General features: G+C 44.1%; 1 long non-coding RNA gene across 2 annotated transcripts; it reads right to left on the bottom strand.

The window, feature by feature from the left end:
- Positions 1-2,763: 2,763 nt before the first annotated feature.
- On the bottom strand, positions 2,764-104,919 carry LOC130361636 (uncharacterized). Of its 2 annotated transcripts, XR_008891090.1 has the most exons (4): positions 104,767-104,919; positions 58,421-58,468; positions 3,199-3,470; positions 2,764-2,951 (listed from the first exon to the last, which is right to left on the bottom strand). It is a non-coding gene; the product is annotated as an uncharacterized LOC130361636 (long non-coding RNA). The 2 variants fall into 2 exon arrangements; XR_008891089.1 differs by lacking the exons at positions 2,764-2,951; positions 3,199-3,470 and adding an exon at positions 56,266-56,418.
- Between the last annotated feature and the right edge of the window lie 39,260 nt (positions 104,920-144,179).

A 144,179-nucleotide genomic window follows, 5' to 3' on the forward strand; every position in this document is an offset into this window, starting at 1 on the left:
AAATTCCCCCCTACTTATGCCTGTGAGCCAATGAGAGTTCTGCAAGCACAGTTGTCAGAGCTTAGCAACATCCCTAGCAACCAATAGAAACTTGCTGGCATGACCAGTATATAACATATAACATCACTCCCCACCAGCATTCCTTTGCAGATTCACATGGTGGTTTAGAGAGTAGAGTGTTTCTGTCCTTTTGCTTGTATCCTTTGTGCCTTGTATCCTGTGACAACCAATTGCTTTTTTAAAAGCAGAAGAGAACCCAATTGTTTTTTTTTTTAAACAGAAGAAGCACAACTGCTTTTTTAAAAGCAAATTCCTGTTTCTCTTTTGTATAGTGTAGTTTAGTGTAGTTTATGTGTAATTATATAGGTTATTTTGTAAGGTAGGTAGTTTTAGTCTTATTTTAGTTTGTGTAAGTAGTCTTTATTTTTAGTTTATATTAGTTTTATATTAGCTGTGTAGTAGTTTAGTACTTGTTGTCAGTGTCAGTGTCTGTGTGTTAGTGTAAAAAAAAATATTTAGCTTTAGTAGTTTAGGTGTAGTTAAGTTAGTTTAGTTAAGTAGTTTCAGTGTCCTTGTCTACGTCTGTGTCTTTGTGAAAAAAACCAAAAAAAAAAGTCAGTCAGTTTCCGAGGCATTTGAATGCACCACTCCCTTCCCCCCTGGAGACCGACGTGTGCGTTCCCTCAATGGGCTCCTGGCAAGGGTTATCACCCAACATCTGCTGCCCTTCAACATCGTGGACAGCAACCCCTTCAGGCAGATGTTGGAGCAGGCCCAACCCAGATGGTGTGTCCCCAGCCGCCAGTTTTTTTGCCAGGACTGGTGTCCCTGCCCTACACCAGCACATTGTGCACAATGTATCCCTGTCGCTGGATCACGCTGTCAGCGACAGGGTGCATCTCGCAATGGATGGCTGGACCAGCAGGCATGGGCAGGGGCGATACATCAGCTTCACGGCCCATTGGGTTTCCCTCCGAGGCGCTGGGGAGGGATCGGCGACATCAGATTTTGTGGTGCCGCCCCGGGGTGTCCAGGGGAGAACTGCTGGTCTCCCTCAAGTCCCTGTCTCCACAGCTGCTGATGGCACCTCTTGCCAGAGTGATTTGCTACTATTACTATCACTACTGCTGCTGCTTATGATGGCACCTCTTGCCCGAGTGATTTACCATTTTTTTTATTACTATTACCACTGCTGCTGATGGCACCTCTTGCCAGATTGATTTGTCACTATATGCTACTATTACCAATACTGCTGCTGCTGGCACCTCTTTGCCACTATATACTGCTATTACCACTACTGCTGCTGTCACCTCTTGCCCAAGTGTTTTGATGCTATCTAGTACTATTACTACTACTGCTTGTAACTCTTGCCTGAGTGATAATGACATTATATTTTACTACTACTGCTGCTGCCATCAGGCTGAGTAATTCTGCCACTATATTGTCTGATTATGCTGCTGTCACGTAAAACTTGAGTCATTCTGCAAGTATAATGCCTGATTACGCTGCTGTCACATAAAACCGTCGTCATTCTGCCACGATATAGTCTACTCATGCTACTGTCACATAAAACCTGAGTCATTCTGCCACTGTATGTTATACTCATGCTACTGTCAAGTCAAACCTGAGTCATTTGGCCACCACTATATTGTCTAGTCATGCCGCATTATAGATGTGGAATTCCGCATGAGCTGATGAGGTTAATTTGCATCAATTACGCACCAAATACTTAACAATTCTGCATGTTGTTTGTGTTAAGTTTTAGTTGTGTGAAGTATCCCCTGGATTGATGTATTTTGAACATGTGAACAAACAGAGACTGTTTTGTTGACAAGTGTAACGCCGAGCGCTCCGGTCCCCGCTCCTGAACCGGAGAGCTTAGGGCGTGTGTCCCCAGGCAGCTCTCCAGCGTCTCAGCGTGTGCGCCCCCGATCTCTTGGGCGCGCGTGCACCGGGACTCTTAGATCTAAAGGGCCAGTGCACCGGTGATTGGTGCCTGGTCCAAAGTGGTTAATTAAGGGTTAAGGTTTGTGAGAGGCAGTGCTGTTTGGACTTAATTAGTCCTCACCTGTGCAGTGCCTATAAGTACCGTCTCCTCCCACAGCCTCCTGCCGGATCTTTGTTGCCTTGTGCCACAGAGAAAGCGTTCCTTGTTCCTGTGTTACCCTGCCTGTTGCCGAACTTGTTGCTGCTGACTACTGCCTGTGAACCGTTGCTGCCTGCCCTGACCATTTGCTACGTCTGACTACGCCTTTGCCTGATCCTCTTGTACCTTGCCTTATCTCAGCAGCCAAAGAGGTTGAGTCGCTACTGGGTGGAACGACCTGGGAGTTACCTGGCGCAGCAAGTCCATCCCGCTTTGCGGCGTGCTCTGGTGAAAACCAGTGACTCCTTAGACTCCGTTCCGCTGGTACAGCCCGCGCCATCACCTCTCTGGCACTGAACTTTAAGTTAAACCCTGGTTTGCGGCATTTATACGGAAACCATTAGCCTGTCTGCAATAGCAAATCATATCTCTCTCTCTCTATATATATATATCTATATATACATATATATCGTAGCTATAGTTTTAGTAGTTTTTTAACTATTTAGTTTGTGTTAGTAGTGTCTGTGTCCGTGTATTTTAGTTTGTCTTAGGTTAGTGTTAAATAAAATAATAGTATAAAATCTTTTTGGTTAGTATGTAGTTCTATATGTTGATGGAAAACCTAACAATCTGAATAAGAAAGGACATAATTTAACAGAATAAATGTTTTTATAACAGGAAAAAATTAATTAAAAATATTTTTGCATGAGTTTGTGGAGCTCAGCCATCTCCTCCAAATTCCTCCTCTGCTGTTGCTCCAGCTGTTGTGTTTGGCGGTCTAATATGCGCATTTTCCTGCGCATGGACAGGATTTTGTCATTGGTCCTCTGGATGACCCTCTGTTTTTCTTCCATCTTTTTGAAAACTGTTAGGATATATGAAAAATAAATTAGGATTTCAAAGACCGTTAGCCAAAAAATATATATATATATATGTTGCTCATGAAATAATCCTGATCATGTCTATATAATTGTTATGTGTCTAGCACATATACTTCTATCATAAATACCATATTATTGTTGTGGGATCTGACAGGTGTGCTTTAAATGTTGCCCATTTTTATATGTACATCTTATGGATGAAATGTTATAATTCATTGTGCACATATTTACCCTCCTGCCTGGGGGTCACAGGAACTGTCTCATCCTCCTGCTCCTCTTCTCCATCACAAGGAGTTGGGGGGGGGGGGGGGTTGCAGCTCCTCCTTTTCCTCCTCAACAGGAGCTGGGGGGTGGTAAAGACTGGGAGGGCCCTGGCTGCTCCTCATCCCTCTCCTCCTGTGCATCCTCCTCCTGCTCCTCCTCCTCGATCATCTCCTCCTCTTCCTCCTCCTCCTCGGCCTGTCACCTTGTGCGCTTGGGGCGCACAGATGGTAGAGTAGCTCCTATAATAACACAATGTTCATAAAGTAAAAAATTATTTCTTATAACGTATGCAAATTCTGTGTACTCTGCTGTATTGTATATGGATACAAATTTATTTATATAGACAGTTAACCAATGGGATGATATATTAAAGGGCCTGGCTGGCACTACGGGGGACTGAGTGTGAGCTGGGCTGCCACCATGGTAGAATGAGCTGTGTGTGTTTCCTTTTGTATGATTCTGACGCTCACAGTTGAAAAAAGGGCCTTGTGGAGTACACGGGATTACTAAGCCTAGCACAGGAATTCAGTGGTCATTGAGTTATAAAATACCACACCTTCCCCTTTAACCCACCACACCACCACTTAAATTCCCTGGTTTAACTTGATGGACTTATGCCTTTTTTCAATAATACTATGAATACCTTGGTTGGTGATATATGTTACCACAATCTGGGGTCAGACTCACAAACAAAAAGGGTTAACAACATCTGCCCTAAGGTTAATTACATCTGACCTTACATAACTGTCACCAATACCTTACCTGGATGAAATTCATCTCGGATCTGTCTGACCGGGGCCATGTGGTGCCTATTTAGGTCAGATCACTTTTTTAGGATGGCCATGTGGTCATGTGTGCGGCCATGAAGTGTCCGTAACTCCCGCATGAGTGAGCGGACTATTTTTTTTTTGTCCTGCTGGCTCCGCGTGCTGCCATACCCCTGTTGCAGGAACCTCTGCGAGATGAAGATCAATGTATATTATAACCATAGGCGTGCGCACGGGGTGTGCCGGGTGTGCCCAGGCACACCCTAATCCAGTGGCGTTGCGACCGGGTGACACCAAGACGCTCCACAGCACCCCCCATCTGTGCAGACCGTCCTTCACCAGCCCAGACCCCCGCTCCCCCGCTGTGCGGTGCGCCTGTCCGTCAGGCGCACCGCACATCGCTGCCTCCTACTCCTGTTTGTGCCCCGCTCCGCTCTGGCTCACCTTCAGTTGGTCCGGTCATGTGACGGCGCGTTACTGCCGTCACATGACCATCAGGACGTCACGCTGTATTCAAGGACGCCGGCCCCAGAGCGTGACGTGACGGTACGAGGTTCGCAGGATTACCGCGCTGAGTGAGTGAATGTTATTTCAAAATGCCTACTGGGTCTTTGCGGAAGGGGGTTAATCTGGGGGGTACTGCATTCCTACAGGGGGGGAGAGGGGGTTAAACTGGGGGGTACTACCATCCTACTGGGGGGGGGGAGGGGGTCATCAGGGGGGTACTACCTTCTAACAGGGTGGGGGATAGGGTTAATCTGGGGGGTACTGCATTCCTTCAGGGGGGGAGAGGGGGTTAAACTGGGGGGTACTACCATCCTACTGGGGGGAGGGGGTCATCAGGGGGTACTACCTTCTAACAGGGTGGGGGGATAGGGTTAATCTGGGGGGTACTGCGTTCCTACAGGGGGGGAGAGGGGGTTAAACTGGGGGGTACTACCATCCTACTGGGGGGGGGGAGGGGGTCATCAGGGGGGTACTACCTTCTAACAGGGGGGTACTGCATTCCTACAGGGGGGAGAGGAGGTTAAACTGGGGGGTACTACCATCCTACTGGGGGGGGGAGGGGGTCATCAGGGGGGCACTACCTTCTAACAGGGTGGGGGGATAGGGTTAATCTGGGGGGTACTGCATTCCTACAGGGGGGAGGGGGTTAATCTGGGGCCCCGAGTAGGCAGGTAGTACCACCAGATTAACCCCTCCCCCCCAGTAGGATGGTAGTACCCCCAGATTAACCCCCCCCCCAGTAAGAAGGTAGTACCCTCAAATTAACCCCCTCTTCCTGCCAGTAGGAAGGTAGCACCCCCAGATGCTGGTGGCCTCCATGTCTATTTTGCTTTTGTAGGGAACTGTACTGCACCTAATGTGGCGAATTATACCGCACCTAATGTGGGGGAACATACTGCACCTAATGTGGGAACTATACTGCACCTAATGTGGGGAACTATACTGCCAACCTAATGTGGGGGAACTATACTGCACCTAATGTGGGGAACTATACTGCACCTAATGTGGGGAACTATACTGCACCTAATGTGGGGGAACTATACTGCACCTAATGTGGGGGACTATACTGCACCTAATGTGGGGAACTATACTGCACCTAATGTGGGGGAACTATACTGCACCTAATGTGGGGGAACTATACTGCACCTAATGTGGGGGAACTATACTGCACCTAATGTGGGGAACTATACTGCACCTAATGTGGGGGAACTATACTGCACCTAATGTGGGGGAACTATACTGCCAGCCTAATGTGGGGAACTGTACTGCACCTAATGTGGGGGAACTATACTGCACCTAATGTGGGGAACTATACTGCACCTAATGTGGGGGAACTATACTGCACCTAATGTGGGGGAACTATACTGCCAGCCTAATGTGGGGGAACTGTACTGCACCTAATGTGGGGGAGCTGTACTGCACCTAATGTGGGGGAACTGTACTGCACCTAATGTGGGGGAACTGTACTGCACCTAATGTGGGGGAACTGTACTGCACCTAATGTGAGGGAACTGTACTGCACCTAATGTGGGGGGAACTATACTGCACCTAATGTGGGGAACTATACTGCCAACCTAATGTGGGGAAACTGTACTGCCAACCTAATGTGGGGAAACTGTACTGCACCTAATGTGGGAGAACTGTACTGCCAACCTAATGTGCGGGGACTTATACTGCACCTAAAGTGGGGGAACTATACTGCACCTAATGTGGGGAACTATACTGCCAACCTAATGTGGGGAACTATACTGCCAACCTAATGTGGGGGAACTATACTGCACCTAATGTGGGGGAACTATACTGCACCTAATGTGGGGAACTATACTCCACCTAATGTGGGGAACTATATTGCACCTAATGTGGGGGAACTATACTGCACCTAATGTGGGGAACTATACTGCACCTAATGTAGGGGAACTGTTCTGCACATAATGTAGGGGAACTGTACTGCACGTAATGTGGGGGAACTGTACTGCACTTAATGTAGGGGAACTGTACTGGTGCAGTACAGTTCCCCCACATTAGGTGCAGTACAGTTCCCCCACATTAGGTGCAGTACAGTTCCCCCTCATTAGATGCAGTACAGTTCCCCCTCATTAGGTGCAGTACAGTTCCCCCACATTAGGTGCAGTACAGTTCCCCCACATTAGGTGGCACCTAATGTGGGGGAACTGAACTGCACCTAATGTGGGGGAACTGTACTGCCAACCTAATGTGGGGGAACTGTATTGCAAACCTAATGTGGGGGAACTGTACTGCCAGCCTAATGTGCTGGGACTTATACTGCCAACCTAATGTGGTGGGACTTATACTGCACCTAATGTGCGGGAACTGTACTGCACCTAATGTGGGGGGACTGTACTGCACCTAATGTGGGGGAACTATACTGCACCTAATGTGGGGGAACTATACTAACTGTGTGCGTATATATATATATATATATATATACATATATATATATATATATATATATATATATGCACGCGCGCAGCGTGAGTTTGTGCTTTAGGGTGCACACCCTAATGCAATAGGCTGCGCACGCCTATGATTATAACACTTTTGTTTAACCCCTTATGGATATATGACGTAAATGTCTGGTCTAAAATCTGTCATGTTACCCCTGTCAGGGATTAAAGGAGTACTCCGGCGCGCACTTTTTTTTCCTTTTATTCCGTCCGGGCTGCAAAATAAAAGAAAACACACTTTCTCTTACCTGCCAACGAGCCCCCGGAGCTCCGGTACACTCCGGTACAGGTGTTCGGTCCCCGGGCTGTATTCTTCTTACTTCCTGTTAGCCCGACACGTCACACGGAGCTTCAGCCTATCACCGGCCGCAGCGATGTCCCGCCTCGGCCGGTGATAGGCTTAATTTTGCAGCCCGGATGGGATAAAAGGAAAAAAGTGCGCACCGGAGTACTCCTTTAACAATGCGAAAATGCTTCCAATTGTTGAAAATCTTGCCATTATGGTCACCACCTTTTTTGCCTAAAGATACCAGCCATGATCATTAGCATAATTATTTATATATGTGTTACATCACAGGATACACGTATAGGGGAGAAATTATGTGCTATTCTGACCCCAATAATTTTTTTTTCCCCCTTATACTGGGCCTGTACAATAGATTATTTTTTTGCATCCCGATCTTTATTTATGAAAAATAATATGTTTGTTTAATTTGACTTTTTGATGGATTGTTTTTTATTGACTAAGGGAGTTGATGTTATTTAAAAACTATAACTACCAGCATGCTCTGATACACCATGTAGCTCACCAGCTGTTCCACACTTATATTTCAACTCCCAGCATGCTGGACTATATAATAGTATATATTATATAGGTAAGTTTTTGCACACCACAGTGCCTCCAGCTGTTGCAAAACTACAACTACCAGCATGCTGGACAACACGGTAGTATAAGTCAGTGTTTCCAAACCACAGTGCCTCCAGCTGTTGCAAAACTACTATAATATATGTCAGTGTTTGATCACAGTGATAACTCTCTGAGTACAGATAATGTAGTTGGTGTGACCTGCAGTCCTATGTAACACCACAGATAACACAATACTTTGGAGAGAAAATTTTGCTTGGAGGGGCATATCGCATTTATTACCCCCCTATGGTGCCCGGAGAGCAAAAAAAAATAAAAACCCACATGGCATACCATTTTGGAAACTAGACCCCTTGAGAAATGTAGAAAGGGGTACAGTGAGCATTTACCCCCCACTGGTGTCTGACAGATCTTTGGAACAGTGGGCTGTGCAAAAAAATTTTTTAATTTTTCATTTTCACAGATCACTTTTACAAAGATCTGTCAGACACCTGTGGGGTGTAAATGCTCACTGCACCCTCATTACATTCCGTGAGGGGTGTAGCTTCCAAAATGGGGTCACATGTGGGTGTTTTTTTTTGCATTTGTCAGAACCGCTGTAACAATCAGCCACCCCGTGCAAATCGCCTCAAATGTACATGGCGCACTCTCCCTTCTGAGCCTTGTTGTGCGCCCGCAGAGCACTTTGCGTCCACATATGGGGTATCTCCGTACTCAGGAGAAATTGTGTTACAAATTTTGGGGGTCATTTCTCCCTTTTACCGCTTGTGAAAATGAAAAGTATAGTGCAACACCAGCATGTTAGTGGAAAAATTTTATTTTTTTACACTAACATGCTGGTGTAGACCCCAACTTCACCTTTTCATAAGGGGTTAAAGGAGAGAAAGACCCCAAAATTTGTTAGGCAAATTTTCCTGAGTACAGCGATACCCCATATGTGACCCTAAACTGTTGCCTTGAAATACTACAGGGCTCCAAAGTGACAGCCATGTATTTGATGCCTAGATTAGGGAATTGCATAGGGGTGGACATAGGGGTGTTCTACGCCAGTGATTCCCAAAAAGGGTGCCTCCAGCTGTTGCAAAACCCACAGCATGCCAGGACAGTCAATGGCTGTCCGGCAATACTGGGGAGTTGTTATGCAACAGCTGGATGCTCCGTTTAGGAAACAGTGCCGTACCAGACGTTTTTCATTTTTATTGGGGAGGGGAGGGGGGCTGTGTAGGGGTATGTGTATATGTAGTGTTTTTTACTTTTTATTTTGTGTGGTGTAGTGTTTTTAGGGTACAGTCACACGGGCGGGGGTTCACAGTAGTTTCCTGCTGAGAGTTTGAGGTGCAGCGCAAAATTTGCTGTACATTCCCATTGGGGGAGAGGGGGGGGGGATGCAGTGAGTTGCATGCATGGAGTTGTAGTTTTGCAACAGCTGGAGGCACAATGGTTGCGAAACACTGAGAGTTTGTTACCTAACTCAGTATTTCACAACCAGTGCACCTCCAGCTGTTGCAAAACTACAACTCCCAGCAGGCATGGTCTGTCAGTGCATGCTGAGAATTGTAGTTTTGCAGCATCTGGAGGGCCAAAGTTTAGACACCCCTGTATAGTGGTCTGAAAACTGTGGCCCTGCAGATGTTGCAAAACTACAAGTTCATGCATGGCCAGGCATGCTGGAAGTTGTAGTTCTGCAACATATAGAGGGCCAGATGTATGCGAACGTCCTTGGCCCTTAAGGACCCTGAAGTCAGGTCGTTCGCATACGTCCTATGTCCCCAACATGTTAATTATGCTAAATAGCATGGAAAGTGCCTAAACACACGTTTACCAACCAGGGTGCCTCCAGCTGTCCAGGCATGCTGGGAGTTGTAGTTTTGGAACAGCTGGAGACACACTGTTTGGGAAAGACTGCTATCTGATCTTATATCATAACTTTTAAACTAGTCTAAAATGCAGTTGAATATAATGAAATTACAGTGGTGAAATTACTTACACAAATTAGCAGTTTTTCCTCACTTGTTGAAAAGTTACTCCCCACCATCTTTGCAGGGCAGCAGAAAATCGCGATGCGAAAAGCAACTGGCAAAGATCCAGGAAATGATCTCCGTTCTCGCATGATGTCATAACGCGCATGCGCAGATTATTTTCACAATGACGAAATTTCACAATTATTTTCACGATGGTGAAATTTCACAATAAAAAAAAAATCACGAATACTACGCGAATATTCGAATTTCATGAATATGGGACGAATATTCGTCCTCATATTCGCCAAATATCGCGAATTCGAATATGGCATATGCCTCTCATCACTAGTAAGGAGGCGCTTCAGGGCCCGGAAAGCTATTTCTTGATCTTCATCCCACTGTATCGGGAGTCTTCCATTGTAGTTTTCCTTGGCAACTCCCCGCAACAGAGCAGTCAGAGGCCGTTCTGCGGAGGAAACCACTGGAGCACCACCATCTTGCTGAATAGGGGGTGCAGGTGCTGCAGGTGCTGGAACAGGCATTTGAGCAGGTTCTGGAGGTGAAGCAGGTCCTGGAAGCGGTATTGGTGCTGCCGGATACGACATTTTGATAAACGGAGCTGGCCCTTTAAATGAAGCTCGGGAATGTCGGTCCCTTTAAGAGACGCAGCTGTTCTTTAATCTGGAACTTGAGTGCGTAGATCTCGAACTTGAGAGCGCTGATCTGTAAAGCTTTCAGTCCTGTGCAACACTCTGCGTTTCTTTAATTTTCTGACTGTGCTTTTCTGTAGGTCTTCCATTTGAGGCTCTGCAAACATGGCCTCCGCGGCTCAGGAGACCTCGGTGGGCGGAGTTTCCGGATCGCGCATGGTTACTAAATGTGTCTGATTAACCCTTTCTATTTGTGACGCCAGGGTGAGGGCTCCTCTGTAATGCTTGTCCTACCACCACCCTTCCCAAGAGCGATAGGGAGGTATAGAATAATGGAATGTCCACAACCGGAGAGTTTGCTGAAAACAGTTGGAACTTTTACTGAAGATTTTATGCAAGCTTCATAACAGGAACAGTCTCTATACATGCAAAGTATCTCGGAGATTGACAGTGTTTGGGACCTTAAGCGTTTTAGACTCCTTAGACTGATATGCGCTGTTCCACTGGATATAGGGGATATGGTTGTGGTCCAGTAGTCACACTAGCTTTAGTGGGGATTAGTTTAGAACTCACGGTTTAGTTTTGTGCTGAGGCCAGCAGGTTTTCTGGCCTAGCGTGTCTTTGAAAGTTGCGCAGATCCGTCCTGCTAGTCCGGCATTCATGAGAGCAGCAACCCAAGAGAGCGATAATTGGCTACAGCTCCCTTATATGGGCAGAGGCTGGACTAGAGCTAATTGGTCCAATACTTCTGTCAATCACCTTCACATAGAATTATGGGTAAACATGTGACCCAGGGACCTCCAAAGGTCCTCCAACATACCATAGAGGAATTAACATGGTCACATGACCGAAGGTCCTGCGACACCAACAAGGTAAGCATACTATACAGTATATAAAATATACACATTATTATTAAATATGTACATCACAGAATTAGAATAGAGGAAAGGCGACTAGGGGCAGTCCCACCTGGGGGACCCTGCCTGAACGTAGTTACTCTGACTTTGGGGACCACCATATAAGGTACGGTATGCAGTACGGTACCGGGACACCACATGATGCTACTTCAAGCCAGGGAACACAAGTGCCAATGAGGAGCATTATAGCCATAGCACGGATGTATTAGGTGAGGCCACTCTACATTCTAAGCTGAGGTGCGGCATAGGTGACAGCAGCAGCAGGGGATGTACATTTTTAACAAGTTCCCTACTTGGCGTTACGGACCCTCATGGTGTAGAGGGTTGCTGAAAATTATTTCAACTATAATAATCAAAAATACCAATTACCAAGTAAGGAGAAAAGCGCTAAAGATGTTTTAACCATATGAAACTACAACTCCCAGTATGATATAAGCAGTGGTGAGGACATGCTGGGAGTAGTTGTTTCACCAAACATAAGTGCAGAATGTACATGACTTTAGCACTGATGGGACACCATCAAGCAGAAAACAGCATGAAATTATAGACTCACATTGGCGTCTTCTCTGAGTCAATCACAGGTGGCGTCTTCTCTGAGTCAATCACAGGTGGTGTATTCTTCATTTTCTTCTCTATCCAGCCAAGACCATCATAATGACTTCTCCTGACCATGACTCGTCTTCACAGAACCTTCCAGACAAACAATTTAGGCTTCTTTCTCCAGCACAATCCTCACATCTATACGAACCCCCCATTTGTATTTCCCCACAGTAACAGTTCCCACATATATATAGTTGTAGGCCACTCTGTGCTCCCATATATAGCTGTCGGCCCCTGGGATAACTAATGTAATATATGTACACAGGACCCCACCAGCAGAATAGTGCATACAACTCTGGAGTTCTGACCAATTAGTGGTGGGTGAGGTCGTGCTTCAGCTGTGCTGTGTGTCTGCTGTGCCTCCTGAGCTCCAGGGATTTCCATCTGTTCCACATGGAGCCTGCTTCCTCCTCCCCAGGGAGGGAGTGGATTTCCAGGGATGAATGAGGGAGGCGAAGCCCAGGGTTCTGCTCCATGGAATAGGCTGCAAGGGAGCAGGAGAGGCCAGCAAGCGGCCTGTACATCGGAGGATGTGGGGGTGAGGCGTTCTACCATGAGTTGCAGCAATGAGGCTCCAACTCCCCCCACAGATGCAAGAAGCCGAAAGGTTTAGGGAAATGAGGATCCCCACTCAGGAAAGCTGGGTGTTGCTAGCAGAAATCCAAGTTCATCTGGAGGAAGGCAGAGTACTCATGGAGGTAAAGCCGACCTCAGCGAGCAAGGCTGGGGAGTGCGGAGGACTCGGGAGTCTATTTCCACCTATGGCACCCAGGTAATAAGTCACCTCCATGAGTATGAAGCAAAGCTGCCAGAAGGCTTCAGAAGGAACTAAGGTGTGCCCATGCCAGGGCTAATGTTACTCCAAAGAAAAGGAAGCCAGAAATTCAGGCACAAATAAAAAGACTTATGACTGAAATCAATGCCTTGGAGGAGAGAAAAGCAGAGTTAAGGGAGATGAGTGGACCATTTAAAGAGAAAATAGAAAATGAAGACCGCTTCAGGGAATGGCTGACAACAAAGACAAGGTTGATGGGGCTGCAACTTGAGAGCCAGGTGGATGATGAGGAGGAGATGGATGGAGACCAACAGACAGATCCACCTGGTAGCCTGTAGCAAGACCAACAGGCCCTGTACAGTGGGCCCCCTGCACAGCAGCCAGCAGTGTCAGCTACCGACTCAGGGGAGGACAGTGACAGCAGCGGCCAGGGAGGGGCGCTGATGGCCCAGATCAGAATGCTGGAATCACCAGTGTGTCCTCAGAACCTGGTATTTGGAGATTCTTGATGGGGCACCTGGGGGTAAGAAGAAGAAAAAAGAAGACCAAGCCAAAGCAGCAAGAAGTGGCGAGTTACATCTACACCCCCCTCCCTGTAAACCCTGAGTCGGCCGCAGGGTCAGCTCATTGTGCGAGCCCCGTTACCCAGCTCAGCCCATGTTCTGTGGTGGACTCGGTGCAAAGGTGCGGGGAGAGTACAGGTACTAAAAGGGCGCAGAGCTCCATACCTGTTTGCAGTAGCAGGGATGGAGCAGAGAAGGCATTGGCGAACGGCTGGACAGTGAGGGAAAAATTTTGATTTGTATTGGCGCCGCTGATCCCATTGATCAGCGGCGCCCTGATAGGACTGGAGAAATTGCTAATGCGGCGGAGGGCACTAAGAAGAACAGAGCTGGGTCCTCCTCTAGACTGGGTAAGCATGTTGCCCGGTCCCTTAAAGGGCCAGCGGAGGTTGTCCTAGCCCTAGTGTCCTGTGATGCCGAGGCAAAACGGACTGAAAATCATCTGCTGCTGCCGGTTCATCTGTTTCTGGTCCAGCCAGTGTGAATGAGAAGGTAAATGGGGGTTCGGGGTGTATGACTGTGGAGAGGATGGAAGTTGATGTTACCAGGGAAGGTGTTTTTGGGGGAGGTGCTGGTGTTGCTCTTTTGGGGGTGGTGGTGATGGGGCTAGAAAAAATGTTGTTGGGGACCATGTTATTGGGGTTGGTGCTGATGTTGTTGTTGGGGGTGGTGATATGCTTAGAGATAATGTTATTGGGGGCGGTGGTAATGTGACTGGGTACGAGGGTATTGTTAAAAATAGTGGTGTGGGGTCTGGTCCGTTTGCCCCACCAGTGGTGACAGACCCTAGGAGTTATGAAAATGTCACTGCTGGGGGAAGTAGGATGCTTTCCTCATCTCCTGACACTAGGGACGGTGTATTGCACCGACATCTCCTGGAAACTCTGAAAAAGGGTGAAAAGATTGATCAATGTAGAGCAGTTGATCTGTCATTCTGGATAGAGAGGCACGGTCTCTCTGCCTTCCGAGAGAAAAGAGGGGGGATACTACGTGATCCCTCCCAACAGCCGGGCCAGGTAGTAACCATAGGAATGTGGTTCGTCTTTGGTGACAGGGCAAAGATATGTATCCATCAAGGACCAAAGTGGTTGAGCTCTTGCTAAAGATGGGCTTCAAGGCAGTTCATATCTACGACTTGATACATCCCTAAGGTTCTCGGCCGGAGGGGCTTGAGCTTTTCTGGTCGAACTATGAATTGGTAAAGAATGAGCCCGGCTGGCGAGACTTTGCTGTGCAGGCATTGTCTCATCAAAACGAAATCAAGAGAGTGACCGTTTTGACCCGTAACAAATCACTCTCTAGTGTAGACACCATCACCTGGTTAGGACAGTATGGCAAGATCATGGGAGTTCCCCAGAAGAACAGGGACGAGTTTGGCATCTGGTCAGGAGCCTGGACGTTTTTGGTAAAACTTAAGCGTTCAGGAAATACAGTTACCCATATTCTATCCTCTGCCTTTCTCGGTAGGGATCGTATCCAGATTTTCTACCGGGGTCAGCCGAAGCTCTGTCACAGGTGTGGTGACCCCACACACTTCAGTGCAAACTGTACGGTACAGAAATGTGCATTGTGTGGGGGTGTAGGCCATCTTGCCACATCTTGTGCAGAGATTATGTGTCCCCTGTGTGGGGACTTAGGTCAACCATTCAGTCGTTGTCCTCGTTCTTTCGCTAATGTGGTACAGTTAATGTAATCAAATTATTTTGTTGGTTACCTTCATGGTTATATATATCCTTATCAGCCCTGGTCCACCTTGCCACCTACCTGCTAAGCGTGATGAGGCATTGAGTTGTACTGTTACAGAAAGGTTATTTAGCATTTATACCTGGGGAATATTAGTCAAATAGAGGTTTACATCTAATAACAATAAGTTGAGTATAATAGTTAATGAGGAGTTAACATCACTTACCTGTCTTGTGTCTATATACTGTTTTATGTATCTAAAATGTGGCACTGTTTTGCACTACGTGGGTTATAGCGCCGGGATATATCTAGTCCCGGACTGCCACCCACGTGTTGATTGTTTATATCAGGTGACCTATGATAGGTTATCTCGGGACATCGCTTCTGTGATGGTAATAAGCATCACTAAAGCCGCGACATGATCACGTGGCTCTGTTTACATCACGTGGCTTTGTTTACATCAGGTGACCTGTTATAGGTCACTCAGAATACTCCTATGACGGAGGCATCATATGTCACGTGGGTATAACGCAACCACACGGGGCGTCCCTCAGGTGTGTAATTGCCGTTTTTGTATATCACATAATGGCAGAGGGAATGCCATATGATAATACTTAGGACTACAGCGGGTTTCTTGTGAAAATATATCTAAAACGCTGATATTGGTGTGTGCGGCGAATCGGAAGTGCTCTTTGTAATTCCGGAAGTGCTTAGGAGCGTCTGCCGCGAGGTATAAAAACAGGCCCGCGGCCATATCCAGACTGCGGGCGTGTGGATGAATATACCTACCGGGGCACACGCCTGACGTATCATTGATGCATGAGAAGACAAGGTATTTGATTATTGCCCCCTTTCTCTTTCAGGAATCTATTGTTTTTTCATTGACAATATATCCCCAGGATACAGATTGAGTATCCTTCTGTTGTTTTTCTGTGCAGGCTTATTGGAGTTATCTATACTCAGGCCTCTTCTTGTGACATCAGTCCGTATCAATAGGACTTAACCCTAAAGTTCCTTGAGAAACTCCGACAATGGGGGGAAACGCGTCGGAACGGGAAAAAATTGTAATGTCCTTTTTAATTCATTCACTTAATATTGCACAATAGGTGGTATGGTTTAAGGTATACACCTGAATATCTTTGATGGTGAGTCTAGCTATCCTTTATCCACATTGTTAGGTCTGGAGAGCTGGATTAATTTCTGTAGCTACAATAGATAGCCTGAACCCTATTATGGGAGATAAAAAACCTTTTTTGTATGTCTGCCTGTTGATCCTGGGGGACTGACATACGGTTACCTTTGGACTCACCATTTATAGTGATAATTCAGTAGTCAGGATTGACTCTGGATCAACACAGTGGTTTCAGGTGTTATGATAATTTTTTTGTCACATTTTGTCACAACATAGTGGTCACGATTTTCTCTAGAATATAAATCCTTTTAATGTATATCAATAAAATGAATAAGTTTTAGATTCATCTGTTTCTAGGGTCCTGAAGGGGCTGTGATATTGTTATTTGACTGACCCTAAGAGTCATTCTGTAAGGTTTGCTGTTTTGAGGACAGGTGTGGTGACCCCACACACTTCAGTGCATACTGTACGGTACAGAAATGTGCATTGTGTGGGGGTGTAGGCCATCTTGCCACATCTTGTGCAGAGATTAGGTGTCCCCTGTGTGGGGACTTAGGTCACCCATTCAGTCGTTGTCCTCGTTCTTTCGCTAATGTGGTCTTGGCCCCAGCGCATGAAAATCACAAACCGGAATCTGTTGGGGAGGGGGCTAGCAGAGGTGAGGGAACTGAGGGGTCAGTGAGGAAAAGCAAGAAAAAGACACCAGCCCAACTAAGATGTCTTGATAAACGCCAAAGGGATAGGGTGATGGGGAAAGCCCGGGTTACCGGGACGACCTCTAATCCTGTCCCAGAGGCTAACCTTGCTGCTGAGACCCTGAGGAATGACGAGCTGGATAAGGAGGTCAGGAGGATCTAGAATGAGGAAGGTTACCTCTCCTCAGATAGCGTGGAGGAGGATGATGAGGGATGGCAGAAGGAGACACGAAAGCGGGGTACAAGTAGAAAAAGGGGAGATTTAAGATCTCCAAAGGAAGGCAAAACTGACTCCCCTCTGATTGGCCTTTCCAATCGATTCTGACCCCTCAAGGACATCACTTCCTCTGCTTCGGAATGGGAGGCTGAGGGTGAGGTTCTGAAGGTGACGGTTGGGCTTCCGGGGGGTGCAAAGTCTTCTTCTTCTGAGGAGGTTATGTCCTCAGGGGAAGGGACTGACCTCGAGTTCGGAGACGAGGAAAGCAAAAATGTGTTATGGTGTGATGGATACTTCAGTATCTCTTAAGAGGGCGAAGAGTTCTTCTGATGTGGAGGGTGAGAAGGGAAGTGGAAAAAAGAAAGCTGTCTAACTTTATCACCCTCGATGGCGGCATCCTCTCCGTTGACACTGGCGTCCATTAATGTCGCCAGCATTAAGTTAGATACGGCTAGATTTTCGGCCTTTGTTTTTTTTTTTTGCCGTATGAATGCCGACATTTTATTTTTGCAGGAGACCAGATTAACAGATATGTCATCTATATTTAAAGGCAGAAGTGAGAGGCATGGGCCCTCCTACTAGTCTCTTGCGGCAGAGCAGTATAGCAGAGTGGCGGTCCTTTTTACCGCAGCTGTAGAATGCCGAGGGGTTATCGAGTTAGAAATGGGGAGGTGCCTGATTTTAGATGTCCTCATGAAGGGACAAGAACTTTGCCTTATTAACATCTACAGCCCACGGTCTAAGTGGGACCGGAAGTGTCTCTTTATGAGGATCAAGCCCTATCTTTTTACAAGTTGGCAGGTGGTCTTTGGAGGGGATATTAATGCTGTCACGAGGCCCCAAGACAGGGGAGGTTCCAGAGACAAGCTGACTTATGATAGCATCGCCCTTAATAGCATAGCGAGTGAGGCTCGCCTGGTGGATGTCCACATCCGGCACACCCCAGGTCATGCAGGATTCCCCTATCATAGGGGTAGTTGTAGGTCCATAATAGACAGGTTTTCATTAAAGGAGGAAGACGTCTCTTCAGCAGTGTCTTTTGTTGATGTGGAGTTCTCCAACCCCTGTTTAACCCCTTAAGGACCAAGCGTTTTTCAGTTTTTGCACTTTCATTTTTTCCTCCTTACCTTTTAAAAATCATAACCTTTTCAATTTTGCACCTAAAAATCCATATGAGGACTTATCTTTTGTTCCACCAATTCTACTTTGTAATGACATCAGTCATTTTACCCAAAAATCTACAGAAAAATGGAAAAAAGAATCATTGTGCAGAAAAATTGAAGAAAACCCACCATTTTGTCAATGTTGGGGGCTTCAGTTTCTACGCCGTACATTTTTTCAGTAAAAATGACACTATCTTTATTTTGTAGGTCCATATGATTAAAATGATACCCTACTTATATAGGTTTAATTTTGTCGTACTTTTGGAAAAAATCATAACTACATGCACGAAAATTATTAAATTATTAAAATTGTCTTCTCTTCTGACCCCTATAACTTTTTTATTTTTCTGTTTACAGGGTGGTATGAGGGCTATTTTTTTGCGCCGTGATCTAAAGTTTTAATCAGTACCATTTTTGTTTTGATTGGACTTTTTGATCGCTTTTTATTCCTCTTTTTATGGTATGAAAAGTGACAAAAAATACGCTATTTTGTACTTTGGAACTTTTTTTGCACGTACACCATTGACTGTGCTTTTAATTTACAATATATTTTTATAGTTTGGACATTTATGCACGTGTCGATACCATATATGTTTATTTTTATTATGGATATATTTTTTTTAATGTAATTTGGGAAAAGGGGGGTGATTTAAACTTTTAATAAGGAAGGGGTTAATGTGTGTGTTTTAAAACTTTTTTTTAAACTTCTTTTTCTTACACTTTTAGTCCCTTTAGGGGACTTTTAGGTGGAATCATTTGATTCCTCATACAGATCAATGGGATTACATACAATCTCATTGATCTGTGTGCTCTGCGCTTGATTGATAAATCCTTGCCCTGCCAGGCTTTATCATTATGAGCTCCGGAGCCGCTGCAGTAGTGGATTGCACCCCCCCCCCCCCCCCCCCCCCGCGCGCGCTATCACACTGCTGTGCTCAGTGTCCGAGAGGCTGTGGAGCAGGGTTGGACTGGCCACTGGAAGGGTTACTTGCTGTCCTTGGATCAGGCAAAAGCATTTGATAGGGTTAACCATGAGTACCTCTGGTCTGTTCTTCTGAGATATGGCCTGTCGGGGGAGTTTGTTGATTGGCTTAAGACCTTGTATGTTGGGGCAGAGAGTTTCCCACTTGTGAATGGTTGGATTGGCAGCTCTTTTGAGGTTGGTTCTGGTGTCTGTCAGGGTTGTCCTTTGAGCCCGTTGCGGTACGTGTTTGCATTTGATCCTTTCCTTAGGAGGATTGATTGTGGACCGTTGGCGGGGGTGAGAATGGACCTGGCGGTGCCGGACTCGGCTCTGAGGGCGGTAGCATATGCTGATGATGTCGCCGTGTTTGTCTCCTCACAAGAGGAGGGCCGATGGGTGATTTCAGATGTCGGAGGCATCCGGGTCCAAGATCAATCAGGATAAGTGTAAGAGTCTCTGGCTGGGAGGGGGAGATCCTGGTTTTGATCTCCCGGATGCCCTCCCAGAGGTCCAGGAATCTGCAAAAGTCCTCAGCATCGATTTTGCCCAAGTGGATTACCCTAAACAAAACTGGGACAGCAGACTTAAGATTGCTACTCAGAGGGTGGATCAGTGGAAGGGTTGGTCTTTGACCCTCAGGGAAAAGGTTAATTTCTGCTCCCTTTGCTGATATATCTGGGCAGTGTATGCAGGGTTGTGTATGCTCAACCCTGTGGTATTCTTAGTGAATACCTTTCTTAAGACCAATATTGCAAACCTCTGGAAAGAGAGGGCTCCTCTATGGGTATCCTCCTGCACACTACACGGGCATCTCCTGGCTTATGCTACCCCGGTTCTGAAGGTTATTCGTCGGAGGGGTCTGGGGATGTGGGAGATTAGGACTCTGTTAAGGAAATTCCTTGACAATAGGGTCCTGTCTTCTCATTTGCAGAGGAAATTGGCGCTCAAGGATTGCCCAAGTCGAGATGTGGAGGATGGTTTAGTGCTTTTGAATACCATCGGGATCCCCTTGAAGTTTTGGGACTTGACTTGATGCTGCTTCCATTAGAAACCGTGTGAGGGACAATCTGAAGTGCAGGAGCTCTGAGGACGGGGGATGTCCCCACGAGGAGTGTGGAGGTATGCTGGAAAGCATGGAGCATTTTCTGCTTCATTGTCCCTTTAACAGAGGTTTACAACAGGGTGGGCACTTCCATTGGAATGGGCCTATGGTGCATTCAGACATCTTGGAGGCTGGGACCGGAGCACTTTATTCCTAGCCAGCTCAGTGGTCAGGTACTACACATGGAATGCACTGTGTTTAGTATCGACGCAGCATAAAATCCTCCGTGTGGGTGAGGTGGTTAGGAACATACTGGGTGACCTTGTGAAGATGCAATCTCTGGAGTACGAGAGGCTGGGTGCTGGCCAGGCTTCTAGTCTGTGGAGGGGCTCTGCCTTTAAAGTGCCTTAGCCTGTTGTCTCCTTCCCTGGTGGTGGGCTGATGCTGACACATTTGTCTTTTTGTTTGTGCTGTAGGTATACTGTAATATAGGGTGTGCAGCCACTGAACTTGGGCTTTGTGTGACTGGAAAGCTTCATTGTTGCTTGTTGTTCGGTTTGTATAGTTTGTACTATTTTTGTATATATTTCATCACATTGTGTTGGGGTTTAGTTTAGGTTGGGTGGTGGGAAAAAGGGGGGGAGTTTTTTTTTTTTTTTTATGGGACTCTATATATATATACAAAAAATCCTGGACTGATTCATGGACGTCTGTTATCATGTACTGGGGGTATGGGATGCGGGACCAGCTCAGAACGAAAAAAATAAATAAATTGTATTTTCCGTTTGTGGTGTTTTGGTGGTTTGTGACACAAATTAATTATTTATTATTTATTTATTAGGGTGAGAAAAATGCAACCGGGCTAGGGGTTTTTAGTTTCATTATTAGTATTAAGGTTATAATTATTATGATTATTATTTGTTGTTGTTATTATTATTATTAAGTAGTGTTTAGTAGTTTACATTTGTGGCGTTGTTATTATAGTGGTGTGTTTGGTGAGAATGTGGCTGGACCAGGAAATACTTTGATGGACATTTAAGGACTTATATGGACTCATAATTATATATATAAATATTGTATGTTGTTTGTATTATTGTTATGGTGTCGTTTATAATTATTGCAATGTTTTCTATTTTTAAATTAAAGATCTACAGGATATAACTCGGGATCAGTACAGGATAAGTAATGTAATGTATGTACATAGTGACCTCACCAGCAGAATAATGAGTACAGCTCTAGAGTATGCCAAATGTTACTCCTGATCTTGAGTTAGATCCTATAATTAACATAGTAACATCAGGTATACTTCAGCATTCTTGCTGATCCCTTTGTCCTCCTTGGCCTACACACAGATTGTCGGTTGTCACAGTGAGTTTCAGTATCCTCCACTACCACAGTGTTGTGACATATTGCCAGCCATGGTTTCCACAAGCCCTTCATAAGGCACTACCAGCTGCAGCTCATATCTCAACCCCCTATCTCGTCCTCATATCCCGCCCTCCTATCCCATCCTCCTATCCCGTCCTCCTATCTCAACCTCCTATCCCAACCTCCTATCCTGTCCTCCTTTCCTGTCCTCATATCTCGACCTCCTATCTCGACCTCCTATCCCAACCTCCTATCCCGTCCTCCTGTCCCGACCTCCTATCCCGTCCTCCTATCCCGTCCTCCTATGCCGTCCTCCTATCCCGTCCTCATATTTTGACCTCATATCTCAACCTCCTATCCAGATCTCCTATCCAGACCTCCTATTCCGACCTCATATACTGTCCTCATATATTGACCTCATATCCCGTCCTCATATCCCGACCTCATATCTCGATATATTGATCTCATATCCCAACCTCCTATCCTGTCCTCCTATCCCTTCCTCTTTTCCCGTCCTCCTATCCCGTCCTCATATTCCGTCCTCATATCTCAACCTCATATCCCGTCCTTATATTTTGACCTCCTATCCCGTCCTCCTATCTCGACCTCATATCCAGTCCTCATATCCTGTCCTCATATCCTGACCTCATATCCTGTCCTCATATCCAGACCTCATATCCCATCCTCATATCTCGACCTCATATCCCGACCTCCTCTCTTTGTGAGAGGGGGTGTGGCTTGCAAGCTGGATTGACACATTCACCAGGAGATGCAGAGCGGAGCTTGTGGAGTAAGGTACTGGAAGTCCCATATACTCGCATGGGACTTGAAACAAAAACCCATCTTTTAAGTAAGGGTGTAGGCAAGTGTTTATTTAACTATCATAACTTTTTATTTGACATATAAGTAATATGTTTATCAGGTATTATTGGTATTATCTCCAGCCGTACAGAAGTTTTGTGGGAACATACATTTCCCATTGATTTACAAGGGACTTTAAACAAAAACCCGATCCTCACAAATGGGGGTAGTTAAGAGTTAAATTAACTATCCTATATTTTAAGTGGACATATAAGTAACATGTGACCAAGTATTATCGAAATATCTCTAGCCGCTTGGAAGTTATGCAGTAACATATATTTCCCATAGACTTGTATGGGACTTTAAACAAAAACCCAGACCTTGGCAAATGGGGGTGAGTAAAGGTTAAATCACCTATCCTATGTTTGTTGTTGACATATAAGTAACATGTGTGCCAAGTTTCATGTTAATATCTTTAGCCGTTTGGACGTGATGCTGGAACATACACACATTCGCACATTTGGGGAGATTTATCATTATTTGTCTACTAGCTGAGTACCCGGCGTTGCCCCGTTTTTCCTTCCTCATCCTTGTTGGGGAGGAAAATCAACAGAGGAGGAAGCTTTTGACTACATATCCCAACCCCATATCCCGTCCTCATACCCCGACCTCCTATCCCGACCTCTTATCCCGACCTCCTATCCAGTCCTACTATCCTGTCCTCCTATCCCCTCCTCCTGTTCCGACCTCCTATCCCGTCCTCCTATCCCGTTTTCATATCCTGACCTCCTATCCCGTCCTCCTATCTCCACCTCCTATCCTGTCCTCCTATCCCATCCTCATATCCTGACCTCCTAACTCGACCTAGTATCCCGTCCTCCAATCTCGAGATGATATCTCAAGCTCCTATTTCGACCTCCTATCCCGACCTCCTTTCCCGTCCTCATATCTTGACCTCCTATCTCGACCTCCTATCTCGACCTCCTTTCCGTCCTCCTTTCCCATCCTCCTATCCCAACCTCCTATCCCGTCCTTTCCTATCCTCCTTTTCCGTCCTCCTATCCCGACCTCCTACCCGTCCTCCTATTCCGACTTCCTACCTGTTCTTATATCCCGTCCTCCTATCCCGACCTCCAACCCCGTCCTCATATCCTGACCCGTAATATGTGTACCAGGTATTGAAATATCTCCAGCCGTAAGTTTTTTGGGAACATACATTTCCCATTGATTTGCATGGGACTCACAAACCCTGACCCTCACAAATGTGGGCAGTTAAGGGTTAAATTAACTATCCTATATTTTAAGTGGACATATAAGTAACATGTGACCAAGTATTATCGAAATATCTCCAGCCGTTTGGAAGTTATGCAGTAACATATATTTCCCATTGACTTGTATGGGACTTTAAACATAAACCCTGCCCCTGGCAAATGGGGGTGAGTAAGGGTTAAATCACCTATCCTATGTTTGCTGTTGACATATAAGTAACATGTGTGCCAAGTTTCATGTTAATATCTTTAGCTGTTTGGATGTTTTTGTGGAACATACATACATACATACACACATACGTTGAGTTTTATATATATATATATATATATATATATATATATATATATATATATATATATATATATAGACTAGCTGAGTGCTCGGCGTTGTCCGGTTTTTCCGTCCTAATCCTTTTTGGGGAGGAAAATAAACAAAGGAGGAAGCTTATGACTTCATATGCAGTCCTCATATATTGTTGTCATATCCCGACCTCCTATATAGACCTCCTGTCCCGTCCTCCTATCCCGTCCTCCTATCCCATCCTCCTATTCCGTCCTGCAATCCCATCCTTGACCTCCTATCCTGACCTCCTATCTCGACCTCCTATCCCGACCTCCTATCCCGACCTCCTATCCCGTCCTCCTATCCCGTCCTCCTATCTCGACCTCCTATCTCAACCTCCTATCCCGTCCTCCTATCCTGACCTCCTATCCCGACCTACTTTCCCGTCCTCATATCTCGACCTCCTCTCTTGACCTCCTATCCCATCCTCCTATCTCGACCTCCTATCCCAACCTCCTATCCAGACCTCCTATCCCATCCTCATATCCCGTCCTCCTATCTTGTCCTCCTATCCCGACCTCCTATCCTGACATCCTATCCCGACTTCCTACCCAACCTCCTATCCCGACCTCCCATCATGTCCTCATATCCTGTGTGTACCAGGTAATGAAATAGCTCCAGCCTAATGGAAATTAGATGGGAACATACATTTCCCATTGATTTGCATGGGACTTTAAAAAAAAAAACCTGACGCTCACAAGTGGGGGTAGTTAAGGGTTAAATTAACTATCCTATATTTTAAGTGGACATATAAGTAACATGTGACCAAGTATTATCAAAATATCTCCAGCCGTTTGGAAGTTATGCAGTAACATATATTTCCCATTGACTTGCATAGGACTTTAAACATATGCCCCGCCCCTGGCAAATGGGGGTGAGTAAGGGTTAAATTACCTATCCTATGATTGTTGTTGACATATAAGTAACATGTGTGCCAAGTTTCATGTTAATATCTTTAGCCATTTGAAAGTTTTTGTGGAACATACATACATACATACATACATACATACATACACACACACACGTTGAGTTTTATATATATAGATTGTAGACGCAGTTCTACCCCTTTACACTGCTTGTCTAATTTACACTCTTGCTCAGAATTTACAAAAGTTGTGCACTCCTTTGATAAAGCTTGCGCAAATATAGAAACGCCCCTCTCACTCTACCGTGCACTCCTTCTCTACCTCACAGGAAAAGTGGACACAGGGATTTTGTTCTATTGCTTTGAGGCCAGGATTTCATTGAGGTTTTTTGCCATCAGCAAAAAACGCCAGAAAAACTGTCACAGCTTTTTCCAGCGTTTTGTCAATTTTTATTGTGTTTTTTCTTGCGTTTTTGCTGGTGTGTGGAAACAAAAAAAATGTGCTAACCTCTTTGTTGTTTTTTTTTTTTCCTTGAAATTTTCATACGTGAATGCAGAAGCTGTGGGGGAGTAGGGATGTAAGAAAAAATCGATTCTCGCGATAATCGCGATTTTTCATTTGCCGATACAGAATCGATTCAAAATATTTTTGAATCGATTCTTTTAGGGATGTGGAATTTTTAATAAAACGCACTTTATCTTACCTGCCAACGAGCCCGCGGAGCTCCGGTACAGTCCGGTACAGGTGTTCGGTCCCCGGGCTGTATTCTTCTTACTTCCTGTTAGTCCGGCACGTCACATGGAGCTTCAGCCTATCACCAGCGGAGGCGGGACATCGCTGCGGCTGGTGATAGGCTGAAGCTCCATGTGACGTGCCGGACTAACAGGAAGTAAGAAGAATACAGCCCGGGGACCGAACACCTGTACCGGACTGTACCGGAGCTCCGCGGGCTCGTTGGCAGGTAAGATAAAGTGCGTTTTATTTTATTTTGCAGCCCGGACGGGATAACATGAGAAAAGTGAGCACCGGAGTACTAGATCGCCGCTGTCAAAGCTGACAGCGGCGTCTATTGGGATCTATGAATGCTCCCAGGTGGGCGATATATCGCGATGTATCGTCACCTAGACGGTATCGCGATATATCGCGATATATCGAATCGCCACACTGGTATCGCGATTCGAATCGAATCGCCAAATTCTTGGCGATTCACACCCCTATGGGGGAGTGTTTCTTTTATACATTTTTTTTCACTGTGTTGTGTTTTTTATACTTGAATTTTCAGGCTTAGTAGTGGAAGGTGTCTTGTAGACAAAATCCATTACTAAGCTGGGGCTTAGTGTTAGCCCCCAAAACAGCTAGCACTAACCTCCAATTATTAACGCGGTACCCACTGCCACAGGGGTTATGGGAAGAGCCAGTACCAACAGGCCCAGAGTGTCAAAAATGGCACTCCTGGGCCTAGGCTGGGGAGGGCCAGTAACAATGGTCCTCGCCCACCCCGGTAACGTCAGGCTGTTGCTGCTTGGTTGGTATCTGGCTGATACTCAAAAAATTTGGGAACCACATACTTTTTTTTATTTTTTATAAATAAATAAATTTTTAAAAAAGTGTGTGGTTCCCTAATTTTTTCAGTATTAGCCAGATACCAACCAAGCAGCAACAGCCTGACGTTACCAGGGTGCGCGAAGACCATTGTTACTGGCCCTCCCCAGCCTAAATAACACCAGCCTGTGACCGCCTAGGCCCAGGAGTGTCATTTTTGAAGCTCCGGGCCTGTTGGCTCTGGCTTTTCCCAGAACCCCTGTGGCAGTGGGTACCGGGGGTAATAATTGGAGGTTAGCACTAACTGATTTTGGGGCTAACGCTAAGCCCTGGCTTAGTAATGGATTCAGTCTATAAGACAGCTTCCACTACTAAGTACAGATGGACCAATAGCAGGGATCTGGCTGGGGTCTCCTCCTTCCCCCTCTCCTCTTTCGCTTCACAAAGTGAAGCAATCTGTGGTGAGGGGGGGGGGGCGTTGGGGGAGGCTCTGCTCCGATACAGAGTTACAAAAGTTTAACCCCAAAAAGGGAGTTACCTAGAGCCTCTATACAAATATGTGTTCAGAAATATTAAAAACAACCTTTATTCAATGTGGGGTAGAGATGAATCAAAAAAATGTAAAAACACTAACCCATTCACATCAGATTGATATTGTGTATTTAAATTGATAGTCCCTATGTTAAAGGTGCACCATAATCCTGGTGCCCAATAGGAATGTATAAATCTGTACACTATGCTCTAAAAAGACTGTCTGACCCAGATATTGTGGGCTTCAAACCGGTCTGCAAGAAGTCACTGCTTAGTAAATATGGAGTGTAGGGGCTATCTAGTGATTCCTATGCATCCCCACTGCTAATAAGTAATCCACTGTTCCTGCTGTGCACCGCAGGACTGGTGCTTATTGGGTTTATTGTACCCACTGTATTGTTTATTTAGAGATGCATATTTACAAAGATCACTTCTAATGTGTAGGGGAAGCAATTTAAAATGTCAGGCTGTCAGACCCCAACATGTTTCGCCACTCACGTGGCTTTATCAAGGAGATTACAGACAGCATTGAGTGTCATTGTTAGTTAGGTCCTTTTTATATCCCAGGTATCAATTATGTGATACCCCCCTGACCAATGGTAGATCTCCCCTCCTCAAACCAATAAAATCGGTCCAAGATACACTCATTCACCAATTGCAATATGGAATGCTGATAGATTATTGCTCCTACCTATCATCATACACCTACTTAGTAGTGTTGAGCGGCATAGGCCATATTCGAATTTGTGATATTTTGCAAATATATGGATGAATAGTCGTCATATATTCGCTAAATTTGCATATTCGTAATATTCGCGTTTTATTTTCGCATATGCGAAAATTCGCGTATACAAAAATTAGCATATGCGAAAATTTGCATAAACCAAAATTAGCACAAGCGAAAATTCGCATATGCGAAAATTTGCACGCCAGTCTCACACAGTAGTATTAGAGCCTTCTTTACACCACACAAGCTGGAAGCAGAGAGGGGTGATCACTGTGATGCTTACTGTGAAAAAAAACAAAAACGAATATTCGTAATTACGAATATATAGTGCTATATTCGCGAATATTCGCGAATTCGCGAATGTGCGATATTCTCGAATGAATTTCGCATTGCGAATATTTGTAAGCAACACTACTACTTAGTGATGTCAGACGCTATTCACAATGTTTATGGGTCCTCTTACCTTTCTCCAGGGCCAATCAGTGCGTCCACAGATGTAAACATCTGCCGTGTCATTACGGGGATGCACGGGTTAGACCTGCCTGTCATGTGACTCTCAATAGTTCACATGATCGCTGCTTACTAGGTAAGTTGCGCCTGAACATCCCTGTGTTGCATCACGCTTGCGTCTTGGATTATTCGCAGTTGCGCTTGCGCATCAATGTGTCGGATCTCGCTTGCGCATCCATATGCCGGATTGCGCTTGTGCATTAATTCCATTCACATATGCGAGTCGGCATCGGCTCCTGCCGTAATGCTATGAATATAATATGATGTTTGGTGCCGTAATAACACAATAGTGGGCGCATTCCAAAACTTTAGTACCAGACCAAAATAGAGGAAGTCCCTCAGACCAAGATTGAAGAATTTCCTGGGTTGGACTTATTTAATTATATGCATTTAATAAATAAAATAAAAAGAGGAGAAATCCTTAAATAAGGCTTATTAGATTATATGTATTTGATAAATATATATTAGATTATATATATTTTAAAGTAAATAGGTAGAAAAGTATGAGGAATAATAAATAAATAATGTGTGGTCCATGTAATGTGGTCCATGTAATGGACAATTAATACATCTAGCTGAATAAAAAGTAAGTAAAGTAGTATATATAGTGAATAAATCATATGTGATATGTGATTAGATGTATTTGATAAATATATAGAGATATGTAAATAGGTGGGAAAGCACAATAAATAGATAAATAAATATATAATGTGTGGTCCATGTGACGCACAATTAGTGCAGCTAAATAAATGATAAGTGAGTATATATAGTGAATAAATCATATGTGATGAGGTAAGTATTTCAACCCTAATAATTGAGGTCAAACACTTTTGGACCAATGAGTAAAAAAATACCTAATAAATAAAATGTATAACCCAATAAGTATCAACCCCATTCCAGTGCAGCACATTTAATTATATGGATCACATAACTCAAAGTGGATAATGTTGTAAAACCACATGAGGAACCAAATTGTGCTGGCTATAACGGGACTCTTGGTCAATATTATTGGTACTGGTGTAGGTCTATGATAGACATCATATGTATGTGACAAATTTTTTTTTTTTTTTTTTTATATTTATTTTCCATTTTCAATCGGGGGGTGTGTAGCCTAAGGTATATCAACACCACCCACAGTGTGGAATATCCGCACTGGGATCATCCTAAATGATCACATATATGGATCAATTGATATTTATCCAGATTAAATACACATTCATGAATCATATTACCAGTAGTATTAGTGATGAATAAATACTTAATAGGGGACGGATTGTGAAAGGGGAGGGGAAAAATAAACCACACATGTGCAAGGGGGGATTAATCACTGATGTTCAATAAAGCATTTCATGGTCAAGGCAAGTTGGCCATGTCACATTTGGCCACTCAATTTACAGATGTTATAGATTCTACCTATATGATAAAGACCAAGTGGATACTCGTATATTTGAGAAAAAGTATAGGTCAGGTAGGTACGTAAAATTCATTGTTCAGATGAATGTCGTGTATGTGAACCCTTCATTTAAACTTGTGGGATTCAAGGTCTACAGGCGAAAGATGCATTTGGATTCTTCTTTAAAAGGATTTTATCTAAATTGTCTCCTCTTGGGCCAAGTTTGATTTGCGTCAGGCCCCAAAACTTTAGGTTCCCTATGTCTCCAGCATGTGTTTCTCTTATGTGTCGGGCGATAGGTGTATCTGCGCCTGTGCGGATGCTACTTAAATGTTTAGAGATCCGGCGTCGAAACTCTTGGAGGGTCTTGCCCACAGAGTTTTGGGCATGTGCATGTGCAGGCATACACTATGCCGGTGCTCCTGCAGTTAATGAAATCATACAATTCGTATTTTCATTCATCCGCAGGGTTCGGGAAATCCTTTCTGCGTGGTACATAAATGCAGAAGGAGCACTGACCACACGGACATGTGCCCTTATTCGGGTTCCTCAACCACATGTCCTTCCTTCTATTCTCAAAGTGGCTGTGGACAACCATATCTATCAGATTGGGGCCCCTCTGGTATGTGATGTTTGGATAAGTAGATATAACAGATATGTAGAAATAGAAATCCTGGCACTCGTAATTGAATGAAAATTCTTCTTTTTATTTTTGCAAACGGCAATACATACAGAAAACGCAGCATGCGTTCCAGCTAATGCCTTTATCAACTGCATATGGAAACTGAACAAAGAAACTCATTTTATATACGTCAGAGGCACATAATTAACACGTCATTAGTAACCATGACAATAAAGAATAACAAAAAAACAACAATACACGTGGTTTTCTCTCTGCAGGAAATCAAGCATATTCAGAAGTAAATCAGGTTGGTCTCTAAATGAAAATAAAACGGAAAAATATGAATAAAATAATCATAATAACTGGTTGATCTCATATTCGCGATTTAACCCCCTCGGTTCCAGGGTGTCAAGGGTATGAATCCAAAAAGCTTCCTTTCTCAATAGTAATTTTTTTTATATCACCTCCCCTCCTCGGGGGGAATACTTGATCGATCACCTGATAACGTAGTTGAGAAATGTTATGCCTTTTATTTTTAAATGATGGGGTATAGGGAACAAAAGGTTATTGCAATGAATAGAGGACTTATGTCTATTAATGCGGTCTCCTACACGCTGGGATGTTTCTCCAATGTATGGGAGACCGCATGGGCACTTAATGAAATACACCACATTTTTAGATTGACACGTAAAATACCCTCTGATAGGTATGGATCTACTTGTATGGAGATGCATTATTTTATCACCTCAAATAATATTGCTACACTGAGAACAATTTAAACCAGGGAACCACATTTTTTTCATACTTAACAGTGTCTGACCTGTCTTTTTATTAGAGCCCAAATCAGCTTTTACTAAATTATCCCTTAAATTCGGTAATCGTTTATTACAAATTAAAGGTAGATCCTGAAACTCTCTAACATGTGGATACGCTTTCCCCAAAATAAACCAGTGGTGACGGACAATTTCATCCACTTTATAACTCAAAGGATGATATACTCTTACAAAGGGTAATCGAGTTCTCCTCTCACTTGAATCTCTAGCCCTGGGGATTGTAAGGATACGTGACGTACTGGAACATCATGGAACGTCATGTGTCCGCTCCCGATCTATAATGCGGGGCCAACGGCCAGGACCCGTGGCTAATATCGCACTGCATTGATGGCGGTGCCGCGCGCTATTGACCCTTTAGACGCGGTGTTCAAAGTTGAACGCCGCGTCTAAAGTGAAAGTGAAACCATGCCGGTTAGCTCAATGGGCTGTTTGGGATAGCTGCAGCGAAATCGCAGCGTATGCATACGCCATGTCTTTTCCTGGTCTCCGCCACTCACCCGGCGGAGATCGGAAGCGGATCCCTGCTGAAATCCTTCAGCAGGGATCCAGGGCAAACGCCGAGGGGGGCCATGTAGGATCTGCGGCGATACCGGGCTGATCGAGTCTCTGGGACCCGACCGCCTGGTAATTTCGCATGATCCCGGCTTTCACAGACAGCCAGGACCATGCTAAAGCATAGGAGCGAGGTGGCAAGCCTGCCACCTCCTCCGATCCCCTGCGATTCTTCGGTTAGTTAACCGACCAATCGCAGGGGGGGGGGGAGGCGGTTACTTCCTCCCGTCCTGCCCGGCCCCTGGAAGTCCGGAGAGGACGGGAGGAAGACCGGAGGACGCGACGGGGGACGGGGGAGTGCTGGGGCCCGGCCCCGGTACTTACCTCGTCCCTTAAGACCCGGATCCCGGCGAGGAAGATGGCGGAGGCGGCGGCGACAGGTGAGTTGATCTTCAGCCGCGGTCGGGCCCTTTACAGCAATGCACGTCGCCGTAAAGCGACATGCATTGCTGTATTGGGACCCTGTATACTACAACTCCCAGCATGCCCAGACAGCCCTTGGCATCTGGGCATGCTGGGAGTTGCAGTTTTGCAACATCTGGAGGTCCACAGTTTGGAGACCACTGTGCCCTTCCAGATGTTGCAAAACTACACATTCTCAGCATGCCCTTACTGTCCAGGCATGCTGGGAGTTGTAGTTCTGTAACATCTTGCCCTTCAGATGTTGCAGAACTACAACTCCCAGCATGCCTGGACAGTTTTGGCATACTGGGAGTTGTAGTTTTGCAACATCTGGAAGGGCACAGATTGGGAACCACTGTTATAGTGGTCTGCAAACTGTAGTCCTCCAGATGTTGCAAACTACAACTCCAAGCATGCTGGGAGTTGTAGTTCGGCAACATCTGGCTCTAAAGATGTTGCCGAACTACTACTCCCAGCATGCCTGAGAATGTTTGGGAGTTGTGGTTTTGCAACAACTTGAGGCACACTGGTTGGGAAACATTGTCTGTTTCCTAACTCAGTGTTTCCCAACCCGTGTGCCTCCAGCTGTTGCAAAACTATAACTACCAGCATGCACTGATAGACTGTGCATGCTGGGAGTTGTAGTTTTGCAACAGCTGGAGGTCCCCCCCTTGTGAATGTACAGGGTACATTCACATGGGCAGGGGGCTTACAGTGAGTATCAGGCTGCAAGTTTGTGATGCAGCAAATTTTGCGCGGCAGCTCAAACTCGCAGCAGGAAAATCGCTGTAACCCCCCTGCCCGTGTGACTGTACCCTAAAAACACTACACTATACTAACACAAAATAAAATAAAAAGTAAAAAACACTACATATACACATACCCCTACGCAGCCCCCCTCCCCTCCCCAATAAAAAAGAAAAATGTCTGGTACGCCACTGTTTTCAAAATGGAGCCTCCAGCTGTTGCAAAACAACAACTCCCAGTATTGCCGGACAGCCGTTGACTGTCCAAGCATGCTGGGAGTTTTGCAACAGCTGGAGGCACCCTGTTTGGGAATCACTGGCGTAGAATACCCCTATGTCCACCCCTATGCAAATACCTAATTCAGGCCTCAAATGCACATGGCACTCTCACTTCGGAGCCCTGTCGTATTTCAAGGCAACAGTTTAGGGTCACATATGGGGTATCGCCGTACTCGGGAGAAATTGCCTTACAAATTTTGTGGGACTTTTTCTCCTTTCACCCCTTATGAAAAAGTGAAGTTGTGGTCTACACCAGCATGTTAGTGTAAAAAAATAAAATTTTTACACTAACATGCTGGTGTTGCCCTATACTTTTCATTTTGACAAGAGGTAAAAGGGAAAAAAGCCCCCCAAAGTTTGTAATGCAATTTCTCCCAACTATGGAGATACCCCATATGTGGGTGCAAAGTGCTCTGGGGGCACACAACAAGGCCCAGAAGGGAGAGTGCACCATGTACATTTGAGGTGATTTGCACAGGGGTGGCTGATTGTTACAGCGGTTTTGACAAACGCAAAAAAAAAAAAAAAAAACACATGTGACCCCATTTCGGAAACTACACCCCTCACGGAATGTAATGAGGGGTGCAGTGAGAATTTACACCCCACTGGTGTCTGACAGATCTTTGGAACAGTGGGCTGCGCAAATTAAAAATTTTGTACAGCCCACTGTTCCAAAGATCTGACAGACAGCAGTGGGGGGTAAATGCTCACTGAACCCCTTGTTATGTTCCTCAAGGGGTCTAGTTCCCAAAATGGCATGCCATGTGGGGGTTATTTTGCTGTTCTGGCACCATTGGCGCTTCCTAAATGCGACATGCCCCCCGAGCAAAGTTTGCTCTCAAAAAGCCAAATATGACTCCTTCTCTTCTGAGCATTGTAGTTCGCCCGTAGTGCGCTTCAGGTCAACTTATGGGGTACCTCCATACTCAGAAGAAATGGGGTTACAAATTTGTGGGGGTATTTTCTGCTATTAACCCTTGCAAAAATGTGAAATTTGGGGGGAAACACACATTTTAGTGAATTATTATTATTTTTTTTTACGTATGCAAAAGTCGTGAAACCCCTGTGGGGTATTAATGCTCACTTTATTCCTTGTTACATTCCTCAAGGGGTCTAGTTTCCAAAATGGTATGGCATGTGGGTATTTTTTGCTGTCCTGGCACCATAGGGGCTTCCTAAATGCGACATGCCCCCGAGCAAAATTTGCTCTCAAAAAGCCAAACATGACTCCTTCTCTTCTGAGCATTGTAGTTCGCCCATAGTGCACTTCAGGTCAACTTATGGGGTACCTCCATGCTCAGAAGAGATGGGGTTACAAATTTTGGGGGGTATTTTCTGCTATTAACCCTTGCAAAAATGTGAAATTTGGGGGGAAACACACATTTTATAGAAATTTTGTAAAAAAATGTTTTACATATGCAAAAGTCGTGAAACACCTGTGGGGTATTAAGGCTCACTTTATTCCTTGTTACGTTCCTCAAGGGGTATAGTTTCCAAAATGGTATGCCATGTGTTTTTTTTCCTGTTCTGGCACCATAGGGGCTTCCTAAATGCAACATGCCCCCCAAAAACCATTTCAGAAAAACGTACGCTCCAAAATCCCCTTGTCGCTCCTTCCCTTCTGAGCCCTCTACTGTGCCCGCCGTACACTTTACATAGACATATGAGGTATGTGCTTACTCGAGAGAAATTGGGCTACAAATATAAGTATACATTTTCTCCTTTTACCCCTTGTAAAAATTCAAAAATTGGGTCTACAAGAACATGCAAGTGTAAAAAATGAAGATTGTGAATTTTCTCATTCACTTTGCTGCTATTCCTGTGAAACACCTAAAGGGTTAAAATGCTGACTGAATGTCATTTTGAATACTTTGGGGGGTGCAGTTTTTATAATGGGGTCATTTGTGGGGTATTTCTAAGATGAAGACCCTTCAAATCCACTTCAAACCTGAACTTGTGCCTGAAAAACTGTGATTTTGGAAATTTTGTGAAAAATTGGAAAATTGCTGCTGAACTTTGAAGCCCTCTGATGTCTTCCAAAAGTAAAAACTCGTAAATTTTATGATGCAAATATAAAGAAGATATATTGTATATGTGAATAAAATAAAATAATATTTGGAATATCCATTTTCATTACAAGCAGAGAGCTTCAAATTTAGAAAAAATGCAAAATTTTCTCATTTTTCATCAAATTTTGGGATTTTTCACCAAGAAAGGATGCAAGTTACCAAAAATTTTTTCCAATAAGTTAAAGTAGAATATGTCATTAAAAAAAATCTCGGAATCAGAATGATAACTAAAAGCATTCCAGAGTTATTAATGTTTAAAGTGACAGTGGTCAGATGTGCAAAAAAATTGGCTGGGTTCTAAGGTGTAAAATGGCTGGGTACTTAAGGGGTTAAAGGCAAGGAGCAAAAAAGGAAAATGCAAAAATGGAAAAAACCCCGGTCCTTAAGGGGTTAAATTCCTTTCAGGATAACCCCGGGCAACAAGGGCAACAAATTTGTCCTCTATTCGGAAATTCTCTGTTCTCTGTTAGTCGGATTGGTAACTATCCTATTGATGCGCTGTCTCTGTGAGAATGTTGTGAGGAATTAAAATTTACGATGAATGCCGATAAGAAACAAGTACATTTTTTGGATACCCTGTTGCTGAAAGATGGGATGGGGGGATTTGTATTCAAAGCCTACAGATAAAAATTGTTTATTACATTTTACTAGTGCACACCCCTTAAGTATTAAAAAGTCTATTCCATTCTCACAGAGACAGCGCGTCAATAGAATAGTTACCAATCCGACTAACAGAGAACAGAGAATTTCCGAATTAGAGGACAAATTTGTTGCCCGGGGTTATCCTGAAAGGATTTTAAAGACAATCCCCAGGGCTAGAGATTCAAGTGAGAGGAGAACTCGAATACCCTTTGTAAGAGTATATCATCCTTTGAGTTATAAAGTGGATGAAATTGTCCATCACCACTGGTTTATTTTGGGGAAAGCGTATCCACAGGTTAGAGAGTTTCAGGATCCACCTTTAATTTGTAATAAACGATTACCGAATTTAAGGGATAATTTAGTAAAAGCTGATTTGGGTTCTAATTAAAAGTACGTCAGACACTGTTAAGTACAAAAAAATTTGCTACATTCCCTTGTTTAAATTGTTCTCAGTGTAGCAATATTATTCGAGGTGATAAAATAATGCATCCCCATACAGGTAGATCCATACCTATCAGAGGGTATTTTACGTGTCAATCTAAAAATGTGGTGTATCTCATTAAGTGCCCATGCGGTCTCCTATACGTTGGATAAACATCCCAGCGTGTAGGAGACCACATTAATAGACATAAGTCCTCTATTTGTTGCAATAACCTTCTGTTCCCTATACCCCATCATTTAAAAAAAAAAAGGGCATAACATTTCTCAACTACGTTATCAGGTGATCGATCAAGTATTCCCCCCGAGGAGGGGAGGTGATATAAAAAAATTACTATTGAGAAAGGAAGCTTTTTGGATTCATACCCTTGACACCCTGGAACCGAGGGGGTTAAATCGCGAATATTAGATCAGTTATTATGATTATTTTATTCATATTTTTCAGTTTTATTCTCATTTAGAGACCAACCTGATTTACTTCTGAATATACTTTATTTCCTGCAGAGAGAAAACCACGTGTATTGTTGTTTTTTTGTTATTCTTTATTGTCATGGTTACTAATGACGTGTTAATTATGTGCCTCTGACATATATTAAATGAGTTTCTTTGTTCAGTTTCCATATGCAGTTGATAAAGGCATTAGCCGGAACGCGTGCTGCATTTTCTGTATGTATTGCCGTTTGCAAAATGAAAAAGAAGAATTTTCATTCAATTAGGAGTGCTGGGATTTCTACATCTCGGATATCCTCTGCTCTAGAATCTACTTGTGAGCTTATGGAATTCCTGCTCAAAGGTGGAATCCTGTGAGCAGTTCCGCCTTGCTCTTAAAAACTGGCATACTGGTATGCCTCGTTTTAGTGCTATCGGGTGCCAGCTGTTCCAATCCAAAATGCGAATGATCCAAGACGCAAGCGCGATCCGACACAGGGATGCGCAGGCGCAACTTAACTAACAAGCAGCGATCATGTGAACTATTGAGAGTCACATGACAGGCAGGTCTAACCCGTGCATCCCCACAATGACACAGCGGATATTTACATCTGTGGATGCATTGATTGGCCCTGGAGAAAGGTAAGAGGACCCATAAACATTGTGAATAGCGTCTGACATCACTAAGTAGGTGTATGATGATAGATGGGAGCGATAATCTATCAGCATTCCATATTGCAATTGGTGAAGAATGAGTGTATCTTGGACAGATTTTATTGGTTGGAGGAGGGGAGATCTACCATTGGTCAGGGGGGTATCACATAATTGATACCTGGGATATAAAATGGACCTAACTAACAATGACACTCAATGTTGTCTGTAATCTCCTTGATAAAGCCACGTGAGTGGCGAAACATGTTGGGGTCTGACAGCCTGACATTTTAAATTGCTTCCCCTACACATCAGAAGTGATCTTTGTAAATATGCATCTCTAAATAAACAATACAGTGGGTACAATAAACCCAATAAGCACCAGTCCTGCGGTGCACAGCAGGAACAGTGCATTACTTATTAGTAGTGAGAATGCATAGGAATCACTAGATAGCCCCTACACTCCATATTTACTAAGCAGTGACTTCTTGCAGACCGGTTTGAAGCCCACAATATCTGGGTCAGACAGTCTTTATAGAGCATAGTGTACAGATTTATACATTCCTATTGGGCACCAGGATTATGTTGCACCGTTTACAGAGGGACTATCAATTTAAATACATAATATCAATCTGATGTGATTGGGTTAGTGTTTTTAAGTTTTTTGATTCACCTCTACCCCACATTGAATAAAGGTTGTTTTTAATATTTTTTTGAACACATATTTGTATAGAGGCTCTAGTTAACTCCCTTTTGGGGGTTAAACTGTTGTGACTTGTTGATACCTCTGTATGTGTTGAGTGGCCTCTGTTGATTATATTTGTAACTGATCCAGAGTTAACCCTGTAGACGCTGTGACCCCAGCGTCTATTAGGATTACAGAGGGAGGGAGCTCCCTCTGTCACCGATCGGCGCTCTGCAAAGTAAAAGCAGAGCACCGATGGTTGCCATGGCAACCAGAGGACTGGCAGTGGCCTCCGTTGTCATGGCAACAGATCAATCTCTACCTAAGGTAGTGACTGATCTATCCTATGTCTGTAACCGCATCATCTATTAGGGTAACAGAGGGAGGGCGCTCTGCAAGCTCTGCAAAGTGAAAGTAGAGCGCCGATGGTTGCCATGGCAACCGGAGGACTGACAGTGGCCTTCGTTGTCATGGCAACAGATCAGTTTTTACCTAAGGTAGTGACTGATCTATCCTATGTCTATGACAGACATAGGCATAATTCAATGGAGTACTGATGTGTATGCCATTGAATTATATGTATAATAGTAAAAAAAAAGTAAAATGTGAAATAAAATTGGAAAATAAAAAAAAAGTGAAAAAAATAATTATATATATATATATATATATATATATATATATATATACCTATATATATATATTACACCCCAAAACACGTCCAAAAATAGTCCCCCCAAAAACGTCAACATGTTCCGCAAAAAAAGAGTCCTCACACAATTGCGTCAGTGAAAAAGTAAAAAGTTATGGCTCACAGAATACGGTGACTTACAAATGATTTTTAATTTTTTTTTTTTTTTACAAAAATTGTTTTTATGCTATAAGCGAACTAAAATGTAAAAAAAAGGATAGAAATTTGTTATCACCATAACCATATCAACCTGCATAGTAAAGTTAACATGTCATTTATACTGCATGATGAACAAGCTAAATTTTTTTTATATAAAAAACAACCACAGAATAGATTTTTTTTATGTATACCACCTCATAAAAAATAAAACAAAAAATGATCAGTGTCACATCTGGTGTTGTGTTACTTTGTCAACACCTACTGTTACAGAACAAAAATGGATTAAAACGAAAAATGTGCAAAAAAATAATGAAATTTTAAAATTCAGCCTCCACTTTGCTTTCATTTCTGTGAAATGCCTAAAAGGTTAATAAACGTCTTTAATGTCATTCTGACTATTTTAAGGGGTGAAGTTTTTAAAACGGGGTGATACATGGGGGTATCTAACATACAGGCCCCTCAATTCCACTTCAGAACTCAGCTGGTCCCTGTAAAAACAGATATCTGAATTTTCTTGAAAATCTGAAAAATGTATGCTAAACTTATAAACCTTCTAACATTCTAGAAAAGTAAAAGAATGTTTATCAAATGATGGGAACGTAAAGTAGATATATTGTAGATGTGAATAAATTATTAATTTGGTGCAGTATGACTATTTATCGTACAAGCAGAAAATGTAAAGTCTAGAAAAATGGTAATTTTTAATTTTTTTCTTAGAATTTGGGATTTATTTTTTTTTTACAAAAAAGCTAAATATATCAATCAAAATGTACCACTAATGTAAAGTACAATATGTCATGGAAAAAAATATCTCAGAATCGCTTTCATAAGTAAAAGTGTTCCAAAGTTATTAGTGGACGCACGTCAGATTTAGAAAATTTACCTTGGTCACTAAGGTCAAAACAGGCTATTGAATAAAGGGGTTAAACTGTGCCACCCCCCCCTAACAGCAGGTGGCACTGCTTAAAGGGGTATTCCAGGGATTCTTTTTTTATTTGACTATGCTACTGGGGCTGTAAAGATAGTGTTGTTCACAATATAGTGTCTGTACCTCTGTTTGACGGTTTTCTCACAAATCTTCTGCGATTTTCATTCCAATATTTATTTTTAACAGCATACAAAATGACTGTTGTCTCAGATTTTTCCCAGGTTGCAATGCGGCCGAGACCTAACTCACTAGTCAGCTGATGACAGGGAGCCTGTCTGCTTCACTAGGTGGAGCGATCGCTTGGTGGGAGAGAGATCAATCTGCAACTAATGCAACAGCTGCAGGCACCTTGATTGAAAACCACAGGTCTTTTGAATGGATGCAGCTCATTTATGTTTCAATGGGTGAGGTGGCTCATGTGTGGGAGGGAGGAAAATGGAATTGTGGGATTTGTAATCAAAAAAAGAAAAGTCAAACAGGAAATACCAGTTCACAAAAAGCTAGCCACAGTGTTATGGTAATCTCACAACATAGCCATTTAGTTCCAAGACAAGCGCAGGTCCTTCCTAAGCATGTCCATTACTGCCTGCCAGGTACGTACTAAAATCACTTTATGGTGGATAACCCCTTTAAGGCTACTAATGCAAGTGGCCTAATGAGAGAAGCACTCCTGCCTGTCTGGACTGCAAGTGCAACATGTACATAGTGGATGTATTTAATGTATGTAGTGTCCTTTGTACACATACCTCCATGGATGCACTGGATGTGTACACACAGGGATGACCCATTGCTGTGGTCTGAAGATCTGTTCAGATTAGTGAAACATCTACAAATTTACAACCTGAGGGCTTTATGTCTTTATTTCAACTAATGTTTGTTAAAATAGCTGGGGTACCCCTTTAAGCACAGGTGTTTCCTTTATGCCTTATCCAAATAAAAGCAATAAGCTATTGCCAGGATCTGTATTAAGTTGCAGTTATTTCTGCCATTTTACAAGGGAACTGGGGAGGCATTAGAAATGTTGGTTTCTCGTGAGGAATGAGCCTGGGGAATTCTCCAGAGGACTGTGTTCTATCCTGAATAGACCTTGAATATGAACCTGCCTCCCTGTAGACACAATGAAGAAAAGGACATGTAAAGATGAGTCTTGTAACAGTTGATCTGATTTTCACAGTGTGTTCCTTCCTGAGTTGTCTCCCTGGATAACAGAGATTCAAGGCAGTTTTTGTTTGTTTTTCATTTATCTAGGCAGATTCTGCTGAGCAAACACCTTAACTTTTAGTCTTAAATGAGACACTGTGGAATTATTTCACATTGCACTATGGAGAGAGAAAAAATGACTTACAAGATCAAAAATAGAAAAAAAAGAAAAAGAAAGAAAAGAGCAGAAAGAAGGTTGGTCACAATAGCCTAATGGAAATCTCTACGGCACTAATGACTTAATGGAAACCAAAAGGCATAGAGGTGACTGATGTATCGATGGGAATAGATAGCGGTGTTGTTTGTAAGAGGTGAGAATCCCAGAAGAATACCTTGAGAGTTCTATCTCACAAAAGACAGATTGCTTGTCCACAGGGAGCGGCCGGTGAATCAGCACTGGTCACAGAAATGCCTGGAAAAACAATAGCTTTCCCTTCAAGTGAAAAAGGGCACATTTAGAAAAAAAAATATCTCTAAAAGAAAAAACAAACAAACACAAAAAACAGCAACAACAAAACTTTAACCCCTTAATGACGCAGGACGTAAATGTACTTCCTGGTGAGGTGGTACTTAATGCACCAGGACATATATGTAACACATAGGTTTCAGAAGACAGGAACACAAGTGGATGGGGATCGAACCGTACCAGGGAGCAGAGTCTAAGGTGCCGCTGGTTTTCACCAGATACCGCCGCAAAGCGGGGTGGACTTGCTGCTGCAGGCGGCACCCAGGTCTTTACCCCTGGCACGGCTCGACCAAACAGGCGGCTGAGGAGATGCGAGGCACAGGAGGAATAAGGCAGCTCGTAGTAAGGATAGCAGAAGGTCAGGGCAGGCGGCACAGTAGCGTAGTCAGGATGTAGCAGGAGGTCAGTAGGCAGGCGGCAAAGGAGCAAGGTCAGGCCACAGAGCAAAGGATCAGATACACAGCAAGGCAACTCTCATGTATGTTTTCTCTCAGGCTCAAGGCAACAAAGATCAGGCAGGGAAGTGAGGGAGGGGGACTTTATGAATGAGCCACAGGTGTACTACACTAATGGGCATGCTGGCCCTTTAAATCTTAAAGCTCCGGCGCCCGCACACCCTAGGGGAAGGGGACACGAGTGCCGAGGCAGAGACAGTGGCAGGAGAAGCACCAGGTGAGTGACAGACTGGGATTCGCATGCTGGCGCGTCCTGCAATGCGAATCCCAGCCCCGCCGGCAGCAACATGTAACGGGACCATACGCTCACAGCCAGCATGTGCAGAGCCCAAATAGTGTAAAAAAAATTTTTTTATAAACATATTTGGTATCGTCGCGTGCATAAATATCCAAACTCTTAAAATATAATGTTAATGATACCATACGGTGAACGTCGTGAATGAAAAAAAAGGCCAAAATAGCTGCTTTTTTTATAACATTTTATTCCAAAAATTTTTTATAAAAAATGTATAAAAATTTTATATATACAAATATGGTACCAATAAAAAGTACAGATCATGGTGCAAAAAATTAGCCCCCATATGGAAAAATGAAAAAGTTCTAGGTGATTTTAAACTTTTTTACTTTTTTTTTTAGCGCAACAGTAATAGAAATGTAATCATGGGTATCATTTTAATTGTATTGACCCAAACAATAAAGAACACATGTCATTCTTACTGTAAATTGTACGGCGTGAAAACGAAACCTACAAAAATGTGCAAAATTGCAGTTTTCTTTTACATTTTCCCACACAAATAGTATTTTTTTGGTTGTGCAATACATTTTATGGTAAAGTGAGTGATGGCATTACAACGGACAACCGGTCGTGCAAAAAACGACACCACATACTAGTTTTTGGATGAAAATATAAAAGAGTACATTTTTTGAAGGCGAGGAGGAAAAAACGAAAATGTAAAAATAAAACTGTCCTTAAGGCCAAAATGGGCTGAGTTCTTAACCAGTTAAGGACCCAGGGTGTACGGGTTCGTCCCAACACCTGGTACTTAAGGACCCAGGACATACCTGTACGCCCGTGGGAATTTTGGTCCCCGTCGCACGCCGGGTGGGGACCGGACCGGGGTGACTGCTGATGTTGATCAGCAGGCACCCAGTGCAAATGCCCAGGGGGGTCATCAGATCCCCCCATGTCGGTGATCGCCGCAAATCACCGGTGAATTCACACCGGTGATTTGCCGCAATTTCGGGTCATACGGGTCTCCGGTGATCCGGAAAATAAGGGGGATCGGGGTTGTCCAAGGCACCCACGATCCAACTGAAGGGATAGGAGTGAGGTGGCAGGGGTGCCACCCCTTCTATCCCTGCTATTGGTGGTTCAGAAGCGATGACCAATAGCAGATCGGGGGCGGGGGGGGTTAACTTTCGGTTCCCCGTTCTGCCCACCCACAGTAGGCTTGGCAGAATGGGGAAACCGACGAGGACCGGCACCGAAGGTCCAGATGTTGCAAAACTACAACTCCCAGCATGCACAGAAGGCTGTTTGCTGTTTGGGCATGCTGGGGTTTGCAGTTTTGCAACAGCTGGAGGGCTACAGTTTGGATATCACTGTGCAGTGGTCTCTAAACTGTGGCCCTCTACATCTTGCATAACCACAACTCCTAGAATGCCCACACAGCAGTTTTCTGTCTGGGCATGCTGGAATTTGTAGTTTTGCAACATCTTGAGGGCCACAGTTTGGAGATCATTGTTGCAAAACTGCAAATCCCAGCATGCCCAAACAGCAAACAGCTGTCTCGGCATGCTGGGAGTTGTAGTTGCGTACCTCCAGCCGTTGCATAACTAAATCTCCCAGTATGCCCTTTGGCGATCAGTACATGCTGGGAGTTGTAGTATTGCAACAGCTGGAGGCACACTGGTTAGAAAATGCTGAGTTAGGTGACAGAGCATAACATGCTGAGTTAGGTAACAGAACACAGGTACAAACGTGCAGGGGGGATGACAGGTACAGAGACGCTCTCGGGCTGCCCGAGAGCGCCTCTGTACCTGTTGTCCCCCTGCACGTTTGTACCTGTGATCGGCTGACCTGGCCATGTCTTTGATGCTACGAAAATAAAGACGCATGAAGATAACCATTACCCATTGCGGTGAGTGCGCTGGTTCTTTCTCTCTATGTGTTATAGTTGATACCTGACTGTTCCACCGGCTGGCACCACCCGGGAATTGATATACACAGGCAACGCTGCTTGGACATTTACCGCTAGATAGCGATTGAAGGGTTAATCCCACCACAGTGCAGTGGCTGTGCCCAACCGTAATCTGTTTGGACTATTCTATATAACTGAAGGTTTTCCAACCAGTGTGCCTCCACCTGTTGCAAAAGTACAACTCCCAGCATGCACGGTCTGTCAGTAAACGCTGGGAGTTGTAGTTTTGACAACTGGAGGATTGCCCCCCCACCATGTGAATGTACATTCACACTGGCAGGTTTACTGCTTGATGTTTGAGCTGCGGCAAATATTTCACTGCAGCGCAACTCCTAGCGGGAAACTCACAATAAACCTCCGCCAGTGCTAATGTACCCTAAAAACACTACACTACACTAATACATAATAAAGGGTAAAACACTACATATACACCCCTTACACTGCCCCCCCCCCCCAATAAAAATGAAAAAGTATTGTACGGCAGTGTTTAAAAAACGTAGCCTCCAGCTGTTGCAAAACAACAACTCCCAGCATTTCCGGACAGCCACTGACTGTCCAGGCATGCTGGGAGTTTAGCAACAGCTGGAGGCACCCTGTTTGGGAATTACTGGCATAGAATACCCCTATGTCCACCCCTATGCAATCCATAATTTAGTCCTCAAATGGCATGGAGCTCTCTCACTTCGGAGCCCTGTCGTATTTCAAGGAAACAGTTTAGGGCCACATATGGGGTATTTCCGTACTCGGGAGAAATTGCACTACAAATTTTAGTTTTTTTTTTTTCTCCTTTTACCCCTTATGAAAAGGAAAAGTTGGGGGCTACACCAGCCTGTTAGTGTAAAAAAATAAAAAGTTTTACACTAACATGCTGGTGTTGCTCCATACTTTTTTTTTTCACAAGCGGTAGAAAGAAAACAAGACCCCCAAAATTTGTAATGCAATTTCTCCTGAGTATGGGAATACCCCATATGTGGGCGTAAAATGCTCTGCGGATGCACAACAAGGCTCAGGAGTGAGAGCGCACTATGTACTTTTGAAGCCTAAATTGGTGATTTGCACAGGGGTGGCTGATTTTGCAGCAGTTCTGACATAAATGAAAAAAAAAATACCCACATGTGACCCCATTTTGGAAACTACACCCCTCACGGAACGTGACAAGGGGTATAGTGAGCTTTAACACCCGACAGGTGTTTGATGAATTTCCATTAAAGTTGGATGAGAAAATGAAAAAAAATATTTTTATCACTAAAATGCTGGTGTTACCCTAAATTTTTCATTTTCACAAGGGAAAATAGGAAAAAAGCCCCCAAAATTTGTAACCCCATTTCTTCTGAGTAAGAAAATACCCCATATATGGATGTAAAGTGCTCTGCTGGCGCACTACAATGCTCAGAAGAAAAGGAGCGCCATTGAGCTTTTGAAGAGAAAATTGAATTGAAGGCCACATGTGTTTACAAAGCCCCCATAGTGCCAAAACAATGGACGCCCCCCCACATGTGACCCCATTTTGGAAACTACACGCCTCATGTAATGTAATAAGGGGTATAGTGAGCATTTATACCCCACAGGTGACTGACATTTTTGGAACAGTGGTCCGTGAAAATGAAAAATGTAATTTTTCATTTGCACAGCCCACTGTTCCAAAGATCTGTCAAACGCCAGTGGGGTGTAAATACTCACTGCACCCCTCATTAAATTCTGTGAGGGGTGTAGTTTCCAAAATGGGGTCACATGTGGGGGCACCACGGGGGGGCTTTGTAAACGCACATGGCCCCTGACTTCCATTCCAAAGAAATACTCTTTCCAAAAGCTCAATGGCATTCCTTCTCTCCTGAGCATTGTAGTGCACCAGCAGAACACTTGACGTCCACACATGGGGTATTTCCATACTCAGAAGAGATGGGGTTACAAATTTTGGGGGTCATTTTCTCTTATTACCCCTTGTAAAAATGTAAAATTTGGGGAAAAACAGCATTTTAGTGAATTTTTTTTTTCATTTACACATACAACTAACAAAAAGTCGTCAAACACCTGTGAGGTGTTAAGGCTCACTGTACCCCTTGTTACGTTCCTTGAAGGGTGTAGTTTCCAAAATAGTATGCCATGTGTTTTTGTGCTTTTTTTTTTGCTGTTCTGGCACCCTAGGGGCTTCCTAAACGCAGCATGCCCCCCAAAAACCATTTCAGCAATATTTGCTTTCCAAAAGCCAAATGTGACTCCTTCTGTTCTGAGCATTGTAGTGCACCAGCAGAGCACTTGACGTCCACACATGGGGTATTTCCATGCTCAGAAGAGATGGAGTTACAATTTTTTTTTTTTTTTTTTTGTGGGGGGGGGGGGGGGGCATTTTCTCCTATTACCTCTTGTAAAAATAAAAAATTTGGGGGAAAACTATCATTTTAGTGAAAAAAAATTACATTTACACATCCAACTTAAATGAAAAGTCGTCAAACACCTGTGGGGTGTTAAGGTTCACTGTACCTCTTGTTACATCCCTTGAGGGGTGTAGTTTCCATGTGGGTTTTTTTTTTTTGCTGTTCTGACACCATAGGGGCTTCTTAGAGGTGACATGCCCCCCAAAAACCATTTCAGAAAAACTCAGTCTCCAAAATCCCACTGTCGCTCCTTCCCTTCTGTGCCCTCTAGTACACCCACAGAGCACTTGACATACACATATGAGGTGTTTCCTTACTTGAGAGAAATTGGGTTACACATTTTAGAAAGATTTCTCTGCTTTTACCCCTTTAAAAAATTCAAACACTGTGTCTACAAGAACATGCCAGTGTAAAAAATGAAGATTTTTAATTTTCCATCACCTAAAGGGTTAGCAAACCTTTTGAATGTAATGTCATTTTAAATACTTTGAGGGGTGCAGTTTTTTATAATGGAGTATTTTTTGGGGGTATTTCTAATTGGAAGGCCCTTCAAATCCACTTCAAAACTGAACTGGTCCCTGAAAATTTTCGATGTAAAAAATTTTGTGAAAAATTGGAAAATTGCTGCTATACTTTGAAGCCCTATGATGTCTTCTAAAAGTAAAAACATGTAAATTTTATGATGCCAACATAAAGTAGACATTTGTATATGTGAATCAATATATAATTTATTTGGAATATTCATTTTCCTTATGAGCAGAGAGCTTCAAAGTTAAAAAAAAAATTTCGACAAGATTTCACCACTAGTATAAAGTAGAATACGTCACGAAAAAAACTATCTCGGTATCAAAATGAAAGGCAAAAGCATCCAAGAGTTATTAATGGTTAAAGTGACAGTGGTCAGATGTGCAAAAAATGGCCGGGTACTTAAGGGGTTAAGGGGTTAATGAAGATGCCTCACCTAGAATTTTTTGTCGACACTGCCCGGGCTGCAAGAAAGTAAAACAATAAACAGGACTCATCTGCTTCCGCTTCCCTAGTGTCTCGTTCTGTTTCTTGACTGGTGTCTCCTTCCTAGTCTGGCTGTGGTCAGCGTGTCACACTGCTGGTCAGCAAATCCCCAGCTGCATCAATATCCCGCCTTGGCTGGTTAAAAGCTGAGCGGCAGTGTAATGCATTGAGCCACGGCATTGGTATCCTAGGCTCAGTGCATCACATTGCTGCTCCGCCTATCGCCGGCCGAAGCGAGACATTACTTTGGCTGGGAATTTGTTGTCCAGCAGTGTGATGCGCTGACCACAGCCAGACCAGGAAGAAGACAGCAGCAGAGAAACGGAACAAGATACCGGGGTATCGGGAAAGCATAAGCAGGTGAGTCCTGTTTTTTGTTTTATTTTCTTTCAGCCCGGGCATTAAAAAAAATGTTTTTCTAGATAAGCCTTCTTTAAATAACAAAATACATGGTGTGCACCATTCTAATGTCTAAATGGTCCCATACCAACATTTCCCTGGTTCCTCCAATTTGTGTTTACTCTGTTAAAGCTACAATGTGTCACCAAAGAATAACCATAGAGATGACACCTCAATCCCACAACCATTACCTCTGCGGCCACATGGTTGCCACAGTCACATGTGAAGACAACGTAAGACCAGCTGGAGATCTAGGAACCATTGGCATGGGAGTGGAGAAATTTGAAAGGTAGCTAGATTTTATTGTTATTTGTAATGAAAAACTCCTATGCCCTAAAGCACAATACATACAAAAATATACACCAATTTTAGACACCAAAAATGGTAGGAAATAGGATTAGCTACTGATTTCATATCATAATCTTAAAATATTATTGCTACAAGTGACAAGGTACTGTAAGTGATGACTCAGCTGAGCACAAGGTTCCATGTGCTGTCCTGATTATGAATTGACCACATTGTTCTTTATAGCCAGCAGTTGTTGTAGCTGTAAGATTTTATGATTAATGTATTTGCATATTAATTGCATATTAATGCAAATACTACTACTACTATGTTCTGTACAGGTATTAACTAGTGAAGGTCATTCTAGGACTAAAATGTGATATTTCCATTATGACTGCAATAGTAAGAGTGGGATGCCAAAAATATTAAAGGGAACCTGATGCACTGCAAATACTGTTCTGTCTGAGGGCAGAATGTTTTAGAGTAGAAGATGGTGATTAGGTGATATATAATTTTGTAAGAAAACAGTCAGTATAACATGCATTTTATTAGTTTAAATCCTTGATTGTTCTTGGTTTAGGATTCCAGTGGGCAGTGCCGCCCATAAATTGACAGCAGTTGCAAGTGAAAAATTAAAGATAAAAAATTTGTTGGTGAATATATCTGAAAGTTGATATGCAGGTGGTCTAATAGTATTGGGGTATGGCATTGATGTATACCCCAATGCTATTAGACCACCTGCATATGAACTTTCAGATATATTACCCAACAATTTTTTTTTCACTCGCAGCGGCTGGAACCTCACTACTTCTTAGGTACCACTGTACCATGTGCGCAGTATTGGACTTAATACTGATTTTTATCATCTTTTTACTTTCATCATTTAGTGCTAATTCATATGTATGTATCTCGTCTGTGGCAAGGGCCCTGCCATGGACGTGACTTTCAATTAATAGTTTAATAAATATTTTAAGTAAAACTAGCCATATCAGTTATTTATTTATTTTTTATTTTAGTAGTACATTTAGTAGTATATGCATACTTAGAGGGCTGTATCCAGTCGTATAAATTCTCCGTTAGCTTTTTTGGCACAAGGAGTATCGTGCAACACAGCGACTTTGGTATACATTGTATTTTATAGTGTGAGCCACCTACAACCCTTTGTGTTGCAGTCCGTATTGCTGACTGACAGCTATCTTTGTAGATATGCTAATCTATTTTCCACCGGTGTACCCCTTTAAGCACATGCATCGATATTGTTGTGTCCTCTGCTTTGCTTAACTATGCACCACCTGACCCCACCTTCAGAGACATACCTTTCCTACTGACTTTACCCACACGGATTTTATCTAACAAGCTAGGTACAAACCACTTTCTACATTTCTATTATTTTACAGAGGGCCTGCAAAGATCTATGCCAGTGGTGTTCAGGAACACCCCATTGGGAAACAAAAATTAGTCAGAAACCCTCTCCAATGTCTGGTGTGTGACTACCAAACCCTCATTCCTTGCCAAAAAGCAGCCCACCAACTTTCTAATCAGCCCTGGTTTGTTCAGACTGGCCACCTGCTGGGCCATAGATTCCCCCATGTTAGGCAGCACATAGTTAGAGCTCCCCTTTAGGCAGCACATAAGATTCCCCCAAATTAGGCAGCACATAATTAGAGCCCCCCTTAAGGCAGCACATAGTGGGATTTGAACCCAAGGCCCCAGCGCTGCAAGGCAGCAGTGCTAACCTCTGAGCCACCATGCTACCCTTACCATACATCTTATATCCAGCGGCCAGAAAAATTGCAGCACCAGAAAAAGTGCAGCAGCAGAGGCAAGAAAAACTAGGCATGTACACCTGGCTGGAAAATTTGGTATTGTTGCAGCTGTAGGAGCGGCCATAAAAATTGCAGCACCATAACAAGTGCAGCAGCAGAGGCCAGAAAAATTAGGCATGTACACATGGATGAAAATTTGGTATTGTCCCAGCCGCTACTGTAGCAGCGGCCAGAAAAATTTCTGTTTGTTTTGCCATGCAGAAAGTGCCCTAAAACATTACGGCTTGAACCCAACTTGGTGGCAGATAAGTCAGGCACGTCGTCCGGGATTCAAAGTTCAAATACAGCAGCGTGTGGACCATATTTAGCCCAAGGCAACTCATCTGATCATGCCTTGTTCAGTCAAATGTATCGCCCAGTGTCAGTCCCTTCGGGATCCATCCCTCATTCGTCTTCATAAAGGTGAGGTAATCCAGACTTTTTTTAACAAGGTGACTCCTCTTCTCAGTGAGAATACCTCCTGCTGCACTGAAGGTCCTTTCTGACAGGAAACTTGAATCGGGACAGGCCAGAAGTTCGAGCTCAAATTGGGATAGCTCAGGCCACAGGTCAAGCCGGCACACCCAGTAGTCAAGGGGTTCATCGCTCCTCAGAGTGTTGATATCTGCGGTTAAGGCCAGGTAGTCTGCTACCTGTCGGTCAAGTCGTTGCCGCAGGTCCAGCAAGCGATGCTGATAAGGCTGTTTCTGGTGCTGATGGTGTCCACAACTCTTCCTCTTCACACTCATCTACTACCTGATCCAGCACTCTTCGCAGGGCACGCTCCAGGAAGAAAACAAACGGTATGATGTTCCTGATGGTGCCTTCAGTGCAACTGACCAGGTTTGTCACCTCCTCAAAAGGATGCATGAGCCTACAGGCATTGCGCAAGAGCCTCCAGTAACGTGGCAAAAAAAACATTCCTAGCTCCGCAGATGATGTCCTAGCACCCTCGTCATACCAATATTCGTTGACAGCTTGTTCTTGTTGGAGCAGGCAGTCGAACATTAGAAGTGTTGAATTCCAATGTGTCGGGCTGTCGCAAATAAAGCGCCTCACTGGCATGTTGTTTCGCCACTGGATATCTGACAAGTGCGCCATGGCCATGTAGGAACGCCTGAAATGGCCACACACCTTCCTGGACTGCTTCAGGACATCCTGTAAGCCTGGGTACTTGAGCACAAAGCATTGTACAATCAGATTACACACATGTGCCATGTACGGCACATGTGTCAACTTGCCCAACCTCAATGCCGCCAACAATTTTGTTCCATTGTCACAAACCACCTTGCCGATCTCCAGTTGGTGCGGAGTCAGCCACTGTTCCACCTGTGCGTTCAGGGCCGACAGGAGCGCTGGTGCGGTGTGACTCTCCGCTTTGAGGCAAGTCAACCCCAAGATGGCATGACACTGCCGTATCCGGGATGTGGAATATCACCTGGGGAGCTGGGGGGTGCCGGAGATGTGGAGCAAGACGCAGCAGGTGAAGAAGACTCCGCCGAGGATGTTATGGAAGAGGATGGAGTAGGAGGAGTAGAGGAGGTGGCAGCAGGCCTGCCTGCAAGTCGTGGCGGTGTCACCAACTCCTTTGCAGAGCCACGCATTCCATGCTTGGCAGCCATCACCAGGTTTACCCAATGCGCAGTGTAGGTGATATACCTGCCCTGACCATGCTTTGCAGACCAGGTATCAGTGGTCACATGGACCCTTGCCCCTACACTGTGTGCCAGACATGCCATAATTTCCTTTTGCACAATGGAGTAAAGGTTGGGGATTGCCTTTTGTGCAAAACATTTCGGCCGGGTTCCTTCCACTGCGGTGTCCCAATGGCTACAAATTAGGCCTCAGACTCCACCAGCTTGTATGGTAAAAGCTGGCGGGCTAGCAGTTCCGATAAGCCAGCTGTCAGACGCCGAGCTAGGAGGTGACTTTGAGACATTGTCTTTTTGTGCTCAAACATCTCCTTGACAGACACCTGACTGTGGGCAGATGAGCAGGAACTGCGAGAGACGGAGAGGCGGATGGTTGAGAGGGGGCAAGGAGGGCAGCCTAGGTGGGTGTTGGACTTCTCACGACTCAGTTTCTTCTGGCACAGGTTGCAAATTGCCTCGCTGTTGTCAGGCAGACACACAAAAAAAGTGCCACACTGCTGAGCTCTGCGATGACGGCATTCTGGTGGTGGCAACAGCATGCGTTGATTGGCGTCCCGTCTGGCTGACCCCGGTGCCGATGCATGCTGTCTGACTGTGCCACTAGCTCCTTGCGATGACCTCCCCCTGCTTCTAACTCGTCTCCTCCTCCTCTCTGTCTCCCCATCTGATCTTTCCCCCTCTTCTTCTCTTATAGCAGGCACCCACGTGGCATCCACGGACACATCGTCATCATCAACACCTTCACCGCTATATGATACCTCAAGAAAGGAAGCAGCAGTGGGTACAACATCATCACACCGTACGTCCATGTGTGTAATGCTGCCTGACTGAGACATATCCCTGTTAACTACATCCTCTGGCAATAATGGTTGTGCATCACTCATGTCTTCAAACTGATGTGTAAATAACTCCTCTGACGGATCAAGTAAAGCTGCTGTGGTGCTAGTGTTGGTGGTGGCGGCAGAAGGGCAAGTGGTAGCATGAGAGGTGCCCAAAGCTAAGCTAGAGGAGGAGAAGGATGGTGCATCAAGGTTCCGAGCGGAGGCTGTAGTAGGTTGGGTGTCTTGTGATAGCCAGTCAACTAAGTCCTCAGAACTTTGGGGGTTCAGGGTACGTGGCCTCTGAACACTGGCCATTCTAGGGCCAAAGGGAATCCCAGCACCACGACGGCCCCTGCGGGGTGGCCTTCCTCTGCCTGTCATTTTTTTTTGTTTAAATTTGCACAAGTGTCATACCAAATGTAATTTGCACTAGGGTGACACAATTTGCCCTGCAGGCCAAAAAAACTGGCAACTGTGACGTGAACTGACAGTGACTGGTTTTATTTAACAACCAAAAAAAGGTATTTTTTTTTAATTTGCACAACTGTCACACCAAATGTGATTTGCACTAGGGTGACACAATTTGCCCTGCAGGCAAAAAAACTGGCAACTTTGACGTGAACTGACAGTGACTGTTTTATTTAACAGCCAAAAAAAGGTATTTTTTTTAATGTCCACAACTGTCACACCAAATGTGATTTGCATTAGGGTGACACAATTTGCCCGGCAGGCAAAAAAAACTGGCAACTGTGACGTGAACTGACAGTGACTGGTTTTATTTAACAGCCAAAATATTTTTTTTTTATTTGCACAAGTGTCACACCAAATGTGATTTGCACTAGGGTGACAGAATTTGCCCTGCAGGCAAAAAAAACTGGCAACTGTGACATGAACTGACAGTGACTGGTTTTATTTAACAGCCAAAATAGTTTTTTTTATTTGCACAAGTGTCACACCAAATGTGATTTGCACTAGGGTGACACAATTTGCCCTGCAGGCAAAAAAAACTGGCAACTGTGACTTGAACTGACAGTGACTGGTTTTATTTAACAGCCAAAAAAAGGTATTTTTTTTAATGTCCACAACTGTCACACCAAATGTGATTTGCATTAGGGTGACACAATTTGCCCGGCAGGCAAAAAAACTGGCAACTGTGACGTGAACTGACAGTGACTGGTTTTATTTAACAGCCAAAATATTTTTTTTTTATTTGCACAAGTGTCACACCAAATGTGATTTGCACTAGGGTGACACAATTTGCCCTGCAGGCAAAAAAAACTGGCAACTGTGACATGAACTGACAGTGACTGGTTTTATTTAACAGCCAAAATAGTTTTTTTTTTTTTATTTGCACAAGTGTCACACCAAATGTGATTTGCACTAGGGTGACACAATTTGCCCTGCAGGCAAAAAAAACTGGCAACTGTGACGTGAACTGACAGTGACTGGTTTTATTTAACAGCCAAAAAAAGATATTTTTTTTTAATTTGCACAACTGTCACACCAAATGTGATTTGCACTAGGGTGACACAATTTGCCCTGCAGGCAAAAAAACTGGCAACTGTGACGTGAACTGACAGTGACTGGTTTTATTTAACAGCCAAAAAAATGTTTTTGTATTTTTAAATTTGCACAACTGTCACACAAAATGTGATTTTCACTAGGGTGACACAATTTGCCCTGCAGGCAAAAAAAAAAACTGGCAACTGTGACATGAACTGACAGTGACTAGTTTTATTTAACAGCCAAAAAAGGTTTTTTTTTCAGTTTGCACAACTGTCACACCAAATGTGATTTGCACTAGGGTGACACAATTTGCCCTGCAGGCAAAAAACTGGCAACTGTGACGTGAACTGACAGTGACTGGTTTTATTTAACAGCCAAAAAAGGTATTTTTTTTTTAATGTGCACACTGTCACACCAAATGTGATTTGCACTAGGGTGACACAATTTGCCCTGCAGGCAAAAAAAAACTGGCAACTGTGACGTGAACTGACAGTAACTGGTTTTATTTAACAGCCAAAAAAGGAATGTTTTTTTTTTATTTGCACAACTGTCACACCAAATATGATTTGCACTAGTGTGACAATGAGCAAAAAAGCTTGCCAGCGGAGTTCCCCTTTTAAACAGTGGTCCCCAACCAGGGTGCCTCCAGCTGTTACAAAATACAGGGACTGATATATTTCAGCCCTATGAATACTGTAGTAGTTAGTTGCTTTAAAGAAAAAAAACTTGCCAGCGGAGTTCCCCTTTTAAGCAGTGGTCCCCAACCAGGGTGCCTCCAGCTGTTGGAAAACACACAGACTGATATCTTTCAGCCCTTTGAATACTGTAGTAGTTAGTTGCTTGAAGGAACTTAAGTTTTATACTGGAGTACCCCTTTTAACCAGCAGTTCCCTCCCAACCAGGGTGCCTCCAGCTGTTGCAAGACACACGGACTGATATTTTTCAGCCCTTTGAATACTGTAGTAGTTAGTTGCTTGAAGGAACTTAAGTTTTATTCTGGAGTACCCCTTTTAACCAGCGGTTCCCTCGCAACCAGGGTGCCTCCAGCTGTTGCAAAACACACAGACTGATATTTGAGCCCTAAAAAGGGCTTTTTTGGGTGCGGTCCTTAAAGCAGATGTTACACTAGTGCTTTAGGAGTAAACTGGACCCTGAATACAGTATAGGGGGCGGATCAAACTTCACATATGGGAACGCGAACATGCTAAATTCGCCGGGAACTGTTTGCCGGCGAAAAATTCGCTACATCTCTAGTTACAAATTTTGGTATGATTTTTCTCCTTTTACCACTGGGTCTACTATAACATGCAAGTGTAAAAAAATGAAGATTTTGAATTTTCTCCTTTATTTTGCTGCTATTCCTGTGAAACGCCTAAAGGGTAAACACACTTTCTGAATGTTATTTTGAATATTTTTTTTTGGGGGGGGGATGCAGTTTTTATAATGGGGTCATTTTTGGGATATTTCTAATATGAGGGCCCTTCAAATCCACTTAAAAACTAAATTGGTCCCTGAAAAATTCAGATTTTGAAAATTTTGTGAAAAATTGGAAAATTGCTGCTGAACTTTGAAGCCCTCTGATGTCTTCCAAAAGTAAAAACATGTCAACTTTATGAAGCAAACATAAAATAGACATATCGTATATGTGAATCAATATATCATTTTTTTGTGATGTCCATTTTCCTTATAAGCAGAGAGCTTCAAAGTAAAAATAAAAATGCAACATTTTCAAATTTTACATCAAATTTTGAAATTCTTTACCAAGAAATGATGCAAGAATCGATGAAAATTTACCACTAACATAAAGTAGAATATGTCACAAAAAAAAATTCTGGGAATCAAAATGAAAAGTAAAGGCATCCCAGGGTTATTAATGCTTAAAGTGACAGTGGTCAGATGTGCAAAAAATGCTCTGGTACTAAAGGTTAAAATGGGCTTAGTCCTTAAGGGGTTAACATATAAGTTTTGGACATGTATGTTTATACGATCTACTGTATATGTCTTGTCTATTTGGATAAATACTGCCATGATTTTAGAGAAATTGATCAGTGGAGGAGGGAGGAGGGAAGGGAAGAAGTGGCTTATAAGTGGAAAAGAGGCATTTTACTTTAACAAAGTATATAGAGCTATATTCACTTATGCTTTTGATTTTATTGCAAAGTTTGTTGAGAGTATTTTGCCTATTTAAGTGTCTTTCCTGTAGAGATTGTTAACTTCTTGTCACTTACATCAATCATGTCATTTGACAAGGGGTGGGCACATTTTTACACTAGATTTTATGTATTGAGAAAATATGGCAAAAAGTTAACTTTACTGAAAAAGTACATTTTAAAGTATTTCCTGTAGGTTAACTCAACTAGATATGGGCTAGAAATAGAAATTGTGAGATATGATATTAACACAGAAGGGGTTTTCCTGGGTCAGTAAAAACATGGCCGCTTTATTCCAAAAGCCGCACCGAAACACATTTGGCAGTAATTAGAGCATCCAGTCTTTTTGGTATGATTCCATAAGGTTTGCACACTTAGATTTGGGGATTTTCTGTCATTCTTTTCAGCAGATCCTCTAAAGCTCTGTCAAGTTGGATGGGGAAAATATTATCAATATCGCATATATGTTAGGATGCCGTAACCCAAGATAATATAGCTGTGTCTCCTCAGCAATAAATTATAATCTCATGAGAGGGACTGCATATTAAAACTTAACTTTTAATAATGATATTAAAAGAGAAATGCAAGACCAAAATTATATGTGTATATACAATTAGTGCAGTGCACGTGCATATAGTGATAAACACAAGCAGGACTGGATGATTTTCCCCTCTCTCCCCCTACTTGACAAGTGTTGCTCGCCCTAAAAAGGGTGGCCCCACACCAGAACCTGTCCCTAAATATCCCTATCTGTCCCTATGAGTTTCATGCACCAGTGATGGTGCATTCATCAGGAAACAATATCATATGGACAGATATATATAAATGTATAATGATAGGGTTATCTATCAATTATAACTGACAGTTCTGCATTAATATACCAATACACCTTAATGTGTTTTTAAAATAAGTACACATAGTTAGATCCCATTATTAACCTAGGTTTCCTAGGGCATTTCTGATACATAGGGATACCCATATAATTGTTGTACAGGGTGGGCCATTTATATGGATACACCTTAATAAAATGGGAATGGTTGGTGATATCAACTTCCTGTTTGTGGCACATTAGTATATGTGAGGGGGGAAACTTTTCAAGATGGGTGGTGACCATGGTGGCCATTTCGAATCCAACTTTTTTCAATAGGAAGATGGTCATGTGACACATCAAACTTATTTGGAATTTCACAAGAAAAACAATTATGTGCTTGGTTTTAACATAACTTTATTCTTTCATGAGTTATTTACAAGTTTCTGACCACTTATGAAATGTGTTCAATGTGCTGCCCATTGTGTTGGATTGTCAATGCAACCCTCTTCTCCCACTCTTCACACACTGATAGCAACACCGCAGGAGAAATGCTAGCACAGGCTTCCAGTATCCGTAGTTTCAGGTACTGCACATCTCGTATCTTCACAGCATAGACAATTGCCTTCAGATGACCCCAAAGATAAAAGTCTAAGGGGGTCAGATCGGGAGACCTTAGGGGCCATTCAACTGGCCCACAACGACCAATCCACTTTCCAGGAAAATGTTCATCTAGGAATGCTCAGACCCGACACCCATAATGTGGTGGTGCATCATCTTGCTGGAAAAATTCAGGGAATGTGCCAGCTTCAGTGCATAAAGAGGGAAACACATCATCATGTAGCAATTTCGCATATCCAGTGGCCTTGAGGTTTCCATTGATGAAGAATGGCCCCACTATGAAGAATGGCCCCGCTATCATTGTACCCCATATACCACACCATACCATCAATTTTTGTGTTCCAACAGTGTTGGAGGGATCTATCCAATGTGGGTTAGTGTCGGACCAATAGCGGTGGTTTTGTTTGTTAACTTCACCATTCACATAAAAGTTTGCCTCATCACTGAACAAAATCTTCTGAAGGCAATTGTCTATGCTGTGAAGATATGAGATGTGCAGCACCTGAAACTACGGATACTGGAAGCCTGTGCTAGCATTTCTCCTGCGGTTTTGCTATCAGTGTGTGAAGAGTGGGAGAAGAGGGTTGCATTGACAATCCAACACAATGGGCAGCACTTTGAACACATTTTATAAGTGGTCAGAAACTTGTAAATAACTCATGAAAGAATAAAGTTATGTTAAAACCAAGCACATCATTGTTTTTCTTGTGAAATTCCCAATAGGTTTGACATGTCACATGACCCTCTTCCTATTGAAAAAACTAAAGTTGGATTCAAAATGGCCGACTTCAAAATGTCCGCCATGGTCACCAACCATCTTGAAAAGTCCCCCCCCCCCTCACATATACTAATGTTCCACAAACAGGAAGTTAATATCACCAACCATTCCCATTTTATTAAGGCGTATCCATATAAATGGCCCACCCTGTACAAGGACACTCATACAAGTAGAAAGAAAAAGACAGCTGTATATCAGATGCCACAAGGGCTACTCACAATTCCCTTGTTATCGGCATCTGCAGGAATCAGATCAGGCATGTGCATCTGTTAAGGTAAGTACAAGTGAAGATGTTATAGGTGCTCATATTGGGGGGCATTTACTAAGGGGTTTAGTCATTTTTTTCTGACTATTTTTGGCGCAAAATTGTCGCAATTGCGCCTACCCTATAAATTGTGCGACTTTCCCTAGCAAGAGCTAGAAAGTCAAAAAAAAATTTCCCGCTTAATTTACGCAAGTTTTCAGTTTTTACTTGCAGTGGTCAGGAATTTATTAACTGAGACAGTCGCAGTTGCGCAATAAACTGTCGCAACGGCCATAAAAATTGACTAAATTTACTCCAGCTCCAACATGGAGCAGGAAAAGCTGCTGCCGCCCGGGCTCCGACATACTTTCTCCCCGCTACCCTCACTGCGCTACCGGGACACTACAGTGATTTATATCCCCCAACCCTCTCACCTGCCAGCGCCACACAACTCCCATCTGTCTGCTGTTGCAAGACTACAAGTCCCAGCATGGCCTTACAGTGAGGACATGCTGGGAGTTGTAGTCTTGTAGCAGCGGGAGCTGAGCGGCGCGGGCGGGAGACAAGGGGGGGGGGGTAGCGGGGAGGCCGTATGAGGAGCCCGGGCGGGAGACAAGGGGGGTAGTGGGGAGACCGTATGAGGAGCCCGGGCGGCTGCACTGTAATGTCAGCCCGGGCTCCTGCCCTGAGAGCCATAGGCTTTGGCTGTCAGGGCATGCTGGGTGTTGTAGTTTTGCAACAGCTGGAGGGCCACAGTTTGCAGACCACTGGTGTGTGGTCTGTAAACTGTAGTCCTCCAGCTGTTGCAAAACTAAACAGCTGAAGGGGACCGGCGAAGAAGTTCACTTACCCTTCCGAGGCTCCAGCGACGATCGCTGACGGAGATCGTCGCGCGGCACTGTCGCGCGGCAGTGTCGCGCGGCAGTGTCGTGCAGCGCTGGATCCTACGGAAGCCGGTAAGTTGCGCAAGCTTCCCAACCAGGGTGCCTCCAAATGTTGCAAGACTACAACTCCCAGCATGCCTGGACACCCTTTGGCTGTCCGGGCATGCTGGGAGTTGTAGTTTTGCAACAGCTGGAGGCACCCTTGTTGGGAAACACTGGCCTAAAACAGTGTTTTCCAACCAGGGTGCCTCCAGATGTTGCAAGACTACAACTCCCAGCATGCCTGGACACCCTGTGGCTGTCCGGGCATGCTGGGAGTTGTAGTTTTGCAACAGCTGGAGGCACCCTTGTTGGGAAACACTGGCCTAAAACAGTGTTTCCCAACCAGGGTGCCTCCAGATGTTGCAAGACTACAACTCCCAGCATGCCTGGACAGCCATTGGCTGTCCAGGCATGCTGGGAGTTGTAGTTTTGCAACAGCTGGAGGGCCACAGTTTGCAGACCACTGGTTTGTGGTCTGTAAACTGTAGTCCTCCAGCTGTTGCAAAACTAAACAGCTGAAGGGGACCGGCGAAGAAGTTCACTTACCCTTCCGAGGCTCCAGCGACGATCGCTGTCGGAGATCGTCGCGCGGCACTGTCGCGCGGCAGTGTCGTGCAGCGCTGGATCCTACGGAAGCCGGTAAGTTGCGCAGGCTTCCCAACCAGGGTGCCTCCAGTTGTTGCAAGACTACAACTCCCAGCATGCCTGGACAGCCTTTGGCTGTCCAGGCATGCTGGGAGTTGTAGTTTAGCAACAGCTGGAGGCACCCTGGTTGGGAAACACTGGCCTAAAACAGTTGGGAAACACTGGCCTAAAACAGTCACCCTGGTTGGGAAACACTGTTTTAGGCCAGTGTTTCCCAACCAGGGTGCCTCCAGATGTTGCAAGACTACAACTCCCAGCATGCCTGGACAGCCTTTGACTGTCCAGGCATGCTGGGGCTTGTAGTTTTGCAACATCTGGAGGCACCCTGGTTGGGAAACACTGTTTTAGGCCAGTGTTTCCCAGCCAGGTTGCCTCCAGATGTTGCAAAACTACAACTCCCAGCATGCCTAGACAGCCTTTGACTGTCCAGGCATGCTGGGACTTGTAGTTTTGCAACATCTGGAGGCACCTTGGTTGGGAAACACTGTTTTAGGCCAGTGTTTCCCAGCCAGGTTGCCTCCAGATGTTGCAAAACTACAACTCCCAGCATGCCTAGACAGCCTTTGACTGTCCAGGCATGCTGGGGCTTGTAGTTTTGCAACATCTGGAGGCACCCTGGTTGGGAAACACTGGCCTAAAACAGTGTTTCCCAACCAGGGTGCCTCCAGATGTTGCAAAACTACAAGTCCCAGGTTGGGAAACACTGTGCCCGGCCTCCGCCCCACCTTACTGTAAGGGCATGCTGGGAGTTGTAGTCCTGCAGCTGGGGGCAGGGGACAAGCTTGTCACTTGCCCACACATCTCCTGCACCACACAACTACAACTCCCAGCATGTCCTTACTGTAAGGGCATGCTAGCAGTTGTAGTCATGCGGGGCGGGAGATGTGTGAGCAGGTGATAATAAATGTACTAACCCATTTTTTTTGTTTTCTTCTCATTTCAGATCTGTTTATCCTGTGGACTCCTTCGGATTCGGTGGACTACTTCGATGACCAGCGTTTTTCTTTGTTTGATTTTAATAAAATGGTTAACGAGGGCTTGTGGGGGAGTGTTTTTTGTAATAAAAAATTTTTAAAACCTGTTGTGTTTTTTTCTTACTTTACTAGACAGGCTTAGTAGTGGAAGCTGTCTTATAGACAGAGTCCATTACTAACCTGGGCTTAGCGCTAGCCACAAAAACAGCTAGCGCTAACCCCCTATTATTACCCCGGTACCCAACGCCACAGGGGTGCCGGGAAGAGCCGGTACCAACAGGCCTGGAGCGTTAAAAATGGCGCTCCTGGGCCTAGGCGGTAACAGGCTGGCATTATTTAGGCTGGGGAGGGCCAGTAACAATGGTCCTCGCCCACCCTGGGAACGTCAGGCTGTTACTGTTTGGTTGGTATTTGGCTGAGAATGAAAATAGGGGGGACCCTATGCGTTTTTTTTTTTAAATAAATAATTAAATATATTAAAAAAACGCATAGGGTCCCCCTATTTTTATTCTCAACCAAATACCAACCAAACAGTAACAGCCTGACGTTACCAGGGTGGGCGAGGACCATTGTTACTGGCCCTCCCCAACCTAAATAACGCCAGCCTATTACCGCCTAGGCCCAGGAGCGCCATTTTTGACGCTCCGGGCCTGTTGGTACTGGCTCTTCCCGGCACCCCTGTGGTGTTGGGTACTGGGGTAATAATTGGGGGTTAGCGCTAGCTGTTTTTGTGGCTAACGCTAAGCCCGGCTTAGTAATGGACTCAGTCTATAAGACAGCTTCCACTACTAAGCCTGTCTAGTAAAGTAAAATAAAAATAAAACACAACAGGTTTTAAAAAAAAATTATTACAAAAAACACTCCCCCACAAGCCCTCGTTAACCATTTTATTAACATCAAGCAAAGAAAAACGCTGGTCATCGAAGTAGTCCACCGAATCCGAAGGAGTCCACAGGATACACAGATCTGTAGAAGAAGTAACCAAAAAAAAAAAAGTGTAAGTACATTTAGGGAGAAAAAAACTGTGTTAAAAAAATGTAATAAACACACACACACACACTAAACACCGTTTACCACTTCTGAGCCATGACTACAATTTACAGTGATCCCTCAACTTACAATGGCCTCAACATACAATAGTTTCAACATACAATGGTCTTTTCTGGACCATCGTAAGTTGAAACCAGACTCAACATACAATGCTACAGACAGTCCAGATCTGTAAAACGTGTCAATGGCTGGAAGAACCAACCAATCAAAATGGGCATTCACTGGTAAAACCCCTGTATTACTGAAGTGTATGCACTGACTGGTGTCTGGTATTACATGTTCTGTACACTTTACCTGTATCAGGGTTAGCTGCTCTTTTGGACACCAGGTGAGGGCGACTCCATTACTTGTTTGGGACATTGCCTGTACTGTACAGGACCCCTGAAGAAGCTCCTGTCCTCTACATAGACCAGTGTTTGCCAAGCAGGGTGGCCCCATCTTTTGCAAAACTACAACTCCCAGCATGCCCGGACAGCCTTTGGCTGTCCAGGCATGCTGGGAGTTATAGTTTTGCAACAGCTGGAGGCTCCCTGCTTGGGAAACACTGACATAGACAGTGATTTACAGCTCCCAGCAGATCTTTATTACTTTTATATGTAAGGATTTGCTTTATCTATATTAGTTATCTACTTATTTTTCTTTGTCACTTTTTCCTATTTTGGATGACATTTTGGTGCCTTTAGAACCAATTACCACGTTTCCATAGAGTTATGGTCTCAACATACAATGGTTTCAACTTACAATGGTTTTCCTGGAACCAATTAATATTGTAACTTGAGGGACCACTGTAGTTATTGAATTATTTAGATGTGGTGAAAAAGCTAAAAAAAAACTCAAAAACAAAAGATCCAGAAGGAAACCAGCAGCCAAACCTATTCAGACAGCAGGAAAAAGGAACAGACTATTTTTTTCTACTACATGAAGTAAATTTCCCACTTTTGCCTATGTGTGCCAAATTTATTAATGCCGTGCAACAATTTAGTAAATTTGTCGCACATAGTCAAAAATGAAGTAGAAAAAAACAGGGTAAAAACCAGACTACATAGTAAAAGATTAGTAAATGCCCCTCATTGATGGTACATGTCTACCTTGTAAAAGTTCAAATCTGCCACTTGCCTATACCACCCTATATTAGTTACATTATATTTACCTGACACCTCTGTATAGAAGATGTACATATGGAGCGGCACAGTGGTGCCTCCGTCCTGTAATCTCCCACTATATCCGCACAGTTGTTGCGGGCAGCGCGGGAAGACTTGGAGATTCCGCTCCGGTTAAAGAGAGCTTACCGGCGAATTATCTCACATCCGTGTATGCGGCTGTTGTGCTGCACAAGCGACAGATCCTTACGTGTTCAACAGTTCCATCTAGTGGTGGAACATACTGAACAGCAGCCTATGTTAACCCATTTGTGACTAATCCCGAAGAAAACACAAATACAGGGACAATGTGGCAATCTTGTAGTAAGGAGACTTATTGACAGGACATAATTCTAAAATTTTGGACCAGAATAGGGAAGTAGGGCCCAAAGACTAATTGTGTGATGAGCTCAATCAGTACATTGATTATCTTATCTTACATGGAAGGACGCTGGTTGTATACTATTTACTATGTATACAGAGTATGAAGGATCTCAATGACAAAGTATATATCTTTTAAAGGATGAGGTTACACATATAAATGACTAGGAGATGTAAATACCTAACAGTGTAAATATCTGTTATAAAAATGGGGCAACATTTATTTGTTAGTTCAGTTCATGGGGTGACATGGATCTTAACTGAAAAATCCATCTGCATTCATGTTGGAGCAGATGTTTCCCAATTTTTCCTGCCCGTGTAAAGTTTTTGATTTTTTTACCATCCGCAAATTTTGTCACAGGATTTTGGAACATGTTGGGGACATCCTACATGAGAGGGACACCCCGGTGGCGAGACACGTACATCAAGTACATGGGGGCAACCCCAAGTGTCTCACTTTTAGAGCCATTGAAAAAATTTGCAAAAGAGTTGTATCCAGCTCACCCTTGGGATTGCGATCGGACTGGACGAGGACTAGTCCACTTAGCACATAGAAAGAAGAGAATGTCCAGCGCCAGACTCGTCCACGGAACTTCTTTATTAGGTTGCCATGGGAAACGACAGGAACTCAAGTAATGTGATGCGTTTCGGCCCACAGGGCCTTAGTCATTGAAAAAATGAAAACACTTTCCAAGGGGGGTGGGGGGGTGGGGTGGGGGGGGGGGAGAACCTCTTCCTATGAGAGATAAATACTATGTCATTGAGATCCTTCATACTCTGTATACATAGTAAATAGTATACAACCAGCGTAAATAGTATACAACCAGCGTTCTTCCATGTAAGATAACATAATCAATGCACTGATTGAGCTCATCACACAATTAGCCTTTGAGCCCTACTTCCCCATTCCGGTCAAAAAATTTTGAATTATGTCCTGTCAATAAGTCTCCTTACTACAAAATAACCACATTGTCCTTTTATTTGTATTTTCTTCGGGATAAGTCACAAATGGGTTAACATAGTCTGCTGTTCAGAATGCTCCACCACTAGATAGAGCTGCTGAACATGCAAGGATCCGGCTCTTGCGCAGCACAACAGCTGCATACCCGGATGTGAGGTCACACGTCGGTGAGCTCTCTTTATCCAGAGCGGAAGCTCTGAGCCTTCCTGCGCTGCCCGCAAAGACTGATAAAGTGGGAGATCCCCGAATGGAGGCACCACTGTGCCGCTCCATATGTACATCTTCTATACAGCGGAGTCAGGTAAATATATTGTACAATATGTACCTATTATAGGGCGGTATAGGCGGTATATTACATACTGGGCATCTTTGGGTATCTTTGCGTTTGATCATGTACATTTCCAGTTTACCCACATATATATACTCTCTATTTCCCCAGTGTTGATACAGTATACGCCGTTGTTTTTTTCTGTGTCCCCGTACCTCCTTTTTTCCCCCTTTCCTTAGTCTCGGGGCTGCGATTGTTTTTTTTTTTTGCTGTGTTCCCCTCCCCCCCTCTATCCCGTTGGCTGTAGACTTTGTTCCCTGACTCACCGCCATTCCGGTGACTTGTTGTTTAGGCCCACCTTTCTTCTCTGGGCTGACCACGCACGTCTTTGCGCTTCCTGTAGCGCTGGGTGCGCGAGTCTCGCGAGTCTGAGGACGGGAGCTAGCCACGCCCCCTCCCCTCTGCACTTGCGTCTGCGGCACTACCTATCCTTCCCTAGTGTGACTACTGTTATAGTCGCACTTGTGGGGAGACCGTGTATGCTTGCAGGGAGTGTTGTGAATTTTGACACTCTCTGCAAGGGATTTGGGTAGCAGCCTATATATAGTTATTTATTGGTATATATATATATATATATATATATATATATATATATATATATATATATATTTCTCTCAGTCTTAAGTCCTGTTACCAAGGGAGTGTGGGAGTTTTGTCTCTCGTGCCTCCCTTCTTGTTTCACTTTCCATGTGTACATTCTCTGTTGATCACACTCATATTTACTTTAATTAAAGTTATTCCCCCTTTGTTTTCTCATTTCCACAGCCCATTGGGTATCCAGTATTTACCTTTACAGTGCCAATTGTATTATATTGACTATGTCTGAGGACAAAATTACCATGACCTTGGGGGATGGCCGCAGCCAGATGCAGGGTATTGAGTCTATGTCTGTGGAACAGATTCATCTGCTGGTGAACAAATCTGTGCAATCGGCCTTAACATCGGCCATGACTTCTCTGAATGAAGTAATTTCATAGTCTCTATGGCGATGCTCCATTCTCGCCGTAAGGGGAATTTCCCTCAAACTTCTGCTTCTAGCTTGGAAGTGACAGACGCAGGAGCTTCTCGCTCCAGGCGACCGGGTAAGTCTGACCGGAAGAAGCAACACACTTTAGACTTCTAGACCTCTCCTGGGCCGCATACTATATCAGGAGATGGTTAAAACATCCGTACCGACCCCATACCCAGGGGCGACGACCCGACTCAGGGTAAATGACCCTCCACCAAGGAGGAAGGTGTTGTTCATAAGGCTACCTGAGCCGCTAAGCGGGTTAAGCCTAACTCCTTTGTTGATGATTCCGAGGTAGAATCTGTGTCAGAGTTGTCTGACTCTCCCGCCTCTGGTGATGAGGAGGATGAGGAGTATGAGGTGGATGAGGTTGGCCTACCTGGCCCGTCTACCAAGGGAGAGGTTTCTCCTGAAGCACTGCTTGATTCTCAGGGCCTACCATTCTTTGACCCAGAGGACATTAAGCACCCACGGTCGGGGGAATGGACCCCTATCCCGGAGTAACCAGAACAAACTCCGAGCGGAGTGCCCTCGGCCTTCACTGGCCAATAAGGTGGCTGTCACACCGGATCTGGACCCTATACTCATCAAGTATATGGTGAAGTCAGGTAAAAACCCAAAAAAAGGGATTGACCATTCCTTTAAGTCGGTCCAGGATAAAATGTTAGACCTTCTGGGGCCTATCACTAAAATCCTGAATTTGGCTGAGCAGGCTGTCGTCTCCGGCGAGCCCGTTAATGCGGAAACCTTGAGGGTGTGGGCGTTGCCTCCTCGGTAATGCTAATTCGTCCATGTCGGCCAAACGTCGTCGGTCCATTCTGATGCGGCTGGACCCTCAGTTGACGCATTTGGCGACGGAGGAGCCGGGCCCTTCTGCTGAGGGACTCTTATTTGGGGATTCCCTGATTAAAAACATTAATACGTTTGTGGGCTTATTCTCAAGTATTCTAGATAAGGCCAAGAATTCTCTAAAGAAGAGACTCAGTGGCAAGGTTTTCAGCAAGGCTGGAAGGGGCAAGGGTCACCCTTCCGGCCGAGGAGCCTATTTTAGACCCTATCATAGGGGATCGGTGCACTATGTCCAAGACAGATGGCAAACTCCGATGGTTCACGCTCCAGGTACCACCACGTCCTTTTTTCCACCCAGAGAAAGACCCTGGAGAGCTAGGGGTGGCCGTGGTTTGCCAAGAGTCATAAACACAGGTGGGTTGGAACTGCACAATCATGCCACATATACCTGTGGGGGGCAGGATAATTTTTTTTATCCACGCCTGGTCCCGTATTACGCTCGATCCTTGGGTCCTTCGAGCGGTGTCGGGGTACATCATAGAATTCATTTCCCCTCCAATCCAATGGCGGCACCCGAGGAACATCCGTTTTTCGAATGCATACAGGTCATTGATTCAGGCAGAAATCATAGATCTCTTCCAAAAACAGGCCATACATCCAGTAGGTGTGAATACACCAGGCTTTCTCAGCAACATATTCTTAGTAAAGAAGAAGGATGGCGGTGACAGGCCGGTCATAAATTTAAAAGACCTAAACGACTTTGTACTATATCGCCATTTCAAGATGGAGGGCTTCCATCTCCTCAGGGATTTATTACTCCCGGGAGACTGGTTGGCAAAAATCGATCTGAAGGATGCGTACCTTACAGTGCCAATTCACCATTCTTCCCAACAATTCCTGAAGTTTCTGTGGGAGGGCCAAAAGTGGGAGTTCTCTTATCTCCCATTCGGTCTTTCATCCGCTCCGTGGTGCTTCACCAAACTCCTGAAGCCAGTGGTGGCCAGTCTTCGGAGTCGGGGTGTGTGGCTGATCAATTATCTAGACGATATCTTGATCATGGCCAGCTCGAAGAGTCAGGCTCAGCTACATGTAGAATGGGCCACGTCTCTTCTCGCAGAATTGGGATTTCTTCTCAACGAAAAGAAATCCGTATTGACTCCAGCCCAAGACGTGGAGTTTCTGGCTTTTGTGGTGGATACCCAGCTGGCGACCTTGAGTCTGCCGGGCAAGAAGCTTGCGTTGCTTCGCAAGGAAATACGGAGCCTGTTGCGCAAAAGGGTGGTGACCCTGCGTGCTGTTGCTCGAATTGTAGGTCTGTTATCGGTCTCGGTACAGGCGATATTTCCTGCACCGCTACAGTACAGGGCGCTTCAGAGGTTGAATAACAATTACTTGTCAGGAGGTCTGACGTATGCGGCCCAAGTCCCGTTATCACGGGAGGCACGCAAGGAATTATTGTGGTGGCTCCGACACATTCAGGAGTGGAATGGCAGGACAATATTCAATTCCAGACCGGACGTGATCATAGAGTCGGATGCCAGTCTCGATGGTTGGAGTGCCCGGTGCGGTTCGTCCACCACGGGAGGAAAATGGTCATCGACCGAGGCACAGTTGCACATCAACTGTCTGGAGTTGTTCACGGGTACATTCACCCTGAAGAGTTTTACACCCCATCGGAAGGATTGTTGCGTATTGCTCCACATGGACAATGTCACCGTGGTGCAATATGTCAACCAGTTAGGGGGCACCAGATCTCGGATACTGACAGACTTGGCGAAAGATCTGTGGTTTTTCTGCCTGGAGAGGAACATTCTGCTTCAGGCGGAATACCTACCGAGTGTTTCCAATTCCGTTGAGGATTGGAATTCCAGACACCTGGGGGACGGCAGCGACTGGACCTTGCATCCGGTAGTTTTTCAGGCTATTCAGGCTTTATGGGGGCCCCTTGGTCTGGATTTATTCGCATCTCGGCTCAATCGCCAGCTACCCAGGTTTTCCAGTTGGAGACCAGATCCAGAGGCCATGGCGACGGATGCGTTCCTGCAGGTTTGGCCCCAGGAGACGTTGTATGCGTTTCCCCCATTTGCCATGATACCCAGAGTATTATGGCAGGTGGAATCGCAGAAGTCGACTCTGGTCCTGATCACCCCATGGTGGCCGGCTCAACCGTGGTTTCCCCAAGTCTTGGGGATGACCATAGATTGTCCGAGGATATGCCCTCAGTTTCTTTCGATCCTGACGGGTCCAGCGGGGGAGTTGCACCCGCTGGTACTGGTGGATCAATTGCTGTTGGTGGCATGGAAGATATCGGGGCATCAGACCCTGATAGAGGCTTATCACAGTCAGCTAGGAACCTCATTCAGGATGCATGGTCCGATCAGCCTGGGGATTTTGGGTTTATTGGTGCTCACAGCGGCAAATGGATCCCATTCATGCCCCTGTGTCTGGGGTAATACATTTTTTATCCGAAGCTTTTGATGAAGGAAAAGCGTATTGGACCATTAATGTGTACAGATCGGCTATTTCGGCGCAACATGCACCTATTGACGGCGTGATGATTGGCCAACATCCATTGGTTTGTCGTCTGTTGTGAGGTGTTAGATTTAAAAGACCGCCGGGATCACGATATCAGACCACGTGGGATGTGTCTTTAGTTTTGCGCATGTTTTCGGCATGGGAAGACAATGATTTCAGCATGTTTTCGGCATGGGAAGACAAAGCATGGGAAGACAAAGCTTTTGTCCTACAAGCTTACCATGTTGTTGTGTCTGGTGTCCATTAAGCGTGTTTCGGATGTCCGAGCGCTGGACATCTCTAGGAGACAGTTTACTCCTCAAGGGGTTACGTTTTCCATCGCTAGGCATACCAAGACAAATCTGCGGTTGTTTTTTTTACCCAATTTTTCCGGCGCATCCCAAACTGTGCGTCGTGCAGTGTCTGAAAGCTTATGAGCTCAGCACTGAGGAGTTGCGATCTCCAGGTTTTTCGCAGTTGCGGATTTCGTTTCATTCTCCACCTCTTCCGGTTTCTTCCCAGACTTTGTCTCGAAGGGTGAAGTGTTCGATGGCGTTGGCCGGAGTGGATGTGTCCCAATTCAATGCGCATTCTTCCAGAGGTGCCATGGCTACTAAGGTGGCACAGACTGGAGGCTCGCTGTCTGAGCTTTTGAAGGCGGCGGATTGGTCGTCGGAGGATACTTTTCGGACTTTTTATTTTAGACCGGAACATCATGTATCAATGTCTGTTTTGTAAGGTTGTTTTGCATATGCTTTGATCTTGCATTTGATACGAGCCTCCTGTCTGACATAAAATGTAGGATTTTCCTAGTATAATGACGGAAAATATGAATTTTATAAAGACAGGAGGCGAGTATCATCCCTCCCTGTTTACCCAACCCTGTTATGCTGTGTGTTTCTTTCTTCCAGGTTATTGAGTTCTACACCCGGAAGAGTTGGGGTTGTTGACCTGTTCTTCGGACAGACATTCGGTTCTCCTGTAGGAGTCGGGAGGTTCATCTGATTCAGCTGGAGCTGGCCGCTTCGAGTTGATGTTGGACTGGGTTGTTTGTTCCAGATGGTCGTTTTTCCTCGGAGAAGGTTTTTATTCTATGGACTGTTCGCTTCAAGAAAGAGGAAGAAGGTGATGCTGCAGTCGGTTTTATATGGAGCAAGTTGGATGGGATTGGTGGGAATGAGTAGTGGGGTGCGATCAGGTTGCTAGGTGACCTGCATTCTAGTTTTTTCTTTCACTGTTGAAGTTGCATTGCATTTTTCTTTCTGCTAGTGGGCTTAATAAAGAAGGAATATGCATTTGATACTCGCCTCCTGTCTTTATAAAATCCATATTTTCCGTCATTATACTAGGAAAATCCTAACTTATATGGGTATCCCTATGTATCAGAGATGCCCTAGGACACCTAGGTTAATTATGGGATCTAACTATGTGTACTTATTTTAAAACACATTAAGGTATATTGGTATATTAATGCAGGACTGTCAGTTATAATTGATAGATAACCCTATCATTATACATGTATATATCACTGTATATTGCACTGATGTGTGAATGTAAAACACAAAATATTTTTCATGAATTGGCTCACTCAAAAATTATATTGCACTGACGAATGTGAGTCATAATCTTGCAAATTTTTGCTTAACAAAGTATCTATTTGCATAACTTTAGAAAATGTAAACTCGTCCGCCACCAAAAGTGCTTAAGTGCATGTTGATGCACAGTTGCTACAGTTACTGCAGAAATAAATACATTCTAGCGTATATATCTGTTAACTGTATCAGGCTACACCATCCATAAGACTTTTGAATTTGTTGCAGTTTTAAGTTTCACGATCTGCAGTAACCTATAGCAACTGTGTATTAGCATGCACTTAAGCACTTTTGGTGGCGGCCGAGTTTACATTTTCTAAAGTTATGCAAATAAATACTTTGTGAAGAAAACATTTGTAAGATTATGACTCACATTCATGAGTGCAATATATATTTATATATAACTGTCCATATGATATTGTCCCCTGATGAATGCATCATCACTGGTGCATGAAACGCGTAGGTACAGATAGGGACATTTAGGGACAGGTTCCGGTGTGGGGCCGCCCTTTTTAGTCAAGAAGGGGGAGTGAGGGGAAGACCTAGGGACAGAGTCCTACCTTGATCCCCCTCATATATGTGGCTTAATAACGTTTTCCTAACATCATCCAGTCCTGCTTGTGTTTATCACTATCTGCACTTGCACTGCTCTAATTGTATATACACATATAATTTTGGTCTTGCATTTCTCTTTTAATGTCATTATTAAGCTTTTAATATGCAGTCCCTCTCATGAGATTAAAGTTGGATGGGGACCATTCATGAACAGATGAACAGCAATTTTCAGCAATTTTTTGGGAGCATTGTTTTGTTGAAAGGTAAACTCATGGCCCAATGTGAAGTCCAGGGCACTCTGGATCAGGTTTCCATTAAACATACCTCTGTTCAATTCAGCTTTCTCTTAACCCTGATTGGTCTTCCAGTCCTAGCCACTGAAAAGCACGCTGCTACCACCATGCTTCACTGTAAGGAAGGTATTGGCCAGGTAATGAGCAATGTCTGATTTCCTCTAGACAGGTCACTTAGAATCGAAGCCAAAAACTTCAATCTTGAAGAATCTTCTCTGGTGTGATCAGTTCAGATAATCTTGTTTCTAACAGTTTGAAACTCCATCCGTTTTTTTTTTTTTTTTGTTTGTTTTTTTTTAAAACTCCGGACAGGCTTTCATGCATCTATTCCTGAGGAGAGGCTTTTTTTCTGGCTTCTCTGCCAGAAAGTCCAAATTAGTGGAGTGCTGCAGAGATAATTGGCCTTCTGGAAGTTTTTCCTCATTCTTATACAGGGACTTACCAAGGACTTTCTTGCCTGATTATTTAGTTTGGTGGGACAGACAGCACTAGGAAAAGTCCTGGTGGTCCTAAACTTCTTCAATTTAAGAATTATGGAGGCCATCATGCTCCTGGGAACTCTTACTGGAGCATAATTTTTTGTACCCATTCAAAATATCGAATACACCTGGCTACTGCTATATATGTGAGAAAATCTTATGAGAGTTCAGAGAGTGGATGATGTATGCATATTATGTCTAGGCTGCATATATGGGCAATTGGTGGTGTTCAATGTTTCAAAAGGTAAGTCCAATAATGCAATTCAGATAAAGAAGATAGAACAACTCACCAGAAGTTTCAATAAATGCAGAACTTTATTGCAGTATAAAAACGTACATATCGGAGCAGCGTATGGGGGGAGAGAACAAGAACGGGCAGGGAGGAAGGTGCGACATTTCGCACCTGACAGGTGCTTCTTCCGGCTTCCAATGGTTTCCAAATATAAAAAATTGGGGTATGTGCAGCTCACAATATAAATTAATCGAGGCTAAATGGAAAGTATTTACACCAAAAAAATACTAGTACAAAATAATATATTAGGAAAAAAAAGGGGGGGTACCAAATGCCTCTAGACTAATACCATAAAATGGTACATGATGATGGAATTACAGAAAAAATAAATAAATCGGACTGTGCTTCACTTTAAATGATGTACAAATTTAATATAAAAAATATTACAAATAAGACATAAAATAAATAATGCAAATCTAATACATAAATGCCTCCTACCACAGGGCCCTTGTGGGGAGGTATGATATTTGAATACAAAGCATATATTAAAAATTTTTAAAATATAGCATGTGAATTACGTTCTACCGCTATCCCAATATATTGCAAACCGACATAGTGTACTTTTGTGCGGTACACTCCGTTCTCATGTGATTTAGAACAGTTCACAAAGTGATATAGTTACCAACTCCTAAGGGTAGTTTTGGCTGGACGTCCGAGAGATGGATATGTGAGGGCTGTGTCCAGCGCTAGCGTGCGCATACGGTGACGGGCCCGGATGCCACAGGCCAAAAAGGTCACCGGTCACGGAGTAATTGCAGGCTCGATGGCAGATGTAGTGGAGGCTGTGTCCAGCGCTGGCATGCGCTTGCGGTGACGGGCCCGGTTGCCGCAGGCCGAAGAGAAGTCACCGGTCACGGAGTGGCTCCGGAGGTGGAGATGTACTCGGAGATAGATGGATCTTGCTCCGGAAACAAGGAAAGGAAAGCCTCGTGGAAGATCTCTCGGCGTCTGGTGGAATGGCGGATGAATTACAGCCAGGTGTAAAATCAGCAGATGATGGAGTTGTGTCGGAGGTAAGTGATGGCGGTTTGTGGATTGCGGTGGTCATGCGGTAAATATTTCTTTCTCTAGACGCGTTTCAGGGTACTTTATATATGACCCTTTCCTCAGTAGAGATATCTTTAACAGTGAAGCTCAAAGTCCTTTTATACATGTTACCTGTCTAATTGTTACAGGTGTGTTTCTGTATAGATCTTCCGCAAATAGCGGAATGGAACGGGAAACATGGGGTTGTTTCATCTTGATAAAGCAGTGTTCACATTTAGAATCAGTATGTATGCGTTCTTATTTAAATATAGTATTATATATATTGTAAACATTGGAATGGTACATATAGCATGCAGTAAGATGTACAGATAGAGTGTATAATACTGAGATAGAGATATTGACAAAAATAAAAATAAATAAAAATAATAATAATAATAAATATAAAAATAAAAAATAAAAAATAAATAAATAAATAAAAATATATATAGAAGAATAATAAATGTAAAAATAAGGATGATAATAATATAAAAAAATAAAATATAGAAGTAGAAATAAATGAAAATAAAAATAAGATTAGAAATAAAATAGAAAAATACAAAAAATGGGGTAATAAATAAAAGGATGTAAAATAAATATAAAATAGGTGCATAAGTGAAATAAAATGCTATAGATTTACATGAAAATAATTAGTGTACAGGAAGGTTGAAGGATGGCCAGTCACGCAGAACTGTTCTAAATCAGATGAGAACGGAGTGTACCGCACAAAAGTACACTATGTCGGTTTGCAATATATTGGGATAGCGGTAGAACGTAATTCACATGCTATATTTTAAAAAATTTTAATATATGCTTTGTATTCAAATATCATACCTCCCCACAAGGGCCCTGTGGTAGGAGGCATTTATGTATTAGATTTGCATTATTTATTTTATGTCTTATTTGTAATATTTTTTATATTCAATTTGTACATCATTTAAAGTGAAGCACAGTCCGATTTATTTATTTTTTCTGTAATTCCATCATCATGTACCATTTTATGGTATTAGTCTAGAGGCATTTGGTACCCCCCCCCCTTTTTTTTCCTTATATATTATTTTGTACTAGTATTTTTTTGGTTTAAATACTTTCCATTTAGCCTCGATTAATTTATATTGTGAGCTGCACATACCCCAATTTTTTTCGATTTAATCTATTACACCTTTGTGAACGTGCTCCACTATTTCATGATGAACATTTGGTCACATTTAGAGAATAAGAAAAAAATCAATAGATAATTTTACATTTTCAAACATTGACAAAAATTCTATAAAACCAGATGAAGGTATAGATTTACAGACAATTCAAAATTTCCAAAGGTTGGAGAATGTCTTGTCGCGCAGATTAAGAAATCAGTGGGAAATCAAAAGTTTGTCCCACCTACTAGAGATAGACCATATCCCAAAAGGTCTATATCTAAACAAAACTCCTGCGGGGGACTTAGAAAGTGAACAGTTTAATTCCAAATGGGATAAAACCCTCAAAGAATATTCTAAGGGACTGGTCAGATTGGTCATAGAAAGAAGAAAAGAACTTATAGTCACCCAAGATAATGAAATCAATCAAATCAAAATACTACTAGACCAATATGACCAATCCCCGGAATATCTTAAACAACAAGAATATTTATGTAAAAAATTGGATAGATTAGAAGAAGAAATTATCAGTAGAAAAACAAAAAAACTCTTATGGCAAACCACGATTAAACCTTCTAGATCAGCCACATCAGAGAAAGTAACCACTTACAATATCAATACTCAGAACAGATATGCCCCTTTGACAGATAAAAAACATTTTTTTGGGGAATAACACCCTCAGACCGATCTCAATTACACACAAAACCCATCTCCATACACCAGAAAGAAATATCCTCCTTATACCAACCATCACCAATCTCACTACACTTATCAAACACAACACTACTCCCCCAAGTGGAGAAAATACCCACAATCTCCATACAGACACAATCAGTACCAAACACACCGACCACAACCAACAGGACCAACACAGAGAACACAGACAGTAACAGTGGAGATGCATCCCATACCTGGGAAAAACCACATAGAACCAATTGCAACACCGAACCCCCCCCAAAAAAGAGGACACAAAGAAAATTTAGAACTAGAAAATCTATCACAACCACCTCAGAAAATAGGAAAGACACATCCACACCAATAGACAATGTCATTATTAATTTAAGTAATCATACTCTAACTCCTGCCCAGACTAAATTGTTGAATAAGGGTTTAAAATTTGCTCCATCTTATCCTTTAAAAAAATTCGACACATATGTCGGTCTTGAAAAATTTATTAGAACTATTTGTTTAAAAAAATACTTCATTAAACACCCTTTTCAATATGAATCCAAACCTACGGAATTTGTACACACGAATCTTAAACCACAATCTTGGTTCTATCCAAAAAATATGATGGGTCCAGATATTGTGACTTTTAAAAATCTAGTAGAAAAAGATATTAGACAACTAAAATACAGCCACAAACAAAAATCTAATATCAATTTTGCAGAAAAGAAAGCAATTCAAGAACTACAGGCCAATAATGAAATCACAATACGTCCCGCCGACAAGGGGGGAGGTATTGTGATTTTAAATACAAAAGACTATATAAACGAATGTCAAAGACAGTTGAATGATGGTACGACATATAAAAAATTAACAAAGGATCCCACTGCAGAATACAGTGCCCAATTATTAAATATCTGTAAAAAAGCTTTAGAGGAAGATATCCTCAATGATAACGAATATAAATTCATCTTGAGCACTCATGAGAGACTTCCTGTTTTTTACTGTCTACCCAAGACACATAAGAGCTTAATTAGCCCTGCGGGTAGACCTATCATATCTGGGATTGGGTCTATGACTTCAAACCTGTCCCAATATGTAGACAAATTTTTACAAGATATAGTACAAAGTACCAAATCTTATATTAAAGATACCACCCAAATTGTCAAAATTATTGAATCATTTAACTGGTCTGATAATCATATTTTAGCCACTCTGGATGTATCATCTCTCTATACAAATATACGTCACAATGTAGGTCTGGCAGCAACTCAGAAATTTTTACTCAAACACAATCACAAACCCCCACAGATTGAATTTATCCTCACAGCTATTAATTTCATTCTTACTCACAATTATTTCTACTTTAATGGTGATTCTTTTTTACAGTTAATCGGTACCGCGATGGGCACCAGATTTGCGCCAAGTTATGCAAATTTGTTTATGGCATCTTGGGAAGAGGATACCATCACCCCCCACCTTGGCGCAAATCTGGTGCTCTGGAGACGCTATATTGATGATATTATTTTAATTTGGGATGGGTCCATCACAGATTTAGAATTATTTATTAATAATTTAAACACTAATAGTCACTTTCTCAACTTTACCTCACACATTAGCACACAATCTATCACCTTTCTTGACTTAGAGATCAAAGTGAGTCCGGATAAAACTAGATTAAATTGCAATACTTATAAGAAACCTACTACGAAAAACAGTTATATCGACTATACAAGTTGCCACCTGTCTAGTTGGCTTACAAATATCCTTAAAGGACAGTTTCGCCGTTTAAAACGTAACTGTACATCGAACAATACTTTTTTGGAAGAAGCAGAAGATATGACTTCTCTTTTCAAAGACAAACATTATCCGGACACACTTTTAACCCAGTCCCTTAATCATGTTAAACTTCTAGATAGAACCACATTTTTTACACCAAAAGATAATGACACTATATCCACTGAACATTCAATTAAATTAATTTTACCTTATAAGTATGAATATAAAAAAATTGAACAAATCATCAATAAGCACTGGTATATGGTTAAACAAGATAAGGATATAGGAGGATTGCTGCCAGACCGAGCCCCCATTGTATATAAAAAGGCCCCCAATTTGGGGATAACGATTGCACCAAGTATAAAACCACCCATAAAAATTCATAATATGTCTGAGACGTGGCTAAACACAAAAGGCTTTTTTAGATGTGGAATATGCCCCAACTGAATGAAAGTGAAGGGCCCTAAAAAAACGACAGAAATTTCATCATGTACTACTGACTTTAAATGGACCATTAAAGAACACATTTCGTGCCACACAAGTGGAGTACTATATTTGATACAGTGTGGATGTATGAAACAATACATTGGGAGAACAAAAAGACCATTAAAGACTAGAATTGCTGAACACCTAACAAACATAAAAAATGGAAACCTAAAACACCCTTTATCAGCCCACTTTGCAAAATTTCATAATAAAGAAATTACTACCTTCTTCTACACAGGCTTACAAACTATTAAGAAAGATTGGAGAGGAGGCAGCTTCATTGTTAAAATGTCTAAGGCTGAAAGTCAGAAGATTTATGAATTTAATTCTCTAGAGCCGAATGGCCTGAACTCGAATTTTGAACTTTTTGGATTTCTGTAGAGTGTGTCCCGCTCTCCCCATGGAGGCCCCCTTTTCTACTTGGGGGCCCCCATGGAGGGGTCGGACCCACTCTATCTTTGTTCTGCGTGACTGGCCATCCTTCAACCTTCCTGTACACTAATTATTTTCATGTAAATCTATAGCATTTTATTTCACTTATGCACCTATTTTATATTTATTTTACATCCTTTTATTTATTACCCCATTTTTTGTATTTTTCTATTTTATTTCTAATCTTATTTTTATTTTCATTTATTTCTACTTCTATATTTTATTTTTTTATATTATTATCATCCTTATTTTTACATTTATTATTCTTCTATATATATTTTTATTTATTTATTTATTTATTATTTTTATATTTATTATTATTATTATTTTTATTTATTTTTATTTTTGTCAATATCTCTATCTCAGTATTATACACTCTATCTGTACATCTTACTGTATGCTATATGTACCATTCCAATGTTTACAATATATATAATACTATATTTAAATAAGAACGCATACATACTGATTCTAAATGTGAACACTGCTTTATCAAGATGAAACAACCCCATGTTTCCCGTTCCATTCCGCTATTTGCGGAAGATCTAAACAGAAACACACCTGTAACAATTAGACAGGTAACATGTATAAAAGGACTTTGAGCCTCACTGTTAAAGATATCTCTACTGAGGAAAGGGTCATATATAAAGTACACTGAAACGCGTCTAGAGAAAGAAATATTTACCGCATGACCACCGCAATCCACAAACCGCCATCACTTACCTCCGACACAACTCCATCATCTGCTGATTTTACACCTGGCTGTAATTCATCCGCCATTCCACCAGACGCCGAGAGATCTTCCACGAGGCTTTCCTTTCCTTGTTTCCGGAGCAAGATCCATCTATCTCCGAGTACATCTCCACCTCCGGAGCCACTCCGTGACCGGTGACTTCTCTTCGGCCTGCGGCAACCGGGCCCGTCACCGCAAGCGCATGCCAGCGCTGGACACAGCCTCCACTACATCTGCCATCGAGCCTGCAATTACTCCGTGACCGGTGACCTTTTTGGCCTGTGGCATCCGGGCCCGTCACCGTATGCGCACGCTAGCGCTGGACACAGCCCTCACATATCCATCTCTCGGACGTCCAGCCAAAACTACCCTTAGGAGTTGGTAACTATATCACTTTGTGAACTGTTCTAAATCACATGAGAACGGAGTGTACCGCACAAAAGTACACTATTTCGGTTTGCAATATATTGGGATAGCGGTAGAACGTAATTCACATGCTATATTTTAAAAATTTTTAATATATGCTTTGTATTCAAATATCATACCTCCCCACAAGGGCCCTGTGGTAGGAGGCATTTATGTATTAGATTTGCATTATTTATTTTATGTCTTATTTGTAATATTTTTTATATTAAATTTGTACATCATTTAAAGTGAAGCACAGTCCGATTTATTTATTTTTTCTGTAATTCCATCATCATGTACCATTTTATGGTATTAGTCTAGAGGCATTTGGTTTCCAAATATAATTCTTCCAAAAATATTTTTTTTGTACACTTCTCAAGATCTGTGGCTCCACACAGTCCTGTCTCTGAACTCTACAGGTAGTTCTTTCACCCTCATAGCTTGGTTTTTGTTCTATACACAGGGTTGTGTCATTTCAAATCATGTTCAATCAAATGACTTTGCCACAGGAGACTCCAATGAAGATTTAGAAACATCTCAAAGATGATCAAGAGAAATGAGAGTCACCAGAGATAAATGTCACGTGTCATAGCAAAGGGTCTGAATACTTATGTCCATGCAAAATTTAAGTTTTCCATTTATGATAAATTAGCAAATTTTTTTTTAAATTCTATTTGATATTATTTTTATGGGGCATTGAGTGCAGAATGATGGGGAGTTAATTGTTTTTTCTTTTTTTTTTTTAGGCACAAGACCACAACACAACAAAATGTGTTATGTCAAAGGGTCTGAAAACCTTCCACATGTGTTTTATATTTTGTCTTTTTTTTTTACCATGGAATGTTAATATTTTTACTCTCATTTTAGCCATCAAAAGAACTATTTAACTTCATTTTAAACCAACAATATTCATAGAACAAACAGAAAGTAGCAAATACTTGCCGCATTGTCATCTTTGTTATCCTGATGTTCCTGCTATATGTATCACAGTTGGCTTTTTCCATTAGCATGAAAGCTTTATTAGAAGAATGCCCAATTTATTCCAAGCAATTTCATTCATCTCTAACACAAATCATTGTTATACCTCTTGTGGTCCGTACATTACAAGATAAAGCCATCAATACTGATATCTTAAACCCTTGTTTTTTGGAGTCACGCTGTGATGAATTTAATCCTTTACTTCTAACTTTTAGTAAAATGTAGCACAGCAAGTTATTGATTGATAAAGAAGATATAGCAACATGATTTCTGTGGGAAGACATATTCCATTCATCTCTTTTCTCCAGAATAATAGGTTAACACTCTGTATACCTTCACCGCATATGGAAAAATATGGCTGAGTCAGACATTCAGATTTCAGGGCATGGTAAGAATACATTAATTTTGATATACATCTTGAATTCTTCAGCATATCGTTTAGCATTTAATGCATTTGGGAAGTATTTATCAACCTCTCAAAATCAGTTTTGTTCACCCAGAATTCTCAGTAGAGCAGTAACTAGGTCATGATTGTGTGTGTTTTTTCTGGATGCAAAAATAGCACAATAATGCATAAAAGTTACTTTTACTCTAGAAACTCTATTATTTATATTTTTTCAATACCTGGTATAATTTAAAGAGATATTACATTGTTGCTTTTTTTTTATTACTTTCCTTCCTCTTTAAAATCACAACTTTGCTAAAACTGGTGTCAAAAGAGGAGGTGTGTTTTGATAAGGAGGGGACAACTTTCTATATCAGAATTTTGTCTTAAAGGGGTACTCCAAATGATAGGGGATAAGATTCCTGATCGTGGGGGTTCCGCCGCTGGGGACCCCTTGATTTTGAATGCAGCACCCCGTTACAATCAGTCCCCGGAGCATGTTCGCTCCGGGTCTGATGACTGGCGATCACGAGGCCAGAGCACGGGGCCAGAGGTCCGACCCTGTGTGACATCACGCTCCGCCCCCTCAATGCAAGCCTATGGGAGGTGGCATGACAGCTGTCACAATGCTCCGGCCCCGTGATCGCCAGTCATCAGACCCAAAGCGAACATGTTCCGGGGACTGATGGTAATGGGGTGCTGCGTGCAAGATCACGGGGGGTCCCCAGCAGCAGGATCCCCACGATCAGGCATCTTATCCCCTATGCTTTGGATAGGGGATAAGATGTCTTAGTGCCGGAGTACCCCTTTAAATGTTTTATTGAAATTATTTATTAACAACCAATCATCATAAACATACATCAAAATTGTTCAGGGACCAGTTCAGTTTTGAAGTGAATTTGAGCGTCTTTATGTTAGAAATACCCCATAATGGACCCCATTATGAAAACTGCACCCCTCAACGTATTCAAAATGACATTCAGAAAGTTTGTTAACCCTTTAGGTGTTTCACAGGAATAGCAGCAAAGTGGAGGCGAAAATTCAAAACCTTCATTTTTTATACTAACATGTTCTTGTAGACCCATTTTTTTTATTTTTACAAGGGGTAAAAGGAGAAAAAGCCCACAAAATATGTAACCCAATTACTCTCGAGTAAGTAAATACCCCATATGTGGATGTAAAGTGATCTGTGGGTGCACTAGAGGGCTCAGAAAAGAAGGAGCGACAATGCAATTTGGAGAGTGAATTTTGCTCAAATGGTTTTTGGGAGGCATGTTGCATTTAGTAAGCCCCTACAGTGCCAGAACAGCAAAAGACACCCCACATGGCATACTATTTGGGAAACTACACCCTTTAAGAAATGTAAAAAGTAGCACAGTGAGCCTTAACACCCCACAGGCGTTTGACAATTTTTCTACAAAGTTGGACATGAAAATGAAAAAAATAATTCCCACTAAAATGCTGATGTTACTCCAAATTTTTCATTTTCACAAAAGGTAATAAAATAAAATGTCCCCCAAAATTTGAAACACCATTTCTCTCGAGTAAGGAAATATATCATATATGGATGTAAAGTGTTCTGTGGGTGCACTAGAGGGCTCAGAAGGGAAGGAGCGACATTGGGCTTTTGTAAAGCAAATTTTCCTTGGTGGGCATCTCACATTTAGGAACCCCACATGGTGCCAGAACAGCGAAAAAAAACCACATGGCATACTATTTGGCAAACTACACCTATCAAGGAACGTAACAAGGGTTGCAGTGAGCATTTACACCCCACTGGCGTTTGACAGATCTTTGGAACAGTGGGCTGTGCAAATGAAAAATTACATTCTTCATTTTCATGGACCACTGTTTCAAAAATCTGTCAGTCAACTGTGGGGTGATAAGGCTCACTATACCCTTTATTACATTTGGTGAGGGGGGTAGTTTCCAAAATGGGGTCACGTGTGGGTATTTATTTATTTAGTGTTTATGTCAGAACCGCTGTAACCAGCAGCCATCCCTGTGCAAATCACCAGTTAAGGCCTCAAATTTACATGGCACTCTCTAACTCCTGAGCCTTGTTGTGCGCCTGCAGAGCATTTTATGTCCACATATGGGGTATTTCTGTACTTGGGAGAAATTGTGTTACACATTTTGGGGGTCATATTCTCCTGTGTAGTGGTCTCCAAACTGTAGCCCTCCAGATGTTGCAAGACTTCAACTCTAAGCATGCCCAGACTGCCGAGGCATGCTGGGAGTTGTAGTTCGGCAACATATGAAGGGCTAGATGTTGCCAAATTACAACTCCCAGCATGTCTGGATAGTCTCGGCATGCTTTGAATTGACATCTGGAGCGCTACAGTTTGGACACCACTGCACAGTGGTCTCCAAACTGTGCCTATCCAGATGTTGCAAAACTACAACTCCCAGCATGCCGATATTGTCCAAGCATGCTGAAAGTTTTAGTTCTACAACATCTGAAGTTCCAGATGTTACAGAACTACAACTCCCAGCATGCCTGGACAGTCTGGGTACAGTCACAGCTGTATTTGGGAAACCGACGCCGCCTCCACTGGCCTGCGCCTCCTGTCAGCCGCAACGGCCCCAGCACATCGCCGCCATCTTCCCCTGCTCTGCCCCGACATCCAAGGGCAGGCAGAGCAGGGGAAATGAACATCTCCCCCACTCCTGCCCTGCGATTCGCCGATTGGCTGCATCGGCCAATCACAGGGGATAGGAGGAGGTGGCTCTTATGCTTTAGGATGATCGGGGCTGTCTCTGACAGCTCCAATCATCCCTATTTTTGGGCTATCGGGTCATCAGAGACCCGATCAGCCCGGAATAGCCGCGAATCGCTGATCTGAATTGATCGGCGATTTGTGGTGATCGCTGACATGGAGGGTCTCAGGGCCCCCCCAGGCATTTGCACGGGATGCCTGCTGAATGATTTCAGCAGGCATCCCATTCTGATCCCCAGTCCGGATAGCGGCGGGAATTGAAATTCCTACGGGCGTACAGGTACGCCCTTGGTCCTTAAGCACCAGGACGCAAGGGCGTATGCATAAGCCCGTGGTCCCCAACAGGTTAAAGAAAAAAAATATGAAAGAGTGAGGGGTTCTGAACTCATCTTGCTACTTAGTTGGGCATGTGGCCAGCATTAAGTTTACTGAAAATGAAAACACATTACATTTCTCATCTTTCTTCAGGTTCTCTTTCTTGGAGTGGAAAATGGTTGGATTCCTTCTCAATGTGCCTTTTCAGACTCTTCTTGTCCTCTAGCTCCTCTCGGACACAATGGTGAACATCGTGAATTGACTGCAACTCACTGGGGACTGCAGCTTCCCAACCTGCTAAAATGATGCAATCAGCCAAGAACCAATCATTTTGTGATGACCTGCATGGACAAGAACCATCATGTGTAATTGGACCCTTAGGGACCTACAGGGCTTTCTTCTGCACCAGCAAGGCACAATTCATTATACAAAAGAAAACCATGGCCTTGAATGATCTTGTGACACTTCTTCAATCTGATACATCACCCATGAACTACTACTAGAGAAGAGCAAACTTTTCAAAAATTTGATTCGGCCAATTCACTGAATTTTCCGAAAAAGTTCGCTTTGATCCAAATTATTTTGCGGTGAATCTATATGAAAAAAGGCTGTTTCTAGCCTACATCCAGCCTCTATAGGGGGTATAGAACACTTTGCTGTGTTCTAAAACGCATATGGAGTTTGCTGGGGTAGTGAAATAATACTGTTATTCAGAATAACATGCAGATCAGCGGCATCGCTTTTCGAATCACTGCCGCACAGCAGCACAATGACAGAGCCTGGTGGTGGCAGCAGTGTCAGGAGACCATATAGTGACTGAATGACATAGCATGGAGGTGTTGGCAGCATGAGGAGACCATATAGTGTCTGAATGGCACAGCGTGGAGGTGTTGGCAGCATGAGGAGACCATATAGTGGATGAATGGTACAGCACAGAGTTGCCAGCTGCATGAGTAGGCACTAGGCCTTCACAATCCCTAAGATTAAAAGAGGAATTAAGAAATTGAAACCGAAGATTTTGGATAGCGGGTGCTACCTATGAGAAAATTTAAAATTCCCAGACCCAGGCCCCACAGTGGCATCAGTAAACCATATTTGGCCTGAATGACACAGCCTGGAGTTGGCTGATGCACGAGTACACAGCAGGGCTTCACAATTCCCCCCAAAAAACAACACAATTTTAGAAATTTTTGAAAAAGATTTTGGATAGTGCGTGCTACCTATGAGAAAATTTGAAATTCCCAGACCCAGGCCCCACAGCGGCATCAGTAAACCATACATTGCCTGAATGGCACAGTCTGGAGTTGGCTGATGCACGAGTACACAGCAGGGCTTCACAATCCCCCCCAAAAAAACAAACAATTTTTGAAATTTTTGAAAAAGATTTTGGATAGCGGGTGTTACCTATGAGAAAATTTGAAATTACCAGACCCAGGCTCAGCAGCGTCATCATTTTTTTTATTTGAAAATTAAAACAAACTTTGAGTTTCCCAGTCCCCATCGTGTGGGTATGAAGGACCAAATTTGCATTAAGCATATATTTAGCTACTGCTAAACATCCAAAAATTGAAGGCCCAAGGCCTGAGGCATAAGGGAGGCAAGTAGTTCCTGAAAGACACAGGATGAGTCAGGAGCAGGCATTCGCAGTACCCAAAAGGGTTTCATAACCCCTTACATTTAAAGATCAATGTTGACATTTGCATTAAATATGTATTTAGCTACTGTTAAATATCCAAACATTGAAGGACCAAGGCCTGAGGCATCAGTGAGGCAAGTAGTTCCTGAAAGACACAGGATGAGTCAGGAGCAGGCATTCGCAGTACCCAAGAGGGTTTCATAACCCCTTACATTTAAAGATCAATGTTGACATTTGCATTAAATATGTATTTAGCTACTGCTAAATATCCAAACATTGAAGGACCAAGGCCTGAGGCATCAGTGAGGCAAGTAGTTCCTGAAAGACACAGGATGAGTCAGGAGCAGTCATTCTCAGTACCCATGAGGGTTTCATAGCCCCTTACATTTAAAGATCACTGTTGAAATTTGCATTAAGCATGTATTTAGCTACTGCTAAACATCCAAAAATTAAAGGCCCAAGGCCAGAAGCGTCAGTGAGGCAAGTAGTTCCTGAAAGACACAGGATGAGTCTGGAGCAGGCATTCACAGTACCCAAGAGGGTTTCATAACCCCTTACATTTAAAGATCAATGTTGACATTTGCATTAAGCATGTATTTAGCTACTGCTCAACCTCCAAAAATTAAAGGCCCAAAGCCAGAGGCATCAGTGAGGCAAGTAGTTCCTGAAAGACACAGGATGAGTCAGGAGCAGGCATTTGCAGTACCCAAAAGGGTTTCATAAACCCTTATATTTAAAGATCAATGTTGACATTTGCATTAAGCATGTATTTAGCTTCTGCTAAACATCCAAAAATTGAAGGTCCAAGGCCTGAGGCATCAATGAGGCAAGTAGTTCCTGAAAGACACAGGATGAGTCAGTAGCAGTCATTCTCAGTACCCATGAGGGTTTCATAGCCCCTTACATTTAAAGATCACTGTTGAAATTTGCATTAAGCATGTATTTAGCTACTGCTAAACATCCAAAAATTAAAGGCCCAAGGACAGAAGCGTCAGTGAGGCAAGTAGTTCCTGAAAGACACAGGATGAGTCTGGAGCAGGCATTCACAGTACCCAAGAGGGTTTCATAACCCCTTACATTTAAAGATAAATGTTGACATTTGCATTAAGCATGTATTTAGCCACTGCTAAACCTCCAAAAATTGAAGGCCCAAGGCCAGAGGCATCAGTGAGGCAAGTAGTTCCTGAAAGACACAGGAAGAGCCAGGAGCAGGCAATGGCAGTACCAAAGTGGGTTTCATAACCCTAATTGATAACCCAAGAGGGTTTCCTAACCAACCATATTTGGGAAATGTTGGTGTAGCAGCATGGTCAATCTACTCTGAGGCATCGGGCATTGGTGGCTGGAAACATTTTCTGATTCATCCCTGATTCATCTTGACAAACGTCAGTCTCTCCACATTTTTAGTGGACAGACGAGTTCCCCTGTCGGGTGACTATGCCCCGGACGCACTAAACACCCGCTCTGATGACACACTACTGGCAGCGCAGGACAGCTTTTCCAGGGCAAACTCTGCTAGTTGCGGCCATAAATCAAGTTTGGCTGCCCAGAAGTCCAGCTGATCTTCAATGGTTGTTGGCATGGTCATGTCAAGGTATGCCACCACCTGCTGGTTCAGGTCCTGCTCCATGTCTACCTGCTGCTGATGAGTTGCTTCACTATGCGGGTGAAGAAAGCTACTCATCGGCGACTGTAGACTCAGGCTGCTCCTGCCACGGTGTGTCTGGGTCCTCTGTCTCGCCTTCCTCATAACCCTCCAGCTCCTCTGGCTGCTCCTACTTCTCCTCTCCTGTCAGATGACTAGGAACACCGGTGATCTCATCCAAACTAAACTGGGCTCATGTAGCATTGAGATGTAGGCGCAACGTCTCCATTGCTGTGACCAGCCATGGTTTCAATAATTTGTTATAGGAAATGTAGGAGTAGAATTACGTCGTTCATGGCATAATCTAGGCAAATAATGTGGCTTCCTCAAAGGGCCTCAGCAAACGGCAGGTTTCACGTATGAGCTGCCACTGGTTCACATTGAAGTTACACAGGGGAGTACTCCTATCTGCTTGGATCATCAAGAAATCGGTGATGGCTTTTCTTTGTTCGTATAGTCTGTCCAACATATGGAGGGTGGAATTCCAATGTGTGGCAACGTCACACATAAGACTTTGTTGTGGGATACCGTTCTGATGCTGCAGCTCAAGGAAGGTGTGCTTGGCAGTGTACGAGTGGCTGAAGTGCATGCACAGTTTCCTTGCCATTTTCAGGATGTTTTGCAAATGGGGTGAAGACTTGAGGAAGTGCTTGACAACCAGATTCAACACTTGTGCCATGCAGGGTGCATGTTTCACACTTTCTTGTTCCAGCACGGACACAATGTTCTTCCGATTGTCAGTCACCATGGTTCCCATTTCCAGATTTTGTGGAGTAAGCCATATTCGGATTTCTTTACGAAAGAATTTTAGCAGTTCCTCCCCTGTGTGACTCCGTTTGCCAGGGCAAACCATGTGAAGAACAGCTTAACACCGCCGTGACCTACACACATGGTACGATGAAGGGCCACCGAGATTTGGATGAGCAGTGGAGGCCGAGGACACGGTGTAGGATGAGGAGGCCGCATCGCACACTGTAACAGGTCCAACTGCCTGGGAGCAAGAGCGTGGAAAAGGAAGCGGTGTGACCTGTCCAAGTTGCTGTTGTGGTTGTGCAGGAACCACATTTACCCAGTGGGCCGTAAAAGACAAGTATTGTCCCTGCCCGTAGTTACAGCTCCACACGTCGGCACACCACTCCACACCGACAGGCTCAAGGACTGGCCCACCTTCTCTTGTACAAACTTATGCAGGGCTGGTACTGCCTTCTTCGCAAAGAAATGACAGCTTGGGACACCAGCAACTTGGACAGGAGCACATTCAACTTCTGTGCCGTTGGATGAGTGGGCGTATACTCTCTTAGACATAGTCTCTTAGACATGGCTTCGCCAAAGGATTGTTGGCGGAATGGCTGACTAAAAGCGGGAGAAGCAGTAGCTACAGAAGGAGGGTTTGACACACAGCTCTCTTCGGCTAAGGTGGTGGAGCCTTGGCTGGATGAAGGAGGGTGCGGATGGCCACTGGGTGATGCAGCAGGCTGGACCACTACATCGGAGCCATGGTTCTCCCAGGCCGCTTTATGGTGGCGAAGCATGTGTTGACGCAGGGCCGTGGTGCTGACATTGGGACCCTGGCCACGCTTCACCTTCTGCCGACAGATCTTGCATGTGGCTACGTTAACCTCCTCCGGATGCCTTATGAAAAACTTCCACACCGCCGAGTAGCTGATTTTCCCGCCCGCAGTCCGCACTAATTGACTGCTACTGGCGCCGTCTCCAGGAACCCCTGTTCCACTACCTCCCGGAAAGGTAGGCCGCCGCGAAGCAGGTGGTCTCCCCCGGGCACGTTTGGCTCCTGAATTTCCACTCCTGCCATCACGCTGACTGCCAACCTTGCTACCGCCTTGCTACCTCAAAGGCAACCTGCAACTCTCTTCTCCTGATGATGATGAAGCCCCTTCTGCACTCGGCTCCCAATTGCGATCAGCTTCATCATCATCAACAGGTGTGTGCACGTCACTGATGTCCTCCTCAGGTTCCCCAACAGTGTCTGCTTCAGGACCCTGAACACTTGCAACACCGCCTCCCACGTCACTCTCCGCATCACTACTTGGCCGCCTAGTGGAGCAAGCGGCGCATGTCTCCTCCCCTTCTTAAATTCTTTTATTCTATTCACACAACGCGTTTCTGGATATTAATAATCCTTTCTTCAGGCATGACCATCACGCCTGAAGAAAGGATTATTAATATCCAGAAACTCGTTGTGTGAATAGAATAAAATAATTTAAGACTTCCACCAGTATCCTTGAACCTTTCTGCAACAGCGCGATCTCAGCTTCCAATTTCTCCTCCTTCACTGTCTCTCACACGCCGGTGGATCCAGCGTGGGAAGCCGCAGCAGTTGCTACATTAAGCCCACATCAGCGTTGTGCCTGGAATATGCACAACCCGACCAGGTGAGTGCGTTCCTCACTCACCCACATAATCCGACCTGGTCTGGAAGATCACACACAGAAGCGCTCTGTTGTCTTTTGTCCTCCCCTTCTTGGCTGTCCAGTAGCTGCTGACTGTCCTCTATTAGATCGTCCTCAGTAAATAGTGGAGCTGAACCCACAGCATAAGATACTTCTTTAGGAGAGGGAACAGCATAGGACAAAGGCAATGGGAGGACAGGGACTGCTCCCGGGCCATGACAACTGATGGTTGTGTCTGAGCAACCCACCGACTGTTGATTGGGGGTGTCAGATGTCACTTGTGATGATGTGGATGAACGTGTTAACCAATCGACGACGGCAGATGGGTTGCTGGTGGAGACACGAGCGCTGGCTGATAACAGGAGCTCAGGCCTCTTGCTGCGACTCCTGCTGCCACTCGCCCCAAGTCTGATGCCAACTCTGCCTGAAATATGTAGGCATCTGACACTCCTCTGTGCACATCCTGGCACTTCTCTGCCAGACATACTTAGTGCGTTTATGAGGGTATTACAATACGCTACACTACTCTTTAAACAGTATTTGTCTAGAACAGCAGCAGGTGATTACTTACGGCTGTCCTTTCACAGTATGTAGGCCCTTTGCAGATTAACAGGCACAAGATGGTACACTACTTGGATGTACATATGCGGTATGCACTGATGAGGGCAGTAAGATGCGCAACTATAGGCAGAAAAAACTCTGTATTTTTTTAAAACACTAGCCAGTTAATACTATTGTTTGTACTTTGATGGTATGGAGCACCTTGACAGATTAACAGGCACTAAATGGTACAATACTTGGATGTACCTATGCGGTATGCACTGATGAGGGCAGTAACATGCTTAACTAGACGCAGAAAAAACTCTGTATTTTTGTAAAATACCAGCCGGTGGATACTATTGTTTGGACTTTGACGGTATGGATCACCTTGACAGATTAACAGGTACTAAATGGTACAATACTTGGATGTACCTATGCGGTATGCACTGATGAGGGCAGTAATATTCCTAACTATACGCAGAAAAAAAACTCTGTATTTTTAAAAACACCAGCCGGTGGATACTATTGTTTGGACTTTGACGGTATGGAGCACCTTGACAGATTAACAGGTACTAAATGGTACAATACTTGGATGTGCCTATGCGGTAAGCACTGATGAGCTCGGCAATATGCGTAACTATACGCAGAAAAAACTCTGTATTTAAATTAAAAAAAAAAAACAGCCGGTGAATACTATTGTTTGGACTTGCCCAGTATGTAGCCCATTGACAGACTAACAGGTACAAAATGGTACAAATGCACTACAGTCCAATGAACAATTGCGTATTTCTGAACAGCAGCAGGACCCAACAGTGCAGCACCACAAAAAAAAAAATACAGGGATTAATCCCTAAATTGCACTCTGTCACACAATTCTGAGCAGCAGAAGATTTGTGGAGCAAAAAAAAAAAAACTCAATTAGGCTGAAAAATGAGGCAGCTTGGAGATCTGTGTGAGGCAGCTGACAGGTATCTGCCCCTCTCTGCTGCAATGCTCAATAACGTGAATAGGAGGTTTAGCTATTAATGATACTTCTCAGTGTAACAGCACAGCACTCTGCACTCCTGTCTTTCCCTAATGCTGATGCGACTAGCAGTTGCAGTGTAACGCTGTGGTATGAGCTATTCACACACACACACAGTCCTGTCCTCTCTTTCTGAGTGCATAGATGAAATGAAGAGAGGCAAGATGGCCTCCGATTATATAGGGGCTGTGACATCACAGGGTCAGTGAACACTGATAGGCTGCATCTCACATGTGATTCAGGGTCAGCCCGCCTACCTTCATTCCCGCCGCTGTTTCCCGCCCTCCCATAATCCCCTGCCCCATGTACTTACATGTGGATCCTTCATCTTAGGTTTCCAATAGCCTGGAACGCTGTAAAATGGAGTTTAATGAAGCGATTTGCGCGATCGAATCGCAGCGATATTCACATTCGTTGCGAATCCTGCATTACCGGAGGTAATTCATTTTTTTCGGAATGCAAGTTAGTAAGAAGTAGGACACAGCTCTGACTTGACAGGGTTTGTTCCCAGCTTCTGTTATATGGAAAATACCATATTTGTTGCCATTATACTGCTTGTACAGTTATATGTGGGGTACTCTGGGTACTATAGATTCTTTTCACACCACACTCCGTATACTGATGGGTTAAATGGCTACAACATTGACGCAGGTATGCTTGTCTGAGATAGGGAAATTAGATTGTGAGCCCAATTGAAGATAAGGATTTATGTGAGGGATGATCACTGTCTCTGTACAATGCTGTGGATTATGTTGGTGCTACTTTGTATGAGCAACAGTAAAAAAAAAAAAATCTCCAAACTAATGACATTACTTATTTTCAGTATTGCCCTATTTCTATTTATTTTTTTAAAACATCAGTTATAGTTACTGTACATTTTTTCATTTCACACTAAAAATGTACAATGTAGTATGACCAGGATGTAGGAATAGGTTGAATATATACATTATTATTATAATTCTTATTCTACTGTAGGAGTAAAAGTAATTGTAAATGACTTGTAGAAAAGTAAGTCCCTGGGCAAAGAATTATACCATTTCTATAATGTCCCACAGAGACATAGCTATTAACTTTCACAGCTCATCCTTTTGTCCTCTACAGCATACATACTTTTTACTGTTACAATACAAATCTCTTCTTACAAGGATTACCAGCTGTCTACCTAGCAACTGTGCCAATGTCTCTCTGATGGACTATAAACTATTCCACCTGTTGTCAGACTATACTGAACCCCTATGGTATCACAACATCATTTCACACTGAGAAAACTAGGAAAGAGTTTAATGTTCTATTTAGAGATGTGCAAAGTTTTGAAAAATTTGATTCGCCCAATTCGCCGAATTAAAAAAAAAAAAAAAAAAAAAACGTTTCGATCCGAATAAATTCTTGGCATATTTTTATTAGTAATGTATTTTAATAATGTATTTAATAAAGTGTGTGTCTTTCACTTTTCTCTCTATTTTTATACATTTTGTAGGTAATACTGCTACTCCCAGCATGGAACAGACTGTTCCTTGATGGGAGTAGTAGTTCCTGTGCTAATAGACAGATCGCCCCGGGTGTCACTTCTGACACCCTCTGCGACTGTCCTGTATAATGTATAGATGCGGGCGGATTTTTCGCATCTAGATAGGACAATTGCATTGGGTATCAGGAGTATACCTGCTGTGATCTGTCCTTAACTGCAGGTACTACTGCTCCCAACATGGAGAACACTCTGCTCCATGCTGGGAGCTGTAGTACCTGCATTAAAAGACAGATCGCAGTGAGCGTCATTTAGTATAATGTATAGATGCGGGAGGCCGGCCGCTTTTCTCTGGTCCCACTGTAGTATGAGTATAAGCCACTCACAGCTCTCTGTGGGAAATATGAACAATAGGTATATATATATATATATATATATATATATATATATATATATATATATATATACCTATTGTTCATATTTCCCACAGAGAGCTGTGAGTGGCTGGAACAATCTGGCCAATCACAGCTTTCTGCAGAAAATATGAATAAGTGATGGGAATTCTATTCACATCACTGGCCGGCCAGAGTATTGTGCAGAGATGCTAGCGCAGGAGAAAGCCCCTCCATTTCTGCAATAGAAAGGAGGATTGCATCGGGTGTCAGGATTGGCACCTGCTGTGATCTGTCTATTAGTACAGCTACTACAGTTCCCATCATGGAACAGTCTGTATGCCTACGCCATGACCCCGTGCATAGTGGGTCGGTCCCGGTGGCTAATGAAAGCCAGGACCTTGAGCTAATAGCGTGCGGCATCGACCGTTGTGGCACGAGCTATTAACCCTTTAGACGGGGTGATCAGAGTTGATCGAGTTGAAAAAATTGCATCCCAGCAACTCAGTCGGGCTGATCAGGACCATCGCGGGGAAATCGCAATGTCCCGATCAGCTAGGACATGAGCGGAGGGTCCGTTACCTGCCTCCGGCGTGTCCGATCAGCGATTGATTTCTCCATGCCTGAGATCTAGGCAGGAGATGTCAAGCCACGATAACACTGATCATCCGCATAAAGTTTGAGAACCGGCGAACCTGGCGAACCACCATTGACTTCAATGGGCAGGCAAATTTTAAAACCCACAAGGACTCTTTCTGGCCACAATAGTGATTTAAAAGTTGTTTCAAGGAGACTAATACCTGGACTGTGGCGTGCCGGAGTGGGATCCACGGCAAAACTCCCAAGGAAATTTACATAGTTGATTCAGAGTCTGGTTTTAATCCATAAAGGGCATAAATCACCTATTATTCCTAAATGGTTTGGAATAATGTGTTTTAGCCCCCACATAGAGCACCCCTTTAGGCATCACATAGTTAGATTCCCCCATATTAGGCAGAACATAGTTAGATCCCCCTTTAGGCATCATATAGTTAGATTCCCCCATGTTAGGCAGCACATAAGATTCCCCCATATTAGACAGCACATAGTTAGAGCCCACCTTGAGGCAGCACATAGTGGGATTTGAACACAAGGCCCCAGCGCTGCAAGGCAGCAGCGCTAACCTCTGAGCCACCATGCTACCCTTAGCATACATCTAATATCCACGGTGGCAAAAATGGACAGCGATGTCAGCAGAGAGTACCTGAAAAATTAGGCATGTACACATGCCTGAAAAATGTGGTATTGTTGCAGCCGCTTCTGTAGCAGCGGCCATAAAAATTCCAGCACCATAACAATTGCAGCAGCAGAGGCCAGAAAAATTAGGCATGTACAGATGGATGAAAAATTGGGTATTGTCGCAGCCGCAGCTGTAGCAGCAGCCAGAAAAATTGCAGCACCATTGCAAGTGCAGCAGCAGAGGCCGGAAAAATTAGGCATGTACACATGGATGAAAAATTGGGTATAGTCGCAGCCGCAGCTGTAGCAGCAGCCAGAAAAATTGCAACACCATAACAAGTGCAGCAGCAGAGGCCAGAGAAATTAGGCATGTACACATGGATGAAAAATTGGGTATTGTCGCAGCCGCAGCTGTAGCAGCGGCCATAAAAATTGCAGCACTATAACAAGTGCAGCAGCAGAGGCCAGAAAAATTAGGCATGTACACCTGGCTGGAAAATTTGGTATTGTCGCAGCCGCTGCTGTAGCAGCGGCCTGAAAAATTTCTGTTTGCTTTGCCAGGCAGAAAGTGCCCTAAAACATTGTGGCTTGAACCCTAGTTGGTGGTGGATAAGTCACGCAAGTCATCCGGCATTCAGAGATCAAATACAGCAGCGTGTGGACCAATTTTAGGACAAGGCAGCTCATCTGATCAGGCCTTGTTCAGTCAAATGTATCGCCCAGTGTCAGTCCCTTCGGGATCCATCCCTCATTCATCTTAAGAAAGGTGAGGTAATCCAGACTTTTTTGACCAAGGCGATTCTTCTTCTCAGTGACAATACCTCCTGCTGCACTGAAGGTCCTTCCTGACAGGACACTTGAAGCGGGACAGGCCAGAAGTTCGAGTGCAAATTGGGATAGCTCAGGCCACAGGTCAAGCTGGCACACCCAGTAGTCAAGGGGTTCATCGCTCCTCAGAGTGTCCATATCTGCGGTTAAGGCCAGGTAGTCTGCTACCTGTCGGTCAAGTCGTTCTCTGATGGTGGACCCCGAAGGGCTGTGGCGATGCGTAGGACTTAAAAAGCTCCCCATGTCCTCCATCAACAGCATGTCTGTACAGCTTCCTGTCCTTGCCGGCGTGTTTGTGGGAGGAGGAGGAGGATTACTTTCACCTCTTCCCCTGTTAGATCCCTGTTGTGTTGTGACATGACCCTTATACGCTGAGTACAGCATACTTCTTAATTTATTTTGGACCTGCTGAATCCTTTCTGCCTTGCTGTAATGCGGTAACATGTCAGGCACTTTATGTTTATACCGGGGGTCTAGTAGCGTGGACACCCAGTACAGGTCATTCTTCTTCATCCTTTTTATACGAGGGTCCTTCAACAGGCACAACAGCATGAAAGACCCTATTTGCACACAGACGGATGCCGAGCTACTCATGTCCCGTTCCTCGTCTTCAGTGATGTCAGGGAATGTATAATCTTCTTCCCCCCAGCCACATACAACACCACGGGAACCAGATAGGTGACAAGGAGCACCCTGGGATGCCTACTGTGGTTGGTCTTTCTCCTCATCTTCAAAGCCACATTCCTCCTCTGACTCCTCACAATCCTCTTCCAGCGTTGCCGCAGGTCCAGCAAGTGATGCTGATAAGGCTGTTTCTGGTGGTGATGGTGTCCACAACTCTTCCTCTTCACGCTCATCTATTGCCTGATCCAGCACTCTTCACAGGGCACGCTCCAGGAAGAAAACAAACGGTATGATGTCACTGATGGTGCTTTCGGTGCGACTGAATAGGTTTGTCATCTCCTCAAAAGGATGCGTGAGCCTACAGGCATTGCGCATGAGCCTCCAGTAACATGGCAAAAAAAATTCCCAGCTCCGCAGATGATGTCCTAGCACCCCGGTCATACAAATATTCGTTGAAGGCTTTTTCTTGTTGGAGCAGGCGGTCGAACATTAGGAGTGTTGAATTCCAATGTGCCGGGCTGTCAAAAATCAAGCGCCTCACTGGCATGTTGTTTTGCCGCTGGATTTCTGACAAGTGCGCCATGGCCGTGTAGGAATGCCTGAAATGGCCACACACCTTCCTGGACTGCTTCAGGACATCCTGTAAGCCTGGGTACTTGAGCACAAAGCGTTGTACAATCAGATTACACACATGTGCCATGCACGGCACATGTGTCAACTTGCCCAACCTCAATGCCGCCAACAAATTTGTTCCGTTGTCACAAACCATCTTGCCGATCTCCAGTTGGTGCGGAGTCAGCCACTGGTCCACCTGTGCGTTCAGGGCCGACAGGAGCGCTGGTGCGGTGTGACTCTCCGCTTTGAGGCAAGTCAACCCCAAGATGGCGTGACACTGCCGTATCCGGGATGTGGAATAGCACCTGGGGAGCTGGGGGTGCCGGTGATGTGGGGCAAGACGCAGCAGTGGAAGAGGACTCAGCCGAGGATGTTACGGAAGAGGATGGAGTAGGAGGAGTAGAGGAAGTGGCAGCAGGCCTGCCTGCAAGTCGTGGTGGTGTCGCCAACTCCTCTGCAGAGCCACGCATTCCATGCTTGGCAGCTGTCACCAGGTTTACCCAATGAGCAGTGTAGGTGATATACCTGCCCTGACCATGCTTTGCAGACCAGGTATCAGTGGTCAGATGGACCCTTGCCCCTACACTGTGTGCCAGACATGCCAAAATTATCTTTTGCACAATGGACTAAAGGTTGGGGATTGCCTTTTGTGCAAAAAATTTTCGTCCGGGTACCTTCCACTGCGGTGTCCCAATTGCTACAAATTTTTTAAAGGCCTCAGACTCCACAAGCTTGTATGGTAAAAGCTGGCGGGCTAGCAGTTCCGACAAGCCAGCTGTCAGACGCCGGGCTAGGGGGTGACTTTGAGACATTGTCTTCTTGCGCTCAAACATCTCCTTGACAGACAACTGACTGTGGGCAGATGAGCAGGAACTGCTCAAGGCGAGAGACGGAGAGGCGGATGGTTGAGAGGGGGCAAGGAGGGCAGCAGTGGTTGACCTGGCTGAAGATGCTGGACCAGGAGGAGGATGGCGGCTTTTACTATGTGTGCTGCTTGTACTGACGTGTTGATCCCATAGGCGTTTGTGATGTGACCTCATGTGCCTTCGCAAAACAATTGTGCCTAGGTGGGTGTTGGACTTCCCACGACTCAGTTTCTTCTGGCACAGGTTGCAAATGGCCTTGCTGTTGTCAGAGGCAGACACACACAAAAATGCCACACTGCTAGGCTCTGCGATGACGGCACTCTGGTGGTAGCAACAGCATGCGTTGATTGTCGTCCCGTCTGGCTGACCCCGGGTGCCGATGCATGCTGTCTGACTGTGCCACTAGCTCCTTGCGACGACCTCCCCCTGCTTCCAGCTCGTCTCCTCCTCCTCTCTGTCTCCCCATCTGAACTTTCCCCCACTTCTTCTCTTCTAGCGGGCACCTACGTGGCATCCACGGACACATCGTCATCATCAACACCTTCACCACTATCTGACACCTCAAGAAAGGAAGCAGCAGGCACAACATCATCATCACACTGTACGTCCATGTGTGTAATGCTGCCTGACTGAGACATATCCCTGTTAACTACATCATCTGGCAATAATGGTCGTGCATCACTCATGTCTTCAAACTGATGTGTAAATAACTCCTCTGACAGATCAAGTAAAGCTGCTGTGGTGCTAGTGTTGGTGGTGGCGGCAGGCGGGAAAGTGGTAGCATGAGAGGTGCCCGAAGCTAAGCTAGAGGAGGAGAAGGACGGTGCGTCAAGGTTCCGAGCGGAAGCTTTAGTAGTAGATTGGGTGTCTTGTGATAGCCAGTCAACTAAATCCTCTGAACATTGGGGGTTCAGGGTATGTGGCCTCTGAACACTGGCCATTCCAGGGCCAAAGGGAATCTCAGCACCACGACGGCCCCTGCGGGGTGGCCTTCCTCTGCCTGTCATTTTTTTTGGTTAAATTTGCACAAGTGTCACACCTAATGTGATTTGCACTAGGGTAACACCAATTGCCCTGCAGGCAAGAAAAATGGCAACTGTGACGTGAACTAACAGTGACGACTGATTTTATTTAACAGCCAAAGAAGGTATTTTTTTTAACTTGCACAACTGTCACACCTAATGTGATTTGCACTAGGGTGACACAATTTGCCCTGCAGGCAGGAAAAATGGCAACTGTGACGTGAACAGTGATGGCTGATTTTATTTAAAAAGGTTTTTTTTTTTTTTTGCACAACTGTCACACCTAATGTGATTTGCACTAGTGTGACAATGAGCAAAAAAACTTGCCAGTGGAGTTCCCTTTTTCTGCAGTGGTCCCCAACCAGGGTGCCTCCAGCTGTTGCAAAACACACGGACTGATATATTTCAGCCCTTTGAATACTGTAGGAGTTAGTTGCTTGAAGGAACTTAAGTTGGATTCTGGAGTACTCCTTTTAACCAGCGGTTCCCTCCCAACCAGGGTGCCTCCAACTGTTGCAAGACTCACGTACAGATATCTTTCACACGGGGACACGCCCCATTTCAGAGACCACACCCCTTTCCCTTTTTGGGTTCTCTTAGCAAAATGGAGAGTTAGTCGGGTTTTTTCAAATCTGATGCAAATTCTGGCGCAAAATCTGGCGCATACAGAATTTGTGGCGCAATGTGGCAGAATCTGGCGCACAACCCAATAAAACATGTTGGGTTTGCAATAGTAAATGAGGGTCAAAGTGTTACAAAATGGCATTTTCTCTTCAATTTTGTCGTATAATTAAGTTTTTTTGCAATTTTGGTGTGGATTTTTTGGGTAAAATGACTAATGTCACTGCAAAGTAGAATTGGTGGCGCAAAAAAAAGGCCATAATATGGAATTTTAGGTGCAAAATTGAAAGCGTTATGGTTTTTAGAAGGTGAACGGAAAAATCCTGCATCCTTAAGGGGTTAAAAATGGACATTAATATATATGTATATATATATATATATATATATATATATATATTTTTTTTTTTTTTTTTTTTTTTGTCTTTCAATTTTTGGGAGCAGGCAGGGACCAGAAAATTCAGCATTCAAAATTATAAATAGGGCGAAAAAAGTTAAGTGAAAATTTTAAAAATGTATGATTTAGAACAGAAACTAGGAAAAAGAAATTGAAAGACAAACTAGGAAATTGAAAGACAAAAAAAAAAATTAATGTTAATTTTTAAACAGGGATCAATTTATGTGGGCGGGCAGGGACCTAAAAATGAAGCCGACAATAATATAAATGTAGTTTGTGTGTGTTTTTCACTTAAAAAAAAATACTTTATAGGTATTACTACTACTCCCAGCATGGAACACACTGTTCCATGATGGGAGTAGTAGTTCCTGTACTAATAGAATGCCCCAGGTGTAACTCCTGACACCCGATGCGATTGTCCATAATAGTGTTGCTCATGAATATTCGCAATTAGAATTTCAATCGCATATTCGTGAATTCGCGAATATTGAGAATATAGCACTATATATTCGAAATTGCAAATATATGCTTTTTTCCCGCATATGCGCATATTTGCATCTGCGAATATTCTCATCTGCGAATATTCGCATGTTCCTTCTTTACACTTGTGGGCCAATTAGAATGATGCTAATTCACAGAGGTTATCAACAACATCCCTAGCAACCAATAGCAAAGTTGCCCACCCCTCACTGTTTTCTTCCTCGAATACGTGAATATTCACAAATGCGAATATAATGAGACCGCCTATTCGTCTATATATTCGTGAAATATCGCAAATTCGAATATGGGCAATGCCGCTCATCACTAGTCCATAATATAGCAGAGATCCAGAGCGTCTATATACAGAGCTCGCATCTCTGCACTATACGCCGAGCTGGCCAGTGATGTGAATAGAAATTCACATCATTCATTCATATTTTCCGCCCAGAGTGGGGATTGGCCGGATGGTGGCAGCCAATCACCACTCTCACCAGGAAATATGAATGAGTGAGTGGCTGGCCGGAGTACAGAGCAGAGATGCGAGTGCAGGAGAAAGCCACTCCCCATCTCAGGGATGATTCAGACTCTGTTCCATGAGGGGGTAGTAGTACAAGCACTAATGTAGCCTCCCCAGTTGCCTGCAGAATCCTGCAGCCAGGAACTACTACTCCCATCATGGAAACAAGTCTGTTTCATGATGGGAGTAGTAGTAGTCCTGGCTGCGGGAGTCTATAGGAGGATGACTTTACATACTAACGGATGAAAAACTGATGCAAAAGAGAACCATAGAAGAGCGGACACCCGCATCTATACATTATAAAGGAGGATCACGCGGGTGTCAGGAGTGACACCCGCTGTGATCTGTCCTTAACTGCAGGTACTACTACTCCCAACATGGAGCACAAGCTGCTCCATGCTGGGAGCTGTAGTACCTGCATTAATAGACAGATCGCAGCGAGTGTCACTCCTGACACCCGTGTGATCCTCCTGTATAATGTATAGATGCGGGTGGCCGCTCTTCTATGGTCCTCTGCATTGACGTATATATACACCTATTCATATTTCCCACAGAGAGTTGTGATTGGCTGGAACCATCTGACCAATCACAGTCCTCTGTGGGAAATATGAATAGATGTATGTATACGGCAGTGCAGCGGACCATAGAAGAGCGGCCGGCCGCATCTATACATTATACAGGAGGATTGCAGCGGACCCGGGCGGTCTGTCAATTAGTACTAGTACTACTACTCCCATTATAGAACAATGTGTTCCATGCTGGGAGTAGTAGTACCACCTAAAAAAATAAAAAATTAAGTGAAAAACACACATACACACTGCATTTTTATTAGGCCCCTTTCACACTATAAAAGTTGCTCTGTTAAAAGACCCATTATAAACTTCCATTAGGCTACATTCACACGGTCGTTTAATTCCATCCCGCTTTTCACCCGTCACTGCATCCTAAGTGGACCATACTACTAACGGATACAAACTGATGCAAATGGATGACATACTGTGGCATCCTTTTGCATCAGTTTTTCATCCGTTAGTATGTAAAGTCATCCTCCTATAGACTCCAGCAGTCAGGACTACTACTACTCCCATCATGGAACAGACTTGTTTCCACGATGGGAGTAGTAGTTCCTGGCTGCAGGAGTCTGCAGGTGACTGGGGAGGCTACATTAGTGCTTGTACTACTACCCCCTCATGGAACAGTACAGGAGTCTGTTCAATGTTGGGGGTAGTAGTACAGGGGATGAGGTATTGATCGCACCGGGTCTCACTTCTGATACCCGATGCAATCAGAAGTTATAAAGCAGGGGACCATGATCCGCTCCTCTGTGATGTACAATGTATTTTTACTTTCATTTTTAAATCCACCACGGGGAGCTCTGAATGGCCAGTACTGAGGAGCCATTCAGGGCTCCCGACGGAGTTTTTAAAATGAACATTGTGAGTGGCAGCGGGGGCCATATGTATATTAAAAGTGCTGTGGGGGGCAAAATATATAGCGCTGCAGGGGGGGGCAGACATATAACCTATATATCTAGCCCCCCTGCACATTTATAATATGCCCCCCGCAGCGCATTTATAAAGATATGACCCCTGCCGGCACATTTATAAATGTATACCCCCCACAGCGCATTTATAATGTGCCCCCCCCCCCGCAGCGCATTTATAAAGATATGACCCCAGCCGGCGCATTTATAAAGATATGCCCCCGCAGCATACTTATAATGTGCCCCCCACAGCGCATTTGTCATAATATGCCACTGCAGCGCTACATGTGAAAAGTATTCTATCAGCAGCACATCGGGCCAGCAGCCGGCCGGCCCGATGATGCTAATATACTTTTCACACATAGTGCTGCAGGGGCATATGTGTATAGATGTGCTGGGGGGGGGGCAGACATATAGCGTTATCTGCCCCCCCCCAAGCGCTTCTATATACATATGCCCACTCAGCGCCATGTATCAAAAGTATTATATCAGCATCATCGGGACGGCTGCTGGCCCGATGTGCTGCTGATAGAATACTTTTCACATATAGCGCTGCGTTGGCATATTATGACAAATGCACTGTGAGGGGCACATTATAAATATGCTGGGGGGCTAGATATATAGTGCTATATGTCTGCCCCCTGCAGCGCTATATATCTTGCCCCCCCCCCAGTGCTTTTAATATAGATATGGCCACCGCTGCCACTCACAATGTTCATTTAAAAAAAAAATGCCGGGAGCCCTGAATGGCTCCTCGGTGCATGCTATTCAGGGCTCCCGGAGGGGGGATTTAAAAATGAAAGTAAAAACACACAATAAATCGCAGAAGAGCGCAGCATGCCACCAGTTCCCCTGCTTAATAACTTCTGATCGCCTGGGATCTCAGAAGTGAGATCTGGTGCGATCAATCCCTCTGTGCGATCAAGCCCCTGTACTACAACCCCCATCATGTAACAGAGACTGTTCCATGATAGGGGTAGTAGTGCAAATACTAATGTAGCCTCCCCAGCCACTGGCAGACTCCTGCAGCCAGGGAACTACTACTCCCATCATGGAAAGAAATATGTTCCATGATAGGAGAAGTAGTATTCCCAGCTACGGGAGTCTGCCGACGGCTGATACTAATAGATGAAAAACTGATGCAAATGGATGCCACTAAACGGCATCTCTTTGCATCAGTATGTATCTGTTATTAGAATGTTCCATTTAGGAGGAAATAATGGAGAAAATATGAACTTTAGTGATCCAAAAATGTGATGAAGATACCTTTTTTTAATAAATTTTCATAGGGTACCATTAAAAAAATATATTAAAAACGATACAGTAGTGATGGAAAAAAATGCATCTAACAAAATGTATCTTTATTATAATGAAATTTTGATACATTTTTAAACAGGGATCAATTTATGTGGGCAGGTAGGGCACTAAAAATGTAGCCGACAATAATAAAAATGTAGTGTGTGTGTGTGTGTGTGAGTGTGTGTGTGTGTTTTTCACTTGTTATTCTACATTTTTTTGTAGTACTACTACTTCCAGCATGGAACACACTGTTCCATGATGGGAGTAGTTGCACCTGTACTAATTGACAGACTGCCCGTGTCCCTTCTGACACCCGTTACGATCCTCCTGTATAATGTATAGATGTGACCGACCGCTCTTCTATGGTCCCCTGCACTGCCGTATATATACATTCATATTTCCCACAGAGAGCTGTGATAGGCCAGATGGTTCCAGCCACTCACAGCTCTGCGGGAAATATGAATAATAGGTGTATATACGGCATATACTATCTATACGCATTTATACATTATACAGGACGATCGCAGTGGTTGTCAGAAGGGACACTCGCTGCGATCTGTCTATTAATGCAGGTACTACAGCTCCTAGCATGGAGCAGAGTGTGCTCCATGTTGGGAGCAGTAATACCTGCAGTTGAGGACAGATCACAGCAAGTATCACTCCTGACATCCGCTGCGATCGTCCTGTCTATTGCAGAGATGCGAGCACAGGAGAACGCTGCATTCAACTGGCCCACGATGACGAATCCACTTTCCAGGAAACTGTTCCTCTAGGAATGCTCGGACCTGGCACATTCCCTGAGTTTTTCCAGCAAGATGGTGCACCACCACATTATGGGTGTCAGGTCTGAGCATTCCTAGGTGAACAGTTTCCTTTAAAGGGGATTGGTCATCGTGGGCCAGTTGAATGGCCCCCAAGGTCTCCCGATCTGACCTCCTTAGACTTTTATCTTTGGGGTCATCTGAAGGCAATTGTCTATGCTGTGAAGATACAAGATGTGCAGCACCTGAAACTACGGATACTGGAAGCCTGTGCTAGCATTTCTCCTGCGGTGTTGCTATCAGTGTGTGAAGAGTGGGAGAAGAGGGTTGCATTGACAATCCAACACAATGGGCAGCACATTGAACACATTTTATAAGTGGTCAGAAACTTGTAAATAACTCATGAAAGAATAAAGTTATGCTAAAGCCAAGCATGTCATTGTTTTTCTTGTGAAATTACCAATAAGTTTGATGTGTCACATGACGCTCTTCCTATTGAAAAAACAAAAGTTGTATTCAAAATGGCCGACTTCAAAATGGCCACCATGGTCACCACCGATCTGGAAAAGTTTCCCCCTCACATATACTAATGTGCCACAAACAGGAAGTTAATATCCCCAACCATTCCCATTTAATTAAGGTGTATCCATATAAATGGCCCACCATGTAGAATTGTATAAAAAGTATAAAAGAGTAACATTACTGTTGATATATTATGGCCCTAGTCTTGAAAAGTGTTGTTTGCGAATAATCGCAATGCGAATTTTATTCGCGAATATCGCATATTCGCGAATTTGCGAATATTCGCGAATATAGCACTATATATTTGTAATTACGAATATTTTTTTTTTTTTCACAGTACACATCACAGTGATCATCCCTCTCTGCTTCCAGCTTGTGTGGTGTAAAGAAGGCTCTAATACTACTGTGTGAGACTGGCGTGCGCATTTTCGCATATTTGAAAAATTTGCATATGCTAATATTCGCATATGCTAATTTTCACTTATGCTAATTTTCGCACATGCTAATTTTCTCACATGCAAATCTTCCTTTATGCTTATTTTTGCATATGCAAATTTAACATGAATGTTACGAATATGCGGATTTAGCGAATATATGACGAATATTCGTCCATATATTTGCGAAATATCGCAAATTCGAATGTAGCCTATGCCGCTCAACACTAGTCTTGAAAGGGGTAATGCAGCACTTATTAATGATTTAGAAAAGATTCTTACGTTGTTTCATTATTTAGAAAAGGTGCGGCTGTAAGAAAGAGAAATTAGCACAAATTGAAAAGGAAAATTGCGGCTCACATAAACTTAATTAGGTTTCACAAAGTACAAATCTGACCAAATGATGGTACAAGGCAAATCCACATAAGATGTTCACATGAGGAGCAATGTCTGTATCCATCTCCTAGATTACAGAGCGTAATGGGAGCGCTCATCTATGTGCCAACACTGCCCAAACCTGTGCACCATCTGTGCTCACCTTACATTACAGAAACAGAAGAAGCAGCATAGTCTCCAAACATTTTGGGGGGACACTCAGGACTCGAACTGTACTGTTCTTCAGGCTGTCCCTTGGATGGCAGTTAAAATGGCCGCTGTAACATAACTGTTGTCACAGCAACTGCGCCTAGCTCAGCAAACAACTGTGGACTGTACCACTACAAGAACAGGTAAACTGCCACAAAACACACAGTAAAATCACCAAGAAAGGCAACTATATGATTAAAACATGACAAATTACATATTTATGATCTCTTTTTACCCACCAGTCAATGGCTCAGTCCAGTGTTTGTTTACCAATATATATATATATATATATATATATATATATATATATATATATATATATTGCAAGATGGAAGCAGCACAATCTCAGGATGCCAAAGGTGTGTGGGTGTAGGCGGGCCTAATCGTAGCCCAGGTCACAGGTGGCAGCAAGCAGCTTGAACAATACTGGCTGACATCTGTGGGCATTGCAGCTAACTATATGATTGATTGGGCATTGCAGCTGACTTTATTGATCTGTATGAGCAATCAAGTAATTGCCCATATAATTTCCTTAGGGGACTAAAATAGTGGGGGGGGGGGGGGACTCATTTAAAAAATATAAATGAATCCCTTCCAGGGGCCAGAATATGGCGATGTAAAGCAATTCATTTTTTTTAGTTTATAATTACTTAAAAGTAAAACCTGATAAAAAATTATACAAATTGAGTATTATTGTAATTGTACCGACCTGTTGAAAATAGATAACACGTCAAATTAACCATGCAGTAAATGACATAAAAAATTTACCAAAACTGAGCCACCCCACCCCCAGAAATTAGCAAAATTGTATTTTGTTTTTTGTTTTCTAACTTACCTCACAAGCTATTTTTTATTCTGCTCAGCAGTATATTTTATAGTAAAATGAAGGGGGTTATTATGAAGTACCATTGGTGTTAATAGAAACGAGCCCCGCTATACATTGGAAAATGAAAGACTTATGAAAACAAATGTAAAAATCAGAATTGGGGGTGGAGGGTTGGCTGGGTATATTGGGCCATTGTGGGTAGACACTCACTTGGCATTTTGGCTTTTTCATTCTTTCATTCCAACCTCCCAAAAACCTTAAGGGGTATGCATATTTTTCGGAAGGAAAATTAACTTTCTGCTGTCTAAGTGTTAGAGATAATAGTATGGGAGAAGAAGTGAGTTACATACCAGCTCAAAGAGTAAGGAGTGGGAGGAACATATCACACAGGCTAGAGAAAGTGAGGAGAGCACACACAAGGGAGTTTGAACAATATAGGCTGTGTACATGTATAGAGAGAAAATGGAGCTCACACAGCAAGGTGCACTGTATATAACACAGCAAGCTGCATTGTATATAACAATGCTGAAATCCCACAACACTCAAAGTGTAACTGTTATGGGATTTATGCTGCTATATACAATGGAGCTTTTTTATGTCACTTACTGCATGGTTAATTTGACATGTTATCTATTTTCAACAGGTCGGTACAATTACAATGATACTCAAATTTTTTTTATCAGGTTTTCACTACTTTTGAGTAATTACAAACTAAAAAAAAATTAATTGCTTTACATCGCCATAATCTGGCCCCTGGAAGGGATTCATTTATATTTTTACATTGAGTTTTTTTCCACACTAAGGAAATTATAGAAGCCTATAATGAACAAATTCACAATGCCCTAATAGCAGTTAGAATTTAGTACCAAATATATGCCCACTGCTCAGGGAAACAATAAAAGCGATTGCATAAAGCCCTATATATATATATATATATATATATATATATATATATATATATATATATATTATATTTTTATATATACACACACACAGATAAATGTGTGGCAACAATGTGATGTTGCTAGCATAATAAATTTAAGTGGAAAGGGGTACTGAATAAATCTTGAACAGATGGCAAGATACAAAGTAAGATCCCACCTTACTCTCCGACGCGTTTCACTCTGCTTCCTCTAGGAGCAGGGAGGTGGGAGGAACAAGGCAAACTATTTATACCTTATACCTTATGTAGAATATATTTTAGTCTGCTGTGACAACCCCGTTAACTAGGTGGCTGCTAAAATTGCTTGGAATCCAGATGATAAGGACATTGGGTAAGAAGATTTTGAATTACTGTCTGCTAGTTTGCAGTCAGCCGGTCAGTACCACTGGGGATGTTCTCATTGATGTTCAGCCCTAAAGCAGACATCAGAAAGGGTTCTACTCAATTCTCTTTACTAATGTCATTATTGGCTGGAATCCACACACAGTTTACAGTCCCTTAAACTCTGGTAATGACAGCTGTAGATTAACCATTGGATTCCACCGTTGGATGTGCTTTGGTCTCTAGACAAGAGTATTGTAAAATGTAACTTTTTGAGTTGGAAATGTGTCATTTTCACAGGTAATAATAATGCATGCTTCAAGAGAGCATTACACTGAAGCCATAGCTTGAATTTACTACTGTTGACATTTGTATTTACAGGGGAAATTTTATAACCAATATTTATTAATTACTTACATGTTACTAATCTTAGACCAAGCAGCTCTTACCTCAAGTGCTATTCATGCTGTACAGACAGCACTCAAATAAAATTCCTTGCAACTATTGTGATCATCACCATTGTCTCAAGTAAGCAACATTTCAGGCAATAATTTGCACTTTTTCGGACCAGTTCAAGGCATGTGGTGGTTTTATGTACTTGTGGTGAGAGGGCTTTTGTGTCGTCAAAAAATATCTATTGTTCAAATCAAGTTTTTATGTTAAACATGTTTTTGAAAGATTTTTTGGTGGTTTTTAATAATTTTCCATTTTACTATGTACAGTTTATTATAAAATAATCCTGAAATATCTGACAGGAAGTTAGGTACAAAGGCTTAACCGCCTCCCTTGGTGTGCGACACCACTTACAACTCCTTCTCCCTCTCTGGGACCGCAGCCGTCCGTCACGTGACAGAGAGCCAGAGCTCCACAGCCGGTCGACATAATACCAGCATGAACGCGCAGAACCGCCCCCCCCCCACTCTGAGACCGTAACCATGGTGAGGAAAGTAACCGAGCGGGTCCGTGCGCACATCCTGCCCCATGCTGCAACTAACTAATACTGACGCCGGGGACAGCGTTCCCCGTAATAAACATCAAATACAAGGTAAAGTTAAATAACTGAAGAGCAGACTAGCTGCACTCATTCCTGTACCTGACACTGACGAGCAGGAGACACGGTGTACCAGAAGTGGAGAAAATCACATGACCACGCAATGCTGTAATGACAGCAGAGACCCTGAGCCATGTGGGAGCTAGACGGTCAGGAAGGGGCCGCAGATCGAGGGGACAGTCCCAGCAACCCGAGGTCCCAATTTTTTATCATTTTAGTCCACTGCAGGGGCTCGTGGAGCAGCCGGGCACGATGCCGGGGCACTCCAAGATGGTGCTGGTGCCTTTTTCTGCAAAAGATCCCACCCACTCACTTCCCGCCATGCGCCGGAACATGGCAGTGCTGGCGCTGCGCTGGCGCTGCAGGTAAAGAGACTACTGGCCTTGCCAACCCGGACGCCTGCACTCAGGGGACCTGCACAACAGACTGGCCAGCCGACATGAGTTGCAGGACGGACCCCGCTCCCACCACTGCTGCTACACTGCTCTCCTGTCCCAGGGACACCGAGCGACGGAGCTGTTGTGTCTGCACCCTCCAGCCCCGGACCCTCATGCACAGCTTTCCTCCCCAGTGAGACCTGAGGGAACAACACCAGTCCCTGCCAAAATCAAAGGAGGTACGTGCTCATGGGGACCCTGGACTGCCCACATCTCCAGCTGAGGGGCCACCCCACTCTCCCCTAGACGTTGAAGACAGGGCCCAGTCCCCCTCTCAAAGTATCCTCTCTATCTTCAGGAGCCCTGCAGGCTCCCCAAGGCTCCAACTCACTTCCTCAGATGGTGAAACTACTAGAGGGGATATAGAGGAAAGGACTGGGGTCCCCTCATCTTCTCAAGGATCACTCCTGATAATGCTTAGACACTGTTCACATTCAGTTCACATTTGGTCGAGGCCGTGGGCGGACCCAAGTGTCTTATACTTTAATTTTACTGCCAGAAGACAATTAACTCACCTGTGGTACCCTGTCTCCTTTCATTCCACCCCCACTTAGGGTTGGTATATGTTAAGTACACCTGTTGGGCAGATGAGTATTTCATCCCTTAGTGCTAATTTGCAAGAGTGCTTGCATTTTTCTTTGTTTTATTTTGGTTGTGTTTTTGATATTTGTTTGTTTTTCTCTTTCTCTTCACAGTACCTGTTGCTCACCAGTCGCCTCCCGACCGGCCTGTCCTGTGTGCCGGCTCCTTGTAGACAGATGCCATGACTGAGGTAAAGCTGTCTACTTTATAATTTAAACGTCCAGGGCTTCAATGTCCTGGAGAAGAAGTCCTAGGTATTGTACCACATGCACAAACAGAGGGTCAAGATACTGTGTCTCCAAGAGACTCATTTTAAGGAGGGTCATGTCCCTGATAGACTGAGCTGCTACTTCCTCGCCTGGTTTCATAGTACCAACCCTGAAACCCGCTTGAACGGAGTCTCCATAGGTTTCCTCCGGCCTCTACTCTTCAGTGTGCAAACTGTTAGGACCGACCCCGAGGCTCTTTATCTTTTTGTTAGAGGAGCGATCCTGAACCAGGTAGTGACAGTAGCATCTATCTACACCCCTAATAGCTCTCAAGTCCCCTTTCTAAAACAGACGCTAGATGAACTCTCTGACTTTGCACAGAGCATGTTAATACTGAGTGGTGACCTTATCATCCTAACTCTGGAGCCTATTACACTTCCTACAGCTGTGTGATGTGTGGCATCTCCAGCATCCGGGGACAGGGACTACACACACTACTCTAGCCCCCACGGCACTTGTAGCAGGTTAGATTACATGTTTATGCCCCATTACTATCTGCCCAGATTATCCTCCTAGCAAATAGGACATCTCTTTCTTTCAGATCATGCTCTGGTATATTGCACTGTCCGAATCCCTTCTCTCAGCACTCCACAGTTCACAGGGCATCTTAATGAGTCCAGACTCCTTGACACTCTCTGTAAATCCAACCTGAAGAGGGTGATCACTGACTTCCTCTCTGATCACGCTTCTGACCAGACCCCATGGGTGCTCATTAGCCATGGTTTCCGTCTTAAGAAGGAGAAGGTGGCCAAACTTCGACGCTTCCTTAGAAAGCTGAGTGCCTTAGAGGCCCAGTAGGAAGCTACGTCGAGGGACCTCATTAAGAAGCTAAATGAAATCTGTGCCCAGCTGAATGACTCCTACAAACAGTACAAACAGCATTGCCCTAGGGATTTTTATGAGTGGAGCAACACACCTGGGAGGCACCTGGCTAGAGCTCTCAGAGAAAGCCAAAGTAAGAGTAAAGTCCAGAGTTGGCACTGCCACTGGATACGGTACTGGATGTGTGTCACGAATAACCACTGCTACTCACGGATCCTCTGCTTGTCCGGGTGCTCTTCCGGAAAACAATAGCCGTGGAATAGAACAAAGTATACGGAGGCACTCGGGTATACTATGGGTGATTTATTGTGTACAGTTCCTACAGCGATGCTCAGTCGACAAATCGTTTTGCGCAACTGCGCTTAAACAATGACCTCTGCCTCAGGTTGGGAATCTTACCTTACTGAGGAGATCCTGAGAATTACTATTCTGACCTTTATAACCTCCCTTCCTCTGCTCATAACCCACATCCCCATCCCCTCCCACCTCATTATCTGACTACATTTACCGCACTGCCCTGCCTAGACTGTCTGACATTGACATCAAGTCCCTTGAGGCCCCCTTTACTGAGGAAGAGATTGCGCATGCCCTAGCCCTAACCACACATCGGGTAAGAGCCCTGGACCAGATGAGTACACGGCTAGGTTCTTCAAATCACTGTGAGATGACTTACTCCCCATTCTCAGTAAGGCCTCTAACTCCATCTCACCTGCATCGGGTTTCCGTTCTGCCTCTCTTAGCGTCTTTATTACCGTCATGCCCAAAGAAGGACGTGACCCTAACCTTTGCGCACAGCTACCGCCCTATATCTCTCCTGAACACAGACACCAAACTGTTCACCAAACAGCTGGTGGCCCGCTTGCCGGCTGTCCTTGGACCTCTGATCCACCCCGATCAATCTGGCTTCCTTCGGTCCAGGGAAGCTTGTGATAACACTGTGCGAGCGTTCTCCATAGTGCACCGTGCCACTGCCTGACACCATACTCTGATGCTTCTCTCACTCGACGCCAAGAAGGCGTTTGATTGGCTTGACTGGGGGTTCATTGAGGCCTCCCTGGAGCAGATGGGTCTAGGTTCGTCCATGTTGGGTCTAGTTGCGGCAGTTTATCGAGACCAGCAAGCGCGCGTAAGAGTTAACGCCTCTTTGTCTGCCCCTATTCAAATACGCAATGGCACGTGCCACGGCTGACCACTCTCCCCCCACCTCTATGTTCTTTGTCTGGAATACTTACTGAATGCGCTCAGGATGAACCCTGCTATTAAGAAGTTTTCCCAGGGGGGAGACGTGCACCACGACTCTGGGTTCTCGGACGACCTTCTTCTTCTTTCCACACCTCCCTGTCAGCGATACTGCAAGACCTCCAATTTTATTCCCATTTCAGCAATGATAAGATTAACATGGGTAAGAGCGTGGCCCTGAACATTACCCTCCCCGAAGCTGATGTGCTACGCATACAGTGAGAGCATCCATTTCTGTGGGCCTCCGGATCTATCAAGTATCTGGGGCTGCGGGTCCCAGCAAATCCCCTTTATAGTTATACACTTAAAGGGGTATTCCAGGCAAAACTTTTTTAATATACATCAACTGGCTCTGGAAAGTTAAACAGATTTGTGAATTACTTCTATTAAAAAAATCTTAATCCTTCCAATAGTTATCAGCTTCTGAAGTTTACTGTCTAACTGCTCAATGATGATGTCACGTCCTGGGAGCTGTGCATGATGGGAGAATATCCCCATAGGAACTGCATAGCTCCCGGGACGTGAGTCATCAGAGAGCAGTTAGACAGAAAACAACAACTCAACTTCAGAAGCTAATAACTATTGGAAGGATTAAGATTTTTTAATAGAAGTAATTTACAAATTTGTTTAACTTTCCGGAGCCAGTTGATATATAAAAAAAAAGTTTTGGCCTTGAATACCCCTTTAACTTTACACCTGTGTCTGAATCCATAGAGAGGGATTTGATGAAGTCGTCCAAGGGTACATTCTCCTGGCTTGGTAGGGCCAACATTTTAAAAATAAATGTTCTGCCTAGGCTACTTTATCTCTTTCAATTGGTCCCTGTTGCTATCTCCCTCCCATTCTTTAAAAGACTGGATAAGGTGATTAGGTCCTTCGTTTGGGAGAGGCAACCATCAAGGACTGCCAAGACAATTTTAACCAGATGGAAAAGGCGGGTGGGCTTGTGGACCCGGACTTCAGAGCCTATTATCTCGCTGCTACTCTGACCTGACTCTTGGACTTCTTCCACGTTCGCTCCTCAAAGTGATGGATAGATATAGAGGTCTCAGGGGTGTTCTTTGTGATTATTGCTCTCCCCTGGCTGCCCCTGGGGGCACTTCAAGCGCATAGGCTAGATGCCATACCTTGGGTGACTGGGGAACTTAAAATGCTTAAACGGTACTTGATGAAGTCTAAGATCCTTCCTCTCGCCGGATTGACCACTCACGCCCATACTAGGCAATCCCTCTTCCCGCCAGATGTTGACTGTTCCTCATTCCTGGGTATATAAGAGCCGCCCTCCCTCCCTCTTAGGGGCTTCCTAAATGGCACAGTGCTCCGCTCTTATGACGATCTGGTGCCTGGACACCTCCGTATGCCGGCCAGGCATATGCAGTATCTTCAACTCCGTCACTTTGTGGACATAGGCCATAATCTACATTTGGCTAGACCTCTACTCCCTTTTGAAGAGATGTGTGCTTCCCCCTCCCCACCTACCCGAGTGGTTTCTCAGATCTATAGTATTCTCTAAGACGATGTGGCTCATAATCCTCCAGCACTTGTGGAGGCCTGGGAGGTGGAACTACGCTCAACTTTTGCTCCAACGGATTGGTCCGCAGCCTTTCTATTGTGTCATAAGATGTCAATCTCATGCAGAGCACAGGAGGCTAATTATAAAATCTTCTCCGGGTGGTACCGGGTGCCAACCGTGCTACAAAGAATATACCCGACTGTATCTGACTTGTGCTGGCATTGCAGGGGGGGGGGGGGGTACGATGTCTCATATTTGATGGTTGTGTCCATCTCTTCTCCCTTTCTGGTCAGTAGTGGTGTCACGTATAGCGTCAGTCATGGAGTATCCAATGATGCTAAGGTACTCCTGTTATCTATCCTACCAGTATCTCGGAGGACACCGTCCAGGATTCTGGTCCACTTCCTCTTGATGGCCGCTAAGGCCGTGATACCCAGACCCTGGAAGGAAATTCTACCCCCGACTATCTCTGACTGGTACAAGGAGGTCCTCTTCATCTGCCACATGGAGGAATTGATGGCAGACTCCTCTGTCAGTAATGCCAGATTAACTGCAGTTTGGCAACCATGGTTGGCCTTTGTTGAAACCTCGCTGTACAGGACAGATTAGAACCCTAGTTACTAGGTGGAACCTCTTCTCTTACCTGCTATTTTCTATACTGTTTGATCAGCTGTGATGACTGATGCTGGTGGACTGCTGCTGTTGTGATGGTGGTGTGCAAAGGTTTATTTCTCTAGTTTATGTTTTGATACACCCCTACCCTTCCCTTCATTCCTTTCCTTGTTTCCTTTCCCTTGACTTCCATCTGCCTCATCCTCCCCCCCCCCATAACCTTCTCTTCTCTACCCTTTCCCAGTGCCTTTTGTGGTAGCCCTTGGGGGTTGTATGGTAGTTGGGGTGTTGTTTCGGTAGATGAAGGGTTAATGTTAACCCTATAGTTCACTAAAGCGAGAAAATAGAAGGAGTGCTCAACCGCACAAAATTACAATAAATAAACCGGGGTGCTACCTACAGTGACAAAACATATCACAAAGCAAGAAAAGAGAAAGAAACACAGTATAACAGTGCACACCCAAGGTATTTAACAATCAATACTCTTTATTGTACAAAAGGTAACATTAAATTACATAACACTCTAATGTAGACAAAGACATCTAAAAACATTTAAAAGACCCATAAAAGGGACACAGTACAACACGGGGAGGGGCCATGAGCCCCCTCACCCATTCCCGTCCTGCAAGAATAATCAAAATAACAACAAGACTGCTTCTACAAAGTGCACTATGCGGTAAGCATACATTGCTTAAGGTACACTCAAAACCATAATAAGGTATAATAAATTAGCCTAGAGATATAAGAATGCAAGGTAAGTGTACAAAATATAAATACATATAAATATAGATGATGAGATAGCAAACCGCAGACAGAGGAGCAGCCAGGTATAAAAGTGCAGGACAGGATCACCGGACCCCACGCGTTCCGTCACACCAAGGGGACTTCCTCAGGGGTGTTGTTTACCTTGCATTCTTATATCTCTAGGCTAATTTATTATACCTTATTATAGTTTTGAGTGTACCTTAAGCAATTTATGCTTACCGCATAGTGCACTTTGTAGAAGCAGTCTTGTTGTTATTTTGATTATTCTTGCAGGACAGGACTTGGGTGAGGGGGTTCATGGCCCCTCCCCGTGTTGTACTGTGTCCCTTTTATGGGTCTTTTAAATGTTTTTAGATGTCTTTGTCTACACTAGAGTGTTATGTAATTAAATGTTATCTTTTGTACAATAAAGAGTATTGATTGTTAAATACCTTGGGTGTGCACTGTTATACAGTGTTTCTTTCTCTTTTCTTGCTTTGTGAACCCTATAGTTCGTGACACCAGGCTAAGGGCTAGTATGCTGAGGTACTTCTCCGGCCTAGTCGCCGCTCTTCCCAGTAACGATAGGTTCATGCATAAAATGACTGAAGGTCCACAAGGTACTTGAACTTGAACTTAAATGCTTGCGGTAAATGCTTGCGGTACATCCAATGAACAGTAACAGTCTCAGGAATACAGTCTCTATCTAGTGCAATGACGGACAGTTGTTGCGGACCTTGACTTCTCATAAAAGTCTCTGAATTAGAGAATTTTGCGAAGATCCGTCCGGATTTAGGGGATAGATAAGGTCCAGTGATCTTGCAGAGTGTTTAGGGATTGACACACTCACAATTTAGCAGATATCAGGCTTCGCCGCAAGGCTCAGGCCTAAACTCACTGATGACAGCAGTGTAGATCCTTCTCCATCAACAGCCCACGAGGAAAGAGAGTGAGCTGGGCAAGGCCGTTTTTACTGGTCCAATCAACTCACCGTTACAAGGAGTGATGGGAGATAAACATCACAGGAACTTCCAAAGGTCCTCAAGCAAAAAACCATAGAGTTCACCCGGTCATGTGACCCGCAGGTCCTGCTACGCTATGTATAGGTAATTAACCATTTATATACACTTGTACAATCCTATATATATATATACACAAATCCTGAAGAATTATTAGGCAACTAATACCTAGATGAGAGGTGACTAGGGGAGGGCTAGTTAAGAAGAACCCCGACATCCTAGGGACTCTGGCTATGGGGACTTATATACAAAGATACCGGATAGGATGCGGCACCGGGACACCACAAACCCCCTTATTTAAGATAAGTCGACCTCAACGCCTGTCCCCTAAGACAGAGGGACTAGGACTAGAAGAGGATGATCTTTAAATTTGCATTTGCTATACATCCTAAATAAACATTGAATACATTTACATTCTCTGATACTCTTACTAGTATCTGGACTAGACAATAGAAATCTATCTAGACATTGGTGCTGTCTAGACATAAATGCTATCTAGACATTAACAAAGCTATCTATCCTTTAGTTTCTAGCTTCTTAAACATTTTATTAAACTTATTATACATTTTAAAGCTTACTAGACAATTAGGCAGCTATCTGACATGTAGTTGCTAGCTCCTAAGACATTTTATTAGCTCTCTACACATTTTTATGAGGCTAATTAAACATTAGTACAACTCTCTATACTTTAAGTTTCAAGCTGACTAGACATTTTTATTATCTCACACATTTTATTCTTTTTGCCAACAATGAGTTACCTGTTGGTACACGAAAGGTTATACTGACTAGCCGGAAGCTAGGTCACAGTAAGGTTGGCTGCTAGGGTCTATCGGCTACACGCTACTTACCCCTAGAGCACTTTCAAAACTACCTAACTAGGTTATTCTTAGAAATATGTGTTTAATTCTATATTTGCAAGAGCACCTACTGGCCAGGCAGAGTATCTCACACACGCAAAAAAGGAGAAGAAGAAGTGTACCTAACAGTGGCAGGAATTGAACTTCAATAGGCTACAATCCCTAAAGTGTTTTCTTGAGTGAAATATTTACTTTGGTGTATGTACTAGAAAAACTTGAGGTAGTACATTTAAGTGAGTAATCTAGAGTACTAAAAAGTGACAGGCAGAGCATTGAAGTGGGTAACCAAAGGTACTATGTGTGTAGGTACAAAATGTGAGTCCTGGTACCTTATGGGTAGTGTGCCCTGTGTAGTCCTTTGAGACCGCCGCAACACCACCTCCGAGTCATCAGGAGTTCCTTCACTTGGGGTTTCTTCAAGAGCTTCAGTCCCCGAGGGACCAGCTGGAGGGCTGGAAACAGAAGCAATATCTTCGGTGGGACTGGGGAATTCTCTGAAGACAGGTGGAGTAGTGGCGTCAATACTCGGAGCAGTCACTGGAGCAGGACTGATGCTGGGTGTAGCAACCAATGGTGGTTGACAGGGAGCAACATTTACTGGCAACTGGCTAGGCGGTACAGCTACCGGCAACTGTCTGGCTGGAGCAACCAGTGGCGGCTGACTGTATGGAGCTGGGAACGGTATACCTCAATACATGGTAGGCTGCTGAGATGGGAACAAAGGAACGTCCATAGTGGGATGAATTCCTTCCCCCGGCACATATTCTCTCATTGGCCTTGTTGGAGGGGGAGTAGAAGTAGCAGGAGGAGCAGAAGGAGTAAGAGGAGATGGGCCAAGCACATCTTTCAGACACACTTTTATCCTATTCCTGTGGACCACCTGTGGCTCGAACCCGTCTTTCTGTATCTCGTACATGTCCGTTTCAGGATAAGGGACTGCAGTAATGGTGTATGGCTCCGTTTCCCACAAGGAGTCCAGTTTATGGGTTCTAGGAAATTTTCTGAGCCACACTTTATCTCCAAGCAGCAAGGGCTGAGCCAAAGCATGTCGATTATAATCTTCCTTCTGGCGTTCATGAACTTCACCCATTTTCTTCTGAACAATGTCTTTGGCTTCCTCAATTATTCGTTGGTGCTCTGACACCCAACCTTGGGAAACCTGAGGAGAATTATTGAAAGGTGCCTGTAGCCGGAAGGTTCGATCCTTTGGCAATTGGCCATGTCGGCCCATCATCAGGAAAAAAGGCGTTTACCCCGTAGAGCAGTGGACGGTGTTGTTGTAAATTTCTAGGAGTTCAGGCAACAACTGAGGCCACTCTTTGTGCTTTGAAACAGAGGCAGCTCTAAGCATTTGGATGAACACTTGATTGATCCTCTCGCAGAGCCCATTCCCCTGGGGATGGTAGACCGTCGTCCGGAGCATCTTGTAATCATGCAAAGGTGGTTCCCCGATCCGTGAGGACCGATTCGGGACACCCCAGAGGTTGGATCCAATGTCGATAGAAGAGCTGAGCGGCAGTCTTGGCAGTAAGATCCTTGACAGGGACCACGACCACCCACTTGGAATAATGATCCACCATGGTTAGAGCATGACAATAGCCAGATCGAGTGGGGGCCAGCTTCACATGATTCAAGGCAACAATTTGATTCGGCCTTTCTGTACAGATGGCATGTAAAGGGGCTCTTGCGTCCCTTCGGGGGTTCTTTATCACGTTGCACACGGAGCACTCGGTACACCATTTCTCGATGTCTCCCCACATCCCAATCCAGTAAAATCTCCTTCTGACGGTGATCTCTGTCTTATGGACCCCGAAGTGTCCGGATTGATCATGATAGGCATTCAGGACCATGGCTGCATCTCTTCTGGGAACCACAATCTGGTGTATGCGGTCTCCGGAAACTGGGTCCAGGGAATTTTGGTAGATCAGCACTTTCTGAAGGAACAGGCGATTCCTCTGCCACCACAGCTGTTTTAACTCGAAGTCCCCGCGGGCCTTGCGCACCCGAGTGGGTACTTTCTTGTGAAGGCAATAGTCTAGGAGGTCCCCGATAACCCGGCTTTCATCCTGCAGTGTCTTCCAAGTGGATAGATCTTTAAGGACTTTGGGAGATTTAGGTCCGTCACCCACCTGGGCAGTTAGAGCACTCTGGCTCACGAACCTTTGGTAGAAGGGAGGCATTTCCACATCTTCCCACACATCCTCAGCTGGCGGTGCTTCTCCCAGGGCCCTTGCAAGAAAGTACATCCGCATTAACATTGGTTTTTCCGCTGCGATACTTAATGTTGAAATCATAGTTGGCCAACCGAGAGGCCCAACGCTGTTCCAGCGCTCCCAACTTAGCAGTGTTCAAATGGGCCAAGGGGTTGTTATCAGTGTAGACCGTGAAAGGGGTAGCAGCCAGATAGTCCTTAAACTTCTCAGTAATGGCCCAGACCAGGGCCAGAAGCTCCAGCTTGAAGGAGCTATTGTTGGCATATTTCTTCTCAGCACCTCGGAGATGCCGGCTGGCATAGGCAATCACCCTCTCTTTGCCATCTTGCACTTGGGATAAGACCGGCCCCAGACCTTCAAAGCTAGCGTCTGTGTACAAACGGAACGGCATTCTGTAATCAGGATACGCCAAAATGGGGGGTTCTGTGAGGAGGTATTTCAGGGCTCGAAAGGCATCTTCCTGTTCTTCAGCCCACTGTATGGGGAGCCTCCCATTATAATTATCCCGGGCAGTTCCTCTCAGTAATTCGGTTAAGGGTCCAGCAATTTGAGCAAAATGGGGGATGAAGCACCGGTAATATCCAGCAAATCCCAGGAAACTTCGGACGTCTCGCACCGCCCTGGGTGTAGGCCACTCTTTCAAAGCACTCACTTAGTCTGGATCAGGCTGGACTCCTTGAGCACTGACGACATGTCCCAGATAGTGTACTTGCGGCTTTAGAAAGTGACATTTAGAAGGTTTAACCTTGAGTATATGTTGGATAAGGACTTGGAAATTTTCTTTCAGGTGATCCAGGTGTTCCTGATATGTCCGAGAATAGACGATGACGTCATCTAAATACAACAGGACACTCTGGAAGTTAAGATGCCCCAAGCATCGCTCCATCAGGCGTTGGAAGGTAGCTGGTGCATTGCACAGTACAAAGGGCATACTTTTGAACTCGAAGAGACCCATAGGGGTTACAAATGCGGTCTTCTCTCTATCCTCTTCTGCCATTGGCACCTGCCAGTAGCCGCTCGTCAGATCCAGTGTGGAAAAGTAGGCGGCCGACCCCAATGCAGTCAAAGATTCTTCAATGCGAGGGAGAGGATAGGCATCCTTATGAGTTATGCTGTTCAATTTCCGGTAATCCACGCAAAAGCGGATAGTCCCATCTTTTTTCTTCACCAGGACCAAAGGTGCAGCCCAAGGACTCTGGCTTTTTTGGATGACATCGGCCTCTTTCATCTCCACGAGCATTTTTTTTATGGTCTGATACATCCCAGGAGCCACAGGGTGATGTCTCTCTTTAATGGGTGGATTGTCCCCAGTGAGAATCCTATGTTTGCTCATGGTGGTCCTGCCGAAGTCTGTGGGAAACTTGCTGAAAGCTTCCTGATATCTCTTAGCTACCTGGATGACTCCTTCCACCTGTTCCTTGGAGGTATCTTCGCCTCCGATTTGCAGTTGGCTCCACCAAGGTTCAGACGGATTCTGGTCAGGTCCTCGTTGAGCCACTTGTGACTTTGAGACCACATCTCTGACATCCAAATGGGGCAGGGTAGCCACTGGGGTATACTTGGGTAGTTGGACCGCAACTTGAGGGAGGTTAATAAGTCTTACTGGAACCTTCCCATTACGTACTGTTGCCAGGCTTCTAGCGGCTCGCACCAAGGGGCAATCTTCCAGCAGAAGGGGTTCCAAGAGCACTTGGTAATCTTGATTTTTCACTCGGGTCGGGCATGACACTAAATAACTGTCTCCGCCTTTGGCTGTAGACTAATGGCTCGGATGTCTTGAATCCTTACTAGACATGTGCAATTCGTTTCGTTACGAACACGGAACGAAACAAATTTTCCCGTTTTCGGATGTTCGTTACAAAAAGAATGCACGAAAAAAAAAATTACAAAATCCTGAAAAAGCATACAAATACGAATATACAGTTAACGAATGCATTCGTTAACTAACGCATAACGAATATGCATGTTAACGAACAACGAATGCATTCGTTATCAGTATATCGAGAGTCGGGGCCATGCATCAACTGCTTTCCGGCAGCGCAGAATGCTTAAGCTGCTGCCGGATAGCAGTTGAAGCAGCCCAGGCAGGTTCACTCACCTTTCCGCGCTGCTCCGGGCCTTCCTCTGGTGGGTCCTGGGCTGGGCCGGGGCCTTCATATAGGTCTCCCTCTCATGTCGTCATGACGCCGTCGCGCACGCCGTCCCATTATCCAATAGGAACAGCGTGCGGCAGCGACGTGATGACGTCGCTACGGAGGCCCAGTAAGGCATTGCGGCAGACAACGGAGGACCGAAGAAGACCAGGAGAGCCGAGCAGAGCCCCGCGGGGTATCGAAGAGGACTAGGAGAGCCCAGCGGAGGACCGGGGACACCATCGGGAGCAGCGGGGACAGGTGAGTAGGACTTTACTTTTTTACATTGCACGAATCCCTCAACATACGAATTACCATCGTATGTTGAGGGATCACTAGACATGTGCAGAACCAAAAATCAGAATTAACGAATGCATTCGTTGTTTTTAACGGATGCATCCGTTTTTTAAACGAATGCATCCGAAAACAAAAAAATTTTTTGCGGATGCATCCGAAAACCGAATATGATGAATGCACAGCATTCCGAATATTCGCAGAACCAAAACATTTTTAAAAACCAAAACGAACAAAACAAAAAAAAAAGAAATTTTTGATTCTGCACGTGTCTAATCCTTACTAGACAGATTTCTCCTTGATGATTCACGAACTTCTGTTCTACCTGGAGGATTTTGAGGTGGTGTTGGGCAGCTCGTCGGCCTGGGGGTGACAAGTGAGGGAGAGATGCATGTAGTGCACAGACAATATCATCAAAACAGTGCCTCATAATATTCATGCCTAAAATGAAATCAGCTGCCCCTTAGTCCCTAACATTGGTGACAATCACACCCTGCCTTTCTAGGACATGCTTTCCCACCTGCACCGTGGGCTCCCAGTAGCCATGCCTGGGTACTGATTTCCCGTTCCCTGCGATTACTCTAAACTCCGCTTCCTGAAGTTCACACAACCTTTCTGGGCCCCAATACTTATAGAAAACCCCCTGCGGAAGAGTGGATACCTGAGACCCCGTTTCTATCAGAGCTTGTAACCTGATACCTTCAACCATCACCTGTACATAAGGACAAGAAGCTACATACATAGACAGTCCCTTCTTGTCACTGGTTGATTCTGGACCTTCAGCCGCTACTCCTGGGGTGCGGTCCTCGACCCCAGGGGACGCCCGTTTAAAGTCCAGCATTGGGTCTTCCAGTGTCCATTCTTGTTACAATAACTACAGACAGGCCTCTGACTCCCAGGTGGTCTCACAGGAGGGGTACTAGGTGGACAAACAGTGCGAGGGTCAGCCTTCTTAGGTGGTGGTGTTGCAGATCTAGGAGGATTTGGCCGAACAGCCATCTCTTTAAAGGCCTTGGATAACTGTTCAATGTCCTGTTTAATGTCTTGTAAGTCAGCTGTCCAAGGGCAAGAAGAAGGTGTTGATTGGGCAGATTGAGAAGGGACAGGCGGCTGGGGCGAAGGCCCCGGAGATTCGGTAGCGGGAACACTAGTCTCTTCTGTCTGAGGCCCTGACTCTATTACTTTAACCGCTAGTCTCTTAAAAGCTGGGAAAGCCATGTCGGGATTTTGCATGGCCAGCATCCTAAGTTGGGCCTTGTCCCATTTGTTCAGTGCCCCTTCTATAAAACAGTCCATCAGTACTTGATTGCCCCTGATCGGGCGTGATGCCGTCCAACTACTGTACTGCCTCTAATGCGTTTTGTAAAGCTACTGCATATGCTCTGAGAGTCTCACCCGGCTTCTGACGTCGTTCATATAGTCTGAGGCGTACCTCTGAGGGAGAATGAGATTCAAACACTTGAGAGAGTACTTCAAAAATCTGTCCCACTGTGGCTTTATCAGCCACCGGCCAGGTACGCAATTCCTCCAAGGCGGGTCCCTGGAGCTTTCGCAGAAGCAGCTGTATCTGTTGGTGAGGGGGTAATGCATAACATCTGAAGAGGCTGTAAAACTTTTCTTTAAAGTCTCTCAATGTAAAAGGGTCACCATTGTAGGTGGGAAGCACAGGATTCCCCAAGAAGACAGGTGCAGCCACAGGGGCTCCCAACACATAGGGATAGACTGGAGGTGGACTTGCTGGGTCCTGCTCCGCTGGTGATGGAGGTCTTGCTGGAATCACAGGTAGAGTACGTCTTTGGGAAGTAGAAGGTGTTGGTGAAGGTGGCAACACCCTTCTGACTTGGGGTGGAGACCCCATTGGTGGGGCCACTGGAGCATCGCCCCCTTGCTGTTCAGATGGGGACTGTGGGGCTGCAGGCCCTTATATGGGCAGGGGCAGGGCCGTTTTTACTGGTCCAATCAACTCACCGTTACAAGGAGTAATGGGAGATAAACATCACAGGAACCTCCAAAGGTCCTCAAGCATAAAACCATAGAGTTCACCCGGTCACGTGACCCGCAGGTCCTGCTACGCTATGCATAGGTAATTAACCATTTATATACACTTGTACAATCCTATATATACAAATCCTCAAGAATTATTAGGCAACTAATACCTAGATGAGAGGTGACTAGGGGCAGGCTAGTTAAGAAGAACCCCAACGCCCTAGGGACTCTGGCTATGGGGACTTATATACAAAGGTAACAGATAGGATGCGGTACCGGGACACCACACTTTCTTATATTGACTTCTTTCAGGGCTGGTGCAAGGATTTTTGCCGCCCTAGGCGAAACCTAATTTTGCCGCCATAGTGTTAGTGAAAAGCACCACCATACCAGAACAGAACAATACCGGCATACTGTGACTGAAGAACAACACCATTCCAGTACAGAACAATAGCGCCATACCGTGGCTGAATAATAATGCCATTCCATAACAGAACAATACCCTTATACCGTGACTCAGCGTTTCCCAACCAGGGTGCCTCCAGCTATTGCAAAACTACAACTCCCAGCATGCCTAATTGCAGTTTTGCAACAGCTGGAGGCCCTTTGGGAAACACTGATGTAGATATATTTTTACACATTTAATTCCCACCCAACCCCTTACATACAGGGCCGCTGAGGCACTTACAGGGAGCGACAGTGCCTCTGTCTTCCACAAGCACTCGTAGGGAGTCTACCCATGCTGACACAGTAGCTGCATGGAACAGTAGAGAGGCGGCGGGATGCTGTTTCTTGTGCACCGCTAACACAGTTCCAGGTGGTCCTGGGGAAGGGGTGCTGAGAACAGGCCAGTGCTTTTGGATCAGCGCCACATGGGGGGGTGGTGATGATATGAATCACTCAGTGAGTAAATGAAGCTTTAGTTTGCTGACATCAACGGCAGTGCGCCCTCATTTGCAAAAGCACTATAGGTCCTTAAAGGGATACTCCACCCCTAGACATCTTATCCCCTATCCAAAGGGGACCTCTGTGATCTCGGCTGCGGCACCCCAGACATCCGGTGAACGGTGCAAACTTCGTTCCATGTCGGATGACTGGCGATGTGGGACGGAGGTTTGTGATGTCCCAGTCATGCCCGCTGGTGACATCACAGCCACTCCCCTCAATGCAAGGCTATGGGAGGGGGCGTGGTGGCTGTCACGCCCCCTCCCATAGACTTGCATTGAGAGGGCATGACCGTGATGTCGCGAGCGGGGCGTGGCCGTGATGTCATGAGCCTCTGGCGCTTCACCCGAAGCTATAAACGAACGCCAGGTGCAGCAGGGAGATAGCAGGGGTCCCAAGCAGCTGGACCCCCATGATCAGACCTCTTAACCCCTATCCTTTGGATAGGGGATAAGATATCTAGGGGCAGAGTACCCCTTTAAGGCCAAAATGGGCTTGGTCCTTAAGGGGTTAAATCATATTTCTAAATGCCGTTAAAAGCAGTTCAGGCAAGATGGCAACCTCTATAATGTACAAAATTGTTGCAAAAATTGCAATCATAAAGTAAAAAGAGATTAGAAAAAAAAAACATGTTACAGTATCTGCATGAAACATTCTTTTTAAGGGGTTGTCTGGAAATGTTTATTACCTTTAACAGTGGCAAGACTGGGGTAAAAAAGTAAAAGACCTGCTACTGAGCTGCTGCTCTTCTAATGGCACTTTCTGGTGTCCTCTTCAGTGCTTGCTCAGTGGTGGATAAGGTGGGTCACTGCTGTCACTAGTGAAGAAAAGAGACTAGAATGTGCTGGGTGCAATCAGAACAGCCTGGTCACTGTAAATAATGAAAGTTTTCTGTTTGAACCGCTTAAGGTTTTGCAGTCGTACCATGATAGAATTCTAAAATAAACATTTAATCAGCTCACTCATGATTAAGTGAGCAATCCTGAAACGCGTCAAGCTGTATTCTGTTCCTTATGATAAAAACTGTGAGCAACTTTTTATTGAATTAAATAAAAGCAAAAGTTTTATCCAATTTCTGGGAATGCTGGACTACTTTTTTTTTTTACATAGCATTGTGTTTGAAATCAAAGCATGAAAAAAGAAAGCTTATAATGAAGTTGAATGCAATAATGGATATTTTTATGCAAACTCTTCAGTTGTTAGTGTTATTTTGGTAAAATTAGATAAGATATGATGAGCTCCATCTGGTTCACCGTTGTGAATCTAATGCCTTTGACACCCAACTTGTAGGTAGCCTACAGCATAATTATATAGCACTGTCAGAATGCCATCTAATTTCACATAATAGCACATTGAACCTATTGTGTCGTAAGGACCTTATGACTAGGAATGGAAGTTATCTTAGATGCAATATAACACCGGATAAAAGATTAAGCAATGATTCACCTGTAATGTTGCTGTCTTTGCTGTACTTGCTGATTACGTTGAAATCTGTTCCATTATAATACTGCGTCAATGTCACATATTGTATAATATATTGATTTTGTTAACGCAATCACTTTCCATTTGTCTGTAAATAGCTGTGGTTTAGGAATAACACAAAAAGATTATCTATCTATCTATCTATCTATCTATCTATCTATGTAACCATTCATTCACATCTATATTTGTATCTGTCCAACTATTAATAGGGTATTCCAAGACCACAAGAACTTTAATATTTAAGGCCTATTCATAAGATAAGCCATCAACATTGGTGGGGGTCCATTTTCCCTGCACCACCACCACCAATCAGCTGGCTAAAGATGCCACGCTCCAATCAGGTGATCTGCAGGGGTACTAGAAGTTGGACTCCCATCCATATGATATAGATGAACTATCCTAAGGAAAGGCCATCCATATTTGGGTATATTCACATGGCAGAATTTCCGCATGCGTAATTCCGGACAGATTTTGCATGCAGCTTCAGAGCCCAATAGACTTCTAAGGGATTCCGTACTCCCATTTACACTTCAAAATTTCCACATGCGGATTCTGCACGGAATCCGCACCAATTCTGCACAAAATCCACACAAGCCAGAAACAACCCAAATGAATGTGGATGTGGAATTGGTGCAAATGTGCAGAAATTCTGCTATGCGAATATAACCTTATAGTCCTAGAAAGCCTAGAGAAACTTCTAATCTCACTATTGTATCATTGTGGGCCCACTCCATATTACATTTGCATAGAATAAGATTTTGTGACTGTCCTGGAAACTGTTAGCAGGTAACAGTCTGTGTACTGTGAATAAACAGTCATAGGGGCCATTCTGATGTGTTTGTGAGCATTTTCATAGGTACATTCATAATATAGTATGCAAACTTACACTGTAATATATACTGTAGGCTGCTGTAAACAGGGCCAGCACCACCTATAGGCCAGGTAGGCACCATCCTAGAGCGCCTAGGGTATGAGGACACCGCCTAGGGGACCAGGATGCCTATTCACTGCAGACTTGGCTTCCTGTGCACACAGAAAGAATAGGAGCTGCGGGGGAAAAGAACGCCTGGAGATTTGGGGGAACGATGTATAGGTGAGTGGTGTTTTTTTTTTACATTTTATTTGGCTTGCAGTGAGGAGGCACTCTGAGGGGACATGGCTGGGGGCAAAGTATTTTATTCAGTTACAAAATAGTGCAAAAAAAAGGGTGCGACCAAGGGGCGGGGCCAGATGTCTGCCAAAATTAGATTTTTCCTAGGGTGGCAAAAGTCATTGCACCAGCCCTGACTGTAAATAGAGATTAAAGGGGTTATCCAGGAATAGAAAACACAGCTCCATGTCTGTCTCCAGGTTGGGTGTGGTTTTACAACTTTGCTCCATTCACTTCACTGGAAATGAGCTGCACAACCAGACCCAACCTGGAAACAAACGGGGAGCGTTTTCTAAAAGAAAGTCGCTCTGTTTTTCTATTCCTGGATAAATGGAGCAATTCTGTTAAAGGGTTGTTTAGGATTAGAAAAACAAGGCGTATATTTTTCAAAAACAGCTGCAATTCCACCTGCAACCTATGGACAGGTGTGGCCCTGTTTTTGGAAGAAAGCATTAATGTTTTTACAATCCTGGACAATCCCTTTAAGAATTTGGCTCTTTCATAGAATACTCTAAGTAGTTCCAGACAGGAGATTTAATACTGAAAGGATAGCTGGACTTTTTTAGACTTGTTTTCATTTTGTTTCATATTTCACTATCTTGTCGCATAAAAAAATAGTTGTGCTTTTAAGCAATAAATAGAGTGACTGGGTCAGAGTCAAATGCAACTTCACTTGATTGATGGCATACATTTATTCCACAACTCAGTACTTTTATATAGAAAGCAGCTGTCAAGCAATAGTTCCTAAGAAGGATGATATGTGATTTAAGGGGATTCCCTAACTTTTAACATTGTGTCCTCTCCTTAGAAAGGCCTTTATTGTGTAATTAGTGGATCAGAAGCCAAGGACCTACACCCAGGGGCATCACTAGGCTTAAACATTCGGGGCCTGTGCTCCGGATAGAATGATCAGTGCCCCGAATTTCCTGCTGGGAACAGGCAGCGCCACCTGGTGGTCAGGGACCAATGTTCGCTACACCTATTAGATCAGTGGTTCGCAACAGGACAGGCATACCAAGCAATTGCTTGGGGCCCCGAGCTGGCCCGGGGCCCCAAGCAGAACCGGAGTATGCCTGTCCTGTAGCAACGGGGCAATTCCCCCATCACTATTAACTCCCTGCGGCCCTGCGTTAAGTTTAAAAATGCAGGGGCCGCCGGGAGATAGCGCACGCCAGGACGTCACTGAGGTCCCGTGCGTGTGCCCATAGAAACAAAGGCGCCGAGGACCTGAGGATCGATAAGGAGGAAGACGCACAATGGCCAGCTTGGTAAGTGACCAGAGGCACGTCATCTTCGGTGCTCCGACCACTGGAGTGGGCAGTACACGCATACAGCCTCCAGCCACACACTGTATATGGCTGGAGGCTGTATGTCTGTGGGGGAACACTGCCTACATAATGTGGGGGAACACTGCCTGCCTAATGTGGGGGAACACTGCCTGCCTAATGTGGGGGAACACTGCCTGTGCCTAATGTGTGGGGGGAACACTGCTTGCACCTAATGCGAGGGGGAACACTGCCTGCGCCAAATGTGTCTTAATGGTTTTGTTCTTTAATGGTTTTGTTCATTTTGTGCACCTATGTATAAATATATATTTAAATATATACCTCCTATGTTTTGAATTTGAAAAAATCTTATTTTATTTTCCAATTAAGAATGGTTCGTTGAATGTGCATATAAAACTGGTGGGGTTCAGTACCTCCAACAAGGTTAAGAACCACTGTATTAGATGAAAGAAGAAAGAAGGGGTGTTGCTGTTGCAGACCCTGAATGATACAGTCTGTTTAAACTATATACTACATAAATATCCCCCTCCCAACATATATATATATATATATATATATATATATATATATATATTGTGGTAAAGTATACGGGAAAGTGGTGGATGGGCTGTATATTTCACCTGGTTCCTCAGCCAGGCACGATATAGGAAATCCAGAAGGTTATGTTGCTTTAGCAGAGCATAGTCTGCTGGGGCTATGTTCTTTAAGTTATATAGGCTGTATTTCCTGGACTAGAGGATAGGTTGGAAGTGGGAGTGCTCCAGTCCACACCCCTAGTACAGTACGGACTTCCCTAATGTAAGCTGTTCTCAGGTGAGGCTTCCGGGGCTGATTGCTGGAGAGACTGAGATGAGAAGCAGCCACAGCCAGAACTGCAGCTCAAACATAGCAGGTCTAAACCTTCCTCTATGAACATTTTTGTGAGTTTGCTTGGGGCCAGACATTAGGCCCACAGTAGGATTGTGAGGTATCCTGATGTTTAGTTAGAGCCGAACAGACTTAGGTTTTTTTGTTTTGTTTGTACTATGCTTAGTGCCTAAAATCATTTATATAAAACATCCTCTTGGACGTTTGAAACCTGCTGCCTGTGTGAATACTGTCATTGCCAACCCCACCGTGTGAGCTGTTCCCTACAATTGGTGGAGAATGCGGGCAAACTGTTGCTAGGGCCAATGGCATGACAAAACGCTGATTTTGTGGATATTAAAAGGGCCAGAAGCATATGACCTGGATTAACCTCTTAAGGACATAGAACGTTCTCTAACGTCCCCGCTACATGGGATTTAATGCCCAAGGACGTTAGAGAACGTCCTGTTGTATTTCCGATCTCTGCCGCGTGCCGGGCAGAGATCGGAACTGGATGCCTGCTGAAATCCTTCAGCAGGCATCCAGGGCAAACGCCGAGGGGGGCCATGTAGGCCCCCCATGTCATCGATCGCTGCAAATCGCAAGGGAAATCGCCCTTGCGATCTGCGGCAATACCGGCTGATCGGGTCTCTGGGACCCGACCGCCCGGTAATTTCGCATGATCCCGGCTGTCACAGACAGCCAGGACCATGCTGAAGACTAGGAGCGAGGTGGCAAGCCTGCCACCTCCTCCGATCCCCTGCGATCCGTCGGTTAACTAACGGACCAATCGCAAGGGGGGGGCGGTTACTTCCTCCCTCCCTGCCCGGCCCCTGGAAGTCCGGAGAGGATGGGAGGAAGACCAGAGGACGCGGTGGGGAACGGGGGAGTGCTGGGGACTGGCCCCGGTACTTACCTCGCCCCTGAAGACCCGGATCCCGACGATGAAGACGGCGGCAGCGGCTACAGGTGAGTAGATCTTCAGCCGCGGTCGGGCCCTTTACAGCAATGCACGTCGCCGTAAAGCGAAATGCATTGCTGTAATGGGACCCTGTAAATTACAGCTCCCAGCATGCCCAGACAGCCCTTGGCGTCTGGGCATGCTGGGAGTTGTAGTTTTGCAACATCTGGAGGTCCACAGTTTGGAGACCACTGTGCCCTTCCAGATGTTGCAAAACTACACATCCTCAGCATGCCCTTACTGTCCATGCATGCTGGGATTTGTAGTTCTGTAACATCTGGCCCTTCAGATGTTGCAGAACTACAACTCCCAGCATGCCTGGACAGTTTTGGCATGCTGGGAGTTGTAGTTTTGCAACATCTGGAAGGGCACAGATTGGGAACCACTGTATTAGTGGTCTGCAAACTGTAGTCCTCCAGATGTTGCAAAACTACAACTCCCAGCATGCTGGGAGTTGTAGTTCGGCAACATCTGGCTCTAAAGATGTTGCCGAACTACTACTCCCAGCATGCCTGAGAATGCTGGGAGTTGTGGTTTTGCAACAACTGGAGGCACACTGGTTGGGAAACATTGTCTGTTTCCTAACTCAGTGTTTCCCAATCCGTGTGCCTCCAGCTGTTGCAAAACTATAACTACCAGCATGCACTGATAAACTGTGCATTCTGGGAGTTGTAGTTTTGCAACAGCTGGAGGTCCCCCCCTGTGAATGTACAGGGTACATTCACATGGGCAGGGGGCTTACAGTGAGTAACAGGCTGCAAGTTTGCAATGCAGCAAATTTTGCGCGGCAGCTCAAACTCGCAGCGGGAAACTCGCTGTAATCCCCCGCCCGTGTGACTGTACACTAAAAACACTACACTACACTAACAGAAAATAAAATAAAAAGTAAAAAACACTACATATACACATACCCCTACACAGCCCCCATCCCCTCCCAATAAAAATGAAAAACGTCTGGTACGCCACTGTTTCCAAAATGGAGCCTCCTGCTGTTGCAAAACAACAACTCCCAGTATTGCCTGACAGCCGTTGACTGTCCAAGCATGCTGAGAGTTTTGCAACAGCTGGAAGCACCCTGTTTGGGAATCACTGGCGTAGAATACCCCTATGTCCACCCCTATGCAAATCCCTAATTCAGGCCTCAAATGCGCATGGCGCTCTCTCACTTTAGAGCCCTGTCGTATTTCAAGGCAACAGTTTAGGGTCACATACGGGGTATCGCCGTACTCGGGAGAAATTTTGTTACAAATTTTGGGGGGCTTTTTCTCCTTTAACCCCTTATGAAAAGGTGAAGTTGGGGTCTACAACAGCATGTTAGTGTAAAAAAATAAATTTTTTACACTTACACGATGGTGTTGCCCTATACTGTTCATTTTGACAAGAGGTAAAAGGGAAAAAAGCCCCCCAAAATTTGTAATGCAACTTCTCCCGACTACGGAGATACCCCATAAGTGGGCGCAAAGTGCTCTGGGGGCGCAGAACAAGGCCCAGAAGGGAGAGTGCACCATGTACATTTGAGGTGATTTGCACAGGGGTGGCTGATTGTTACAGCGGTTTTGACAAACGAAAAAAAAACAAAAAACACATGTGACCCCATTTTGGAAACTGCACCCCTCACGGAATGTAATGAGGGGTGCAGTGAGAATTTACACCCCACTGGTGTCTGACAGATCTTTGGAACAGTGGGCTGTGCAAATTAAACATTTTGTACAGCCCACTGTTTCAAAGTTCTGACAGACACCAGTGGGGGGTAAATGCTCACTGTACCCCTTGTTACGTTCCTCAAGGGGTCTAGTTTCCAAAATGGTATGCCATGTGGGGGTTATTTTGCTGTCCTGGCACCATAGGGGCTTCCTAAATGCAACATGCCCCCCCGAGCAAAATTTGCTCTCCAAAAAGCCAAATATGACTCCTTCTCTTCTGAGCATTGTAGTTCGCCCGTAGTGCACTTCAGGTCCACTTATGGCGTACCTTCATACTCAGAAGAGATGGGGTTACAAATTTTGGGGGGTATTTTCTGCTATTAACCCTTGCAAAAATGTGAAATTTGGGGGGAAACACATATTTTAGTGAAAAAATATATATATTTTTTTACATATGCAAAAGTCGTGAAACCCCTGTGGGGTATTAAGGCTCACTTTATTCCTTGTTACGTTCCTCAAGGGGTCTAGTTTCCAAAATGGTATGCCATGTGAGTTTTTTTTTGCTGTTGTGGCACCATAGGGGCTTCCTAAATGCGACATGCCCCCCGACCAAAATTTGCTCTCCAAAAGCCAAATATGACTCCTTCTCTTCTGAGCATTATAGTTTGCCCGTAGTGCACTGCAGCTCCACTTATGGGGTACCTCCATACTCAGAAGAGATGGGGTTACAAATTTTGGGTGGGGGGGTATTTTCTGCTATTAACCCTTGCAAAAATTTGAAATTTGGGGGGGAAACACACATTTTAGTAAAAAAAAAATGTTTTTTACATATGCAAAAGTCGTGAAATACCTGTGGGGTATTAAGGTTCACTTTACCCCTTGTTACGTTCCCCAAGGGGTCTAGTTTCTAAAATGGTATGCCATGTGGGGATTTTTTGCTGTTCTGGTACCATAGGGGCTTCCTAAATGCAACATGCCCCCCAAAAACCATTTCAGAAAAACGTACTCTCCAAAATCCCCTTGTCGCTCCTTCGCTTCTGAGCCCTCTACTGCGCCTGCCGAACACTTTTCATGGACATATGAGGTATGTGCTTACTCGAGAGAAATTGGGCTACAAATAGTATAAAAAGTATACATTTTCTCCTTCTACCCCTTGTAAAAATTAAAAAAATTGGGTCTACAAGAACATGCGAGTGTAAAAAATGAAGATGGTGAATTTTCTCCTTCACTTTGCTGCTATTCCTGTGACACACCTAAAGGGTTAAAACGCTGACTGAATGTCATTTTGAATACTTTGGGGGGTGCAGTTTTTATAATGGGGTCATTTGTGGGGTATTTCTAATATGATGACCCTTCAAATCCACTTCAAACCTGAACTGGTCCCTGAAAAATAGTGAGTTTGAAAATTTTGTGAAAAATTGGAAAATTGCTACTGAACTTTGAAGCCCTCTGGTGTCTTCCAAAAGTAAAATCACGTAAATTTTATGATGCAAACATAAAGTAGACATATTGTATTTGTGAATAATTTTTTTTTGATTTGGAATATCCATTTTCCTTACAAGCATAGAGCTTCAAAGTTAGAAAAATGCAAAATTTTCAATTTTTTCATCAAATTTTGGAATTTTTCACTAAGAAACGATGCAAGTATCGAAATTTTTTTACAAATAACATAAAGTAGAATATGTCACGAAAAAACTATCTCGGAATCAGAATGATAGATAAAAGCATTCCAGAGTTATTAATGTTTAAAGTGACAGTGGTCAGATGTTCAAAAAACGCTCCGGTCCTAAGGTGTAAAAGGGCCTTGTCCTTAAGGGGTTAAAGCTGCTGCTGATACAAGCACAACAGCAGGCCATGGCACAACAACAGCAGTCCATGGCACAAAATCAGAAGTCCATAGCACAACAACAACACCAGCAGTCCATGGCACAACAGCAGAAAACAAATTGCTTCTTAATGGAGCAGATTGCTGCGCTCAGAGAGACTGTTGTGGCTCAGACCTCACAAGTGGAGAGAAGCCCCGCTGAGACTGTGAATGTGAGGGGGGCCGTTCAGCGGATCTTACAAAAAATTACACCTGATGATGACGTTGAGGCCTACCAGAGGGGATGCCCTAGACTTAATATTAACCAACGTACCTGACAGAGTAATTAATGTGCAAGTAGAAGGATACCTAGGAAATAGTGATCATAATATAATACATTATAACTTGTTCTTCAATAAGGGAATCTCTCGAGGGGCCTCAAAACAATGAACTTTAGGAAGGCAAAGTTTGATCAACTCAGAAAAGCCCTTAACAATATAAAATGGGATAATGTCCTCAAAAAAAGCAATACTGACACTAAATGGGAGAATTTTAAAAATATCTTAAATTTTCACTGTAAGATGTACATATCTTATGGGAATAAAAGGGTCAGAAATAAAAGATAACCAATATGGATGAATAAAAATGTTAAGGGGGCAATAAATGACAACAATAAAGCATTTAAATTAGTAAAACAGGACAGCAGTGAGGAAGTGTTAAAAAGCTATAGAGAAAAATGTAAAATATGTAAAAAACAGATAAAAGCCGCAAAAATAGAGACAGAACGACTCATTGCCAAAGAGAGTAAAAATAAACCCCAAAATGTTCTTTAACCCCTTAAGGACCAAGCCATTTTAGACATTAGGACCAGAGCGTTTTTTGCACATCTGACCACTGTCACTTTAAACATTAATAATGCTGGAATGCTTTTAGTTATTATTCTGATTCCGAGATTGTTTTTTCGTGACATATTCTACTTTATCATAGTGGTAAAATTTTGTGGTAACCTGCATCCTTTCTTGGGGAAAAATCCCCAAATTTGATGAAAAATTTAAAAATTTAGCATTTTTCAAACATTGAAGCTCTCTGCTTGTAAGGAAAATTGATATTCCCCCCCAAAAAAAAAAAATGTATTCACATTTCCAATATGTCTACTTTATGCTTGAATCATAAAATTGACGTGTTTTTACTTTTGGAAGACATCAGAGGGCTTCAAAGTTCAGCAGCAATTTTCCAATTTTTCACAACATTTTCAAACTCACTATTTTTCAGGGACCAGTTCAGGTTTGAAGTGGATTTGAAGGGTCTTCATATTAGAAATACCCCACAAATGACCACCATTATAAATACTGCAACCCCCACAGTATTCAAAATGACATTCAGTCAGCATTTTAACCCTTTAGGTGTTTCACAGGAATAGCAGCAAAGTGAAGGAGAAAATTCACAATCTTTATTTTTTACACTCGCATGTTCTTGTAAACCCAATTTTTGAATTTTTACAAGGGGTAAAAGGAAAAAATGTATACTTATATTTGTAACCCAATTTCTCTCGAGTATGGACATACCTCCAATGTCTATGTAAATTGTTCGGCGGGTGCAGTAGAGGACTCAGAAGCGAAGGAGCGAATTTTGGAGAGTACGTTTTTCAGAAAAAAAATGTTTTCACTAAAATGTGTGTTTCCCCCCAAATTTCACATTTTTGCAAGGGTTATTAGCAGAAAATACCCCCCCAAAATTTGTAACCCCATCTCTTCTGAGTATGGAGGTACCCCATAAGTTGGCCTGAAGTGCACTACGGGCGAACTACAATGCTCAGAAGAGAAGGAGTCATATTTGGCTTTTTGAGAGCAAATTTTGCTCGGGGGGGGGGGGGGGGGGGGGGCATGTCGCATTTAGGAAGCCCCTATGGTGCCAGAACAGCAAAAAAAGAAACACATGGCATACCATTTTGGAAACTAGGCCCCTTGAGGAACATAACAAGGAATAAAGTGAGCCTTAATAATCCACAGGGGTTTCACGACTTTGCATATGTAAAAAAAAAATGCTACAATGCTCAGAAGAGGAGGGGCGCCATTGAACTTTTGGAAAGAGATTTCGTTTGGAATGGTAGTCAGGGGCCATGTGCATTTACAAAGCCCCCCATGGTGCCAGAACTGTGGACCCCCCACATGTGACCCTATTTTGGAAACTACACTCCTCATAGAATTTAATAAGTGGTGCAGTGAGCATTTACACCCCACTGGCGTTTGACAGATCTTTGGAACAGTGGGCTGTGCAAATGGAAAATAAAATTTTTCATTTTCACGGATCACTGTTCCAAAAATCTGTCAGACACCTGTGGGGCGTAAATGCTCACTGCACCCCTTATTACATTACATGAGGGGTGTAGTTTCCAAAATGGGGTCACATGTGGGGGGGGTCTATTGTTTTGACACTATGGGGGCTTTGTGAACACAAGTGGCCTTCAATTCCGGAAAAAAATTCTCTTCAAAAAAAAGTATGGGGCAACACCAGCATGTTAGTGTAAAAAATAAAAAAAAAATTATACCAACAGGCTGGTATAGACCCCAACTTTTCCTTTTCATAACGGGGGTAAAAGGATAAAAAGCCCCCCAAATTTGTAGTGCAATTTCTCCCGAGTACGGAAATACCCCATATGTGGCCCTAAACTGTTTCCTTGAAATACGACAGGGCTCTAAAGTGAGAGAACGCCATGCACATTTGAGGACTTCATAGGGATTGCATAGGGGTGGACATAGGGGGATTTTATGCCAGTGATTCCCAAACAGGGTGCCTCCAGCTGTTGCTAAACTCCCAGCATGCCTGGACAGTCAGTGGCTGTCTGGAAATGCTGGGAGTTGTTGTTTTGCAACAGCTGGAGGCACCGTTTTGGAAACACTGCCGTACGATTTTCATTTTTATTGGGGGGGGGGGGGGGGCAGTGTAAGAGTGTATATGTAGTGTTTTACTCTTTATTATGTGTTAGTGTAGTGTAGTGTTTTTAGGCTACATTCACACTGGCGGGTGTTTTCAGTGAGTTTACCGCTAGGAGTTTGTGCCACGGCGACAAATTTGCCGCAGCCCAAACTTGAAGCAGAAAACTAACTGTAAAACTGCCTGTGTGAATGTACCCTATACATTCACATGGGGGGGGGGGTTCCTCTAGCTGTTTCAAAACTACAACTCCCAGCATGTACTGACAGACCGTGCATGCTGGGAGTTGTAATTTTGCAACAGCTGGAGGCACACTGGTTTGAAAATCTTCAGTTACCTAACTCAGTATTTTCCAACCAGTGTGCCTCCAGCTGTTGCATAACTTCAACTCCCAGCATGTACTGATCGCCGAAAGGCATGCTGGGAGATGTAGTTATGCAACAGCTGGAGGTACGCAACTACAACTCCCAGCATGCAGATATAGCTGTTTGCTGTTTGGGCATGCTGGGATTTGCAGTTTTGCAACATCTGGAGAGCTATAGTTTAGAGACCACTGCACAGTGGTCTCCAAACTGTGGACCTCCAGATGTTGCAAAACTAGAAATCCCAGCATGCCTGGACAGCAAACTGCTGTGTGGGCATACTATCAGTTGTAGTTTTGCAAGATTTGGAGGTGCACAGTGTAGAGATCACTGTGCAGTGGTCTCAAACTGTAGACCTCCAGCTGTTGCAAAACTGCAAATCCCAGCATGCCTTAAAAGCTCTCTGGGCATGCTGGTAATTGTAGTTTTGCAACATCTGGAGGGTTACAGTTTAGAGACCACTATAGTGTTCTCAGACTGTAGCCCTCCAGATGTTGCTAAGTAACTCACCGGCTTCCGTACGATCCAGGGAGCTGCGACGCCATCTTCTTCTTCCGCCGATCATCGCCCGCTGCCATCGCCGTTGGGTGAGTGGACTTCGGCGCCCAGTGCCTGTCGGTTTCCCTGTCCTGCCCAGCCTATTGTGGGTGGGCAGAACGGGGAAACCGAAAGTAAAGCCCCCGCCCCCGATCTGCTATTGGTGGTTGCATCTAGACCACCAATAGCAGGGATAGGTGGTACCATAGGGGCTTCCTAAATGCAACATGCCCCCCAAAAACCATTTCAGAAAAACGTACTCTCCAAAATCCCCTTGTCGCTCCTTCGCTTCTGAGCCCTCTACTGCGCCTGCCGAACACTTTTCATGGACATATGAGGTATGTGCTTACTCGAGAGAAATTGGGCTACAAATATAAGTATACATTTTCTCCTTCTACCCCTTGTAAAAATTAAAAAAATTGGGTCTACAAGAACATGCGAGTGTAAAAAATGAAGATGGTGAATTTTCTCCTTCACTTTGCTGCTATTCCTGTGACACACCTAAAGGGTTAAAACGCTGACTGAATGTCATTTTGAATACTTTGGGGGGTGCAGTTTTTATAATGGGGTCATTTGTGGGGTATTTCTAATATGATGACCCTTCAAATCCACTTCAAACCTGAACTGGTCCCTGAAAAATAGTGAGTTTGAAAATTTTGTGAAAAATTGGAAAATTGCTACTGAACTTTGAAGCCCTCTGGTGTCTTCCAAAAGTAAAATCACGTCAATTTTATGATGCAAACATAAAGTAGACATATTGTATTTGTGAATAATTTTTTTTTGATTTGGAATATCCATTTTCCTTACAAGCATAGAGCTTCAAAGTTAGAAAAATGCAAAATTTTCAATTTTTTCATCAAATTTTGGAATTTTTCACTAAGAAACGATGCAAGTATCGAAATTTTTTTACAAATAACATAAAGTAGAATATGTCACGAAAAAACTATCTCGGAATCAGAATGATAGATAAAAGCATTCCAGAGTTATTAATGTTTAAAGTGACAGTGGTCAGATGTTCAAAAAACGCTCCGGTCCTAAGGTGTAAAAGGGCCTTGTCCTTAAGGGGTTAAAGCTGCTGCTGATACAAGCACAACAGCAGGCCATGGCACAACAACAGCAGTCCATGGCACAAAATCAGAAGTCCATAGCACAACAACAACACCAGCAGTCCATGGCACAACAGCAGAAAACAAATTGCTTCTTAATGGAGCAGATTGCTGCGCTCAGAGAGACTGTTGTGGCTCAGACCTCACAAGTGGAGAGAAGCCCCGCTGAGACTGTGAATGTGAGGGGGGCCGTTCAGCGGATCTTACAAAAAATTACACCTGATGATGACGTTGAGGCCTACCAGAGGGGATGCCCTAGACTTAATATTAACCAACGTACCTGACAGAGTAATTAATGTGCAAGTAGAAGGATACCTAGGAAATAGTGATCATAATATAATACATTATAACTTGTTCTTCAATAAGGGAATCTCTCGAGGGGCCTCAAAACAATGAACTTTAGGAAGGCAAAGTTTGATCAACTCAGAAAAGCCCTTAACAATATAAAATGGGATAATGTCCTCAAAAAAAGCAATACTGACACTAAATGGGAGAATTTTAAAAATATCTTAAATTTTCACTGTAAGATGTACATATCTTATGGGAATAAAAGGGTCAGAAATAAAAGATAACCAATATGGATGAATAAAAATGTTAAGGGGGCAATAAATGACAACAATAAAGCATTTAAATTAGTAAAACAGGACAGCAGTGAGGAAGTGTTAAAAAGCTATAGAGAAAAATGTAAAATATGTAAAAAACAGATAAAAGCCGCAAAAATAGAGACAGAACGACTCATTGCCAAAGAGAGTAAAAATAAACCCCAAAATGTTCTTTAACCCCTTAAGGACCAAGCCATTTTAGACATTAGGACCAGAGCGTTTTTTGCACATCTGACCACTGTCACTTTAAACATTAATAATGCTGGAATGCTTTTAGTTATTATTCTGATTCCGAGATTGTTTTTTCGTGACATATTCTACTTTATCATAGTGGTAAAATTTTGTGGTAACCTGCATCCTTTCTTGGGGAAAAATCCCCAAATTTGATGAAAAATTTAAAAATTTAGCATTTTTCAAACATTGAAGCTCTCTGCTTGTAAGGAAAATTGATATTCCCCCCCAAAAAAAAAAAATGTATTCACATTTCCAATATGTCTACTTTATGCTTGAATCATAAAATTGACGTGTTTTTACTTTTGGAAGACATCAGAGGGCTTCAAAGTTCAGCAGCAATTTTCCAATTTTTCACAACATTTTCAAACTCACTATTTTTCAGGGACCAGTTCAGGTTTGAAGTGGATTTGAAGGGTCTTCATATTAGAAATACCCCACAAATGACCACCATTATAAATACTGCAACCCCCACAGTATTCAAAATGACATTCAGTCAGCATTTTAACCCTTTAGGTGTTTCACAGGAATAGCAGCAAAGTGAAGGAGAAAATTCACAATCTTTATTTTTTACACTCGCATGTTCTTGTAAACCCAATTTTTGAATTTTTACAAGGGGTAAAAGGAAAAAATGTATACTTATATTTGTAACCCAATTTCTCTCGAGTATGGACATACCTCCAATGTCTATGTAAATTGTTCGGCGGGTGCAGTAGAGGACTCAGAAGCGAAGGAGCGAATTTTGGAGAGTACGTTTTTCAGAAAAAAAATGTTTTCACTAAAATGTGTGTTTCCCCCCAAATTTCACATTTTTGCAAGGGTTATTAGCAGAAAATACCCCCCCAAAATTTGTAACCCCATCTCTTCTGAGTATGGAGGTACCCCATAAGTTGGCCTGAAGTGCACTACGGGCGAACTACAATGCTCAGAAGAGAAGGAGTCATATTTGGCTTTTTGAGAGCAAATTTTGCTCGGGGGGGGGGGGGGGGGGGGCATGTCGCATTTAGGAAGTCCCTATGGTGCCAGAACAGTAAAAAAAGAAACACATGGCATACCATTTTGGAAACTAGGCCCCTTGAGGAACATAACAAGGAATAAAGTGAGCCTTAATAATCCACAGGGGTTTCACGACTTTGCATATGTAAAAAAAAAATGCTACAATGCTCAGAAGAGGAGGGGCGCCATTGAACTTTTGGAAAGAGATTTCGTTTGGAATGGTAGTCAGGGGCCATGTGCATTTACAAAGCCCCCCATGGTGCCAGAACTGTGGACCCCCCACATGTGACCCTATTTTGGAAACTACACTCCTCATAGAATTTAATAAGTGGTGCAGTGAGCATTTACACCCCACTGGCGTTTGACAGATCTTTGGAACAGTGGGCTGTGCAAATGGAAAATAAAATTTTTCATTTTCACGGATCACTGTTCCAAAAATCTGTCAGACACCTGTGGGGCGTAAATGCTCACTGCACCCCTTATTACATTACATGAGGGGTGTAGTTTCCAAAATGGGGTCACATGTGGGGGGGGTCTATTGTTTTGACACTATGGGGGCTTTGTGAACACAAGTGGCCTTCAATTCCGGAAAAAAATTCTCTTCAAAAAAAAGTATGGGGCAACACCAGCATGTTAGTGTAAAAAATAAAAAAAAAATTATACCAACAGGCTGGTATAGACCCCAACTTTTCCTTTTCATAACGGGGGTAAAAGGATAAAAAGCCCCCCAAATTTGTAGTGCAATTTCTCCCGAGTACGGAAATACCCCATATGTGGCCCTAAACTGTTTCCTTGAAATACGACAGGGCTCTAAAGTGAGAGAACGCCATGCACATTTGAGGACTTCATAGGGATTGCATAGGGGTGGACATAGGGGGATTTTATGCCAGTGATTCCCAAACAGGGTGCCTCCAGCTGTTGCTAAACTCCCAGCATGCCTGGACAGTCAGTGGCTGTCTGGAAATGCTGGGAGTTGTTGTTTTGCAACAGCTGGAGGCACCGTTTTGGAAACACTGCCGTACGATTTTCATTTTTATTGGGGGGGGGGGGGGGCAGTGTAAGAGTGTATATGTAGTGTTTTACTCTTTATTATGTGTTAGTGTAGTGTAGTGTTTTTAGGCTACATTCACACTGGCGGGTGTTTTCAGTGAGTTTACCGCTAGGAGTTTGTGCCACGGCGACAAATTTGCCGCAGCCCAAACTTGAAGCAGAAAACTAACTGTAAAACTGCCTGTGTGAATGTACCCTATACATTCACATGGGGGGGGGGTTCCTCTAGCTGTTTCAAAACTACAACTCCCAGCATGTACTGACAGACCGTGCATGCTGGGAGTTGTAATTTTGCAACAGCTGGAGGCACACTGGTTTGAAAATCTTCAGTTACCTAACTCAGTATTTTCCAACCAGTGTGCCTCCAGCTGTTGCATAACTTCAACTCCCAGCATGTACTGATCGCCGAAAGGCATGCTGGGAGATGTAGTTATGCAACAGCTGGAGGTACGCAACTACAACTCCCAGCATGCAGATATAGCTGTTTGCTGTTTGGGCATGCTGGGATTTGCAGTTTTGCAACATCTGGAGAGCTATAGTTTAGAGACCACTGCACAGTGGTCTCCAAACTGTGGACCTCCAGATGTTGCAAAACTAGAAATCCCAGCATGCCTGGACAGCAAACTGCTGTGTGGGCATACTATCAGTTGTAGTTTTGCAAGATTTGGAGGTGCACAGTGTAGAGATCACTGTGCAGTGGTCTCAAACTGTAGACCTCCAGCTGTTGCAAAACTGCAAATCCCAGCATGCCTTAAAAGCTCTCTGGGCATGCTGGTAATTGTAGTTTTGCAACATCTGGAGGGTTACAGTTTAGAGACCACTATAGTGTTCTCAGACTGTAGCCCTCCAGATGTTGCTAAGTAACTCACCGGCTTCCGTACGATCCAGGGAGCTGCGACGCCATCTTCTTCTTCCGCCGATCATCGCCCGCTGCCATCGCCGTTGGGTGAGTGGACTTCGGCGCCCAGTGCCTGTCGGTTTCCCTGTCCTGCCCAGCCTATTGTGGGTGGGCAGAACGGGGAAACCGAAAGTAAAGCCCCCGCCCCCGATCTGCTATTGGTGGTTGCATCTAGACCACCAATAGCAGGGATAGGAGGGTAGGCACCCCTGCCCCCTCACTCCTATCTCTACAGGGGGATCCTGGGTGTCATGGACAACCGCGATCCCCCTTCTATTCCGGGTCACCGGGTCACCATAGACCCGTATGACCCGGAATCGGCGCAAATCGAAAGTGTAAATTCACTCGCGATTTGCGCCGATCGCCGACATGGGGGGGGGGTTCTGATGACCCCCCTCGGCATTTGCACGGCATGCCTGCTGAAGGATTTCGGCATTGCCTTCCTCTGGATCAACTCAACTCAATAGGGACTTATTAGGGTTATAGGTTGAACTTGATGGACTCTGGTCTTTTTTCAACCTTATGAACTATGTTACTATGTTACCTCACCGTATTTGAGAGCATGGCGGAGAGAGAAAGAGAGACTGCCCGTTGCAGAGTGGGCAGAAGTGATTGTGAACCGCAAAAGGCCTACTATGACCTCAGGGAGCAGGATGTCTGGGGGTTATGCTAAACTAAAAATGGAGATCCTTGCTCGCCTTGGGGTTATGCCAGCTGTTTGTGCCAGGAGAGTCCACAGTTGGAGCTATGCCAAGGACAAATCCGCCCGGTCACAGATGTATGATCTAATTCATCTGGTACAAAGGTGGCTGGAACCAGAATCCTCTACACCCGCCAAGATCGTGGAAAAGATCATAGTGGACCGTTACTTCAGGATCCACCCGACAGAGCCTGCTGAGCAGCTCATCAACATGGTGGAAAGGTTCGTAGCGACTGAGGACTACCTCCGTGATGTCCCTGCAGCACCAAAACCTTTCAGAACTGTCAAACCTGTGACATCTGTTGGTAAGAGAGTTCTAGCTGGAGGTATGTGGAAAGGTTTGAAAGGGAGCAGGACTATAGAGTTTGGGCAAAAGCAAAAGACTGATCCTGAACCCCAGGGGCTTCCCAGTCCTAAAAAGGACTCCATGCTAAAGAGGCCAGGGACCCCCCAGTGTTGGAGGTGTCATGAGTGGGGACACATAGCCGCCTATTGCCCTCTTTCCCCAGAGCCCATGGAGTGTGACGCTAGCCTGTGACAGTCGCTGTTTGCAGAACCTGCTTGTGCAGCAATTTAAGGGTCAGAGACTGAGCCACGTATATGTGTGATAAAGATAAATGACTGCTCTGTGAAGGCCCTTTTAGACTCAGTTAGCCTGGTATCTTTGGTTCGGGCCAGCCTTGTGACTAGAGACTATGGGGGAGATTTATCAAAGGATTTAGACTGGTATTTCCTGTCTAAATTTGTCTCACAGAAAGTCGCAGTCTAAATATGTGCGACTTTTCAGCGACTTTTGCTCTAGAGGATTTTTAGAACATGATGCATGCAAGTCTATTTTAGACGGAAATGCATTGGAAAATGCATTGGTGCTGAATTTATCAAGTGCGACTTTTGTGCGACAAGTCGCATCTGCCCAAAATACGCTGAAATGTCAGACCATGTTGGAGCAGGTCTAAATGCAGTTTAAGCTGTAGACCCTGAAGTCTGAGCACAGAATTTATCAAGGGCTGTGAGACCTTTGATAAATTAGGAGCACAATAGACAGGAGACTACCACATACGCTGGTCTATAGGCAAACCCAGAATAGACTAGTTTAGTAAATGTCCCCCTATGTGCCGAACAAACACATAAGAGTGCTATGCATCCACAGAGATATTGTAGCATACCCTGTGGCCCCTGTTAAGTTGGTGACTCCATCTGGAACTGTGACCTACAAAGTCGGGGTCGTAAAACAACTTATGTATGCGGTTATACTAGACTGTGATTTCCCATTGTTGTGTAAAAAAAGTGGTGGTACTTCTACAGCTGGGGAAGAAACTCCGGCAGAATCTGTACCTTTCCCTGTTAATAATGGGTCATGTGAGACCACTATTGAAAACAATGATAACAATGAGGGGCAAAATGGAAATGTGGGTACACCTGAAATGGATAGTGATGATCTTTTTCCTTTGCAGGTGTTAGCGGGGGAAGAAGAAACTTCCCTACCTGGTCAACAGGTCTTAGATCTAGAAGTGTCTCGGGGTAACTTTGGGTCAGAGCAATTGAGAAACCCCACTCTGGGAAATGTCACAGTAGTAAATGATGTACCACAGGAACCAGAAGTTGACCAGAAATATCCACAATGAAATTGTGGAACAGCTTCTGGTGCCTAAAGCATACCGCTGCATGGTGCTGAACATATCTCATAACCCTGTGTTTGGGAGGTATTTGGGGACTAACAAAACACAAGAGAGGGTCCTCCAAAGGTTTTTTTTTGGCCTGGGGTGTATGAAGAAGTGAAAAGGTACTGTGAGTTATGCCCCACATGCCAATTAAGTGCCCCAACACCACACTTCCGTAGCAACTTCCCATTATTGAATCTCCATGGATCTGGTGGGGCCCATTGTCAAATCTTCTAGGGGACATCAATACATATTGGTGGTAGTGGATTGTGCAACCCGGTACCCGGAGGTGGTACCCTTGAGAAACATGGC

The sequence above is a fragment of the Hyla sarda genome, chromosome 3, assembly GCF_029499605.1.
Source record: "Hyla sarda isolate aHylSar1 chromosome 3, aHylSar1.hap1, whole genome shotgun sequence".
NCBI lineage: Eukaryota > Metazoa > Chordata > Amphibia > Anura > Hylidae > Hyla > Hyla sarda.